At 35.3% G+C, this 125,356-nt stretch overlaps 6 protein-coding genes and 1 non-coding gene across 7 annotated transcripts in view; all 7 read left to right on the top strand.

Moving 5' to 3' along the window:
- The first annotated feature begins 15,226 nt into the window (after window positions 1-15,226).
- On the top strand, window positions 15,227-19,679 carry LOC134839614 (glutathione S-transferase C-terminal domain-containing protein homolog). Its single transcript, XM_063855224.1, has one exon. It carries the CDS (start codon window positions 16,382-16,384, stop codon window positions 18,059-18,061), a length of 1,680 nt encoding a protein of 559 aa, XP_063711294.1. The 5' UTR covers window positions 15,227-16,381; the 3' UTR covers window positions 18,062-19,679.
- A 98-nt stretch (window positions 19,680-19,777) lies between these two features.
- LOC134839580 (GPN-loop GTPase 3-like) lies at window positions 19,778-20,830 on the top strand. The gene has a single exon (XM_063855181.1). It carries the CDS (start codon window positions 19,930-19,932, stop codon window positions 20,767-20,769), a length of 840 nt encoding a protein of 279 aa, XP_063711251.1. The 5' UTR covers window positions 19,778-19,929; the 3' UTR covers window positions 20,770-20,830.
- An 11,581-nt stretch (window positions 20,831-32,411) lies between these two features.
- On the top strand, window positions 32,412-35,456 carry LOC134840322 (cysteine--tRNA ligase, cytoplasmic-like). Its single transcript, XM_063856083.1, has 2 exons — window positions 32,412-34,207; window positions 34,868-35,456. The coding sequence occupies exons 1-2, from the start codon at window positions 32,413-32,415 to the stop codon at window positions 35,206-35,208; spliced, it is 2,136 nt and encodes a 711-aa protein (XP_063712153.1). The 5' UTR covers window position 32,412; the 3' UTR covers window positions 35,209-35,456.
- Window positions 35,457-48,568: 13,112 nt separating this feature from the next.
- On the top strand, window positions 48,569-51,009 carry LOC134839736 (furin-like protease kpc-1). Its single transcript, XM_063855359.1, has 5 exons — window positions 48,569-48,589; window positions 48,740-48,894; window positions 49,422-49,580; window positions 50,224-50,463; window positions 50,676-51,009. Exons 1-5 carry the CDS (start codon window positions 48,569-48,571, stop codon window positions 51,007-51,009), a joined length of 909 nt encoding a protein of 302 aa, XP_063711429.1.
- Window positions 51,010-56,708: 5,699 nt separating this feature from the next.
- LOC134839240 (furin-like protease kpc-1) lies at window positions 56,709-65,123 on the top strand. The gene is made up of 8 exons (XM_063854727.1): window positions 56,709-56,850; window positions 56,986-57,062; window positions 57,234-57,495; window positions 58,133-58,287; window positions 58,864-59,022; window positions 59,689-59,928; window positions 60,152-60,453; window positions 64,405-65,123. Exons 1-8 carry the CDS (start codon window positions 56,743-56,745, stop codon window positions 64,644-64,646), a joined length of 1,545 nt encoding a protein of 514 aa, XP_063710797.1. The 5' UTR covers window positions 56,709-56,742; the 3' UTR covers window positions 64,647-65,123.
- A 29,194-nt stretch (window positions 65,124-94,317) lies between these two features.
- The window catches only part of LOC134839735 (patatin-like phospholipase domain-containing protein 7), a 53,486-nt gene continuing 22,447 nt past the window's right edge, over window positions 94,318-125,356 (top strand). The window contains 13 exon segments of the mRNA XM_063855357.1: window positions 94,318-94,479; window positions 97,882-97,963; window positions 98,060-98,160; window positions 98,230-98,279; window positions 98,523-98,799; window positions 100,503-100,562; window positions 101,380-101,761; window positions 101,845-101,891; window positions 102,105-102,390; window positions 107,930-108,539; window positions 110,435-110,617; window positions 114,049-114,124; window positions 115,771-115,951. Coding sequence (XP_063711427.1) covers window positions 94,369-94,479; window positions 97,882-97,963; window positions 98,060-98,160; window positions 98,230-98,279; window positions 98,523-98,799; window positions 100,503-100,562; window positions 101,380-101,761; window positions 101,845-101,891; window positions 102,105-102,390; window positions 107,930-108,539; window positions 110,435-110,617; window positions 114,049-114,124; window positions 115,771-115,951 — 2,446 coding nt within the window. The 5' untranslated portion in view covers window positions 94,318-94,368.
- Window positions 115,175-115,309, top strand: LOC134840779 (U4 spliceosomal RNA). The gene has a single exon (XR_010162446.1). It is a non-coding gene; the product is annotated as a U4 spliceosomal RNA (small nuclear RNA).

The raw sequence follows: 125,356 nt of genomic DNA, 5'->3' as shown, positions 1-125,356 counted from the left end.
TGTACATTATTACTCTTGATAGGACATGAAGATTAAGATGATTTATACAATACGAGTTGATCCGTGTATGTGCTTGTTTCTTAGAAAAATTAAAATCATTTTCCGTGAAACTAATATACGATCGAACATTTGTATCGCAGAAACTTTAACGTTGAATTTGTTTAGTTAGATAATATTATTTTGTGACAGAATATTCATAGCAATGGTCGTTTTTCATTTGGGGAGTGAATGTTATGACTGCCATCCTTTGCTACAAAATTTTCGATTTAATTTGACCCCTGATACTTCAGAGTAAAGTCCGAAAAGTACCGCGTGTTATAAATATCAATAAGTTTGGTTTGTGTAAGTGTTATGGTTATGACTGACACAGTTTTTTGCGTTTATAAAGATTTTATTTTTATTAATCGAGATTTATTGTCTAATTCATTGCACAAGTTTTTTTTGCTTTGATGGGCAGGTAATTCTACGTTGGACAAAATATAAAGTAGAATTGCTTTCCTAAAAGCTTTAGATTTTTTAATAAGTCTTAAAACATTGAATTTGTTATTAGCTATAATTTCAACATCGAATAATTGAAATGACAGCAGAAAAATCGGGTTCTAAACAAATACGCATAAGGGTCAAATTAAAACGCATAGAATTATATAGAAGATACCAGATGTGTATCGCCATGTTTGCATAGTCACGGATAAGAAATTTGTATGATTTTTGTAGTTAAATTAAATTGTTTCCTATATTGGTATTAATTGTTTCTAATTTAAGCTTTCTGATATTGTTCTTTGAATAAATGCCAAAATAAGCTGAGCAAAATTTTGTTCGAGTAGAGAAAGACAAAAAAAGACCGACTGCTGTTAACCAGAGTTTTGAAGAGCCCAAATCGGAAAGGAGAGATGGCCAGGGCTGGCTTGGGACTGGAATTTTCGGTCTCCTTACCAGCTTTCAACTAAAATTTTGTGCGTTCTTACGCATAAATTTGAAGAAACTTTTAGCCGGATCTAAGAGTTTTGTTGAAGAATTTACTGCATGAGCAGATTTCAAATTATTTTTTTAGCAATCATTTTTTTGGAAATTGAGTTCTTGTAATTGTCATAGGCTAAATGTCATTCCAATTTTAAAGAAACCCCTAAAAAAGTCGCCTGCCTTGCATTTTCAATTAAAGCCCTCAAAAAATTCAATTACTTGGGTGAGAAATGGAGCTGAAAGGAAGGTTTTGCTCTCGAATAAATACTAAATTCAAAAAAGCTTTAAATTGCTCGAAAGTGTTTTTTTTTCAGATTGTGCCTGTTTGAGTTCATTGACACTCACCCAATTGTCTGTTGGCTATGTTTGTTCTTTAAGAGTAATAAACGTAGTGAAGACCCTTATATAGGTCTTGGTGATTTTTTTTCAGGAAAAAATCTTAAAATGCTCTAATAACTACAGATGTGCATTCAAACTATTGTTGAACTTATGAATGCACTTAGGTATATATGCACTTTTTGAGTGCAATTGAAATTAATCTGCTGAAAGTGACGTAAAGAGCACTCTCCGAATACGAACGTGGAAATGGCTCAAAAATACGAACGATTTCTAGTTTCGAAAGTGGAATTTAGTTTTTAGATTTCCAGCAGAATAAAAACTTTACCTGTTGATCCAGTTTTCTCAAGTTGTTTTTATGTTATAAAAAAACGCCAATAATAACTTGTTGTAGAAATTCAAAGAACTTAAAGGGCATCTATTTTTTGATTTGAGTTTCGAAAGTTTGGCCAGAAAATCAGTGTTTTTTATGTTTACTTGCGTTCATTACTCTTCCGATCTTCGATTAGCTATGTTTTTCTTTAATCAATTTTGAGTATTTTTGTGCTCCATTTAACCACACACAATTTTAAAACGCTAAAACACAACCTCTAGCCAATTCAGGATGCCGAAAATGTGATCTGTTTTATTCTAAAAAAATCTCGTGAACTGCGAGATAACAAGGATAGTAAAACTCCAAATTCAAATGAGATAGTATTTGGCCGTTTCAATTTTGTTCAAGCAAAACATCTCAATTTGTACTTTGCACAGGAGGTGAGGACAAGTAAGGAAAAAACGTGTTAACAGAAATGCTCTGCAAATGATTGTTTAAAACAACTTCATTTTTACACTTGGGAGAACAAGTGTCTTGTAATCGGCGGCAGCTAGACTTTTTTTCCATTTAAACAACTTTTCCTAAAAATTTGAAAAAAATTCATGTTGCTGCATACACAAGCAAAGCTTGTGTAATAGTGTGAATTCTTTTTTTCCAATCTACGGCGCAAATTTTGTTGCGGCAAAATATGTTCATTTTGAAAGTTCATTTTGATCAATAACCAACTAATAAATACAGCCAATGCTAAGGATATGATAACAGACTTTTTTATTACAACTAGCACTTAAGCTTCAAAGTACCATGGATCTGTAGCGTAGAGGCAGGGATAGGGCCCGCAACAAAAAAAGAGGGTTCAAACGTGAGCAGGGTCGAATATTTTTAATGATTTCTTTCGGATATTAGCTAAAATTCATCCCCTTTATAAATTGAAGTACGTTAGATATCATTTTCATTTTTTCAAATTGACTAGTACTGCTAATGCGTCATAATTGGCATGAGTCACATTAAAAGTTTTGTGGACTCAAAGTTTTTTTCAGTCAGTTTTTTTCCAGTAGTGTTATCGGTCTAAATTTGCTTAGGTATGCGAAGTGCAATTTTGCCTCTGTTTAACGTTTGTTTTGAATCCTGACTGGTATAATCCGTTTTTTTTTCAATTTTTGTTACGCCTGGAATTGTTTCTCGGCCTACATGATTTCGGCTTGTGTTTTCTCAGTGCAGTGTTTTTTAAAAGTCGCAAATTCAAACTGTTAAATCCCTCAATTTTTTTATCATAACATTTTCCTTTGGCATTATTTGTTTTCGGATTAATGCGCGTCTAACCTTGTGTTGTCGACTTTGTAAACAATTGGGAAAAACTGAATGCTTCGTTAATGCAAACGGTTGTCTGTCTCGATTGTTTTTCTGAAGTAGAAACTTTCGTATTTCCAAAAAAAATTGTTTATTTTAAGTTTTTTTTCGAATTCGTTATTTTCATCTCTTTTTCTATTTGGTAAGCTTGCAACGCTAAGCTTTCCTTGTATTGCAAAATATCTGAAGCTCAGCTTTGTCTCAGTGTAATGTTTCAAGGTTGCTGTAGGAAGAAAAAATTGAAAAAGTTCAATTTGTTTAAATTTGTACTTAAACAAAATGTTGTACTTTTTGAAAAAAAAAACTGACGTTTTGAGTGAAATAAATTCTTCTTTTTCTTCTTCTTCTTGAAGGGTTCCTCTAGATAAAATGTGGAATTCTCTTAGGGTTCACAAGTCGAACTGATCGGACAGACATGATAAGTCGAGTGTTCTGTAAAATAGTGAATTCTTACCCGTCTTTGCAAACCAAAATCTGGCTAGACTAGTTCATAAGTGCTGATTTTCTAAAAAAAATAAAGCCAATCCAAAAAATGGGAAACCATTTTCTAAAAAATGGGAAACTAGCACACGCGTAATCTCCTGGAAATGATGCCGATAAAAATGCGATAAAAGTCATGATACAGCAAGACCCAAGACGAAAAAAAACGAAATTGCAAAAGAGCGTGATTGAGGATTGGCAATCAACATATCCACATGACCGTAGAAGTAGATACAGAAATTCCTTAAATTTTCCTGAACTGAGAAACAGCGAGACAAACCATAGATTCATCAAGGAGAACGAGGTTTTTCCAAGCACAGTTTGTGATCTCTAACAAACAACAAATTATATTGGGTTCGCTCTAGATGGGCCGGCTGTGAATTCAAAGATGTCTCACTGCTTATCGCAGGATAGAAAATAAGTGATTTAAATGTTTACCTAATCATGTGGGTTTTTTATTCAACTTGTCTGTCAATATTTTTGAAGACAGTCTTATACGAAAAATTGGGAGAAGGATACCCGAACACATACAAGATAAAGAAGAGCAAAAGATAAACAAACTATCAAACTAAGCGCACATCTAGAATGGAACAAGCTTACCTGGGTCCCAAACAATCAGATGCATTTATTGAAATTAAAAACGTTGTCTAGCAAAAGTTTCAACGACCAATTACTTCGCTCCAAATAAAGAAACAACAGCAAAATGCAACATGAACCACAGTGTGCTTGATTTGACCTTGATCCATACAGTAGCAAGATGGACTGTGTCCCAATATTGTGTCCCTTTTTGCATGATGATTATGTGAAGATAGCCAGTTCAAATGTTTGAATTTTCAAGAGAGTACCTTAGGACTGGCGTTTTCCCCTGCAGAAAATGTTTGGGATTAAATAAAAGATACTTTCTACGATGCAAAAAATTTATTCATTGGCTGGTTTTTAGACGTCTCTGGCTTTTTCTAGAACAACGTTAAAAATTGCAACCTGAAATACACGCGCCGAAAGCAAAGCTCTCGCAGAGCGAAAAACAGTTTTTTGGATATTTTCGGTGAGTTATTTTATTAAACCAGAAACCTAAAACTGCTGCACCCTCGTTTAGAAACCCGAATTGCTCAATTTGTTTTAGAAATTTGATTTTATTAATGCAATTAAATTGCCTCATAGAGAAACTATGTTGAATCACGTTTTTGTGGATCACCCGGAGATTTACAAAGTTATCCATTGCGCCTACAGTAAACCGAGTTACCTTTTTACGGATCATTCGTCATTAAGTCTGAAAACGGAATACAACAAGGTGACCCTAGGCTCCACTTCTGTTCGCTGAAAATAAATGCCACTAAAAAAACTTGAATGCTAAATAAACGTTTGGTGTTTTAATGATAGAAATGATAGATATTTAGGCGATTATAAGTTAGTGCTTTGAGATAATCAAATAAAGTTTCCAAGTAACAACGCGCTATTTCAATGTTGCTTAGTTTGCACCGAATTTCATTTTGTTGTACACAGTCGAAAGCTTCGGAACAATCTGGGTGAAAGGCAATGACTTCGTTGTTTGCACATTTTTTTTCGGAAAAAAGAGCTTGTTTGATGTCACTGTCTTCTTAACAACAAAATCGTATAAATTTTTGTACAACACGGTTGCAAAATGTCCATAAAAACTACCTGACAAACATTTCTTTAATACTTTGCTGATAAAGCTAAATAGTGAAATAGTTCTTTAATTTTCAACGATTGTTCCTTCTATTTTTATACAAAACTGTGATTTTGCTGCAATTAACAATTTTCATGGAATTCTCGGCCGCTTCTTATTTTCAAAAAAAATTGTACAATACTTCTCTTCAAAATGTTTTTGTCGGAAGGTTGGCGGTAGATTATCTGGTCCTCTCGATTTGCTTACATCCAAATCTTTTAAAACTTTCATTTGTTGCTCTTTTCGATAATTTGAAAAGGTTACAAGTTGCATTTGAAATTTTTATGTTTCTGACACTAAAATAGATTTTCGGCAAAAAGTTGAAGAAAATTGTTCTTGAATAATTTTAAGCTTTCAGTTGTTGAGTTCGAGCAATAAAATATGACAATTATTTTGTAAAGTACTGATCTGCTTGAGCTATTTAGATGCTTGAATAAATGGTTAGTTTTTCTTGCAGTTGTTGAAGTGTCCTGAATCCTAGCCAACTTTGGCAATCGCAGAATCCTGGTTCAACCAAGTTTAAAACAAAAAGATATATAAAAGGTAATTAATTGAACTTTTGCTAAACAATCAAACATTTTTTTTCGATTATTTTTGCTCTGTGTAAGTGATACTTTGCAAGTTTTCCTGTTCTGTTATTTGATGGAATTAGTTTTGAAAGTAGATCTATTTATGAGAATGCGTGACATTTTAAATTGTAAAACTTTTAAGAAATTGTAAACTTAACGAATAGATTGGTACATTTTCGATAATATTCTAAACTAATTTTTACAAATCTCACCTGTTAATAATTCAAAACTTAAAAAGTTAACCCAGCGAAACAATGCAATTATAACTAAAAATACGTAACAATCATCATGAAACCATTTTCTAAAGTCAACACATTTTTCTGACTTCTGAATTTTTTTGCTATCACATTTTCGATTTGTGGCTACTTTCATGCTGAAATCTGATTTATTTCAATAATTTTTGTTTTAGCGCAAATTTTTTGATTGTAAAATATAGCTTCAGTGTCAATTTACTATTATTAACCTCGTCGCGCTCGTTACTTGCCGGATTCCTTTTCCTGATGTGCTGAGCCTCCAATGTAAGTAATCTAATGTAACTGATGTAGTAACTGATGGCCTAGAAAAGGGTAACATATTACTTAGCCCTTAACAGACCAGAAAAACAACTGGCTAGGTCAAGACGGTTAAACGAGTAGCATCAAGGTAACTGACATCAACCAATTTTCAAGGGTTCTTTTTCTAAGCTCCGTCATTGTGTAAAACTGGGCCGAATGCGACAAAAACTAAATCCAAAAAAAACTTTTGGAGCCCATTTTTCATTAAATACAAAATTTCTCGAAAGATTTTGCAGCTACAACTTACTGGTGTGAAAAAAAAGTTTCAATGCTTACTAGGTTAAATTCCGATCGCATTGGTTGATTGTCATACCGTGTAATATTCTAGGATTGAATTTGTCAAATCAGCAGCTTAGAATTGCCATTGGTATCCACCTAGGTTCAAAAAATTGTGAAAAACATAGATGCATTTGCATTAAAGATGCAACCGAAAACGGATGGCATGGCAGAGAGCCTCAAAAGTGCAATGAGACTTTCAAGACGCACAAATTTTGATGCCATGATAAAGCAAAGCCTCGGCTCACTTTTCTTCTGTTTTAGAGCCACGACAGTTCCACAGGATAGATCAGAAGCGACCAGACGGTTTGACGCTCGTACCATGGGCTGCTGATAGGCACTGTGGTATGTAGTAAAAGTTGACTCCCTAGCTCCTAAGAGAATAAGCGCAGGCTCGGTTTGTAACCCGGGAACGGATGATTGAAGCAGAAGAGGCAGAGGACCAAAAATTTTACAAATTTAGAGGTTTAATTATGGATGGATATGTTTTTTAACCAATAGCTTTTGAAAATCAGAGTGATGCCGAGGAGCACTGATTTTTCTGAATACGATTTGTAAAAACTTGAGCAAGTGTAACGACGAACCCGGAGAAAGAAGTTTTCTTAAGCAGAGAATCTCCCTCGCAATACAAATTGCGAACACTGACTGTTTACTCGGTGAAATTTTAAAATTAATTTCGTAGAAAGTTGTTACTTATGGAGCTAAGGGAGCAAAAGCGCAGCTGAATATAAGTATTTGATAGAACCGTGGCCTCTTATCCGGTCAGTCTTTTTGAGTCATTTTCAACTCTGATTTATTTTTTGCAAGTGTTAGTTTTCTCAACCTGGTTGGCTTGATTCCCAACCATTTGAGTCTCTTTAGAAGAATATGAAAACGTGAATTCAAACGTTTTCGCACATTTTGTGCATCATCAGGATTAAAAGTTTGTACAAAATTTACAAAACTATCAAAGATCTGAACAAATTAGAAATATGTTCAATGTTGATCTAAAACTTTTTGACCAATCAAATTTAAACGTCTAAAATTACATGATAAATTACGTAATCATTTATTTAAAAAATCTGAGATTTTTCACTTTTTTGTTCTTTTATTAATGTGAAAGTTCGATTTGGAAATGTTTTCGATTGTGGCATAGCAGTCTCGGCCTCTCCCTCCAAACATTTAAAATCTCTAGTGTGAGTAGCTTCTGAGTGTTGGCTATTCGGTCTATAATCTTTCTGACTTCAGCTCAGCAGTACCACCTACCTCTTTATTACGTTCTAACAAATGTAGCCCTTCTGAGGAGTCCTCTCTGCGGTGTTCATCGACCTTAGTGGCCAAATGTTGGACTCTCTGGCCGACACATGTGGAGTTATATCCACTACATGTAAGCTTATACACCACTTTGGATCTCAGATCACCAGCAAAAAAAATTTTGAGGGATGGCAAGCATGGTTTTAATTTTCTTGTAAAAATTATTTGTTGCCCGGATATTTGCCGTACTTTTGCAGCTAACAGTTAAGATATCTTGCTTCGATATTGCAATTTAAAAAAGGGGGCGGGTGAGTCTTTCAACCATTTATCATTTCTCGGTTCTAATGCCGTCACCTCTAAATTTTTCTTTTCCTTGACGATCTTTTTATAAAAATTTCAAACACTACTCTGTCCGACAAAGTTTTCGGATATTGATTTTCAGTCCATTATTTCCGATTTTTTCCAAAGCCCGGTCGAAATTTTCCCAAGTTGAGGTACATCCTTCAATAACGCTTCTTTTGTACTGCATAGGTGCGCAGCCTCAAAAACGCAGAATGGTGCCGTTATCAGTGGGTTTTTGGTACCACCCACATGTGACCTTTGTTCCTGAGCCCACGTTGACATTTAAAACCGAAAAAATCAAATATCCTTTTCTATCCAGTTCTTCTATGGTGAACTGCAAGTTCGGATTCAAATTATTGGCAGTCTCGGGGACTACCCTAGGATCTCCTTTGACAATTCTACTTATGTCGTTCACATATCTTAGAAAAATTTTAACACCATTCTCAGTCAGATCTGCTTCTTGTTGTTTTTGCAAGTCATGCAAAACCATAACATTTCAGCGATGTTTGCGTATTCGGATTCCAAATTGTTACCACACCCTAAGTGTTACCAATTCAAACAAGCTTCGCATTTTACCCCTTTAGTTCGATATGTCACCTTTTTCTGACATCCAAGGCAGTCTTCCTTGTTATCGTCATATAGCACAGACAATTTTGGTACTTTTCGATTGATGCAGGTTCGTATTCTTTGAGCCACAAATTGGCCAGTACTACTGCGAGGGAGGCGCTCAAGGCTAGACGGTCTTTTTTACACACCACAAACCCTTGCATTTATAGTGTACCTTATTCACTGCCAAATTTAGTACTTCTTACATAGTTTTGCGAGATATTTCTGGAGGATTGTTTTGCACATATAATCTCCTCACATCTATTTCAGCAGCTTAATTGAGTAGGACTTTATTGTATAAGCTCTTTGCATCAAGGTAGATTATACTCTCATCAGAGTCCACTTCTGTTATCTCCAATATCTCCCTGGCCACTTGAGCGTTCGTTTCTATGTCTGTGCCCTCAATTTTATCACAATATTATGCCAATGTTTTACTTAGGTGGTCATTTGAGCTGCCAGGCACAGAAACGACCAGACGAAGTGATGTGCCTTGTTTTTGCACTCCTGTTAGTCTATACATTCTAGCCGTCTGCGCCCTCAAGGATCTTAACCTTGTATACAGTGCTTCGCTAATCTCGTCCTTCTTTTCCATGGCGAGTAATTCTTTGTTTTTGTCTTTTTAAATTTTTATGATCACGCTGTCTGTCAGATTCTACCTCTCTCTAAATTGTTCTGCCTATAACAAAACTTCCAGTTTTTCTTCATATGTCTCCTTTTTCATTTCAGAAAAACCCATCCCCTTATCAAACGGCACTGCCAGAAGACCGTTGTTCTTCAAATACTTTCTGTCTTTTTCAAAACGTTTGTCATAGGGGTCTGTTTCACTTTTTTAGCATATTTTTTTGCAGCTGCTTTAATCTCACATAATTTTTCTCTGGGTATAATTCTATTCTGATTATACTTTACTCTTCCATATCTAGAAAACTTCTAGGATTTTAACTTGATCATCTGATGAATGGACTACTGACTGTGATACTTCCGACATTCCGGATCATCTATGTTTGCTGGACTGATTCCATGCATAGGCATTTTTTATCAAGTGAGCATAATGTCAAGTTCCGAAGTTCATTGTTTTTCAAACCAAGGCGCAATTAATTTTTTTCTAACAGTTTATTTATGCTTTATTTCTTGTTTTTAATGTGTTCGTCTTCTTTTAATGTGATCAAATGATCTCACCTTGACATCCCGGTTAGGAGCTAATTCTACTTTCCTTAAAAGTTACAAATTCCTCTGTGATTGGCATACTTTTTTTGAAGTCCAATTTCCCAAATTATTAGCTGAACTTGCTATAAAAATAGTAGAGTTTCATCAAATTGAGTTTCATCAAAATGTACAAGGGCTGCTGATAGTAAGCTACAATGAAAGATTAAAAAAAACCTACCTTCACTTGAATACCGCAGAAGGCGAAGAACAATGATCGAAATGTTCAAAATAGGTTACAACCGTTAGATGAAAAAACTACAAAAGTCATGTTCGAATTGAATAAACGTGACACAAGGACAAATGACAAGAAAGTGATAACGAAGAAGACCAACTTCAAATTGCGGAAATTTTTTTTTACAATTAGATCAGCTACAACCTGGACAAACGTTCGAAGAAAAGTGGAATTAATAATAATTTTGAGTAATCATTATCGTTTAGATAGAGATTAGTCTGAACTAGAAAATTTATTCGAATTAAAACAAAACATCCGAACATTATATTATCAAACCCTAAATTTGGAAAGTTCCATACATGCTTTTTTCGAAAATCTGTATTAAAAACCGAACTTGGCAAAAAAAATGACAGTTACAGAAAAACAATTTAGAAGAAAAAGAAAATTATAGCTATTCAACAGAAAAAGAAACTGTTTTGCAGAAAAATTATTCAGCAGAAAAGAAAAATTTTTTGCAGGAGAAAATTTATTTTTAGCAGAACATATTTATCAGCAGAAAAACAGGTAGTCATTGCTTGATCGAACAAAATGATTTTGGGAAAGGAAAAAAGAAATTTATTTTTGCTGAAGAAAGTTATAAAGCAGAAAAAAGAAATTAATTTGCAGAAAAAGAAAGTAATCTCAGCACTAAAATTAAATTATTTAGCAGAAATACAGGATCTGAAGTCATTATCAAATACCGTTCTTCCAGTTACCAGTCATTTGCATCCATGTTAACCGTCACAAGCAAAAACTTAGCTAAGACAAATTTAATGGACTTAAAAAATCAGCATTATACAAGATTTACTCCGATTTCTACGACCAAAAACAAGAGTAACGTAAAATAGCGGAGTTTTTTGAGAAAACATCGGAAGCAAACAAGGATGGCAAAATACAGTCAACATCGACGAAACCAAAAGAAGTATCAAAAACTGTGATAAACTTTTCGCTTTTTCCTATACCAGAGGAGTGTGTAAACTTAATTTTGGATTCAAGTATAATTGCTAGGGTAAAAACTGAAACTTTCCCCAATGATACTGTTGTTCATGCATACAACGGTAGCTCCACTGAGGATAAAATAAAAGTCCTTGACCAAAATAAAGAAAAAAACTTAACTGTGTGATAATCCAAAATGGGACAAACTCCATCCTAAAAAAATTTACTCAACGGTTGATGAATTTAGCGCCAAATATGAAGAATTTATCGCTTTAATAACTGCAAAGTTTTCACCAGATTTGATTGTTTCTTTGCGAAATACCGCCACTACTTATCAATGATGATGCTAATGACAAAACTGATCATTATTTCTGAATGAAATGTATGGTTCGACGACAGGATTTGAGGTGCTAACTCTAAACTCAAACTTCAGAAGCTTGAAGAGCTATCAGAGTTTATATTTTGACACTACACACCTGAACGATGAATTAGGTATACCATTCTTGCGTAATTGCCTCGGCTGATACGTGTTCAAACACTCAACTAAACTCCCGAGGGTAAAACCAGCCCCTGGTTATACTGGAAAAGCAAATTCCAACCAAAAATTGCTTTCCAAATATCAACATAATAATGTTCATAGGTCTACCAATCTACCCTATAGTAACGATCGCATGCACCCATATGGCCGACAGACTGGTCATGGCCGACAAACTGGTCAAAATAATTTCAACAACAACTCATGGGGCTGTGATAGTAATTATAACCATAATCTGAATCGTAACAGCAGTCATATAACTACTCGCAAGGTTTTTATTATTAAGTAATGCTAGTTAAGACTATCTTTTTGATAAACGACTGTTATTTGTAATTTTAACTCAAATTGTTCTACAAAACGATATGCTGTTACTTTTTCTCTTAACTAGCATATCTGTCATCAGCTTCTGCGAAAGCGATGAATTTTTAGCTTATAAAGTACTGAATAATAAAAAAAAGTATCTTTTTCCATGGGTTGCCACAATATACTCGAACAAATTTTATTGCACTATACTTAACAATATCAGCTATTACTATTACAATTGTTAAATAAAAATTACAAGAAGCAAGACTTACAAAAAACAAGAAAAGTCTCTTCATAAAACTCTTCTAACAGCAGGGGATATCCACCCAAATCCAGGATCCTTCATGGAATTCAGAAAATAAAGAAAAACTGGAAAACCACAACAACAACTTAAAAGTACTACACCTTAATTAGAGAAGTTTAGCTGGAAAGCGTTCAGATCTCAAAGAACTTATTAAAACTTTTAATGATAATACAATTTTCGGTTTTTCCGAGACATGGTTCAATGACAATCATAAGTTGTTCCGATGTGATAGAACTTATGAATCAAGTAAAAAATTGAAGAGTGGAGGGGTCATGTTACTGGTTCCTAAAAAGTTAAACCCAAAGGTAAGACAGGATTTGAACAACATGCACAAAAAGTATGATAGCATCTGAATAGAGTTTAAAAGCGAACTCAACAAAAATGATAGAACCACTCAATTAAACCTACCCTACAATCCTAATAGAAACAACAAAACAGACTTCGTAGAAGATCTAGCCAAATCAATTGACGATGCACAGTCATTTAATTCAAATCTAATTTTACTAGGAGATTACAATCTTAACTATCTCAACGAAGACGACAAACAGTCTTTAGATAAAATCCTAATACCATATTATCTGGACGTCACGAACAAATTAATACCTACTCACTCAAAAGCACTAATTGACTATATTATCACCGACCTAAGCATAAAAGATCTAACAAATAACTCAATAGTATTCACATCACCAAGTAAGACCGACCACCAAGCAACAGCATTCATAACAGAACATAAGCTGAACAGCAACGTAAGACCAATCAAACGTAAAATGTATGACAAATCCAATTACTCCGATTACAAATTCAAACAAAACTATCCAATATAAATTGAAAATTTTCAATAGCAATAATAATCCCGAAGTAAGGTTCGATATCTTCACATCTAACATCGCTGACACCATTAAAGAATGTGTGCCCACCGGAGACTATTTTCATTCGCAACGACAAACCAAAGGTAAACTATGAAGATGATAAATTTATATCCCAACTGTTTAACTTCAAAAAAATAACTTCAAAAAAATCGAACGCGAAAAATGGAGTATAATAAACGATACAAGAAATTCAAAAAAATCTTCCAACTTCATTTCATTACTCAGAAACTCTTTCGGCGATTTCATAACCAATAATGTACAGATGGCGAACCTGCTAAATTACAAGTTCTCAACTCTTGGATGCTTTCATGAGAAAAAATCAAAAATCAGGCAAAGTCCACCGACTTCTACATGTAACATTCAAAATAATAATAAATTTTCATTCCGATCCATCACATCAGCTGAATGTTAAAAAAAAATACATAGTTTAAATTGTCGAAAGGCTCCAGGTCCATCCAAAATTCTAGCCTCGGCATTGAAAAATGGCTCCAATGAAAAATACACACATCTGACATTTCTATACAATGATTTTTTGAAAAACAAGACATATCCTTGCGAGCTCAAAAAAGCAATTGTCACACCAATATACAAAAAAGAGGATCCAGAATTACCAGAAAACTATAGGCCTATCTCTATAACTGTTGCTCTCTCTAAAGTTTTTGAAAAATTGTTATATAAACAAATCAACGAATATCTGATATCACAAAAATTACAAAGTAATACCCAATTTGGTTTCAGAACATCATATTCAACAATCGACGCTATTCTTTATTGCACTGAAGCATTCAGAAAAGCAAAAGACAACAACAAAACTGTAGCATAATCTTTACTGGATCTCTCTAAAGCAATTGATTCTATTGATCATTTTTATCTTAAACAGAAACTAAAAGGGTCAAACGTTTCCGAAGAAGCTATAGAAATGATCAATTCCTTTGTCACCAACGGAAGCCAGAAAACAATTGTTAACAACACCGATTCCGATTGGATTGATTTGAGCAGGGTGTACCACATGTTCTTGGCCCTCTAATATTCAATCTCTACATTAACAACCATCGATAATTGTAAGAAGGGACTTCTTACTTCAATATGCGGATGATACATTACTATTCTGTAAAAATTACGATCCACAAAAAGCTCTTGAAGCTTTCGAAGCCAATTGCAGTATTTTTTAGAACACTCACTTCAGTTGAAAGCAAAAAAACAGAACTCATCCTTTTCAGCAAAAAACATTCAGAAAAAAGGATGAAAAGTATACTATAACTCTAGATGATAAAATAATTGAGGAAAGAACCAATATTAAATACCTAGGAGTAGTTTTAGATCAGTTTCTCACATTCCAAGGTGAAATCAAAAATTTTCTCGGGAGAATGGCATGCGGAATAAAAACACTTCAATCAATCAAAAAGATATTGCCAGTAAAAACAAGACTCTTGATAATGAATGCACTGGGAATTAGTCATTTGCATTACTTAGCAATTCTTTTAAGTGAAATATCCGATAACCTTATGATATCTCTGGAAAATAGTTAAGCTGGGCAGTAAAAACGTGCTGCGATCGTGCAAAATACGACTCATCTTCAGACTTGAAGCTAAAACACAATATATTGCCAGTAACAATGTTTCTGGTCAATAAAATATTATGTCACTTTCGGAAAATACAACAGCAATTATTGCCAGCCTATAGTAACATTGAGTACAATATCCACCAAATTGATATTAATACAAGAAACAAAAAATTATATTTCGGCAATAGATACAATGGGCAATACATGGAAAATCCATTCTTTAAAAAGTCCGTCATAATCTCGAACAAACTAACAGATGAAAAAGTCAATTATAAAGACACACTAACATACGGAAAAGCAAAGATAAAATTCAAGAATTTTTATTAATTATTTAACGAAGACCCCTCTGTGGCAACTCATGGTAAAGTTTCGTGGAAAAGCTTCAAGTTTATATAATAACATTTTTATATAAACCACCTTGAAGCTCTCAGGTGAAAAATAAGCATCGATAATTGTAATAGATTTTGTTTTGTTAATTGTTATTTTAACTATGCGTATCTAATGATGTTATAATATTTTTATGAATTGATAGAAAAAAAATAGAAAACATTTGACATACTTTTGTGTATTGAAATTAATTTCGATGTGCAAATAAAGTGTTCATTTTTCTTTGTAAAGGAGTACATCATGAGCTGATCGATAGAGGCAATAAAACGCCTAAATGATCAGAAAAACAACTGAAACTGAACTGAAATTGTAATTTGCTTATCAGAATTGATCAAGATCTCAAAATTCCTGCTGCAGATTTTAACGGAGCCATTCTTGCTAAAAAAATTAGAAAAACAATGCAAGAATGTAAATGATAATATTTTTGATCCCAAATAATTTCCAATCGCAACATTTCCAAATGGTTTTTATGCTCCCGCAAATTTCAATCAAATTTTAACTGGATAATCTGATGAAGGGACTTCTGACTGTAACCTCGGTTACTATGATACTTCCGACGTTCTGGTTAATCTATAATTGCTGGACTGATTCAACGCGTAGGCTTTTTTAATCAAGTGAGCATAGTGTCAAGTTACCCAGTTCATTGTTTTTCGACCCAAATGGCAATTAATTCTGTTTTTAATGTTCACTTATCCTGTTGCGGTATTGCTTGTTTTCAATATTTTGCTGGACGCATATATTCGATATCTGCTTAGTAGCAAATGCTTGACTAAACGTTCAAGAGCCCAAGGAGCAGGTGGGTGGATGTGAGACGATTAATTTCAATTTCAGCTAACAGAAAAGTGATATTTTCCAAGACTCTTTAGCTTTATTTTTGTCTCTTTAATCGTCTGAAAGGGTCGAGTGATGCATGATTTTAACGCCCTTGCAGTCGTTCGAACCCCATAAAAATGTTCCAAAAAATTCTTCGCCGTAGAGAAAAACAGCTTTAAAGTTATCTAATCGCCAAGCGGTATTTCATACGGAAATAAAGCGCTAAAACTTAGTTTTACTCCGGTTTTATTTTAGTTTTTGAACATTTAGTTAGCACCTTCGTGACATGAAGAAAATACCTAAAATACAAATAAAAAACTTCATAAAATGTAAAAAAAAAATTGAATACTTTTTCGGTCAATTTTTGATAAAAACAACTATATATATATATATAGAAAGGCTCCTCTGTCATTTTCGTCTTGAATTCTACAGAAAGTACCTCTAGTTCGCCCATGTAGAGTTAGCGAAATGCTAGCTTACGTTTATTGCAGCCAATACACGGTTAATTTTAGTGTCTGATGTCTTAGAATTGGAATCATCTGGTTAGCCAATGGAAACTTACAGTTTATTAAAAACAGATTACATTCTTGCAGGAAGCGAAGAAGACGTCCGCTCGGAAATATGTTTCACTGTTGCTAATTTTTTCGGTTTTGAACTGGAACGAAGGAATCAATTGGGGAATGAAACTTATAGCGAATTAATTCCACCGATACTCGTTGAAGAAGGTGCACCCTTCTTGCATTCGGGTCTGTGTATTTGTGCTCGTCTTCTTTTGATGTCATCAAATGATCACACCTTAACATCCCTGCTGGGAGCCAAATCTAATCTGCTAAAAAGCTACGAATCCCTCTGTGACTGGCGTTTTGTTTTTGAAGTCCAATTTCCTAAATTAATAGGTGAACTTGCTGCAAATGGCGGAGTTTTATCAAATTGTAATTTGCTTATTAAAATTGATCAAGATCTCAAAATTCCCGCTGCAGTTTTTAACGGACCCGGTCTTGCAAAAAAATTAGAAAAACAATGCAAGAATATAAATGATAATATTTCTGATCCCAAAGTATTTTCCAATCACAACATTTCCAAATGGTTTTTATGTTCCCGCAAGTTTCATTCCATCGTGCAGTCTGGTTTTATTCCGAATATATATTGCACAGGGTTAACTCCAACGATTATTGATATTCTTCTTTTCACGTATATTGCTAAATTGACGCAAACATCAACGGACGTTTCTTTTGAAAATATACCAGAAATCAGACGATGGACCATTTTAATGCTTTTGGCTTTTGAAGATTTACTGGATCGAATAACTATAAATACTTCGCTTTTGAAAAAGAAATTGAGATATGACATCAATTTACTGTCATATGACTTCTTTATCCCTGATACTGATGTTGGTTATGTCAAAAATCCACCTCAAATAAACCAGGGGCGCTGGCTGCCACGTGGCCTCTCGAAGCAAGATCTGATTGGCATGGTTATGAAAGCAGTGGAAAATCCTTCTACCGATGTGCATCCCAATTCAGACTGGATGGCTCATTTTAATTGGAGCAGTTTGCCAGAATTTGCTGATGTGTCGCATTTTGTTCCAGAAAAACGCACTGATAGAAAACGAGAACAAATCTTGAGCATTGTTTCGGCTTGTTTGAAAATAAGTCGGCCCGGTTTTGTCATTGTAGATTTTTGTTCAGGTGGCGGACATGTTGGATTACTTTTAGCTCATCTGCTGCCAGATTGTCAAATAATTCTGCTAGATAACAAGCTGGAATCTCTGGAAGAAGCCAAGAAACGCATCCAAATGGGTGGCCTTGGAAACATCAAAATGTTGCATTGTAGTATTGAACAGTTTAAGGGAAGATTTGATGTCGGAGTTTCGCTTCACGCATGTGGTCCGTCAACTGACATTGTTTTGTCGATGTGTTACAAGCAAAAGGCGTCATTTGCTGTCTGTCCTTGCTGTTATGGAAACATCAGATTTGCCGAAAACTTCCAGTATCCACGTAGTGGTTTATTTAAACGAAAGGATATAAAAACGGAAGAGTTCTACTTGCTAACGAAAGGGGCCGATAACTCAACTGATGTCGATCAAAGGAACGATTGCATGAATCTAGTAGACTTCGACCGACTCCAAGAGGCAAAGGAGTTGGGATACAAGTATACTGTAATGACAAAGCTGCAACCAGAATCATGTTCACCAAAAAACAATTTGATAATGGCTTCTTATAGTGAATAGCTTTTCTAATAAAACATAATGAATCCAATAATGCCCAGTATTTAGGAACAATGCCCAGTATTTAGTGTTCGTTTAAATGGCGAAATAGAAATTAAATCTTATGCTTTCAGATTATTTTGATGGCGACCAAGGAAAATGAATTAAAGGCCTCTGATCCAAAAAGATTGAAAGTAGAAACCGAAGATATTTTAGTGTCCGAGGTACCGTATCTATCTCTAACGGAATTGACTGATAACGTTTTGAACTGATATTTGTGTACTTGTCTCAGTCTCTAAACGATTTGTTCTCTTTTTCGTGGTCTAGTAGAAAAAATCTCGCTGTTGTAGAAAAAGCAGATTTACAATTAAGTGTCATTTCGCATGACGGAAGGGCCCATTTTAATTGACTTTTTTTTATTAAGTGTCATTATTAAACCCGCTCCGAGAGATGGATTTAAAACGGGTGTAAAGTTGTTAACCTTCATAAGACTGAGAACCCCGTGGAAAGTTCGGCGTCTTATTATTGATTTCAAACGTACAAAATTTGATCCAGCATGTGATTTACGCGATTTTAAAAAAAGATATATTAGAAGATTCCGAATATTTATTAACATCTTGCGCACTGATTATTTATTCAGGAATTGGTTCCTTGTACGTTGGCGATGAATCTTTTGTAAGAATGAGTTACCTCAACGATATCAACAGCAATTTGCGGTCCATCGACAAGAATATCTTTTATCTTTTGAAAATTTGGACTTAAATGCTCTACCATTTGTATATTTCGAAAATCTAGCGCAAGTTAAGAGAGTGAACTGTATAAGACTTGTGTATCAACGTGACCATATAGCGTAAAAAATTTGTCCTAATTAGAAGGTTTGTCAATCAAGCTTTAGCATCTTAGAAAATCTCGTTATAGCTGCCGGGCTCCGAGGATAATCGAAATTACTAGGCAGAAGTTCCTAAGAGAGCTAAGTTTTCTAGACAGTTCGGAGCTAATTTGCCGATCGTTTCCTCAAACAAACGAAGTAAAAGACGAGATTTTGTTGCCAGAATTGAAGATATTCAGAATTGAAGGTCAAGGTTGAATGTTGGAAATTGTCCGGTTTTGCTAAAAAGCCACGCACCAAAACTTAAATTCATGGTAATAAACAGTATCTCAGAACCTTCAGATCAAAGATTGTATTTTGTTTTTCTCCCACACAGCCGCAGAACGTTTCAATTATGTTACAATGGACTTGTTGATTGTGGCTTGTCTCTTTTTTGTCTGAGCTGTTCATCATAAATATTCCCGCATTTTCGCGAGATCAGACTTCCATCGATTTTTTTTTATCAAACGTTTAAATGGTTTATCAAACTTCTGACGCTAGTGCTAGAAAGGCATGGGTTAGCGGAAGGACATGTTACGGCAGTACTGAAATTACTATCCAGCTTAGTTCATGTGGGGGTTTAATCTGAAGTCCACTGGTGTGTTTTTTTTTTTTGACAACTGAACTTTATTGTGGAATTTTCTGAGCGGTCAGTTGTATTTGTCCAAGTGTATGTTCGTTTTGTCAAAAGATTAAAGCTTTTTGCCCAAATATAGGCCGTCAAAATAGTTATATTAAGAATGTATCAAAATTTGTGCTACTTTTTTAATTAGTTGAAAGAAAATTATTTAAAATTATTTGTTTTAATTTATATACTGTAATTGTATATGTAGTTTGTTTTAAACTGTTTGAATTCATGATGAACTCGAAATGACTCTTTGCTCAGCTAGAAAGTTTGGTTTTCTCCTCATGCAGCGGTATATGTAGCTTATGATTTGGGAACCGTGGCTTCTTGCATATTTTTTTAAACATTACATTTTCTGGTCATTTTTGAGTTTTTCTAGAAATTACTAATGTGAGAATAATGTCGAGATTCTGTCAGATAGTGATTGGTCCTGCAGGCAGTGGAAAGTCTACATATTGCAGCAACCTCATGCGTCATTGCGAAGACGTAGGACGACGAATCAACATCGTAAATTTGGACCCGGCTGCCGAATTTTTTGATTACACTCCTGATGTGGATGTGAGAGAATTAATTAGCCTAGAAGACGTTTTAGACGACGAAGATGAATCTATTAAGTTTGGACCGAATGGAGGTTTAGTATTTTGCATGGAGTTTCTAATCGAAAATCTAGAATGGCTCGATTCACAATTAGGCGAAGGCGATGATGATTATTGGGTTTTTGACTGTCCAGGACAAATTGAACTGTACACTCATTTAGACGTGATGAAAACTTTGATCACACATTTGCAAAATCATCACAATTTCAGATGCTCAGCTGTTTGCATGTTTGATGTGCAATGTATTACAGACAGTGCTAAGTTCATAGGCGGTTCAATGGCCGCATTAAGTTCAATGACTAAACTTGAAGTACCCTTCGTGAATGTTTTGAGTAAAGTTGATTTACTAGACGTTGAGCAAAAGGAAAATTTAGATGGTTATCTGGATCTAATGGAATCGCATCATGAGTTGCTAAAACACCTGAATAATGAGAACAAAGGCGACCAATTCATGACGAAGTACAAAACATTAACTACCTCATTGGTTAATTTGCTGGATAGTTATGGTCTGGTTGGTTTCCATACATTGGACATGAGCGAGGAAAATTCAATGGCTGATCTTTTGATGTTGATCGACTCCCAAATCCAGTATGGCGAAGATCTGGACGTGAAAGACAACTACCCAGACGACGAAGGAGGATAAAGAAAGATTTATGTTTTTTTTTTACTGAAATTTAGCGTGTGAATTGAATTCTTACCTTAAATCTTGTAGTTTTTACCGCTGAGGCTGCAAACTACGTTGATCTAATAAAACTGCTGAAGCGTATTACTTCAATCGCCCTTTTTTTCGTGTAAATTGTTTTATAACCCCAGAAACCTCGAGTTTAACCAAGAGTAGCCGGTTAAAAAAAATTCGAGTTTGTTAAATTGCAGTGCTGATGCGATGAGCAAACGTTATTAAATCTGAACATGATTTTTTTCTGGTTCACAACTTGTCTAACAGAATTACTGAGTCATTCAGTCAACTCTGTGGTTTCGTCAGTAGTAGTAGTTGAAGTAGTAAAATTATGCAATTCATCCCGTGAGGAATTTATTTCAGTCAAATAATACGTAGACATTTTTGAGCATGTTTCTTGGGCAACTTTGTTTCTTAATATGTTTGTATAATTACCAGCTCCGATTTTGTATAATTTCAGTTTTTGCGCTTTTGTAGGGTTAATTTGATTCTGCTTATATTGTATAGGCACATTTGCCTCATGTATGAATATTTTGGTTGATGTAGTATTTTCGACACTAGAAAAGTTTTTGTTTCAAGTTAGCGGATGTTGTTCCAGTCTCTGTTGGTTTACAGTTTGACTTTTATCATAACGCTAGCGAACAGCCAGTGTTTTAGTACGAATCTTCTTTTTTTCTAAGCTAACTCGCAAATACGAAATTATAGTGTTCATTTGTGTGCCTTTTTGCTATAATCACGCTCTGTAGCATAGAAAATTCATAACATCTGTTCTCGACTTTATTTGTGGCTAGTGCTTGTGATGGAGTAAGCGTCCGAGGATGAGTGGTTAGTTAGGTTGGAGTCTGAGACGTCGATGAATTTTTTTACTGTGAGCTTTTTTTGACTTCTTCTTATAGCACTTTTTAGAACTTTTTTAGAGCTGCTTTTTGTAGTGTTCTCGCTAGTCTCTCTGCGAAGCACAGCTTCGCCTCTGTGTAAATGGTAGGAAATTATTGGGCCAGTTTTTTACGCGTGCGATTAGCAAGCGTTTTTTATCTATCTATACATTATTTAATCGGCGTATCACTTGAAACATGTTTAATAAGTGCCTATGTTGACATGTTTAAGCTTTTTCAACGTATTTTTTGCATGTTTAACGAAACGTTTTTTGCACGTTTAAGCTATATCGTATATTGTAATGCTTAAGAAATTTTTCCTTTGGCCTATGTTTGAGAATTAAAAAGGCCAAAACATTGCAAGGGTTGAAATGTTAACTCAAGTCGACGTTTTAAAAGATTTTGGAGCGCGACTGCAAAGCTATATTCGCAATGAAAACCATCAAAATTTTTGTATAACCTTAGATTTATTTAATTATTAAGTTCTCAGCCCTATTAAAAGGTGCTGTCAGTGTACACTCAAATCTATCGTCCAAATACAACCTTTTGGTTTTTGAGTTATGATTTTTAATTTTTTTTCACAAAACATTGATATGAAAAAAGTAGCCGAACTTGAAATTCTCAACCCTGTTGTGGGTTGCTGCCAGGGTACACTCAGCAGTTGCAAATCTGGCGTCCAAGTTTGACTGCTCAAATAATTTTGGTTTCCGAGATATGTTTTTTATGTTTTTTTTTTTTCGAAAAACTTTGTAAAAAATATTTCTAACTTGAGTTTCTCAGCCTTATACTGGGGTGCTGTTAGTTTACACTCATGCTTTAAAAACCTGGATTCTAAATATGACTCTTCATATATTTTTTTTGGTTTTCCAGATCTGGCATTTTCATGATTTTTTCATTTTTTTAAATTTAGATATAAAAAATTAAGCGAACTTGAAATTCTCAACTCTATAGTAAATTATTGTCGAGGTACATTCAGAGGTTGCAGAGCTGGTGTTCAGTTATGATGTCTCAGCTCTTTTTGATTATAGTGATTTTTTATGATTTGATTTTTTTTTCGAAAAACTAGATATATAAAAAATTAACAATCTTTGAAATTCTCAATCCCATAATGTTGTGCTGTCAGAATAAACTTAGGGGTTGCAGTTTTTCTCTCCAATTTTGAATGCTTGAATACTTTTGGCTTCCAAGATGCGGAGTTTTTAATGGTCGTTAAAAAAGTTAGAAAAATTCAGATTTGAAAAAACTAACAGAACTTCAAATTATCAACCATAAGGCGGGGTCCTTTCAGTTACACAATTGCGTTGCAAGCCTGCCATCTAAACATGACTGATCAAATCATTGTGTATTTCAACATTACGTGTTTTATGATTGTTTCAATTTTCTCACAAAATTTGAATTAAAAAAAATCTAACCAACGTATCTCGAATTTCTCAACCCTAATGGTGGGGATTTGTCAGGGTTCTTTCAGGGGGCACTGTCAGGTTAAAAATAATCTCGGATTTGACTTTAACTGCTCAATTTCTTTTGTTTGTCAGATATGGCGTTTCTTCAATACTTTTCAAAAAACAAGTAATAGAATGAAATACTTAACGTATGGTGGGGTTCTGCAAGGTCAAACTCTGTTGTTCAGTAAAAATACAGAGTAGCAAAACTGTTCTTTATTTATATCTGCTCAAATCATTTTCGTTTTCGAGATTTGGCGTTCTTTATGATTTTCTTTTTTTTCAAAATAAAATAAGATATAAAAACTAACCGAGCTGAAAATTCTCAACCCTATTTGAAATTCAGGTGTTTCAAAGCTGGCGTTCAAATATGGCTGCTCAAATGTTTTTGGTTTTCGTAATATGGCGTTCTTTTTTTGAAAAAATATGATATAAAAGCTAACCGAGCTTGAAATTTTCAACCCTATTGTGAGTTGCTGTGAGGTTGAAATTCAGGTTTTTCAAAGCTGGCGTTCAAATATGGCTGCTCAATTGTTTTTGGTTTTCGTATTTTCGTAATATGGCGTTTTTTTTAAATAAGATATAAAAACTAACCGAGCTTGAAATTCTCAACCCTATTGTGGGTTGCTGTGAGGTTGAAATTCAGTTGTTTCAAAGCTGGCGTTCAAATGTGGCTGCTCAAATGTTTTTGGTTTTCGTAATATGGCGGTTTTTTTTAAACTTTTTTCAAAAAAAAATCAGATTAGAAAAAACCAAGCGCACTTGGTATTCTCAACCCTTTTTTGGCATTCTCAGGGCAAACTTCTCCGGTTTGGGCTGCTCAAAGCTTAACGGTTTTCTTGACATGGCCTTTTATATGGTTTCATTTTTTTGTTCAAAAAATTTAGACATAAAAAAAAACTTTAACTTAACTTCAATTTCTCAACCCTAAGGCGGGGTCTTGTCAGTTACACATTTGCATATCGTGTAACATTTGTTACACTTGTGTAACATTTGTTTTACATAACGTTTTTTTTCTTTCTTTTTTCAAAAAAAATCAGATTAGTAAAAACCAAGCGCACTTGGTATTCTCAATCCTTTTTTGGTGTTCTCAGGGCAAACTTCTCCGGTTTGGGCTGCTCAAAGCTTTACGGTTTTCTTGACATAGCCTTTTATATGGTTTCATTTTTTTGTTCAAAAAATTTAGACATAAAAAAAAACTTTAACTTAACTTCAATTTCTCAACCCTAAGGCGGTGTCTTGTCAGTTACACATTTGCTTAGCAAATATGCCCTCTAATTATTTTTGATCAAATCTTTGTGGTTTCCTTTATGTGGCAATTTTTATGATTTTTTCAATGTTTTTCAAAAAACTTGAATTAAATAAATAACCAATCTTGAAATTCTCAACCCCAATGGCGCGGTTTTGTCAGGGTACATCCAGGGGTTACTGTCAGGATGCAAATATTTTCGGCTCTGACTTTTAGTACTCAATTCTTTCTTGCTTGCGAGATATGGCGTTTCTTCAATAATTTCAAAATTACAAAAAGAAATTAGAAATTGAATTTCTTATCCTTATGGTGGGATGCTGTCAGGAAACAATATAAGGTAGCAAATCTGAATCTAATTATATATGATCAAATCATTTCGGTTTTCGAGATATGCCGTTTTTATGAAAAATAAACCTCTGATGAGCCTAGTTTATTTTCACGGTTGCGTTAAAAATTGCTGGTTTGGTGCATATTTTTGTCATGCGCTAGTACTAAGTAAATGTTTTTTTTGGACTTTTCAATGATGATAAAGATGAGATGTAGATTCATCTGTTAAAATGAAAATAGATTTTCACGCCTGTGTGAAGTGATGAAATATGTTAATAGTTGCTAAGTTTTGTTTGGAAAAACCGTGCTAAAATATTCAATTTGTTCTCTTTCTGATCTTAGTAATTGAGAACTTATGCAAAAGATCAGCTCGGTTAGCCAGCAAAGCTGCTTCAAATTATAAATATATGATTTTGAGGTAAGTTCAATTAAATGATTGTTGTTCTAAAAAGCGAAATAACAGTGTAGACTATTTTAAAACTATGGATACTCCTCCCAAATCGCTTCAGGCAAAAAATATTTTGTTCTGGATTTTTTTTGGTAGAATACTTTCTAGAATTGTTCATTTTGACAGTTATGTTAGTTTGTGCGAGTAACCGCAAAAGTTAGGCTCGATAAGCCTGCAAATCTGCTTGAACATATTCTGAGTTTGATTTTGGATCAACTGTACAATACCTCCCTCCTCCCCCCCCCCCCCCCAAGTAACCTACGGTAGAATCTCCCGCTAGCCATGTATAAGTTTCGTATAAAATATTCATTTCAAACAAAAGCGCAGAATGGCTTGTTTATTTTCAACATGAATACCTATTCAAAAATTCAACATGAATACCTATTTATACTGTTAATTAACCAAAATGTTAATCATAGTTATTTTGAATTAATATTTTTGATTAATTGGATCAATTTATTTTTACTTTCTATTCAATTTTTTTGCCTTCTTTAATGCCCTCTATTTGCCTTCTTTAATGCAATCTATTTGTTTCTTCGAAATTCAAAAGTTTTTTTTTTAGTTTTACTTTTCTTGCGTTCATTGCTCTTCTCGCACAGTCAGTTGGTTATGTTTTAAGAGAAATTGTAATTTTTCAAGTTCAAAATGGTTTGTTATTTACAGAAGGAGCAGCTATTTATTTTTGTGAAGTTGCAACATGTGTAATATTGGAAAGTCTAGCTATTTGCATTTTTTATCCGGTTGTTGTTTTGTTTTGTTCCTCGAGGCATGGTTTTTTTTATTAGTTTTCATAATCTGTTTTTTGTTTTGTGCTGTGATAGATAACGCTAGCGAACAGCCAGTGTTTTAGTACGAATCTTCTTTTTTTCTAAGCTAACTCGCAAATACGAAATTATAGTGTTCATTTGTGTGCCTTTTTGCTATAATCACGCTCTGTAGCATAGAAAATTCATAACATCTGTTCTCGACTTTATTTGTGGCTAGTGCTTGTGATGGAGTAAGCGTCCGAGGATGAGTGGTTAGTTAGGTTGGAGTCTGAGACGTCGATGAATTTTTTTACTGTGAGCTTTTTTTGACTTCTTCTTATAGCACTTTTTAGAACTTTTTTAGAGCTGCTTTTTGTAGTGTTCTCGCTAGTCTCTCTGCGAAGCACAGCTTCGCCTCTGTGTAAATGGTAGGAAATTATTGGGCCAGTTTTTTACGCGTGCGATTAGCAAGCGTTTTTTATCTATCTATACATTATTTAATCGGCGTATCACTTGAAACATGTTTAATAAGTGCCTATGTTGACATGTTTAAGCTTTTTCAACGTATTTTTTGCATGTTTAACGAAACGTTTTTTGCACGTTTAAGCTATATCGTATATTGTAATGCTTAAGAAATTTTTCCTTTGGCCTATGTTTGAGAATTAAAAAGGCCAAAACATTGCAAGGGTTGAAATGTTAACTCAAGTCGACGTTTTAAAAGATTTTGGAGCGCGACTGCAAAGCTATATTCGCAATGAAAACCATCAAAATTTTTGTATAACCTTAGATTTATTTAATTATTAAGTTCTCAGCCCTATTAAAAGGTGCTGTCAGTGTACACTCAAATCTATCGTCCAAATACAACCTTTTGGTTTTTGAGTTATGATTTTTAATTTTTTTTCACAAAACATTGATATGAAAAAAGTAGCCGAACTTGAAATTCTCAACCCTGTTGTGGGTTGCTGCCAGGGTACACTCAGCAGTTGCAAATCTGGCGTCCAAGTTTGACTGCTCAAATAATTTTGGTTTCCGAGATATGTTTTTTATGTTTTTTTTTTTCGAAAAACTTTGTAAAAAATATTTCTAACTTGAGTTTCTCAGCCTTATACTGGGGTGCTGTTAGTTTACACTCATGCTTTAAAAACCTGGATTCTAAATATGACTCTTCATATATTTTTTTTGGTTTTCCAGATCTGGCATTTTCATGATTTTTTCATTTTTTTAAATTTAGATATAAAAAATTAAGCGAACTTGAAATTCTCAACTCTATAGTAAATTATTGTCGAGGTACATTCAGAGGTTGCAGAGCTGGTGTTCAGTTATGATGTCTCAGCTCTTTTTGATTATAGTGATTTTTTATGATTTGATTTTTTTTTCGAAAAACTAGATATATAAAAAATTAACAATCTTTGAAATTCTCAATCCCATAATGTTGTGCTGTCAGAATAAACTTAGGGGTTGCAGTTTTTCTCTCCAATTTTGAATGCTTGAATACTTTTGGCTTCCAAGATGCGGAGTTTTTAATGGTCGTTAAAAAAGTTAGAAAAATTCAGATTTGAAAAAACTAACAGAACTTCAAATTATCAACCATAAGGCGGGGTCCTTTCAGTTACACAATTGCGTTGCAAGCCTGCCATCTAAACATGACTGATCAAATCATTGTGTATTTCAACATTACGTGTTTTATGATTGTTTCAATTTTCTCACAAAATTTGAATTAAAAAAAATCTAACCAACGTATCTCGAATTTCTCAACCCTAATGGTGGGGATTTGTCAGGGTTCTTTCAGGGGGCACTGTCAGGTTAAAAATAATCTCGGATTTGACTTTAACTGCTCAATTTCTTTTGTTTGTCAGATATGGCGTTTCTTCAATACTTTTCAAAAAACAAGTAATAAAATGAAATACTTAACGTATGGTGGGGTTCTGCAAGGTCAAACTCTGTTGTTCAGTAAAAATACAGAGTAGCAAAACTGTTCTTTATTTATATCTGCTCAAATCATTTTCGTTTTCGAGATTTGGCGTTCTTTATGATTTTCTTTTTTTTCAAAATAAAATAAGATATAAAAACTAACCGAGCTGAAAATTCTCAACCCTATTTGAAATTCAGGTGTTTCAAAGCTGGCGTTCAAATATGGCTGCTCAAATGTTTTTGGTTTTCGTAATATGGCGTTCTTTTTTTGAAAAAATATGATATAAAAGCTAACCGAGCTTGAAATTTTCAACCCTATTGTGAGTTGCTGTGAGGTTGAAATTCAGGTTTTTCAAAGCTGGCGTTCAAATATGGCTGCTCAATTGTTTTTGGTTTTCGTATTTTCGTAATATGGCGTTTTTTTTTAAATAAGATATAAAAACTAACCGAGCTTGAAATTCTCAACCCTATTGTGGGTTGCTGTGAGGTTGAAATTCAGTTGTTTCAAAGCTGGCGTTCAAATGTGGCTGCTCAAATGTTTTTGGTTTTCGTAATATGGCGGTTTTTTTTAAACTTTTTTCAAAAAAAAATCAGATTAGAAAAAACCAAGCGCACTTGGTATTCTCAACCCTTTTTTGGCATTCTCAGGGCAAACTTCTCCGGTTTGGGCTGCTCAAAGCTTAACGGTTTTCTTGACATGGCCTTTTATATGGTTTCATTTTTTTGTTCAAAAAATTTAGACATAAAAAAAAACTTTAACTTAACTTCAATTTCTCAACCCTAAGGCGGGGTCTTGTCAGTTACACATTTGCATATCGTGTAACATTTGTTACACTTGTGTAACATTTGTTTTACATAACGTTTTTTTTCTTTCTTTTTTCAAAAAAAATCAGTTTAGTAAAAACCAAGCGCACTTGGTATTCTCAATCCTTTTTTGGTGTTCTCAGGGCAAACTTCTCCGGTTTGGGCTGCTCAAAGCTTTACGGTTTTCTTGACATGGCCTTTTATATGGTTTCATTTTTTTGTTCAAAAAATTTAGACATAAAAAAAAACTTTAACTTAACTTCAATTTCTCAACCCTAAGGCGGTGTCTTGTCAGTTACACATTTGCTTAGCAAATATGCCCTCTAATTATTTTTGATCAAATCTTTGTGGTTTCCTTTATGTGGCAATTTTTATGATTTTTTCAATGTTTTTCAAAAAACTTGAATTAAATAAATAACCAATCTTGAAATTCTCAACCCCAATGGCGCGGTTTTGTCAGGGTACATCCAGGGGTTACTGTCAGGATGCAAATATTTTCGGCTCTGACTTTTAGTACTCAATTCTTTCTTGCTTGCGAGATATGGCGTTTCTTCAATAATTTCAAAATTACAAAAAGAAATTAGAAATTGAATTTCTTATCCTTATGGTGGGATGCTGTCAGGAAACAATATAAGGTAGCAAATCTGAATCTAATTATATATGATCAAATCATTTCGGTTTTCGAGATATGCCGTTTTTATGAAAAATAAACCTCTGATGAGCCTAGTTTATTTTCACGGTTGCGTTAAAAATTGCTGGTTTGGTGCATATTTTTGTCATGCGCTAGTACTAAGTAAATGTTTTTTTTGGACTTTTCAATGATGATAAAGATGAGATGTAGATTCATCTGTTAAAATGAAAATAGATTTTCACGCCTGTGTGAAGTGATGAAATATGTTAATAGTTGCTAAGTTTTGTTTGGAAAAACCGTGCTAAAATATTCAATTTGTTCTCTTTCTGATCTTAGTAATTGAGAACTTATGCAAAAGATCAGCTCGGTTAGCCAGCAAAGCTGCTTCAAATTATAAATATATGATTTTGAGGTAAGTTCAATTAAATGATTGTTGTTCTAAAAAGCGAAATAACAGTGTAGACTATTTTAAAACTATGGATACTCCTCCCAAATCGCTTCAGGCAGAAAATATTTTGTTCTGGATTTTTTTTGGTAGAATACTTTCTAGAATTGTTCATTTTGACAGTTATGTTAGTTTGTGCGAGTAACCGCAAAAGTTAGGCTCGATAAGCCTGCAAATCTGCTTGAACATATTCTGAGTTTGATTTTGGATCAACTGTACAATACCTCCCTCCTCCTCCCCCCCCCCCCCAAGTAACCTACGGTAGAATCTCCCGCTAGCCATGTATAAGTTTCGTATAAAATATTCATTTCAAACAAAAGCGCAGAATGGCTTGTTTATTTTCAACATGAATACCTATTCAAAAATTCAACATGAATACCTATTTATACTGTTAATTAACCAAAATGTTAATCATAGTTATTTTGAATTAATATTTTTGATTAATTGGATCAATTTATTTTTACTTTCTATTCAATTTTTTTGCCTTCTTTAATGCCCTCTATTTGCCTTCTTTAATGCAATCTATTTGTTTCTTCGAAATTCAAAAGTTTTTTTTTTTAGTTTTACTTTTCTTGCGTTCATTGCTCTTCTCGCACAGTCAGTTGGTTATGTTTTAAGAGAAATTGTAATTTTTCAAGTTCAAAATGGTTTGTTATTTACAGAAGGAGCAGCTATTTATTTTTGTGAAGTTGCAACATGTGTAATATTGGAAAGTCTAGCTATTTGCATTTTTTATCCGGTTGTTGTTTTGTTTTGTTCCTCGAGGCATGGTTTTTTTTATTAGTTTTCATAATCTGTTTTTTGTTTTGTGCTGTGATAGATTTTTGATTGAGCATTAATTGGGGTTTTAGCTCCACTTGCAACTTCAATTTTGATAATTTTTTGCTCGGACCATTGAAAATGGGGAGGAACTTTAGTCAATTTATATTTGCATAAAATCTAGAATCTTCTTTGTCTTCATTTTCTAAATTGTAAGTTTTTTAAAAAATTTTCAAGGTTTTTCAAAATGACTCTTGCATTTTTCAGGAACCTTGAATTATTCTCTTTGCATTAACTTCGAACTTTTATGACTTATAAACCGCAGTTGTCATAAGTTATGGTATTCTTATCTAGATGTTGCGGTTCGTTTAATGATTTTTTGTCAGACTATTTTTAACTCTTGCAATTTTTCACTCTTTTTACCGATTTCGTTCTTGAAAATAGCGTAATAGCTTCTTAATCTATTCATGCGTGGTGCCCATTTACCATCACGCAAAATTTCAGCGACTAATAATAATAATATAACAACTAATAAACGATAATAATTGGTTCATTTTATCAACACTTACATCGACACAACTTATCATTTTTCAGCAGGTTTGTGTATTCGGATAGTACTGAGTAGGTTCGAAATAAAATTGCAGAGATTCTTAAGTTTGGATTCAATTAAAATTAAAATATTTTTTTTTCGGCTTCAGATTATTAGACACGTTTTGTATAGGTCCCAGGCCCTCCCGAAATACTAAACTGATCCCATATAGTTTTTAGAAGTTTTGGAATGTTTTGATGAAAAATTGCGTTTGTACGACATTCCTCTTAAAAATTTCTGTGGATTCCGCGTAAGCATAAAATAACGTGCAAATTTTTGATGCCCAAATATATTCTGAATTTACTCATAAAAAATTTGCACGAATTCCGACGTCCTAGCTGCATCGAAAAAGATGTTTCTCTAGAAATCGGGGCTGTCCTGGGATGTCACACTATCATCTACCCCTTACTTAGCTGAAAAAAGTCAAATTCTGGTGAATTCATAGATTCGATTTTGGATATACGAATATTTTTCAGTTAAAGAAAAAGAATATTTTTCTCCGGTCAATCACATGCAAATATATAATAATTATTGTTTAAAGTTTGAACAAGAATATTCCAAATTACTTTTGATGCATCTGCAATAGTTTGCAACAAAAATACGAGTAATTTCTCAAAAAAGAAATTGAAAGTTTTCTTGAAGAATGTTTTCTTGATTAACGTTTTACCCTTCAGGCAGGCAACGCTTTAATAGACATTTGTTTTCAACCCCACAGCTATTTGTGAAACGGTACCGTGTGAAATATCTTAATTTTAAGCCCAGTGCATCAATATTTCAAGGTATAATAAGTTCCATGAAAAATGATAAATTAAAAAGTCGAAATTGATGTGAATAAAAAACCAAAGCGCAAATATTCCATCACTGTTTTCGAAAGTAATAAATAATAATAATTGTAGTTCCTGCGAATCGCAGAGGAGCTATCAGTAGGCCTTAACAGTCCTGTCGAGGGTAGTCAGTCCATTTGTATTATCTCCCCACATTCCAGACAGTGTTATTTTTGCTGAGCGAAGCTGTTTTTTGCGACTCAAGGCCGTTTTTTTGCGTCTAGAACTTTTACGTGGTACCACTATTGCAGCCATATTTGGTCAGGTTGTGGCAGACCTGAAGCTGGAGGTCAAGTGAGAGCTTGTCCTCAAACACTATCATTGCCATGGCATGGGATCGAATACACGATCTGACGATTTCAAAGTGAACGCCTTACCACTGTGCTAAGTGCCTCAAAGTCAGAGCAATACAAGTATTCTAGGTGTAGCACATTTTCGTTTATCTTAAGCTTGAAAGTTTTTGTATTGATTTGGGAAATAGCTGTATGTTATGCTTTTTGTTCATAAAATATACATTGATAACTTCTTCAATTTGAAATATTTCCTGATCTTCAGATAAAATGGCGACTTTCGAGTGGAGCCCTGAGCCCTTTAAATCACCACCTGAACTTAAAGTATACAACAGCTTCACAAAGAAGAAGGACAAATTCGTGCCTCTGAATGGAAAAAGTGTCACGTGGTACTGCTGTGGACCCACAGTCTATGACTCATCGCATATGGGCCACGCGAGGGCGTACATAACATTTGATATTATCAAACGTATTCTCCGTGACTATTTCTCATATGATGTACTTGCTGTTATGAATATAACTGATATTGATGACAAAATAATACAGAGAGCTAGACAAAGGTACTTGCTGGATAAATACAAAAACTATTCACATTCGATAGACAAAGTGAGAACTGACATAGAAAAGTGTAAAGTAGAATTGACCTCAAAGTTGGCAGCAGAAAAAGATGCTGATAAACTTTTCACATTAAATAACGTCAAAACACAACTCGATTCTGTTAACTTTGAAAAAGATGAAATCGAAACTCTGATAGAAAAATCAAAAGATGCTTTGATGGAACTTTTGGACCATGAGTTTGGTCATGAAGTTAATGACAAAGCAGTTTTCGAGGAGCTTCCCAGATTTTACGAGCGAGATTATTTTGATGACATGAAAAACCTTGGAATCGAATCACCTGATATTTTGACCCGTGTGACCGAATACGTGCCTGAAATTGTAACATTTGTTGAAAAATTGATTGAAAAAGGAGTGGCATATGAGTCAAATAATAGTGTTTATTTCGACGTGGATAAATTTACATCAACATCTGGCCATTATTACGCCAAACTAGTTCCCGAGGCGCTTGGAGACGAGGCGAAGCTGCGCGAAGGGGAAGGTGGTTTGAGTGTTGCGGAAAACCAATCGCAAGAGAAACGGTCACCAAGGGATTTCGCTCTTTGGAAGAAATCTAAATCAGGGGAACCGTTTTGGGACTCACCTTGGGGCCAAGGAAGACCTGGTTGGCATATAGAATGTAGTGTAATGGCTAGTGATGTACTAGGGCAGAGTATAGATATACACGGCGGAGGTGTAGACTTGAAGTTCCCGCATCACGACAACGAAATCGCACAAGCCGAGGCGTATTTTGGAAACAACGATTGGATCCGATATTTCTTGCACTCTGGACATCTTAATATCGAGGGGCGCAAAATGTCGAAGTCTTTGAAGAATTTCACGTCAATTAAATCTGCTCTGGAAACTTACTCTTCTACTCAAATCAGAATTCTGTTTTTGTTACACGAATGGTCATCGACTTTGGATTACAGCTATGAGACTATGAAGGAGGCGCTTAGCTTTGAAAAGTATTTATCCGAGTTCTTCTTAGTGGTCAAAGACAAATTGCGGTCTGACCCCGAAGCCAATAAGCTTAGAAAAGTCACTGAAGATGAAAAGTCGCTTTTCAAAGAGCTCGTGCAAGCTAAAAGCGAGATTCATGCTCATTTGTGCGATTCGTTCAACACGCCGAGAGTAATGTTGACCATGAAGAATTTAGTCTCCTCTATCAATTCGTATATTCAGTCTATGGGAAATGCGGAACCAAATTTTGCCTTATTAAGAGCGGTCGCTACTTACATAACTCATCTGTTGACGGTGTTTGGCGTGATTGATAAGAAGTCGCCAATTGGGTTTTCGGGGGGCCCTGGTGAAGCGGGAGATGGGGAGAAGTTGTTGCTGCCATTTTTGGACATGTTCGCCGACTTCAGAGAAGAAGCAAGGCAGTGTGCGTTCACTCTGCTGAAGTCATGTGACTTGTTGCGAGATGAAGTTCTACCTGACCAGGGCGTGAGGCTGGAAGACAAGCAAGGTTGCTTTTTAAGTTTCGAATCATCGTGGAGGCATTGAAGCCTCTGAATTTAATATGTAGTTGGTTTATTATTTCGTTCCGATCACTGAAGGCGGCGAGGAACTTAGTTTCAGGCTTTTTTCCTCGCAAAGATCAACTACCATAAAAAAAACGTCGCGTTGGTTGGAATGAAGTTTCTTATCGAAGCCTTTTCATTTTAGTTCGAAGTGCAATTTCAGTCACTGTACTGTGACGCCATGATACTTCCGCGAATAAAAGTTAATTGTTGTTCAGTATTTTACATTCAAGTAATAACACCAAGAAGACATTTTAACACATTTTTGAAAAGAGGATAGCTGGCGAGTTTTTTTTAAATTAGATGTTTCAAAAAATGTTCTTGGTTGGATAAACGTGATTGTTTGATTGTTTCAAATTTTTAATATATTTTACGTGAATTAATTTGTGCTGGAAATATGGACACGAAGTAATGCCAATTTGATTTAACTTATTACTTTTGCGAGAGCAAGTGTCTTGCTATCGGGAACTAGACTTTTTCCGGTTAACAACTTTTAAATGTCATAGTTGCTTTTCTTACTTGCTTTGTTTTTACACTAGCTCCAGCATAGTGTATTATTAAGAACCTTCTGTGTTTCAAACCTCTGTGTAATATTTGTGTTAAAGGTCAAAAGTCTGTGATCAAATACGTTGGCAAGGAAGCAATCGAACGTGAAAGGAGGCAAATGGAAGAACTGAAGGAACGAAAGCTACAAGAAAAAGAGAATTTGAAGAAGCGTCAACAGGAACAGAATGCACAGTACAAAGTAGACCCGAAAGATATGTTCAAAGGCGACACCGACAAGTACTCGGCGTTTGACGACAAGGGAATTCCGACTCACTTGGGAGATGGGTCTGAGGTCAAGGAGAGCCAGAAGAAAAAGCTGATTAAACAGTACGAACAGCAGAAACAGAAGTACGATAAGTATATGAAAGATGAACGAGCCAAAGGGGCTTCCACCAGTTGACACAGAGTGAATTGATAAAAAATATAATTATGTAAATTATTGCTAGTACAATTTGTAAAATGCTTTGGCTATTATGGTAGCTAATGAAATTAAAAGTGGTGTTTGAATGCTATTGTTCAACAAAGAACTGTTATTGAGGCTGTGCTTACAAATTTGAAAGTTTGGAACCTTCATATTGTTACCCTAAAACAGTGTTTTGTCGCACTGAAGTTAAGATATATCCATTTGACAAAATATTTTGGACATCTGTTTTGAATATTTTTCTACAGGATTTTGTCTATACAATTTTTACTGTAAACAACTTTCCGTACAAATCTGAGAAAACTTCATTACTTTGTGATGGGACCGGAAGATCTTTCAAGCCCCTTATCTCTTGGTCTAGAGCTGAAGCACGCACCGTGGAAGATATAGTAGTTCGAGTCCCGGTTGGACTTTGGTTTTCTTCGGTGTCAGTCTATCGTTTCTCATTATTTCATTATCAGGCCAAACTGTTTTTTTTTTGGAATTATAAGCGGATTCCGTTACAAAAGACGCTCTTTTTGACCTTCCTTTGTTTTTTCGTTTTCTTTGATCGTTCCGACAAAATTTTAACATGCTTAAAGACTTGTCTCTGGGTTCCAGAGACATACACTGACTGAATTGCGCGCCAACCAGTGCACAATTTGACCTCGTAATGTTGTTGTCTGCTTACTTTCGGTTCTTCTTCCTTTTTCCTCCACCTCGCACGAGCATTATTTTTATGGTGTAATGACTGGTTTTACTATACTAAGTATGTAGACCAATTATGTTTGCCTTGGCCTAATTAGTTCGTATGTTAGTTCCTAATTAGACCAATTATGTTTGCCTTGGCCTAATTAGTTCGTATGTTAGTTCCTAATTAGACCAATTATGTTTACCTTGGCCTAATAAGTTCGCAATTAAATTGTTGGAAATAAAAGTTTTTTGAAATTGCGTGTTTCTAGTTTTATTTTTAGTTATTTTAGGTTTGAGCAATTTATTTATCAGTTCAAATCGATGGTTTAACGTATTATTTTAATATCTAAAAAATTCAAAAAAAACTTGATACCTTTCCAGAAATTTTTCTGCAATTTCGACTCCATTTTTGTCTTTGTAGGAATGTGGCGGCAAGTTTTTGGTTGAATTTTTGAAAAAAAAAAACTTTTTATTTCCTTTACTGGCGTTTTTTTAATTAATCTTTCTTTGATGCAATTCAGCTCTCTTACCGTTGCATAAAAATTTCATTTTTGAAGAGTTCTGACGTGAAATTTAACATGGAAACTTGTCAGACTTTGTATAAAAGATTCTTTTTCTCGTAAATTTTTATCAGCTTCTTTTTCGTTTAATTACTTTGGTCGAAACTTTTGTAATTTTTGGTTGTGCGACCAGCTGTATTTTTTACGCTTGCGATTTGGAAGAGTTAGCACATCGGAATAAAAGTTTTTGGGGGCTAACAATTTATTCGGTCTGTTTGGATGTAACGGGTCAAAGGTTAAGTGTTCGATATTGGCCAGAAGCTGATTGTTTTTTGTTTTGTTTTCATTGCTTTATAGCATAAAATGTTCATAACGGTAGCCGTTTTATTTGATGCTCTAAAAACCGAATTTTGTGCTTATTAAAGTAGATATTGTAAGCGAGTGCAATTAAGTCATGCTCAGAAAATAGGACGAAAAGTTTTAGCACATCACGAGCGAGTAACGAGTGTCCGCCGGTGACCGGCTGGTTAGGAATTGTCCACCCGACCGGCTTGCCGCCGGTTCTCCCAGCTGGTCAATCGTCGGTCGACCCGACCGGTTTCCATCCATGATGGAATGATGCAGTTTCAAAGATAATTTTTGCATATTTTGGCTAAAGCATTTGTAGACGTTATTGTATCTCAAATGATGCGAAACTTTTTCAAGATTGCCTGAATCTCTGCTAAGTTTTGATCAGAAAGATAATTGGCATCGAAGAAGTAGTTCAATTTATACTTGTCTGGGAACGATGCTTCGGAGGAGAGGTTAAATTAAGTTCAAGTTGAGTACCTCAGGGCTCTATATCGGATGTAAGGAAATTGTTTTATAGATAATGCTTACTGAGCAGTTATCACCAAATAAGATGAAAAAATGTTTCTACGGAAACTAAATTTCCTGAAAATATATTAATTCAACGAGGCTGACCGTGTGAGCATATTGTTGTTTGATTTAATTTCTTTTATTGATCACTTTGACTAGGCATCAATATAAAAATCGGTCTCAGAGTAGTTATTGATAATCTCTTTTTTTGTCTTATTCCAGACCAATAATGTAATATCAATGATTAAGTATTGCATCAAAACATGCCTGTCAATCGTGTTGATTGTCGGCGTGTTTCCTGGTATCACAAATTCTCGTCGCTCTTCTGGTCTGTCTGAAGCTGAAGACGATGAGTCATCTGTCCTGTATTCATCTGAAGAGAAACAGATTCAGTATACGGACGAAGTGGTGGTCCAGTGCAAGGGAGGGCTAAAAGAGGCCCACCAGATTGCTAGTGAACATGACCTAATTTATATTTCGAAGGTAATTTATTTCTTTCTTTCTTGATCTTTGAACTAAACAGCGTGCTTGAGAAGCATTTTCATTCAATGCTGTTTTTTGCTCATGAATTTCTTGTGATTTTTTCGAGAACTCGAAATGGGATTTAGTTTCTCAAACTCAGTTTGAAAGATAGCACATTCCTATGACTAATATATGGTGGACTACTAATGAAAGGATAGATTTTGAGAGCATAGAATTTTGAAACAATGAATTTCTTTTAACAGATTGAATGGCGGAAAAGGTATTTGAGAGAATACGTTGTGCTCGAGCAAATTTTGTAATTTCATATATTAGAATCAATTCATCTATAGGTTGCTTCCGAGAAATCTGTTTTCAAATCAGCTAGATCTTTATTCAGATACGGCTCTAGAAATTGAAATTAATTCAACTTTGTAAATTCGAATCTTAAGATTCATTCAAATTCAAAACTGTAATTGAACAGTGAAATTGGTGAAATTGGAAAGATAGTTTTATTGAAAAGTTTTTTTTTCGTTTTCGCACTTTTTTGTTTTGATTATAATCACTCTTGACATGAATATTTTGTGAGTGTTTGTTGTTTTTTGTATGTTAATCTGTTGCAGGTGCTGGATGATCACTACTTGTTGCAAGTGCCCCACAGACATCGAAGAGATCTGAGTGACTCTTCAGTCCCCGATCTGCACTCCGCTCTACACTCTAACTCGAAGGTATGAACGAAGTTCACTATTATTCCAGGAACCAGATACTGACAGTTTATTAACGTTTTTGCATGATCGCCACTCGATGTCAATAAGGAATTAATTTTGGTGTCCCATAGGGATCATTATGAGGCCCACGTCTATTCATCTTTTATATAAATGATATTGAAAAAAGCAACAGTTCTCAAAACATTAGTAACATGTTACTCTATGCGGATGATACAGTTGTATAAACAACCTCTTCATTGAATAGTCTAAGCAGATCACCAAGAAGTCTTAGACGAAACTAATTTTGGGTTAGCAAGCAATAAACTAACACTCAACACAGAAACAAAACTATGCTTTATGGTGAAAAATTCAGCTGTTAAACTCTCTACAGATACATTAAATGGCGTAAAAATGAAAAAACTCAAAAGCTTCAAATATCTTGGAATAGTTATTCATGAAAAATTAAAGTTCGAAAACTACATAACTTCTTCAGAAAAAGACAGTACTGTGGGCTTTTTATAGACTGAGAAAGATTTTGAACAAAAACAGCTTCTTTTGGCCTATAAATAAAACCTTTACAATATGGAGTCCTCGTAGAAAATGGAGTCCTCGTATGGAGTACGCATCAACTAATAAAACACAATTTGAACACCTAGAAAGGCTGTGAATTGTCCGATAAAATCAATTACATCTCATAATGCGTTTCATAATTTGAATCAAGCAAACACAAAACAACAATATAAATTTTTTTTCAATTAAAGAAATACATACTTATGAACTGCTAAAAGTTTTCTGCAAAAGAATACGGAGTGAATGCCAATCCAAATTTTTACAAAAAATGATTATTAAAGAAATGCAACAAAAAGTTTCAACTAAAAGAAATATAGCGAGAGTTGTCGCAATACACTCAAAGCTTGCATTAAAGCACTCGATTGCTGCTAGAACTCCTCGGCAGCTTGCTTCTTTTGTTCCCTAAGTTTACAGAAATTATAAAAACTTTCAATTACCAGGAACTAAACAACGTCAATCATTAGTTTTTAGATAACTATTTTCAAGCTAATAGTGACCTGATAAATAAGCTTTTTTTTAGTTTAACTATAATAAATCTGATTTTGCCGCCTCTATTGTTTTGCGACAACATCAGTTAAGAAGTTTTTTATTCTGGTGAACCCTCAACTTCCATTTCTACCAAACGGTAAGGTTTTCCCGCTGCCATCTTTTGTGGGCGAGTTGAGCTCTCATCCCAAGTTTTTTTCCCCCTAACTACAAGGTATCTAAAAAACCGTTTTTGGTTCTCGCTCTGAGACCCTGAAAACATGCTTAGTTTAGTTTTATGGCGCTCTCTCAAGAGACGTTTTTGTAAAAGAATTCTTCATTTGTAATTTGGAAACAATTTATTATAGCGCTTTTTAAGTTCCGTTATAGACTTTAGGGAATGAAATGCGTGCAAATAGAGTTTTCTACCTTTGGACGAGCATTTTTTGGTTTATTAACATCCGTCAGATTCGTCGAGCAAAAAGAATCTAAATTTAAATATAATGTTCGTAAGCGTTTAATTAAAATAATGTGCGTCAGTCGTCGTCTGCGTTTGACTCAACCAGCAGAATGAGTTGGGTATCTTTAGGTGCTAGGTCACTGATTCAGGCAGCAGAATGAGTTGGGTATCTTTAGGTGCTATGGTTTGAACAGCAGTATTCTCTGAGTCGGCAGAAACGAGACAACAACGACGAAGATCTCCACTTGACTTCCTCGGCCACAATAGTTGCCGATGCTAGACTTGCACATCAGCATGAGAGTGCATCGTTGCATATCAGCACAAACAAAACAGAGAGGCAAGAAAGCAATAATGCATTAGCTGTGAAGCGCAAGATGGAAACTTTCTCGGTTCCAAATGACCCTTTGTGGGGTTCTCAATGGTATCTGGTAAGCATCGCAATTACATGTCAATTGAGCTAATGCGTTGTTGTTGGGCCAACAGAAGTATGATATAAATATAATCACGATCTGGCATTCCTTTAACCTATTCAAGTATGTGCGCTGTAACTATGGTGGTTTCTAGCACAATTACGCTAAAATATCTGAATTAAAAATTTATAGCTTTGACCCGCGTCAGATGGGAAGAGTCAAAAGTACATAATCAATCGAAACATGAGATGTCAGTTTCTGTAAAAGCTTGTGGTTCGAAGCCGGCCGGGACCCGTTTCTTTTGCTTGTAACTGCAAAAGCGTGTGGATCGAAGCCGGCCGGGACCCGTTTCTTTTGCTTGTAACTGCAAAAGCGTGTGGATCGAAGCCGGCCGGGACCCGTTTCTTTTGCTAACTGGAGCTTTTGTGCTTTTCGGACTATTGCCCTGTGTTTAATTTTGTAGACTTAATTCACGTAGACTGTTTTTTTTATGGCTCGGCTTTATACCAAGTTGCTGTAACCCCGATGCTTGAGTCGACAAAGCGCGTAAGTTCGGTTCCTGTAGAGACCCTTTTTTTAACAATTGAAAAGTTGTTTGTCTGCTTATTTGTGTCGGCTGTTCCGCAGAAACGACTTTTTGATTAAAATTCAGCTTCTTTCTAGCATTCTGAAAGCTCCATGTGCTGGTGCTGGTAATTTTGATCCGGGTAATTTTACTGACAAACACAGTTTTTGTAGGATTTCTTTTTTTCATTTTTGATTGTAATCATAGTCATTCTGTTTTGTATCGCAGGTTTTTTACGATTCTCAGCTTAGCCTCCGTGTAAAATATTGACAATACTTTTCTTAGCTGAAAGTTTTTCGTCTCTATGGTTGTCCATTAAGCTCTTGGTTTTTTTCCGAATTCTATAAAGTACATTGCATTCAGTAAAATCATGGCACTTGTAGATAGTATTTGGGCAGTACATGTATTTTCCCATAAGATTTTGCCAAAAATTTTTGCGTTTTCAACTTATTTGATATTGGCTTTAATTCTGTCGGCTTGTTTACCTTATCTTTTGTTTCCTACTTATTTTTGAAATTATTTATGTGATCGATAAGAGTTTGACCCCTTATTTTGGAATGCTCAAAAGCAACCCCACTTGGAATTTTCTTAAAAAAACTCATATAAATTTCAACCGAATTTAAAAAAAAAAACTCCTCTTTGAATGTACTTGAGCTTCTTTTCGGCATGAAGGGATTCTGCTCGGGTTTTTTCGGCTTTGTCTCCGCTTGGTTATTATAAATTCAAATCACCATCAGGCATAGAGGTAACATAACTGCTTGAAACTGCAAAAGTTTGGTTATAACTTCAAATCATTATCAGCTATAGAGGTAACATAACTGCTTAAAACTGCAAAAGCTTGTGGTTCGAAGCCGGCCGGGACCCGTTTTTTTGCAAACTGGAGCTTCTGTGCTTTTTCGGACTATTGACCGTGTGTTTGATTTTGTTGACTTAATTCACGTAGACCGATTTTTTTGAAGGCTCGGCTTTATTCCAAGTTGCTGTAATCCTGATGCTCGAGACGACAAAGCGCGGCAGTTCTGTTCCTGTAGAGACCTGTTTTTTGTCAATTGAAAAGTTTAGATTGTTGTTTGTCTGCTTATTTGTGTCGGCTGTTCCGCAGAAACGACTTTTTGATGAAAATTCAGCTTCTTTCTAGCATTCTGAAAGCTCCATGTACAGTATTAAATGTTGCTGGTAATTTTGATCCGGGCTTTTGTTGCGATTGCTTGAAATTTTACTGACAAACACCGTTTTTGAAGGATTTTTTTTTCATTTTTGATTTTAATCATAATCATTCATTTTTGTATCGCAGGTTGTGCGAAGCGCAACTAAGCCTCCGTGTAAAATATCGATAATACTTTTATTAGCTGATAGTTTTTCGTCTCTATGGTTGTCCCTTAAGCTCTTGTTTTTTCTCCGAACTCTATATAGCACATTGCATTCAGTAAAATCATGGCACTTGTCGATACTATTTGGACAGTACATGAAATATTTCTAATATGATTTTGCCAAATTTTTTTGGTGCGTTGTCAATTTATTTGATATTGGCTTTAACTATGTCGGCTTGTTCAACTAATATTCTGTTTCCTACTAATTTTTGATATTTTTTATGTGATCGATAAGAGTTTGATCCCTAATTTTCGGATGCTCAAAAGCAACCACATTTGAAATTTTCTTTAAAAAACTTAAATAAATTTAAACAGTGTTTTAAGATAATCCTCTTTGAATGTACTTGAGCTTCTTTCCGTCATGAAGGGTTCCTGCTCGGGTTTTTTCGGCCTTGTCTCCGCTTGGTTATTATAAATTCAAATCACCATCACGCATAGAGGTAACATAACTGCTTGAAACGGCAAAAGCTTGCGGTTCGAAGCCGGCTGGGACCCGTCTCTTTTGCAAGCTGGAGCTTTGTGCTTTTTCGAACTATTGCCCGTTTATTTCATTTTGTTGACTAAATTCATGTAGATCGATTTTTTTGAAGGCTCGGCTTTGTTTTAAGTTGCTGTAACCCCGATGCTCGAGACGACAAAGCGCGGCAGTTCTGTTCCTGTAGAGACCTGTTTTTTGTCAATTGAAAAGTTTAGATTGTTGTTTGTCAGCTTATTTGTGTTGGCTGTTCCGCAGAAACGACTTTTTAATGAAAACTCAGCTTCTTTTTAGCATTCTGAAAGTAGGGAAAACTCTTTTGTAGGGAAAACTCATTCGGTAAATTCTTTCAGGCTCAATTTACATGAACCTATTAATCAATTTTTATGGACTATTAAAAAAAGCTATTATTAGGTCGGCTTGTTTACCTATTATTTTGGTTTCCTACTAATTTTCGATATTTTTATGTGATCGATAAGAGTTTGACCCCTAATTTTCGAATGCTCAAAAGCAACCCCACTTGGAATTTTCTTTGAAAAACTTATATAAATTTAAACAGAATTTTAAAAAATACTCCTCTTTGAATGTAATTGAGCTTCTCGCTAATCAAATCGTATACATGTTGTTTCGCAAGTGATGCGAAGCTGATTTTCGCCTCAGTGTCGAAATTTCTTTTCCGAAGATTTTTGTGTTTTGTCTTTCTGGATGAAGAAGTAAGTTCCAAACCAACAAAACTTTTTAAAATTGATTCCAGCACCGTTCCATCACTGACAAGGGACGAGATAAAGAGGACATGAATGTAATAGAGGCATGGCTGATGGGATACAGTGGAAAAGGCGTTATCGTCACCATCATTGATGACGGAGTAGAGGGAAAACACGTGGACTTGGCCAAGATTTTCGTTAGTTGCATCATTTTGAATTTGACACAGTTGTAGTGGAGTTGTCGGAAAATTTGGTGCATTCTCAATGAAATTTTGAAGTTTATTATGAACATATCTCTAAAATGGCAAAATGGATAACTTTTTTTTGTTTAGGACCCAGAAGCAAGTTATGACATCAACGATAACGACAAGGATGCCACGCCAAGATACGATCACTCGAATATCAACAAGTAAGCAGTTGATCTGGTGATATATAGAATTTTTAATTCCAAAAATTGTAAATTATAGAATTTTCAATTCCTAAAATTGTAAATTAAGTTGACATTTCGAATATTTCTAGTTTCCTTTATAGAATTCTTGCATAATTTTTTTTATTTTGCGAACATGGCCTTTGTGTTCAGACACGGTACAAGATGCGCAGGAGAAGTTGCTGCTGCAATTGGTAACAAAAAATGCGTTGTGGGTGTTGCATACAATTCGAAGGTTGGCGGAATCCGCATGTTAGACGGGACAATCACCGACTCAGTTGAAGCCAGATCACTCTCACACAAACCAGAGTACGCTCATATCTACAGTTCTTCCTGGGGTCCAGACGATGACGGAAAAACTGTGGATGGACCCAAGTCATTGGCACTGAAGGCCTTTTCAGACGGGGTACAAAAGGTGAGTTCCAACTTATCAAGAGTCAATGAACTTAGTGAATACTCTCTTATAGGTCTTGGTATTTTTTTTTCAGGAAAGTCTTAAAATTTGTTCACGCTCACTTTTGATTTTTAGCGGTTCAGCTTTCCGAGCGAAATAAAAAATTTACCTATTCATCCACTTTCTCAAATTGGGTTATTTTTTATCAAAAATAAATAAATTGTTCTTGAAATTGCCATAGCTTTAAGGTCACATTTTTTTTCTTTCTAATGGGAATTTCGAAATTGAAGATTCGGTCATTCGAAATTGGAAGTTTTTTCGACACAACTCAGTATCTTTTATCTACTTCTTAAGTTAACGTCTCTTAAGTGTATATTTTTCGGTAAAATATTGAAACCACCAGACCGAACTCATCAGAGCAAATAGTGCTGTTGTCAAACCTCTAACTTAATATTCCGGCTTACTATTTCATGAAACTAAAAAAATGCTGTTTGAAAAAGATAGTGTTCGACTTTTCGAGAATAATTAACAATAATTGACTACAGCTGCTTGTGTTCGGATGGGATACACTTTTCATTAGCGATTCATTAAGATACTTTTTTATAATGATTATGTCAAAATTTTAATGAAGTTTTAATTTTTGCATTGTGCTTAGGGTCGAGGAGGTAAGGGCTCTATCTTCGTGTGGGCAGCTGGAAACGGAGGCAGACATCAGGATGACTGCAACTGTGATGGCTACACTACTTCCATCTACACTCTCTCAATCGCCAGCACAACAGAGCATGAACTGTTTCCGTGGTACAGCGAAAGGTTAGAGAGAGAGAGAAAGCGAGAGAGAAAAAAACTGTTTATTAAAGCGAGTCGCAAATCTAGAATTGTCCAGCATTACAAAAATTTCAAACGAAGTCTTGAAAACTTTGCTGTCTGCTCAACTAATGAGTTTTTGATGGATTTTTTCGAATGCTTTTCTTGGATGCAAGTGCAAATGAATTGTCGGATTTAGAATTTTCTCGAAGGGTGGATATCAAAAAAATGTGACGGCCTTTCTAATCCCCTGAAAAATCAACCGTACCAACATCTTGCCTGCGTTTAAATCAACTGCGCCCCATGATTCCGCAGCTGGAAAATCATGACCTACTAAAACTTAATTGAACTGAAAAACGAAATCGTAAAAAAGCTGATTGGGTATGAAACTGGTGAAATTACAAGAAAAATTGATTTATCGTTTTTTGTTTTGCTGGAATATTCTCCTTATTACATCACGGGGTCAGTTTGGTGAAGCCCTAATTTTAGACCCAAATTTTAATTTATTGTTTTAATTTCTTGTTTGTCCTCATGCAGGTGTTCGTCGACATTAGCCAGCACGTACAGCAGTGGCAGTGTGGGAGATAGGAGCATAGTGACAACAGACTTAAAGAATAAGTGCACAGATAAACACACGGGAACATCGGCAAGCGCCCCCCTGGCGGCTGGGATTTGTGCTCTCGCTTTAGAAGCCAAGTACGTTCAAAATGACTTTTTCTGGATTGGGTTTCTATTATCTTTTTATGATGCAAAAATCTGCTCTTGGATTGGATAGAAGCAAGGCCAATCATTTGTATTTTTCATGTGCTAGTTTTCTCATATTCAGGTTCTGTGTTTTCTTTTTTGTAGGGAAAACTCATTCAGTTAATTCTTTCAGGCTCATTTTACCTGATCGTTTCAAGTTACTGTAACCCCGGTGCTCGAGACGACAAAGCGCGGCAGTTCTGTTCCTGTAGAGACCTGTTTTTTGTCAATTGAAAAGTTTAGATTGTTGTTTGTCAGCTTATTTGTGTTGGCTGTTCCGCAGAAACGACTTTTTAATGAAAATTCAGCTTCTTTCTAGCATTCTGAAAGTAGGGAAAACTCATTTTGTAGGAAAAACTCATTTGGTAAATTCTTTCAGGCTCAATTTACATGAACCTATTAATCAATTTTTATGGACTTTTAAAAAAATTGCCTGTAAAAATAGTTTCATGCAGTAGCGGATTTGCAATTTCAAACATAACTGCTTGAAACTGCAAAAGCTTGTGGTTCGAAGCCGGCTGGGACCCGTCTCTTCTGCAAACTGGAGCTTTTGTGCTTTTTCGGACTATTGACCGTGTATTTGATTTTATTGACTTAATTCTTCTTGACCGATTTTTTTGAAGGCTCGGCTTTATTCCAAGTTGCTGTAACCCCGATGCTTGAGACGCCAAAGCGCGGCAGTTCGGTTCCTGTAGAGTTGTGTTTTTTGTCAATTGAAAAGTTTAAATTGTTGTTTGTCTGCTTGTTTATGTCGGCTGTTCCGCAGAAACGACTTTTTGAATGAAAATTCAGCTTGTTTTTAGCATTCTGAAAGCTCCATGTACAGTATTTAATTTTGCTGGTAATTTTGATCCGGGCTTTTGTTGCGATTGCTTAAAATTTTACTGACAAACACCGTTTTTGAAGGATTTTTTTTTTCATTTTTGATTTTAATCATAGTCATTCATTTTTGTATCGCAGGTTCGAAGCTCAGCTTAGCCTCCGTGTAAAATATCGATAATACTTTTCTTAGCTGATGGTTTTTCGTCTTAATGGTTGTCCATTAAGCTCTTGGTTTTTTTCCGAATTCTATAAAGCACATTGCATTCAGTAAAATCATGGCACTTGTGGATACTATTTGGGCAGTACATGTTTTTTTTCTAATAATATTTTGCCAAAAATGTTTGGTGCGTTTTCAATTTATTGGATGTTGGCTTAAGTTCTGTCGGCTTGTTTACCTATTATTTTGGTTTCCTACTAATTTTCGATATTTTTATGTGATCGATAAGAGTTTGACCCCTAATTTTCGAATGCTCAAAAGCAACCCCACTTGGAATTTTCTTTGAAAAACTTATATAAATTTAAACAGAATTTTAAAAAATACTCCTCTTTGAATGTAATTGAGCTTCTTCTCGCTAATCAAATCGTATACATGTTGTTTCGCAAGTGATGCGAAGCTGATTTTCGCCTCAGTGTCGAAATTTCTTTTCCGAAGATTTTTGTGTTTTGTCTTTCTGGATGAAGAAGTAAGTTCCAAACCAACAAAACTTTTTCAAATTGATTCCAGCACCGTTCCATCACTGACAAGGGACGAGATAAAGAGGACATGAATGTAATAGAGGCATGGCTGATGGGATACAGTGGCAAAGGCGTTATCGTCACCATCATTGATGACGGAGTAGAGGGAAAACACGTGGACTTGGCCAAGAACTTCGTTAGTTGCATCATTTTGAATTTGACACAGTTGTAGTGGAGTTGTCGTAAAATTTGGTGCATTCTCAATGAAATTTTGAAGTTTATTATGAACATATCTCTAAAATGGCAAAATGGATAACTTTTTTTTTGTTTAGGACCCAGAAGCAAGTTATGACATTAACGATAACGACAAGGATGCCACGCCAAGATACGATCACTCGAATATCAACAAGTAAGCAGTAAAATTGTAAATTCCTAAAATTGTAAATTCAGTTGACATTTCGAATATTTCTAGTTTCCTTTATAGAATTCCTGCATAATTTTTTTAATTTTGCGAACATGGCCTTTGTGTTCAGACACGGTACAAGAAGCGCAGGAGAAGTTGCTGCTGCAATTGGTAACGAAAAATGCGTTGTGGGTGTTGCATACAATTCGAAGGTTGGCGGAATCCGCATGTTAGACGGGACAATCACCGACTCAGTTGAAGCCAGATCACTCTCACACAAACCAGAGTACGTTCATATCTACAGTTCTTCCTGGGTCCAGACGATGACGGAAAAACTGTAGATGGACCCAAGTCATTGGCACTGAAGGCCTTTTCAGACGGGGTGCAAAAGGTTAGTCCAACTTATCAAGAGTCAAGGAACTTAGTGAATACTCTCTTATAGGTCTTGGTATTTTTTTTTCAAGAAAGTCTTTTAAAATTTGTTCACGCTCACTTTTGATTTTTAGCGGTTCAGCTTTCCGAGCGAAATAAAAAATTTACCTATTCATCCACTTTCTCAAATTGGGTTATTTTTTATCAAAAATAAATAAATTGTTCTTGAAATTCCCATAGCTTTAAGGTCACATTTTTTTTCTTTCTAATGGGAATTTCGAAATTGAAGTTTCGGTCATTCGAAATTGGAAGTTTTTTCGAAACAACTCAGTATCTTTTATCTACTTCTTAAGTTAACGTCTCTTAAGTGTATATTTTTTGGTAAAATATTGAAACCACCAGACCGAATTCATCAGAGCAAATAGTGCTGTTGTCAAACCTCTAACTTAATATTCCGGCTTACTATTTCATGAAACTTAAAAAATGCTGTTTGAAAAAGATAGTGTTCGACTTTTCGAGAATAATTAACAATAATTGACTACACCTGCTTGTGTTCGGATGGGATACACTTTTCATTAGCGATTCATTAAGATACTTTTTTATAATGATTATGTCAAAATTTTAATGAAGTTTTAATTTTTGCATTGTGCTTAGGGTCGAGGAGGTAAGGGCTCTATCTTCGTGTGGGCAGCTGGAAACGGAGGCAGACATCAGGATGACTGCAACTGTGATGGCTACACTACTTCCATCTACACTCTCTCAATCGCCAGCACAACAGAGCATGAACTGTTTCCGTGGTACAGCGAAAGGTTAGAGAGAGAAAGCGAGAGAGAAAAAAACTGTTTATTAAAGCGAGTCGCAAATCTAGAATTGTCCAGCATTACAAAAATTTCAAACGAAGTCTTGAAAATTTTGCTGTCTGCTCAACTAATGAGTTTTTGATGGATTTTTTCGAATGCTTTTCTTGGATGCAAGTGCAAATGAATTGTCGGATTTAGAATTTTCTCGAAGGGTGGATATCAAAACAATGTGACGGCCTTTCTAATCCCCTGAAAAATCAACCGTACCAACATCTTGCCTGAGTTTAAATCAACCGCGCCCCATGATTCCGCAGCTGGAAAATCATGACCTACCAAAACTTAAATGAACTGAAAAACGAAATCGTAAAAAAAGCTGATTGGGTATGAAACTGGTGAAATTACAAGAAAAATTGATTTATCGTTTTTTGTTTTGCTGGAATATTCTCCTTATTACATCACGGGGTCAGTTTGGTGAAGCCCTAATTTTAGACCCAAATTTTAATTTATTGTTAAGTTTCTTGTTTGTCCTCATGCAGGTGTTCGTCGACATTAGCCAGCACGTACAGCAGTGGCAGTGTGGGAGATAGGAGCATAGTGACAACAGACTTAAAGAATAAGTGCACAGATAAACGCACGGGAACATCGGCAAGCGCCCCCCTGGCGGCTGGGATTTGTGCTCTCGCTTTAGAAGCCAAGTACGTTCAAAATGACTTTTTCTGGACTTGGGTTTCTATTGTCTTTTTATGATGCAAAAATCTGCTCTTGGATTGGATAGAAGCAAGGCCAATCATTTGTATTTTTCATGTGCTAGTTTTCTCATATTCAGGTTCTGTGTTTTCTTTTTTGTAGGGAAAACTCATTCAGTTAATTCTTTCAGGCTCATTTTACCTGATCGTTTTTAATCAATTTTTGTGGACTTTGTAGTTTCATGCAGTAGCGGATTTGGGGGGGGGGGGGGGGGCAAACGCCTCCTCACCCTAAGGACTTCGATCGCCTGCTGACCCTAAAGGTCCCCCTTTGTACGATTTTGAGATATCCTTTTTTGGCTGATTGACCTTAAAATTTGTCTAAAGGCGCCAGTATATACTAATTGTGAGGGGGAGCGCGCGCTGAAAAACGCGATTTTTTTGGTCAATTTTTCAAAAATATATATATCGAAATTTTTTTATAATCTTCTGCACCCTCGAAAAAATCCTAGATCCGCGCCTGGATGCATGAACATGATGGAGCCTTAAGAGCATTCATTTTTCGATGAAACCTTCAAGTTGTAAAAGCAATAGTCAGTCGGTTTTTTCTGCTCCAACTGTGTGGCCGATGTACAATTTGTTTCATTTTCAGTGCCAACCTGACTTGGCGGGACATGCAACATATCGTATTAAGAACTGCCAGACCCCTCGCCAAAATGCAACCCAAGGGATCAGGGGATGCCTGGACGAGGAACGGGGCCGGCAGACTGGGGAGTCACAGCTATGGGTATGGATTGATGGATGCTGGAGCCATGGTCAGACTAGCCAAACAATGGAGCACTGTTCCTCCTCAGAGGGAGTGCGTGAACAGCATGCCCGGTGCCAATCCAATGTTAGTATAGTAGGTTGTAAAAATAGATAGAAGTAAACGCCAGTTTTGAAATTCGTCGCAGCTCGAAGCCTAACTCGGCTTTTGTTGTCGTTCAAAATTTCATTTAGATTTGATTTTTCGGGCAAAATTGATGGCCGCAAATGTATTTGGAAATTTGTTATTTACTCTTTTAAAATTTCCTCTAAATTGTACATAAACAAGTTTATTTGCAGTAAAATCCAGCCTCATTCCAGTCAGTCAATTCGAATCCAAAGCACTGGCTGCAACGAACAGGTGCTCTACTTGGAGCACGTAGTCGTGATCATAACGCTCAAAATACCAACGATGAGAGGGAAGCTGTCCATCCAGCTGAAGTCTCCTGCAGGCACGGTGTCTCAGCTACTTTTCCCAAGGAACAAGGACACTGGCAAGACTGGCTTCGACAACTGGCAGTTCATGTCTGTCCATCACTGGGAGGAGACTGCGGTTGGCGAGTGGGAGTTCGTATTCAAAAATGACCACGCAATAGCCACTGGTGCGAGAACTAATTATTGGTGTTTTCGATAAAGATTTACGGTTATAAAGAGTCATGAACGTAGTGAATACTCTAACAGAGTAGGTCTTGGGGATTTTTGTTGTTTTTTCTAAGGAAAAAGTCTTAATACTTTTTCACACTAATTTTTGGTTTTTCGCGGTTCGACTTTCGGGGTTCTGAATTTTTTCGCGGTTCAACTTTCGCGGTTCTGATTTTTTTAAGTTCACTTCATTTCGCGGTTCGACTTTCGCGGTTTTCGCGGTTCTGATTTTTTTCCAGTTCATTTCATTTCATCGAACAGCAAAAATATAAAGTTCACGGAAAGCGTGATCGACTTCTAGTTTTGAAAATGTATCTTATGTGAGATTTCTCAGCTGAATAACAAAGTTTACCTATTGATCCAGTTTTTTCAAATCGGTGTTTTTTTATCAAAAAAGTGTCACTCATAACATGTTAAAATTGAACGAGCCTTCTTATTATGTAAATAAAATTTAGAAATATTAAAATTATTCTAGCCGAGATGGCCTCGAACCTGCGACGAAGGACATTTTCTGTAGTTAATTCGAACCGATGCGCAATTGCGTTAGCCGCTAGGTTCCCTGTGTTTGTGGAGTGCGGAGTGATTGCGTCTTTGTTAAGGCTAATGATATGTGCTTGGGGATAATATCCACGCGGGCTACTTTCCTCGACAATCCAAATACGATTTCCGGATGTGATTTCCTGATCAGCGAGTGTGCCATTTCTGACGCTTGTTCAGAGACGGCGCATATTCACGCTGTCTTTTGGTCGAATTTTTCAGACCGATTTTTTTGAAGGCTCGGCTTTATTCCAAGTTGCTGTAATCCTGATGCTCAAGACGACAAAGCGCGGCAGTTCTGTTCCTGTAGAGACCTGTTTTTTGTCAATTGAAAAGTTTAGATTGTTGTTTGTCTGCTTATTTGTGTCGGCTGTTCCGCAGAAACGACTTTTTGATGAAAATTCAGCTTCTTTCTAGCATTCTGAAAGCTCCATGTACAGCATTAAATGTTGCTGGTAATTTTGATCCGGGCTTTTGTTGCGATTGCTTGAAATTTTACTGACAAACACCGTTTTTGGAGGATTTTTTTTTTCATTTTTGATTTTAATCATAATCATTCATTTTTGTATCGCAGGTTGTGCGAAGCTCAACTAAGCCTCCGTTAAAAATATCGATAATACTTTTATTAGCTGATAGTTTTTCGTCTCTATGGTTGTCCCTTAAGCTCTTGTTTATTCTCCGAACTCTATATAGCACCTTGCCTTCAGTAAAATCATAGCATTTGTCGTTACTATTTGGACAGTACATGAAATATTTCTAATATGATTTTGCCAAAATTTTTTGGTGCGTTGTCAATTTATTTGATATTGGCTTTAATTATGTCGGCTTGTTCACCTAATATTCTGTTTCCTACTAATTTTTGATATTTTTTGTGTGATCGATAAGAGTTTGATCCCTAATTTTCGAATGCTCAAAAGCAACCACATTTGAAATTTTCTTTAAAAAACTTATATAAATTTAAACAGTGTTTCAAGATACTCCTCTTTGAATGTACTTGAGCTTCTTTCCGTCATGAAGGGTTCCTGCTCGGGTTTTTTTTCGGCCTTGTCTCCGCTTGGTGATTATAAATTCAAATCACCATCACGCATAGAGGTAACATAACTGCTTGAAACGGCAAAAGCTTGCGGTTCGAAGCCGGCTGGGACCCGTCTCTTTTGCAAACTGGAGCTTTGTGTTTTTTCGAACTATTGCCCGTGTATTTCATTTTGTTGACTTAATTCATGTAGACCGATCTTTTTGAAGGCTCGGCTTTGTTTTAAGTTGCTGTAACCCCGATGCTCGAGACGACAAAGCGCGGCAGTTCTGTTCCTGTAGAGACCTGTTTTTTGTCAATTGAAAAGTTAAGATTGTTGTTTGTCAGCTTATTTGAGTTGGCTGTTCCGCAGAAACGACTTTTTAATGAAAATTCAGCTTCTTTCTAGCATTCTGAAAGTAGGGAAAACTCATTTTGTAGGGAAAACTCATTCGGTAAATTCTTTCAGGCTCAATTTACATGAACCTATTAATCAATTTTTATGGACTATTAAAAAAATTGCCTGCAAAAATAGTTTCATGCAGTAGCGGATTTGCAATTTCAAACATAACTGCTTGAAACTGCAAAAGCTTGTGGTTCGAAGCCGGCTGGGACCCGTCTCTTCTGCAAACTGGAGCTTTTGTGCTTTTTCGGACTATTAACCGTGTATTTGGTTTTATTGACTTAATTCTTCTAGACCGATTTTTTTGAAGGCTCGGCTTTATTCCAAGTTGCTGTAACCCCGATGCTTGAGACGACAAAGCGCGTAAGTTCGGTTCCTGTAGAGACCCTTTTTTTAACAATTGAAAAGTTGTTTGTCTGCTTACTTGTGTCGGCTGTTCCGCAGAAACGACTTTTTGATTAAAATTCAGCTTCTTTCTAGCATTCTGAAAGCTCTATGTGCTGGTGCTGGTAATTTTGATCCGGGTAATTTTACTGACAAACACAGTTTTTGTAGGATTTCTTTTTTTTCATTTTTGATTGTAATCATAGTCATTCTGTTTTGTATCGCAGGTTTTTTACGATTCTCAGCTAAGCCTCCGTGTAAAATATTGACAATACTTTTCTTAGCTGATAGTTTTTCGTCTCTATGGTTGTCCATTGAGCTCTTGGTTTTTTTCCGAATTCTATAAAGTACATTGCATTCAGTAAAATCATGGCACTTGTAGATAATATTTGGGCAGTACATGTATTTTTCCCATAAGATTTTGCCAAAAATTTTTGCGTTTTCAACTTATTTGATATTGGCTTTAATTCTGTCGGCTTGTTTACCTTATCTTTTGTTTCCTACTTATTTTTGAAATTATTTATGTGATTGATAAGAGTTTGACCCCTTATTTTGGAATGCTCTAAAGCAACCCCACTTGGAATTTTCTTAAAAAAACTCATATAAATTTCAACCGAATTAAAAAAAAAAACTCCTCTTTGAATGTACTTGAGCTTCTTTTCGGCATGAAGGGATTCTGCTCGGGTTTTTTCGGCCTTGTCTCCGCTTGGTTATTATAAATTCAAATCACCATCAGGCATAGAGGTAACATAACTGCTTGAAACTGCAAAAGTTTGGTTATAACTTCAAATCATTATCAGCTATAGAGGTAACATAACTGCTTAAAACTGCAAAAGCTTGTGGTTCGAAGCCGGCCGGGACCCGTTTTTTTGCAAACTGGAGCTTCTGTGCTTTTTCGGACTATTGACCGTGTGTTTGATTTTGTTGACTTAATTCACGTAGACCGATTTTTTTGAAGGCTCGGCTTTATTCCAAGTTGCTGTAATCCTGATGCTCGAGACGACAAAGCGCGGCAGTTCTGTTCCTGTAGAGACCTGTTTTTTGTCAATTGAAAAGTTTAGATTGTTGTTTGTCTGCTTATTTGTGTCGGCTGTTCCGCAGAAACGACTTTTTGATGAAAATTCAGCTTCTTTCTAGCATTCTGAAAGCTCCATGTACAGTATTAAATGTTGCTGGTAATTTTGATCCGGGCTTTTGTTGCGATTGCTTGAAATTTTACTGACAAACACCGTTTTTGAAGGATTTTTTTTTCTTTTTTGATTTTAATCATAATCATTCATTTTTGTATCGCAGGTTGTGCGAAGCGCAACTAAGCCTCCGTGTAAAATATCGATAATACTTTTATTAGCTGATAGTTTTTCGTCTCTATGGTTGTCCCTTATGCTCTTGTTTTTTCTCCGAACTCTATATAGCACATTGCATTCAGTAAAATCATGGCACTTGTCGATACTATTTGGACAGTACATGAAATATTTCTAATATGATTTTGCCAAATTTTTTTTGGTGCGTTGTCAATTTATTTGTTATTGGCTTTAATTATGTCGGCTTGTTCACCTAATATTCTGTTTCCTACTAATTTTTGATATTTTTTATGTGAACGATAAGAGTTTGATCCCTAATTTTCGGATGCTCAAAAGCAACCACATTTGAAATTTTCTTTAAAAAATTTATATAAATTTAAACAGTGTTTTAAGATACTCCTCTTTGAATGTACTTGAGCTTCTTTCCGTCATGCTCGGGTTTTTTCGGCCTTGTCTCCGCTTGGTTATTATAAATTCAAATCACCATCACGCATAGAGGTAACATAACTGCTTGAAACGGCAAAAGCTTGCGGTTCGAAGCCGGCTGGGACCCGTCTCTTTTGCAAACTGGAGCTTTGTGTTTTTTCGAACTATTGCCCGTGTATTTCATTTTGTTGACTTAATTCATGTAGACCGATTTTTTTGAAGGCTCGGCTTTATTCCAAGTTGCTGTAACCCCGATGCTCGAGACGACAAAGCGCGGCAGTTCTGTTCCTGTAGAGACCTGTTTTTTGTCAATTGAAAAGTTTAGATTGTTGTTTGTCAGCTTATTTGTGTTGACTGTTCCGCAGAAACGACTTTTTAATGAAAATTCAGCTTCTTTCTAGCATTCTGAAAGTAGGGAAAACTCATTTTGTAGGGAAAACTCATTCGGTAAATCCTTTCAGGCTCAATTTACATGAACCTATTAATCAATTTTTATGGACTATTAAAAAAATTGCCTGCAAAAATAGTTTCATGCAGTAGCGGATTTGCAATTTCAAACATAACTGCTTGAAACTGCAAAAGCTTGTGGTTCGAAGCCGGCTGGGACCCGTCTCTTCTGCAAACTGGAGCTTTTGTGCTTTTTCGGACTATTGACCGTGTATTTGATTTTTTTGACTTAATTCTTCTAGACCGATTTTTTTAAAGGCTCGGCTTTATTCCAAGTTGCTGTAACCCCGATGCTTGAGACGACAAAGCGCGGCAGTTCGGTTCCTGTAGAGTTGTGTTTTTTGTCAATTGAAAAGTTTAGATTGTTGTTTGTCTGCTTGTTTATGTCGGTTGTTCCGCAGAATCGACTTTTTGATGAAAATTCAGCTTGTTTTTAGCATTCTGAAAGCTCCATGTACAGTATTAAATGTTGCTGGTAATTTTGATCCGGGCTTTTGTTGCGATTGCTTAAAATTTTACTGACAAACACCGTTTTTGAAGGATTTTTTTTTCATTTTTGATTTTAATCATAGTCATTCATTTTTGTACCGCAGGTTCGAAGCTCAGCTTAGCTTCCGTGTAAAATATTGATAATACTTTTCTTAGCTGATGGTTTTTCGTCTTAATGGTTGTCCATTAAGCTCTTGGTTTTTTTCCGAATTCTATAAAGCACATTGCATTCAGTAAAATCATGGCACTTGTGGATACTATTTGGGCAGTACATGTTTTTTTTCTAATAATATTTTGCCAAAAATGTTTGGTGCGTTTTCAATTTATTGGATGTTGGCTTAAGTTCTGTCGGCTTGTTTACCTATCATTTTGGTTTCCTACTAATTTTCGAAATTTTTATGTGATCGATAAGAGTTTGACCCCTAATTTTCGAATGCTCAAAAGCAACCCCACATGGAATTTTCTTTGAAAAACTTATATAAATTTAAACAGAATTTAAAAAAATACTCCTCTTTGAATGTAATTGAGCTTCTCGCTAATCTAATCGTATACATGTTGTTTCACAAGTGATGCGAAGCTCATTTTCGCCTCAGTGTCGAAATTTCTTTTCCGAAGATTTTTGTGTTTTGTCTTTCTGGATGAAGAAGTAAGTTCCAAACCAACAAAACTTTTTAAAATTGATTCCAGCACCGTTCCATCACTGACAAGGGACGAGATAAAGAGGACATGAATGTAATAGAGGCATGGCTGATGGGATACAGTGGAAAAGGCGTTATCGTCACCATCATTGATGACGGAGTAGAGGGAAAACACGTGGACTTGGCCAAGAACTTCGTTAGTTGCATCATTTTGAATTTGACACAGTTGTAGTGGAGTTGTCGGAAAATTTGGTGCATTCTCAATGAAATTTTGAAGTTTATTATGAACATATCTCTAAAATGGCAAAATGGATAACTTTTTTTTGTTTAGGACCCAGAAGCAAGTTATGACATCAACGATAACGACAAGGATGCCACGCCAAGATACGATCACTCGAATATCAACAAGTAAGCAGTTGATCTGGTGATATATAGAATTTTTAATTCCAAAAATTGTAAATTATAGAATTTTCAATTCCTAAAATTGTAAATTAAGTTGACATTTCGAATATTTCTAGTTTCCTTTATAGAATTCTTGCATAATTTTTTTTATTTTGCGAACATGGCCTTTGTGTTCAGACACGGTACAAGATGCGCAGGAGAAGTTGCTGCTGCAATTGGTAACGAAAAATGCGTTGTGGGTGTTGCATACAATTCGAAGGTTGGCGGAATCCGCATGTTAGACGGGACAATCACCGACTCAGTTGAAGCCAGATCACTCTCACACAAACCAGAGTACGTTCATATCTACAGTTCTTCCTGGGGTCCAGACGATGACGGAAAAACTGTGGATGGACCCAAGTCATTGGCACTGAAGGCCTTTTCAGACGGGGTACAAAAGGTGAGTTCCAACTTATCAAGAGTCAAGGAACTTAGTGAATACTCTCTTATAGGTCTTGGTATTTTTTTTCAGGAAAAAGTCTTAAAATTTGTTCACGCTCACTTTTGATTTTTAGCGGTTCAGCTTTCCGAGCGAAATAAAAAATTTACCTATTCATCCACTTTCTCAAATTGGGTTATTTTTTTATCAAAAATAAATAAATTGTTCTTGAAATTCCCATAGCTTTAAATTCACATTTTTTTTCTTTCAAATGGGAATTTCGAAATTGAAATTTCGGTCATTCGAAATTGGAAGTTTTTTCGAAACAACTCAGTATCTTTTATCTACTTCTTAAGTTAACGTCTCTTAAGTGTATATTTTTCGGTAAAATATTGAAACCACCAGACCGAACTCATCAGAGCAAATAGTGCTGTTGTCAAACCTCTAACTTAATATTCCGGCTTACTATTTCATGAAACTTAAAAAAATGCTGTTTGAAAAAGATAGTGTTCGACTTTTCGAGAATAATTAACCATAATTGACTACATCTGCTTGTGTTCGGATGGGATACACTTTTCATTAGCGATTCATTAAGATACTTTTTTGTAATGATTATGTCAAAATTTTAATGAAGTTTTAACTTTTGCATTGTGCTTAGGGTCGAGGAGGTAAGGGCTCTATCTTCGTGTGGGCAGCTGGAAACGGAGGCAGACATCAGGATGACTGCAACTGTGATGGCTACACTACTTCCATCTACACTCTCTCAATCGCCAGCACAACAGAGCATGAACTGTTTCCGTGGTACAGCGAAAGGTTAGAGAGAGAGAGAGAGAGAGAGAGAGAAAGCGAGAGAGAAAAAAAACTGTTTATTAAAGCGAGTCGCAAATCTAGAATTGTCCAGCATTACAAAAATTTCAAACGAAGTCTGGAAAACTCTGCTGTCTGCTCAACTAATGAGTTTTTGATGGATTTTTTGGAATGCTTTTCTTGGATGCAAGTGCAAAATGAATTGTGCAAGTGGATGCAAGTGCAAGTGAATTGTCGGATTTAGAATTTTCTCGAAAGGTGGATATCAAAACAATGTGACGGCCTTTCTAATCACCTGAAAAATCAACCGTACCAACATCTTGCCTGAGTTTAAATCAACCGCGCCCCATGATTCCGCAGCTGGAAAATCATGACCTACTAAAACTTAATTGAACTGAAAAACGAAATCGTAAAAAAGCTGATTGGGTATGAAACTGGTGAAATTACAAGAAAAATTGATTTATCGTTTTTTGTTTTGCTGGAATATTCTCCTTATTACATCACGGGGTCCGTTTGGTGAAGCCCTAATTTTAGACCCAAATTTTAATTTATTGTTTTAATTTCTTGTTTGTCCTCATGCAGGTGTTCGTCGACATTAGCCAGCACTTACAGCAGTGGCAGTGTGGGAGATAGGAGCATAGTGACAACAGACTTAAAGAATAAGTGCACAGATAAACACACGGGAACATCGGCAAGCGCCCCCCTGGCGGCTGGGATTTGTGCTCTCGCTTTAGAAGCCAAGTACGTTCAAAATGACTTTTTCTGGACTTAGGTTTCTATTGTCTTTTTATGATGCAAAAATCTACTCTTGGATCGGATAGAAGCAAGGCCAATCATTTGGATTTTTCAAGTGCTAGTTTTCTCATATTCAGGTTTTGTGTTTTCTTTTTTGTAGGGAAAACTCATTCAGTAAGTTCTTTCAGGCGCATTTTACCTGAGCCTTCTTAATCAATTTTATGGACTATTAAAGAAATTGCCTGCAAAAATAGTTTCATGCAGTAGCAGATTTAGAGGAAGAGGCAGACGCCCCCTTCCCCCCCCCCCCCTCTCAGGAATTCGACCGCCTGCTGACCCAAAAGGTCCCCCTTCGTGCTATTTTGAGATATCCTTTTTTGGCTGAGTGACCTTAAAATTTGTCTAAAGGCGCATTCGGCGCCAGTATATACTATTTGTCAGGGGGAGCGCGCGCTTGATTTTTTGGTCAATTTTTAAAAAAATATATCGAAATTTTTTTTGATAGTCCACTGCACCCTCTAGAAAATCCTAGATCTGCGCCTGGATGCGTGAACATGATGGAGCCTTAAGAGCATTCATTTTTCGATGAAACCTTCAAGTTGTAAAAGCAATAGTCAGTCGGTTTTTTCTGCTCCAACTGTGTGGCCGATGTACAATTTGTTTCATCTTCAGTGCCAACCTGACTTGGCGGGACATGCAACATATCGTATTAAGAACTGCCAGACCCCTCGCCAAAATGCAACCCAAGGGACCAGGGGATGCCTGGACGAGGAACGGGGCCGGCAGACTGGTGAGTCACAGCTATGGGTATGGATTGATGGATGCTGGAGCCATGGTCAGACTAGCCAAACAATGGAGCACTGTTCCTCCTCAGAGGGAGTGCGTGAACAGCATGCCCGGTGCCAATCCAATGTTAGTATAGTAGGTTGTAAAAATAGATAGAAGTAAACGCCAGTTTTGAAATTCGTCGCAGCTCGAAGCCTAACTCGGCTTTTGTTTTGTCCTTCAAAATTTCATTTAGATTTGATTTTTCGGGCAAAATTGATGGCCGCAAATGTATTTGGAAATTTGTTATTTACTCTTTTAAAATTTCCTCTAAATTGTACATAAACAAGTTTATTTGCTTTATTTGCAGTAAAATCCAGCCTCATTCCAGTCAGTCAATTCGAATCCAAAGCACTGGCTGCAACGAACAGGTGCTCTACTTGGAGCACGTAGTCGTGATCATAACACTCAAAATACCAACGATGAGAGGGAAGCTGTCCATCCAGCTGAAGTCTCCGGCAGGCACGGTGTCTCAGCTACTTTTCCCAAGGAACAAGGACACTGGCAAGACTGGCTTCGACAACTGGCAGTTCATGTCTGTCCATCACTGGGAGGAGACAGCGGTTGGCGAGTGGGAGTTCGTATTCAAAAATGACCACGCAATAGCCACTGGTGCGAGAACTAATTATTGGTGTTTTCGATCAAGATTTACGGTTATAAAGAGTCATGAACGTAGTGAATACTCTAACAGAGTAGGTCTTGGGGATTTTTGTTGTTTTTTTTCTCAGGAAAAAGTCTTAATATTTGTTCACTCTAATTTTTGGTTTTTCGTGGTTCGACTTTCGCGGTTTTCGGGGTTCTGATTTTTTTCGCGGTTCAACTTTCGCGGTTTTCATGGTTCTGATTTTTTAAGTTCACTTCATTTCGCGGTTCGACTTTCGCGGTTCTGATTTTTTTCAAGTTCATTTCATTTCATCGAACAGCAAAAATATAAAGTTCACGGAAAGCGTGACCGACTTCCAGTTTTGAAAATGTATCTTATGTGAGATTTCTCAGCTGAATAACAAAGCTTACCTATTGATCCAGTTTTTTCAAATCGGGTTGTTTTTTTTTAATCAAAAAAGTGTCACTCATAACATGTTAAAATTGAACGAGCATTCTTATTATGTAAATAATATTTAGAAATATTAAAATTATTCTGGCCGAGATGGCCTCGAATCTGCGACGAAGGACATTTTCTGTAGTTAATTCGAACCGATGCGCAATTGTGTAAGCCGCTTGGTTCCCTGTACTTGAGGAGTGCGGACTGATTGCGTCTTTGCCATAGTTAAGGCTTATGATGCGTGCATGGGGATAATATCCACGCGGGCTACTTTCCTCGACAATCCAAATACGATTTCCGGATGTGATTTCCTGATCAGCGAGTGTGCCATTTCTGACGCTTGTTCAGAGATGGCGCATATTCACGCAGTCTTTTGGTCGAATTGGCGTTAGCGTCTGCATGTGCGCGGAGATAGCGCTTGCGGTTGTTGAAGTGATTGTCTGTTGCAACTGATGGAAAGATCACGGAATGCTCTCCCAGTAAGAAATGATTGGTTGTAATTGTCTCTTTTGTTCATTTGAGTCACTTCTAACGTGTGTAAGAGGACACACATTTAAAGACTATTGCATTGGACAGAAAGTTGTCTGAAGAACTCTCAGTCAATTTAGGAGGCGTGAAGTTTTAGTAAAAAAAACTCTGTTGCAACTACGTCTTGCCACCATGGTGTCATGCGGGTAGAGGGTTGTGTTTCAGCTCTATCCTTTTATGTACAAGACGAGCGGCTGCGACAAGGATGAACGGCGAGCGGTTTACGACAAGGATTGGAACACACTAACTATACTTGATATCATGGATACAAAATTTATGATGCTATCGGAGTAATGCATCTTAACGCGCGATATTTTGTTCAGTTTATCTAGGTATGCACGGACAACTAGTTGTGGCCGACCAAGTTTTCGCTCAAGTTTCATGAGAGCATCCTTGTACATTGCGCCACTATAGGCAAAATGCGCTATAGTCTTTTTCCTTTACCGGTGACCAATGTCTTGCGGTATGTTAATTTAACATCATCGGTAAGTTTAGGGCCATTTCTAAATTGACCAATCCATTCTTACCACTGGAGCAGATCACCGTTGTATTGAGCAATTTTCCATTGCGGCATTGAATCCTTTCGACTAACGGTGTGAACGTGTCTTAAATCCTCTACGGCTATCGGATCAGATGTTGAATGATACGAGATAGGAGCAAAAAGATGCGGCAGCAGTATTACTGGTTGAAAAAAGCCGATGAGCAATAGGAATAAACGCTTAGGGCAAAGGCTGTGTTTGTTGGCCTTGCATTGGTGGATTGTAGTAATCAGTTCCACCTGTGTTGTGTGAACTATTTGAATCGGATGGTTGCATTATAGGTGTGAATGTGAATGAATCATAAGTTCCTAATTGCGGTGAACGAGTATTAGCAACAGTATCATTTGCAAATGATGAGAGAGAGCAAACCTCCATTGTTCATGTTAGGCGTGTAATACCCAAATGAGGATGAGTAAAGGTCGGTTGAACGGCTGAGATGACCTATGTACAGGTATGTTGACTGGAGCAGTCATGAGGAAAGCTTGCTTGATATTGCTGCTCTTGAAGAGTTAAGATGTCGGAGCGGGCGGTGGATGGGACGGCGGTGTCTGTAGTGGAAGCTGTATTCTAGAATAATGGGCGATCAGAGGTCACCTGATGCTGACCAGAGAGCAACTGTTGGGTTGGAACGAAAGAGTAAAAATTTATTGGATAATTTATTACTTGTACGGTAGAAGAGTTAACCAAAAAGACAAGTTTTTTTTGTAAATCATGCGGAGCAACATTGATAACAGTCGCCGCTTGAGATGACTGATTCTCAATTGCGACATCCACACAGTCTTTCATTCGAGCCTGAGAGGAAAACTGGGAACTCTTCTTGAGCATGCTGAGTTTCGACAATTTAAGTATCTAACTACTTCCTTTGATTTTCTTTGACAATTTTCTCAAGTTTTAACTAGTTTGCTTCTTGCTGAAAGCGAATGTCAGCTTTGTTCTGCCTTTAAATTTCATCGCGATACAGTTTTGTATTTTATAGTTCACATGTGCGTTGACTTGAGGTCATTGAGGCAGCCCCAGAGTGTGTGGAGTTGTAACGGCTGGATCTTTTTGCGGTAGAGGAAGTTTTCGATGTTTGAGATTTTTGATCTCCAGAATCCAACGGCGAAGGTTCAGCTACTTCTCAGCTACTTCCAGCACATTGTCGTGGGTGTTAGTTATATTCATCAACCTCGATTCAAGATCAGCGACAGCGTTTTTTGGCTCAAAGGTGTGATCTGAGGCTAAACATTTCATCGTTCTTCCTTAAAGCGTTTTCTAAGGCCGCTTTACACTGGTTGATCAACCTTTAAAATTTTAATGCCTGTACATTTGATTGGAAAGAGTCCTGAGGCTAGATTGACCTTGATGAAACTACTCTTCATACTTTTTTGTCTCTGAAAAATCTTACTGATTGTTCGAGTGTGCTTATCTGACTACAGCCTTAACTCAGCTCGAAAATTGTTAATGCGGACTTCCGAAAAACGGGTTGTTCAAGTCCTTGTCTTCTCTCCTTCTGCAACCACCAAGTCAATAGCTCAGAACTTGGCCACCAAGGTATAGCGTGTCTGCTGTCGGAATGTCGTTCTCGAAACCCTGGTGCAAGGCCTCCTTTTGCGATACCTGGACAGGTTGCTCGTTTTTTCTTGCGGTTGCTCTATTCTTCAAAATTGTTTGTTTGATCCGTTGTCACAGTTTGTTTGCCCATAATTAGCCATCGGGCTTTCGTTTTGGTAAGAGCTATTTGGGCTTAACTGTGGAAGCCTTGCTTTAAAAACATTCCGTTTTCTCACACACGTTGATTTCTGTCGTTCCTTCGGAGTAAAATTCGTTGAAATAGTCTCTTTCGTGCGAGTGATTTGTCGAGTGAGCTGTTTGTAGGTTCCGTTGACTGAGTCCGGCATGTGAGATCATTTTCGAAAGTAAGCCTTTTGGGGGACTAGGGTGACAGTGATCTGCTGAACCTTGAGCGTTAAGCTGCATCAATTTTTGTTGTCATCAAGCTGTGAAAAGCCATTTAGGCTCAGCTGGCTTTCGTATAATGTCTGTTTGTCGTCAAGTAGGGCTGGTTGTGTTTAGTGTCTAACTATTGGCGTATCATATTCTTTCCTGCCACGTTCGCGTCTAAGGTGTAGAGAGGGTACAATTTGACGAATAAAACTGCTAATGAATAATTGAATTTCGGTCCAATTTAACGTGAAAATCGTCAAATAACAACGTTAGCATCAGTAGTAAGGAGCATATTCGTATGTAAAATTAGCAGCAATAATTGACAGCAAATACGAATGTTCGCAGTCAAAAACCGAGGTCAGACAAGGTCGAAATCGATTGATTTGTTGTTTTATGAACTTATTATTTTCGTAGTTAATATAATAACTATCCGATTTCATTTTTCCGAATTCTTTTCAGTCGGATATGTATCAAATGTTTCATCGCGAAAAAGTTTGATTGAAAAACAGAGTTTAAATGTTGTTTTAGCAACCTTATCCAAAATTGAGCTGAAGCTCTACGGCACCTTAGAAGATCCTTCCAAATTCGCCAAGCTGTCTGGTAACAGCACCTACTCACATGCATATGCCCAATTCAGCCGAGGACTGCAGTTGTTCCGTGAAGACAGCATGGGTTCCGATTCCCGTTCTTCGTTTGTGAACAACACGAAGTCTTTTTTGTGTGTGTTAGTCGTTGCTGCAGTCTGGCTCAATCAAAGGATTCTTGTATGAAGATTTTACAGCCGGTGAACAGATTTTCAGATGACTTCGAAGACTGCAAGGAGCTTAAAGTAAAAAAAAAACACTTTTTGAGTAGTTGAACACGATGCGAGTCTCTTGAATTCGCTGTAGAACGATGAAATTTCGATGTTTTATTTTGGTTTTTGTATTGATCTTTGTGTATCTAGAGATCTGTTTGTTCATCGGAGATTTTTGACAAAAAAACTGAAAGCCAGTTTGTTTTTAAAAATGAAATTTTTGATGAAATGCAGTTAATATTCGGAACTTGGTCCAATTAGTGTACAGTGTCAGTTTGTAAATGTATTTTTCACTGTAAAATATTTTATATTGTTTTCAGAAAGTTTATTATTTGCAGTTCAGACTGAAGTTAGCAGTAGTCTACTAGTATGGCTTTTCTTTCTTTCAGTTCTGCTCAGCAGGGAACGTAAAAAAATTGTTAACCTTTTCAAAAAAAATGTTCGCTTATAATTTACTAAGAAAAAGTAATCTCAAATTATAATTTAGTCTTAATTTGCCCCAAAAAGAGCAAAAATGTTGCCTCACAAACAGTAGAATAACCCCAAACTATAGTTTGTTAGGAAAAACTCTGCCAATAGCCTTCATGTGCTGGTAACTTCACATGAAGCCGAAAGATTTTTCGGTTCTTTGAAGCAAAAATGGATGTCTGTCAGATTATTACGATCAAAACGTGTAGAAATTGTTTGTTCGTGCGTTTTTTAGATTGAAGCTGAAGCTTTCTATATGTCTTTTTTGTTTTGCCACCAGAAGAACAAATAAAAAACAAAAGTTGCGACCCAACTTACTTTTTTCCGCTCTCTGCTGCTCAGTGTTCAGAAATTGGAAAGTCGCTTCAAGATAATTTTAGTTTCTCTTGCTGGTTATTATTTTTGGCCTAGTTTAGCAATTATGTGCACTTTGCGCTGTATTTTAACCGCATATCGAGATCACTCAGTAAAATAAATTTTTATTGATTTGTTCTTTTATGATAATGGCGCGTTGAACAAAGTTAAAGAGTTGTGCAATTGACGTAGCTTATTTGACGCTTCCGAAATCAAGTTTCTTAAAATTGGATGCAAGAATGTCTCATCGTGGAATGTTTTCAAGATTAGATAATTGCAGTGAAGACTCTTACATAGGTCGTGATTTTTTTTTCAGGAAAAGTCGTTTATTCAAGCTCCAATTAATTTTTCTTGGCCTGGCTTTTGATTTCTTTTTATGTTCAATTCATTTCCGTTGTTGAAAGGAAGGCAAGCACCACTATCGAACAGCAAAAGTGTAAAAGAACACGAAGGATTCATTGTTCAGATTTCCAAGCCGAATAAAAAATTTACTCATTAATCCAGATCTTATATTTGCGAGAACCAATTTTTGGTTCTGTACTTTTAGAAAAAATTTAGAACAAACTAAAAAAAGCAAAAACAGAACCAAAAACTTGGTTTTTCAGTTGGTATCAATTTCAATAAAAGCAATATTGTGTGAATATTGAAAACCATTCCATGTGAAAAATTGGCCTTCAAAATTACCAGATGGATTCATTGCCCAATTATTACACCTGCGAGAGCGGAAGTGAGTATATTAATACACACAAAAAAATCAAAAAACTTTAGATGTTGAAAAAACCTAGTTAACTAAAATTTGAATTTTCACATGTCTCGATAGAATTTCATATTTGGTTAACATGCCAGATATTTGAAAAACAATTTCGTACAAAAATTTGCTTACGCGAAAAAATCGTGTTCCTAATTAGAAGACACTTGTAATTTGGAACACGACTTTTCTCGCGTAAGCAAATTTTTTGTACAAAATTTTACTTTTTTTTATTGAATCTTACCAAGCTCCAGGTTCCTTAGCATTTGGCCGACAGGTAATGCCGTTGCCTTTGCACCCTTAGGTCTAGGATTCGAGTCCCGGTCGATACTTTTTTTTTCATATGTTAGCAATAGAAAAAAAATCTCGGATAGTAATCGTATTGTCGGACTTTTGCTTGTCTACTCAAGTTTTAACGGCTTAGTTGCCTCATCACGGGTTTGTCTTGTGCTGTAAGCAACTTTTATTGTAGTTGGAGGTACAAGTGTTTGTCATTGTAGTTTCATGAGGGACTTATAAGTCTAAAGTTTTTTTGTAAAGATTTGGTTCGGCTCACCTTGTGTCTGGTCAAAGAACGTCGGCTTAAATCTTCTTCGCTAGTTTTGTTCCGTTGCTAGTTTGTTTTCGAAATGTCTGGCATGTTAGCCGAAAATGAAATTCTATCGAGACATGTGAAAGCTTAAATTTTAGTTATTTTAATTTTTTCAACATCTAAAGTTTTTTTGACTTCTGTTTTAATTTGTGTGTGTGTATTATTAATTGTGAAGAATTTTGTATTCGGGTGTGTTTTAGATTTTCATTTATTTTTGTTTTCCAAGCAAAATTAGTTAGCCCAAATAATCATCGAAAAAAATTGAGTGATCTATCATATTTTAAAAAAAATTGAGAAAAACTCGTTTGAAATTTTTGGTTTTTCGTCTTAGTTCGAGCGAGCGGGCAGGCTTACAATAGTTGTTTAATTGCTTAAAAGCTTACAATAGCTTAATTTAAACCGTATTAACTGAGTTTCAATTGTGTTAGTTTTGAGTATATTAAGGCCTCTTTGGTATCAATAACTGCAAAAATTCTAAAAACTGCAAAAAAAATTTGAACAAACTCTGTCTATGAATTTTTTGCTTTTTTAATCTTTCTACAAAATTTTTGGGACTACGGTCGCAACATTCTGTGCTACTTGCACAGTAACTGGCTTCCTTGTTTTGATATTTTTTTATGCAAGCAGTTGAGGTTGTGATAAAGACCTCTTTTAAGTGGCGGTTTCAACCTTGAGGCTGAGAAACAATTTTTGGTGGTGCCATAAGTTTTCATTTATTTTTCTAAATTTCTCCCTCTCATTTCACCCTCCCGTAGCTGGCATGCTCATGTTCACGGAAATTGAAATAAAACTACTATCGCTTAGAAAGTAATTAGGTGGAGTCCGTTTCAGGCAATAATTAATTTTTTAACTAATTTTTTTGAAACTGCTTTTGTCGGGTTCGTGGTTTCCCTTCTTATTTTCACTGTTTTGTTTTTTCGTTTTTTTAAATGCTATTTTTACTATCTGATACGGGGTATGGTTTATACCGTCGTACTTTCTGAAGTATGGGTTTGTTAAATGCTATTTTCCTTGTCTGTTTAGGTTTTGTATCGGCGTACTTTCTAAAGCATGGGTTTGTTTACAGCTGTTTAGCTTAAACCATTTTTAGTATAATTGAAATTGCTGTAATTTTTAAGTTCACGAAGTCTTGAATTTTAATAGTTTTTTTTTGTTTTTAAATGGTTTTGACTTATGATATCGTTTTATTCAACTTATGTGTAGTTTTGAAAGCAAAACATGTCTTTCAGTACGGGTGGGTCGAAAAATTCTTAAAACTTTTATAGCTCTACAATATTAGCCTTCTTTTGGTTTTTTCCCCTCTTTTTCTCTTTATTCTGTCTAAAACGTTTCGGTTTTTAATATATCTGTTAAAGGTCTCTTTTTGAGTCGTTTGAGGAGCAACAGAGTTTTATCTGAAATTTTTATCAGCTTTGTTACTGATTTGTAAACTTTGTTTTGATGCTAGTTTAAAACTCATTGTATTTGCTCTCGGCTAATTTTCTTGTTTTGGCATTGTTTTTAATTTTTGGATTTGTGGTTCATATGCAAGTAATTGTATTTTTTGTTTTCATATCGAAAAAGTGTCGAAGCGCTGCTTTGCTTCTGTGGTTAATTTCTGGAACGAATCAAGAAGAAGAGTTTGTTTATCATAAAGTGTCACGAACTTTTTTTTACAGTAAATATTAATTAGGCGCATTTCGAAAGGGTAAGCAAGGAGACCAGCTGAACTGCAGTTTGCTTGCCATATGAATTGAGGATTTATATCCGGCTACATTGTGTGAATACACAATCATCAAAATGACGTAACTTAGACGTTATACCACATTAAACTGATCTTTTAAATCATGCTGATTTTGATTTGAAAATTTCGTTGATTTTTATCTGAAGATACTTTTGTGCCGAAGCTAAAATTCGCGGCAATGTTTTCGGACCAAGTGTCAGCTCGTAGCAAGCGACAATTAGCAGCACGATTAATTGCTAATTGAGGGGATAAATAAATGATGCGAATTAAGCTAATGGTTTTGCTGTTGATTTCGGGGGATTAAAATCCAGAGAGCGATCAAAAGTTTCCCAGTTTTGCATTAAATACCAAATAGAAATCAATTAACAGTAAAGAGAAGAGTAATTGAACGTTAGTTGCATCGAAAAGACCTTTTTGTTGATTCTTTCGTTTCAATTTTATTATGCTAAACATTAAACTCACTGATATTAATATGCCATTACTTTCCATCATGAACGAGCGAGGGAAACAGAACTTTTCTTTGGTGGAGAAACTTTGAATCTAAACCGCCATAAGAATATAACTGTTAAATCCAGTTGGTGATGCTTGAAGATACCGTGTACAACTTCTGTTGCTACCATCGCAAATGAAAGCAACACAGTCTAGCATGCAGATGGAACTTTTAAAGCACGTCCCCCGATATTTTATTAATTTTTTTTATAGTTCAATTGCAAACGATCAAACTTATTCATTAGTCTTATTGTCACTTCAAACAAAGTTCTTCTCTTTAAAACAGTTCTTCCGGGACTTCAGAAATTTGAAAGGTTTCAATTCAGGACTTGAGCCCCCACAGATTTTTGTAGATTTTGAGAAGACTTCAGTTCACGCGTTTCAGAAGCTATTCAATTGAGATACTATAAAAAGATCCTTTTTCTTTTGCGCAAGTCCATTGGCGCAAAGCTTAGGATATCGGATTAGCACCAGTTAATCGAGAAGATGCATGTTTATAAAGTCATTCGTCGCTCTCGAAATAATACCTGAGCTCGACATTGAATTCGGCGTGGTTGCTGTATGCTGTAAAATTTCCGACAAAATTGACGAGTTACTTTTATTTGATTACGATTATGTCGATTATTTTGAATCAAATTAGGTTGGAACCATCCTCCGTGGTCGCAGGGGGTTTGGCAATTCCCTATTTTACTCGGAAACAGTTCGAAAGTGCTAAAAATGGAAGACAGAAAACCAACGATTTGGTCGAAGGACGGCACAATGTTTTTCAGATGAGGTTGGGATATGCCCACCCTACCATTGGTAAATTATCCAGCTCTTTTGAAAAGAACAAAGTTTGTCGTAGAACAAATTGGTTGGAAAAATGCGGAGAAAGTGGCCCCAAGGTGACAAAATACGAAAAAGTCATGCCAGCTTAGTTGAAAACCTAAAGCGTTTTAGCAATAATATTTTTCTCAAACAGCTTGAGGGCCTCGCGTGCAATTTTGATTTTTAGTTTTTTTGTTTAACTTAACCCCTTCATTTAGTATCTTTTGATCTGATCAAAGTTTTCACCTCTACTAAGTGTCGCTTTCTATAAATTGTCCCGTGTCTCAGTAGTCGCTTTTTAAAAATGCGACGAATAGTAGCTTGCGGTGAAGTGTCACCAAGCCGAAAGTTTAGAGTTTGCTCTGATACCTAAATTTTGAAGTGCAAACCAGTTCAGTTTTAAGCTAAACGTTGTTAATGGGAAAATGATATCATGATTGAAGTTTTTTAACTTACCTTAAGGATCCAATTATTTACCTCAACTGTCAGTTTATTGTTGTAGTAGCCTCGCTGACTCAAGATGACTCTGTGTTGGCTTTTTGTCGGTCTTTTTATGGTGATTTTTTCTCGGCTGTAGTCCAGTGCTGTTGGCCCCTGACGGGATAGTTGGGACATGCCACGTTTGTGGGTTACTTAAAAGTCATTTTAACGTCGTCCTCTACGGTCAGTTAATCAGAAAATGTCGATTTAGCTGTACTATGATACCTAAAAAGTCGTATTTAATGCAATTTTAACTGATTTTACGCTGATATACGACAGCGTATAAATCAAATATACAAGTTGCTTTCACGATTGCTCAAGAGCATAGGAAAAGTGATCGTAGTCAAAATCTCGTCTCAAATGAGCTCAGGTTATCAGTATCCTTCCGATGGTATTAAATATTGCGGCAAAAATGGCTGCTTCAAAGTCTAAATTGGTTTTAATAAAAAACCAGACGCTAGCATACTTTGTTTTTCGAAACTCGAAACAAAGAATAAATAAAAGCAGCAGGTACTGCGATTTTGTACTTGAATGTGTAGCACTCGAACCCGAAGTTCCAAGTTGAAGATATGTGAGCCTTAAAAGTCAGTAGTAGTTACACAATCGAGCATGCGAAGCATAGTGTATTAGTACGAACCGGCTTTTGCTTCTAATCTAATTCACAATTTAAAGTGTTCATTTATTTGGTAATACCTTTGCTATAATCACGATCTGTAGCATTGGAAATTTCATATCATCTGTTCTCAGCTTTATTTGTGTCCAGTGTTAGTGATCTATTAAGCGTCCGTGGCCGAGTGGTTAGTGCGTGACGGAATGTTAATGACAATAATCTGGAAACTTTCGAAAGCAACACAGTCTAGCATGCAGATGGAACTTCTAAAGCATGTCCCGCGATAGCTCATCAATTTTTATAAATTTCATTTCCAAACGATCAAACTGTTTCATTAGTTTTGTTGTCTCCTCAAAACGAAATTTGAAACAGTACATCCAAGACCTCAGAAATTTGAAAGAATTCAATCCAGGACTTGAGCCCTCACAGATTGTTGTAGATTTTGAAAAGGCTTCAGTTCACGCTTTTCAGAAAGTTTTCAATGGAGATACTATAAAAAGATTTTTTTTTGCGCATGTCCATTGGCGCAAAGCTTAGGATATCGGATTAGCACCAGTAAATCGAGATGCATGTTTGTAAAGTCGTTCGTTGCTCTGGAAATAATTCCTGAGCTCGACATTGATTTCGGCGTGGTTGCTGTATGCTGTGAAATTTCGGACAAAATTGACGAGTTAACTTTATTTGATTACGATTACGTCGATTATTTTGAATCAGGGGGTTTGGCATTTTCCTATTTTACTCGGAAACAGTTCGAAACTGGTAAAGATGGAAGACATAAAACCAACGATGGGGTATGCCCAGCCTACCATTGGTAAATTTATCCAACTCGTTTGAAAAGATAAAGTCTGTCGGAGAAGAAACTGGTTAGAATAACTGCGGAGAAAGTGGCCCCAAGGTTATAAAATACGAAAAAATTAGTTGAAAACCTAATACATTTTAGCAATAATATTTTTCTCTAGCAGCGTAATGGCCTCTCGTTCACTTTTGATTTTTTAATCTGAAAATGTCGAATTAGCTGTACTGTGATACCTCAAAAGTTGTCTTTAATGCAATTTTTACTGATTTTACGCTGATATATGGCAGCGTATAAATCAAACATACTAGTTGCATTCACGATTGCTCAAGAACATGACAAAAGTGATCGTAGTTGAAATATCGTCTCAGTTATGAGCTCAGGTTATCAGTATCCTTTAGATGGTATTAAATATTGCAACAAAAATGGCTCCTTGAAAGACGAAGTTGGTTTAAATAAAAAGCAGACATTAGCATAATCTTTTGTTTTTTGAAACTCGAAACAGAAAGAATAAATGAAAACCGGTGCTGCGATTTTGTTCTTGAATGTTTAGCACTCGCACCCGAAGTTCCAAGTTGAAGCTATTTCCGCCCTAAAAGTCAGTAGTAGTTACACGAGAGAGCCTGCGAAGCGTAGTGTATTAGTACGAACCTGCTTTTTTCTAATCTAATTCACAAATAAAATGTTCATTTATTTGGTGGTACCTTTCTATAATCACGATCTGTAGCATTGGAAATTTCATGGCACCTGTTCTCAGCTTTGTTTGTGTCAAGTGTTTGTGATCTTTTAAGCGTCCGTAGCTGAGTGGTTAGTGCGTGAGACTCATAATCTCTAGGTCGCAGATCGAATCCGTGGCTGATTTTTACTTGTTCTTATTTCACTTAGAGCTGCTCTATGTCGTGTTTTGGCCAGTGTTTGCGAAAGGATCGTTTCCCCAATTAGAGCCCGAACTCCCATCTCGCTCTGCGAAGTCTGAAAATAACAAAATCTGAGTGCGATAGTCTAATCATAAAATCACAACCTCGGCCTTGCTGCTGAGCAAGACTAGAGTGCTGCAGCCATTAACTGAATTCAGCATGCTGAGAAGGAATCAAGATAAAGGTTTTTAGCAAGCAACTTGTTCACGAGGCGACGAAAATTTTGCTTTCATTTGGCTACGTCATATCAACTAATCAAGAGCAAAATGGGTAATCAGCCATAGGCGTTCAATCAAACTACCGTAATATCAAAATTCCAGAGCAATTTTAATACTTTAATAAGGGCAAACAAGTTGCTGAAAAAGGCTTTTATTTAGTGAAAAAGAAAACATGCTGTGGAACGCCATTAAGCTGTACAACAAGACTGCTTGTATATCAGGGAAAAACCCTGACTGTTTCAACTGCCCCCTAAGACTGAAAAAAGAGTTTTTGCTTCAATAATGTCGAAACTATTGCGCGTTAATAATTTCAAATTGGTCAAGGTCTCAATTGGCCAAATTCCTAAAACACCATAAGTTAACAAAAAATAATGAGACTAAATTTCCAACATTCGGTCCCTCCATCATGAGGGGCGCCACTCACTCGTATTCAAATAAGAATCAACGTTCACTGCGCTTCCGCGTTTTTCTGTAACAGAAATTGTTTTAAATTTGAGAACGCGAGAGCGATATATTTCAGATGGTATAAATAAAATTTGTAGAAAATGCTTAGGTAAAGGGTCGAAATTTGACTGAATAAAGAAACTTAACCAAGTTTAAATAATTCGTCAACTTTTTCTGAACAATAAAACAAGATTAGTGTGCCCATACTATATTTGCAAAGTTTTGGCTTCTTAAGAACTCTGAACCATTCGTATGGGGGCTATTCTCATGATGGAGGAACCGAATGATGAACAAATTTCAACCAACCAGAATCAGTAGACGTTTCCATTTGATAAAAAAATTTTGCAGTGAACCGAGGCCAAAATTACCAGAAAATTAAATAAAAGTGCACGTACAATAAATTTGGTGTTTTATTTTTCAAAATTTCTAAAATTGATATCTGTGATAAATTATTTTTTTTTCTATTATGTCTTTGATCTGGCATTGTTAGAAAATTCGTTTATCGGCAATCTGCCTAATTTGTAATCTGTCGGTCTTAGTTTTTTTTGGCCAGAAGTTATTTGCTTACTTTAAGATTTTCGCGATTTTTTAAAGATTTTTGATTACTCAATTCTGATTGGCCGAAAATGGCTGAAAGTAAATTTCCAACATTCGGTCCCTCGATCTTGAGGGAAGCCACTCATTTGTGTTCCAATAAGAATCCGCCTTCACTGCGCTTATGCATTTTTCAGTAACAACAGAGAAACTGATCGAGATCGAAGACAGATACGTGATCTTCGCTGTAAGTTTTTATGGAGCGCTGAGTCCTATTCGCAAAAAATGCTCTTTTTTCACGAGGAATAAGATCATTCGTTTAGTTTCATGAGGCTGCTCGTTTTCTGCACATGAGTAAGCTCTTTCTCGATTTTGTTATATGTTTTGACCTTAAATATTTTGCCACTTGAATCAAATCCTTATAATATTCATTAATCAAATCACCTTCGCCTGTGTTGTAAAATACAAAATCCAAAACGCGTATTGTACAACGAGTCTCTAAAAGCAAAGTAAAACCCAGTTAGCTCTTAATTTTCTGTAACTTTTTGATGGTTTTGGGTTTCCTGGTCATGATAATTAATGTAACTTGTGTATTGAGTCACTACATTTTAACGTTGTTCTGTGTTTTACAGTTTCCTTCTCGCGGACCTTCTATAGATCTCATTAGATTAAAAAGCAATCATCTTAGGAACCTCAACATTTTTCGTTATGCTAAAGGAGCTTTTTCCTAATGCTAATGCCGAGTTGAAGTCAAATAGGATATTAATGAGCCTTTAGTCTATACTGAGTTAGGACCGAAGTGTAACTCATAGAGTAATTTCGGATAGGGTACACCGTCTGCTCGTCACGCTATCTTATTTTCGGCCGGATAGATTCGTGCAACTTCTTAGTCTAATACCGATCCTAATCTTACTCTTATACTATCTAGTCTCAGGTTGTTTAACTAGTCTCTGCTAGGCTCAATAGATCTAGGGTATACTGGTTTATTGCGGCTGCTGAAGTGCTCGGGAGAGTCCAACTAATTTCTAAGTTAAATTCAAATCTCTCTGGTGCTGAAATTACAAGTAACTTCAGCACTTACAAATAAGTGGGTTGTTAGTTAGATGGATCATGATTGGTTAATATTAAATACTTTACATTGGTAAAACATTTAATTTATCCAATCATAAAATGTAGTTTAGATCAGGTTCCACCCATCCGGGTTTTACAGAGTTTTTTAGAATAGTTCTTCTGCAATTCGAAGGATGGATGATGGACGTTTGTTTTTGGCGAACATCATAATTTTCTTCCGTTTCCTCTTTTGTTAGGGAAGTTCCAGGAAGCTGGAGTTAGAGACATAAGACGTTGTGTCTTCTAGTGACAACGACTACGTCTTTGCAACAAACTCAAATCTGATTTCAGAATGGTTTGCTATGTCAGGTTTTTCTGTTCTGCGTGGAGAACTTCTTTTGTGTATGATCTAGTTTGGGAATGGCGTGGAGATTGTGCGTGGAGGGGATGCCTGGTTACTCGGATCTGTACGTATACTTGAACATCGAGGTGGTCATTGGTCTAGTTCAATGAAGTCCTTTTCTGCGAGGTCAAGTCGTACTCTAAATCCTTTGAGTTGTGATTGTGAGCGGCATATCGATTGTAGTTGGTCATTCTCTCTCGAGTGTAGTGGGGTCGTCTTGTCTTTTGATGTTCGTCCTTGGTGTTGTATTCTGATCTATATATTGCATCATGTGATTTTACATTTTATAAAACTTTTATTAGTTTAATATTTTTTAATAATGATTTTAGTTAGTTGTTTTCACAAAAGCTTTTTGTTTTAGTTCGGTTATTTTGAAGAGTTACTCACACTTGAGTAGCTCTTATTAAAAATAGTGGTGTGGTCACAAAGCGTGGATGTAGCGCGGTGGGTTAGGCCGGCTATAGAGCATGTTCAGGACGTCCTTCCTGGTGGGTTAGGCCAGGAGTGGGAGTATGATTTCATGCGGTTTTTGTGAGGGGTCCTGTTATGTGACAACGTTTTATGTTGGGTTTGTTGTGGTCTTACTTATGTTTTGTTGGTTGTGTCCTTTTTTCAAAAATCAAATTGTTTGTGGTATGGGTTTGTCTTTCGACTTTTTTGTGTTTTATTATTTCTTTCTTAGACTTTATAATAGTCTTCAAAAGAATAAATTATCCAGTTTTAAACTGGGTTAATCCGGTTTGGGTACCGTTGGTTTCTTTTTCTAAGTCATGCTGTTATTCTATGATTTGTGGTATTTAGTAAGCTGCGTTGGTTAGTTTTGTTTAGTATATGATTCCTTTCCAACCGGGCTAAAGGAAAGTTTGAAACATGTTATTATATGTTAGAGTTGTTGAGTGTGAAAACTTGAAACTGAAATTCATTATTTTAAACAATTCTTCGTGGGCGAGCTGTGCGAGTGTGGATAGAATTTCTGTGCGAATGAATGAAAATATCAAAAGGTTAGTACTGCATTTGCATTTATTTAATTTACTACATAGAATTTAGAAATTTACTGCTAGTCATGGGGGAATATTAAGATACAAATTTTCATCATAATTAGATTTACTGCTTGTGGGGGAAAATTTTAGAAATGAATTTACTGCATTGGTATTAAATTTATAAATTTATAAGTGTAAGAGATTAATAGAATTTTTGAAATCTGTTTGATGAAATTTGCGATTTTTATTTGTCTTTTGTGGTTTTTGTAGGTGATCGTCGGATGAAGGCTAAAAATCTAAAGAAAACATGAATAAAGTATGGTGAGTTTTTTAATATTTTAATTAGTTAGTAATATTCATTTAATTCATACTTACCTGTTAGTCGTCGGGGAAAAAACCGTGGGGGAAGATGTCGTGAATTAGTTCTGAAGTTGTTAGTAGTTTAGCTAAGATGCGGATGATATTTTTAGTTTGAAGCAGTGGCCAAAGCAATTGAAGTGCCTTGATAGTGGTTAGTTCTTCAGTGCCAACTGCAAACTCATAAGGTGTGTTTTGGATTAAGTTATATAATTTGTGATTGAATTTAGTGTTGTGGATGAATTCTAAAATTGGGATTTCTATGGGTTGTACAAACTCGTGCGGGATAAGGAAGGGTCGGGATTCTTCGGCGTTGAAGGTCTTGGTAATGGGACAGAAGATGTACATTTGGGTTATGGGGTCATAATTACGAAGAATACCATGGAGGTTAGTGTCTTTAATACAATATGTGAAATTTAGGAAAAATGGTGAAGTGTATTTGGAATTAATGAATTGAAAACGATGGTGTGGTTGTCTAGAGGGTGTGTGTAGGTCAAAGTGATTTTGGATGAAACGATAATAACTATATGTGTGGGTTTGTTTAGTGCGCAACATAATATCGTGTGAGCAGTGTAAATCTCTTTCGTGTGGTGCAAGGAAATGAAAGGTTAGTGAAAATATTTGGAAGCGTTCTTTAAAACTTTCGTATGCTTGTGTGTCTGTTAGTGCTTCTGAAATAATGTGATCAAACTTTCGGTCGAAGATGTTTAGTGTGAATGTATATGGTGTCTTGATGAAAAATTTCTCGGTAATTTGTGGATTAGCGAAGCGATCGTCGTCTAAGAATTGATCTTGGTTAGCTCTGATGATGTTGTGATCATAGTATTCGAGTGTATATTCGTTAGCTCTAGGTGCAGTGTGTGTTTTTAGTGATTTTTTATATCCAACGTAAGTAAATTGTCTAGGTGTTAGTGGTGTAGTGAGTCGATATAGTATGTCCGTATTTCGCTCTATATCGATGTGAGTGTTAGATAAAGGTAAGCAAAGAGGGTTAGTGAAATGATAATATGAGGTCCAAGAGAGAGTAGGCATTAAAACGTATTCATCTACGAAGTTGCGTGTTTCGTTAGTGTCGTGGGGGGTGTTTAAGGTGTATTGTGGGAATGAGGGTAAGGTGATGGCTAAAAATTCTTTTGTGTTAGTATGCTTGGGGTGGTTGATGTATTCACGGGCTGTTCCTGGTTTTGCTGGGAAAGGATGGTTGGGGAACTTTCTTTTAAAAGTGCGGTAAGCTCTATTAGTGTTGAGTGAAGATTCAGTTGATGTGGATGATGGTGCTAGTGATTCAGTATAAGTTGAAGAGGGTGTAGGGGTAGGGGGGTTGGATGAATTTATTGTGGAGGAGATTTGGTTTATGGTTGGGGTATTAAGGTGGTAGGGTTGTTGTTGAAGGGTAATAAAATTATCTAGCTCTGGGGAGATTCGGGGGGTGTCTGGAGAATGAGATGATTGGTCAGAATGGTATGAGGAATAGGTTGGGGTAACTTGGGAAGCATAAGAGGGTGTGGGAGTAATTGGGTCAGGGTTATTGGATAATATGGGTTGAAAAGGGGGTTGAGAAAAATTAGAAGAGTTATGAAAATTATTGGATGGGGATGGTTCTGAGTCGGCGAATTCATCGGGGGTTTCAATATTCGGGTTATTTAGCTGTGAGATGGAGTATAAAACTGAGATGTGTGAATTAGTGTCGGAATTCATGCCTGATGTTACATTACTAGATGGAAAATCGGGTGGCGGAAAAGCAAAAAGTGGTATTATTGGGATTGGAGAGGTAAGATTGGTTGGGTGGGAATTTGATCGGTGTAGTGATCCAAGTTGGCGGCTCATCGTGGGCTAAAAAAATGATTATTTTGAGACTGAAAAGCGGTGGTATGGGGTTGTTCAATAATTTGTTCATAAGTATTATCATCTTGTGACTGGTGTGTCATTATATGTTGAATGGGACTTTGTGATGTGGTGAGTCGAACATTTGGATTATGTGTGATGGCTAAGTTTCGAAAATTTCGTGGGACTAGGGATAGTGGATGGTTATTTGGTAGGGCTGGTAATTGTGGTGCCGTTGGCGTTATGTCTACATTGTTATGTTCTTCGTCGTATGTATTTTGTCGTGTTGTTATTTTTGTGTTATATTCTTTTATTTGTGCGTCTAAAAGAATTTTGTTTATAGATGTAGAAAAGATTCCAAAAAATCCTGCAAATAGTATGCGTGCTACACTTGCTTGTCTGTTTACTTGTGTGTGTATAGCACATGTGTTGTAGATTCCTTTTAAAAGTGAGAAAAGAAATCCAATAAAGTTAAACATTGCGTATAAAATAGTCAATTTTTCTAAGATGTAGTAGGGCCATCCTAGAAAATCGAGGATCTCATTTTTGAGTGTAACAAAGCTAAAAATGTTAATTGGTGATATATCTTGGGGACGGTATTTTTCACCGTTTAGATATATGTAATCTTTAATGTCCTTAAAATATCCGCTATAGTCTTGCGTGTAGATATCGGCAAATCCTGCGGTTTCTGCAAGTTTGCGTAAATTTTGGTCTATTGATTGTCTTTGTATAGTGTCCATTTGTGTTAATAATTCTTGGAATTGTTGTGTTCTAATGTGATGTTGAATATCTGATTTTGAATAGATTCCTATTGATTGTAAGTCTATATTTGGGTTTCGAGCAATAGCGCGAATGCTTTCTGGTGAAAATTTTTTGAGTGATTGCATTAATGTGGGATATGGTGTGAGAAGATAATATTTATTTTCATCAGGGTTTAGTTGTACTACATTGTGGCTGTTTTCTGATCCACATGGGACTGCGGTATCCCAGAAATAGGTTCTTCGTGAAAGTGTATCCACGAAATGTACTTTATTCTTATAAAAGATAGGGATTCTTTTATAACATCGTTTATCTTCAAAAACGTATAGTGGTGATACTTTTTTAGTACAAGTATAAAACCATAAGATGTTTCCTTCATAGTCTAAAAAATTTGATCTATTTCCAGATAATAAGTATCCTGCATAGGGTATTTTTAATACTGCTAGTGCAAGTGATTGTAATATTTGTGTTCGTTCTAATTCGCATAATTGGTGTAGTGTTTCTAATTCGGAGAGTGACATTTCTTGAAAAATTCGGCTAATTGTATAATCTAGTTTCATATCTAAATGAATATCATAGTGGATATTACCGAAATATGTAGTGTTCATTAGTGATAATTCTTGTAAGCGTGTGCTTCTGGTGTCCTGAGGTTTTAGATGTCCACCAGGTTGTCCGTTGCTTTTTTGAAAATTAACTGGTATATAGGATGTTCCTTCGTTTAAAGGATGACCTGTGGCATATGGGTCGATTTTTATTTTTCCAGTGGTCATGTCGAATCCTTTTTCGTATTCAACTAATATTTCAGAGTATTGTGTTCTGTGAAGTGGATTCCTGTATTTACATGCAAGTTCTGTTTCTTGATATATTTGAAAACGTGTCAATTTGTTTTCTATATTGTCTATGTTTCTAAAATTAGAACTTAGTTTTCGTGATGGATGGACTTGTTCATATGGAATTGATTGTATAAAATATTTTTCGTGAAATTTTATCATACGAGCGTGTATTTTTGCTACTTGAAATGTTGTACATGTATCTTCGGGGAACCAAACAATTGTTGCTTGTGTTCTCGTTGTAGGGTCGCAATAACCTTGATCATTTTTACAAGGTAATCGGATTCCTTGATAGATCATTGTATTATCTGATAAATCTCGTGTTAGTTGTATTTTTTCGAGTTGTATTTTCCAATCGAAAAACATTATTTCTTGGTATCCTTTATTTTTTGTGTCTGCTTTGCAGTTTGATGGGTCATTTATACCAATGTGTGGTATCCAATGTTTATCGTGTAGGTCATAGGTTAATCGTCCGTGTGCGCCGTTATACGGGTATTTTTCGTCTAGTTTTATATGTCCTTGGTGTCTTTCAAGTTGTGATTGATGTACAGAGTCTGAAAAAACTTGAAAATTAACTAATTTTCTTTGGGAGTTTTTATTTTGTGTGATGTTTAGTCTTAGTAATTCATTTTTACAATCGTCGGGATTGAGATGTAAAAGACGTTCTATATTACTTTGATAGAATGATTCATGGTCAAGTCGGTTTTTGTTTCCATTCGAGACTTGTGAACAATGTACTTTCTTTTCGGAAAATGTTGCTGTGAATTTATAACCTGTAACTGTTGTTGCTCGGGCTTTTGAATAGAGTGTTGCTATTACATCTGTGGTTTCTATAGCTTGTGGTTCTGTTTCACATTGTGATACTTGATTTATTGCATATTTATGTAGTGTTTTTTGTTCATTTTCTTCACAATCGTAATGTGTTACTAGTAAATCTTGTGGTCCTGTACGAGGAGAAGGGTTTATGTTTTGATTTGAGATTACTAGAAAAGGGAGTTGGAGAAAAATTAATAATTTTAGAATATACATGTGTATGATAATCCTGAGTATGGATTATAAAATGTAATGTAGCCAATTGTGTTTTTGGTATATCTGTCGTATTTGTACATTACTTCAGTAGTTATAAACGGTGGTGGTAGTGATTGAGCTGTTATGTTAGGTGGATTTAATGGGTAGGGATGTTGGGTAATATTATTTAACTTAACTGTGATTTCAAACTTTAATTGTAAACTGTTTTGTTGGAGTATTTGAATATTGTGATCACGGATATCGTTGTGAATATCTTGGCGATATTGTAATCTATTAAGTGCCCAGTTATGAAGGCGGTTACTTTCTTGATGTTGTCCAAATAGTGGTGGAGGTGCTGTGAATGTATTCCAATCTAGTCTTAAAGGAATATTTATTGATGATTGTTCTCGATATCTGGCGTCGAGATTATTTGGAAAGTTTAAGTTAAAGGGTGGTGGTGAAAACTGGCTTATTGATGGTGTTGATGGTAGTGATAATGTTTCTGGTAGTGATGAGGATGTTGTTGTATCCGTAGAAATATCTATGGGGTCATTGACTAAATTTGGTTCACCTTGTGTAAATGAATGTGTAGTCCAATATGGTAGTCGCGATGCCTGGTTTGGGGGGTTAAAGGGATTTTCACGTATTTGCTCAGATGTTGGTGTTGAACCTAAGTAATCTGATGGTAGGCTTGAGGTGCTACGTTGTGAAAGAAGCGTAGGGGTTTCTGGTAATATACCAATGGGGTTTTCTGGAGTGTTTTGTGATGGGGATTGAGGTATATCAAAATGAACTCGGGGAGTTTGAAGATTTCTGTTTCGTCGAGGATGTATAATTTGTCTATTTATTTCGACTGTATTTTGGCTTTGACTAGAATTTCTTATTCTACTTAGTTCTTGTGGTAGTGTTGGGTATAGGTTATATGTTGGTTCGCTTAAAGGTGCTTGTCGTTGGACTGGTTCTAGTGGTTCTGATAAACGAGTATGTCGTTCTTCAAAAGTGTATGGATTGTCTTGAAAAGAAATTCGTGTAGACGTTTGAGGATTTTGAGTAGTTGAAGGTGGTGTTTGGTTATCTTGGGATGATGTCGGTGAAGACTGATGCTGTGACTGTTGGGTAGCAATTTTTGATGGTTTTTTGAATTATTACTTTAGTGAGAAATTTTGTGTTTATTATAATATTCTTCCAAAAAAAGAATTAGAAGGACTGTTGCTAGGGCAAATGTGAGGATTGCTTTCTTTATACATTTACAGATGGTCAAAATGAGGGATGATAAAAATGTTATGAAAATTACAAACAATAAAAAAATATCGGTTCTACTGAAAATTGTTCGTATCATTTAGACAAGTTGTTAAAATCGTACCTGTGGATATATTCAAGGGTTTTGGAAAGTTGGAGGAATAGTTCGAGAATAGTGTAGAAAATTAAAAAAATGTTACAAAAAATGATTAGGATTATTAGAAAAGATTCAAGTATATCAAAAAGAAATATTATAAAGGCTTCAAGTATTGAAAAAAAATGTTTAAAATTTATAAGTATTTGAGCAACTGTTTGAGAGAAGAGCATTTAAGAAATGATCTCTTGGTCGAATATTTTTTGCTGTTTGAGGCGATTTTCTAGTGTGGTCGAATTATTTATTAGTTTTTTGACAAGTGGGTTGAGTTTTGTAAAAAATTGTTGGGGGCAATTTTCATGGTGACTGGGAGGTCGTCTTTTTCTTTATTTTTGTTTGTCAAATGATCCGGGGTATGGTGAGATTTTTATACTTTAGGCTAATTAAAATCTTCGTTTTGTTACTTTAGGCTAAGTTATCAAATTTGTTTTGGGGGTATTCGTGGTCTGAGTTGGGGAAATATTGTTGATCTTTGGGTTATTAGATAAGGGAGGGGTACGGTATTATGGTGATATTTATTTTAGCTGTCAAGTTGGAGTGATTTGCTTATTTTTGACCTGGAGGTTGTAAAGTTATAGTTAGAGATGTGCCTGGAGTTCTAGATTATTCGTCTAATTGATCTTAGTTTGAGTTAGAGAAAGTGGCGGATTGGATGAATCCTATTGGTCTATTTTGAACTAGAATTATTGCGTACTTGTGAGCATGTTATTTTGAAAAATTGAAATGAAAAATGTTACGGAGGTTTCAAGATTGTGAAGTATGAAATCTTAAAATTACTTTTTAAATTCTACTTTCTTTAATATTTTAGATTGGGGGATGAACATTTTGTAGTTTTTACGTGGTTGATTTCGGAGTCTTGTTGTTTTTCTATGTTCAGATTTGTCTATTTCTTCTTGGGGTATTATTTGTTCTGTCATTTTTCTATTTTTTCTTTGTTTTGGAGATTCTTTATGGTTTTGTGTATTGTTTTTGGTGGCGGTTGGTTTTGTGTTTTGATTTTCGGTGGGGTTATCATTTTGTTCTGTGTTTTTCAGATGTGGTTCATTTTGAATGATTTTTAATCCTGTGAAAGAAGATAATTGAGTTAATTCGCGGAGTGCGTATTCTTTTGGGTAATAAGGTAATAGGTTGTTTCGATGTTGAACGATTTCTTTTGTGTTTGAGTCGGTAATTTTATATGTGACATCAGTGGGTTTTGCAATTATTTGGTATGGTCCTTTTCGAAGGGGTTGTAATTTTTTAGAAATTCCTTTTTGAGTATTAAAATTAGGTATTAAAACAAATGTTCCAATTTTTAAATCGGAGGCTGGTGTAAAACGTGAATTGATTTGTTCATTGATGTTTTGTCTTTGTAATAACTTTTTTGTTATTTTTTGATAAATTTCATTGTGTTTTTTATCTCTATTTAGAATCCATTCGGTGTGTGTACCGGAGGCTAGTTTAAGAATTTGTGGGTGATGAAAATGATCTTCATCGTGTGTATGTAAAGGTAGGTTATAACAAATTGAGTCTTTATTTGGTTGACAATAACCTTGTGCGTTTTTATGAGAATTTGCTGTAAACATTATTGGTTTGCGTGGCTTTTGGTTAAAAACCATTTCGTATGGTGACATTCCTAAAGTTGTCGTTATTTGTGAATTATATGCTAAGGGAAATAATTTTACATCTGCTGACCATTCGGTATATTTTGTATCATTTCCGTTGATGATACATCTAAGATATTCTTGTAATGAACGGTTCATACCTTCGACTAAGCCGTTTGTCCAAGGTGCATGAGATGTACGTGGTTTGTGTTTAATGTTATATAAATGACATAGTGTGATAATTTCATTATTTATGAATTCTGTACCGTTGTCTGTAACTAAAATTTCTGGTAGTCCGAATTTTGCTATCCAGTGTTCATAGAGTGTTGTGTAAGCGTAATAAGCGTTACAATGTGGTACTGGGTTAAGTGCTACATAATGTGTAAATGCGTCAACAATTACCATAATGTAGGAGTTTCCTTCGGATGAGGGTGAAATTGGTCCTTTGGTATCAAATGAGATACGATGATTAAAGTACAAACTTTGTCCTTTAAAATCTTGTTTTTGTGCTATTTGTTTTTGATTTGGGTAAGGTTTATTCAGTTGACATACTATACAATCATTGCATAGTACTTTTATCCAAATTGGTGCATTTGGGAAGTAAAAATTTTGTATAAAATTTGAATATGTTTTTTCTGATCCAGAGTGTCCTTTAATATTTTGTGTATGTGAAATATTAAAAGCTATAAGAATCATACTTAAAGGGAGACATGGAACTGTAGATTCATTCAGGTTATACTCTAAAAGGTCTGTATTTTCGTTAATTGTTGTGTTGTTAAATTTGCGAAAGTATCGGAGGAGTGTTTTGTTTCCTAGAATGGTTGAATCTGCTTTGATAGGTTTAGTTTTATATTTGTGCCATGATTTCAGTTGTCGAATTACTGGGTCAAGGTTTTGATATTGTTTCAGTGTTGAAATTGTAATTGTTTCTGTTGGGGGGAGAAAAATGTTTTCGATTTCTAATTTAGATAAGGGTATTGTGTCAAGTGGGTCGTGAAGGTCAAAAACTTGATTTATTGTGTATTTTGAATCATTTGTTTGTGGTCCTGATAAATTTATTTTATCAGTTAAATCTTCTTTTTCAATTAGTGGAAAATGGTCTTTTTTAGGCGGGTGTTGTTTTGTTCGTTTTTGTTGGGTGTTATTTTTGATCCATTGAGAATATGGGATTGGTTTGAAAGTTGATGTTCCAAGTAGATCAACTTCATAATGATTATTTTGACAATCTAAATAAAGTGGGAAATGTTGTAAATTATTTATTTGTGATTGTTCAATATCAGTTTTTACTGCATATTTGCATTCCAATCGGGGTGATGTTTCGTTTTCTGCAAGGTAGAATTTTATGTTTTTGGGTATTTCAACTGTTGTTTTTCGTGTAAGTAATTCAGGTGGTGTATTTCGACTTAAGGTGTCTGGTAATGCAAGATTTTTTCCTGCAGTCCAAACTATATGTAAGTTTGGAAATTTCATTAGAATTAGTTGAAATCTGTAAACTCGGTGGTTTGGATTAGACTTTTGTGTAAAAAGAAAAATGATTGGTTTATGGTCTGTGAATAGAACTGTTGGATGTTTTGATCCAAGTATCAGAAATTCATATTCTGTCAGTGTATATATTATGGCTGTGCATTCTCTCATTAGAGTTGAGAGTCGTAGCTCTGCTTGAGTGAATAGTCGAGAATTTGCTGATATGAGGTTCATTTTATTTGTACCATTATGTGATTGTAATAGTGCTGCACCGATGCCAAAGTTCGAAGCATCGCACATTGCATAAAATGGTTGATTTGAGTCTGGAATTGTGTTTGAAATTTGTTCAGTTAAAAGTTTCTTTATTTCTTCAAATCGTGTTTGATGTTCTGTGTTCCATTCAAAATTATTTTGTTGTCTAAGGATGTTATAAAATGGTCGTAGATATAATTGCATTTTATAAACATATTTACTTAAAAAGTTTAACATTCCAAGAAATTCTTGGATTTTCTTTTTATTTGTTGGTGGTTGAAGTTTTTGAATAGCGTCAATGCGTGATTTCAATGGAGTGATTGTTTTTCTTTCTATATTATGTCCTAAGAATTTAACTCTTGTCAAAAAGAAGTGTGATTTATCGGGGGCGGCCTTCAGATTTTCGTTCTGAAGTATTTGGTGATATTTTTCTAAAACATTGAACATCTCGTCTTTTGTTTGTGATTGCATGAAAACATCGTCTAAATAGGTGATTGCGTTTTTCTTGAGTATTAGTGGTCTAAAAATTTTGCTCATAAAAGCTGAAAATGCTGCTGGTCCTATGGATATTCCATAGAATAAGCGGTTGAATTCATATTGTTGGTTTCCTATAACAAATTGTGTTAAACGTCGTGATTGTTCATCTAGTGGCATTTGATTGTATGCACTATTCATATCGGCGGTTGTAAAGTATTTGCCGTTTATTTTTGTTAAAATAACTTGTATTGGTTCAATGGGCCAATTACATTTTGATTCATCTATGAGTGAATTGAGGTATCTAGCGTCGAGAACGATTTTTAATGATTCTCCTTTAGCTAGAATGATAACAGGGTTGATGAATGTGTTGCCTTTTGGTTGTTCTTCTTTGTTTACTGGTGATATAATGTTGTATTGTTCTAAAATATCGAGTAATCTGTTCACTTTATCATGTAAGTGAATTGGTACTTTACTTGCTCTCTGTTTTTTGAAAACTGCGTCTGGTTTTAACGGGAGATGTAGTGATGAACTGATTTTGCCAACATCGAATTTTGATGTTGCATAGACTGATGAATATTTAATGAGCTGTTTGGCTAATTTTTCGAATTCGTCTTGTGTTATTCGTGAATGTTGGAAATTAAACATTGTTAAAAATTTCTGTTGGTCCTCTGTGTAGTTACTTATGTTGAATGTAGGTTTGAAATATGGAGTTTTTGTGAAATAATCCGTATTTCTGTTTTCGTTACTTATTATATTATTTATAGATAATTCTTCATTAAGAATTGTAGATTGGCAAATATCTAGTAATTGGAGTATATTATTTACGCGATAGGCTTTTTCGTGTATTGGTGATATTGTAGCGTTGGTTTCGCAGTATCCTAAAAGTCCTAAAGGTAATGTTACTTGGTAAGGTGTGTTGTTATAGACATGTAAGGAAATGATATCGGAATTCGAATTTTTCAAATATTTTATGGATGAGATTGTGATTTTGAAAAATTTATGAATAGGTTTGAATTCAAATTCTGACATATAAAATTTTTGTTTGTTTTGTTCTTTATCATATTGGTGAACTTGTTTGATTGAAAAATTATAGATATTTCCTGATAGTGGTTTTAGGTGTTTTCTTTGTTTGTTAAATATCGGGTAGAATTTTGAAAAGAATGGTGGTTGTTTATTTAATCTTTGAAAAAATGTTAAGGATGTTTCTTTTGTTTTTGTATATTTATCTTTGATTAATATTTTACTATTTAGTATGTTAATTGTTGGTATATACTTCGAAATAAATGGTATTCCAATGATATTATATTTAATGTCAGTGATATGGAATATTTGTTTAAATGGCTTATTTAAAATTTTGCTTTGTTCCATTGTTCTGGTGGGGAGGAGAAATAATTGGATTTTTCCGTAGTTTATCAATGTTGATCCTTGTGCTGTTGCTAACTTACTGGAGGTTTCAAGAGGTATTAACTTTGGGTGTAAAGTTTTTATTTCATTCCATGTGGGGATGTTTATTATGTTTGATTCTGCTCCTGAATCAATTAAAAAATCTATTTCAAGGTCTGGTGGTTGAAATTCTTTATTTCTTGGGCTTTCTAAGAGAAATGGTATTGTCCAAATTTTTTCTTTGGGTTGTTCTTTTTGTATATTTTGATAAATGTGGTTTGTATTCAAGCATTTTGTTTTGGTATTTTTATTGGTTTGATCTGTAGTGTTAATCTCGTTTGTTTCTTGCGTCGTTGGTGTGGAATTTATGGGTGTAGTGTAATAATTTTGAAGAAATTCTGATTGATTTTCATATATGTGTGATGAAAAGGGTTGTTCATATATGACAGATTCATAGTCATTTTCGACTTTTATCATATTGATAGAAAGAGTGTTTTCAGTATCACTTTCTGAATCTGATGATGTACAGTTTATTTGATTGAGTTGTAACGTATCAGTTACTGTGTCATCAATACCTGGAGGGTCTGATGTTGTTTCTGGGTTAGATTGTACTTGATTGATTTGTCTTTGATGTTTAGGTGTACTACTTCTGTGGCGATTATTAGAATTATTATAGTTATTATTATTCCGGTGTGGTGATTGGGAATAATTTCTATAACGATTATTATAACTTGGGTGTCGATTTTGTGAATTATTTCGCGATCTGTTTTGGTAATTATTGTTTGGTCTGTTATAGTTCGATCTATTATATGAGTTATTCCTTGATCGATTGTTCGGGTAATTCTGGTTTCGGTTGTTTGAATAACTTCTATTTCGATTATAGGAGTAGTTTCTATTCCTATTGTATGATGAATTTCGTGATTGGTTGTTTGGATAGTAGTTATTTCTTGATTGGGAATTAGATCTAGAAACAAATCGTTGTGTGTTTGAATTTGATCTGGAGTAGTTATTTCGACTATTTGGTCTATTGTAGTGATTTTGTGATGAATTATACGTGTTTCTTCGTTCTGGTGATCTTCCTCTATAACTTGAGTTATATGGTGATTGATTTCTTGTATAATTTGTATTGTTCGGGAGTGGTTTTCCTGAACTGTTGTCGCTGTGGACTGTTTTGTTCGGTAGATTTTGATCTTTTTTCATGTATTGATAGAATGATTTATTTGGTTCTTTATATTTTTGAGGTTTATTTTGATTATCTTGCTGTTTTTGTCTACATTCGGAAATACTATGTCCGTATCGTCGGCAATAATTACACCATTTTTTGAAAGATGGTTTGCCTTTAAAGTTTGGGTTCTTTTCGTAGATATTGAGTATTTCAGTGATTTTTTCAACGAGGTCTGTCTCTGATTCCTGTATATTATTAATATTAGTGGGAGTCGTTTCAATTCTGTTAACGTATTGTAATTTCAGATTTTCCGTTTCTTCTAGTTTCATCGTGATTTCTGCTTGTTCTAATTTGTCTACTAGTTTTCGAAAATCTAAATCGGGTTCTCGAATTGAAGAAGGATGTGATGCTCTCTTTTTTATTGCTATTTTCCTTAATTGTGGTGTTAAGGTCATCATTAAGATTTCTGTCATCTTTGTGTTTTTATAGTCATGTGTATTTAATGAATATGCTTTTCGAACTAGTGTTTCGATTCGTACTGCTATTTGCTTGATGGTTTCGTTTGGTAATCTGCGAATTTCATTACATAAAACTCTTTGTTGTTGTTTGTTTCTTTCGGAGTCAAACATTTTTGAAAATTCTTGTGTAAACCTTTTCCAGTTTGATTTTATTTCTAGAGGTAGTACTGAAAACCATTTTTGGGCTGCGCCATCTAAGGTTGTTTGTATTAACGCTGTGCGTCGATGTATCCAATTTTGATGTAGTGGCGTATTAATTGGTTCAGGTCCAATATTTAAAATCAGGTTTGCTGTTACTGCATTTAAATAATCTTCTACAGAGTATTCAGGGTCTGTTCCTGTGAAAACCATTAAAGGTTTGTTTGATGTTATTGATGATCCACCCATAAGGTATGGATTCATTGTCATTTGTAATGATTCTGCTGCATTTGGCATTTGAGAAAAATTTGAAAGTTGGTTTCTTGTTATCTCATGTTGTTGGAGATAATATGGGAGTGGTATTTCATTTTGCATTTGTGATGGTTGATACGAGTGTGCAGTCATTGGATTTTGTTGTTGAATTGGTTGAAAAGATTGTGTATTAATTGGATTTTGTTGTTGAATTGGTTGTTGATTTTGTGCATCTTTTGGTTGTGGAGAAAAATTTCTATGATTTGTACGTGTTCTCTGTATTCCTTGTCTACGATATTCTTGAGTATTTTGTGCAAATATATCTGGTTGTAAGAAATCATCATCTGAGGATAAATAATCCATTTGATAAGATGTCTGTTTTTTATTTTTATTTTGTTGAAAAAATGGGTAATTTTCACTGTGATCCCGTGGAGGATTTGTTTGGAAATTTGTTGGATTAGGTTGGGCCATTGGGTTATCCCAATTTCGAGATCTTGTATATTGGTTAAAATTTCTTTGTGGTTGATTATATGTTTTTGATGGATGTGTATAATTATAATTATGGTCTGCAAAGTTGTTTCTAGTGAATGTTTTGCGTGTTTTTGGTGGTATTGTCATGGGTCTGTATGTTTGGTAATCCATATGTGAATATTTAGGGGCAACCGAAGGTTTAACGGTTGATTGTAAGGTTACCTGTGTTTGTGAAGGATTTGTATTTCTTGGTGTTGTTAAATTTGGGCGTATTGGTGAAATACTTTGTTGTGTAGTTGTTGTGTGTACAATTTCTTCATTTATGAAGTGTGATGGTGTCTGGATATCTTGTTGAGTAAGATTCCTAGTTCCATTGAGGTTTTCATTGTGTATAACTGTAGAGTTTAAACTATTATTTTGTGTATCGGGTAAAAATGTATTATAGTTTAATGGTGTTGCATCAATTGTTAATGGTATTACTCTTACATAATCTCTTATGTAAGATATTGTACCTATTGCTTGACTTGAGATTGATTGTGGAAAGCTTATAAATGCGGGATGAGACCATTCGGGGTCCCAAACATAATCTGATTGTTCTGTGATAGCGGTATCATCGTTCGAGTTTTGGGGTCTAAAATTTTTTCTTGCTTGTGCAATTAAATCAATATTGTGTGTAAAATAATCTATTATGAACCATGCCAAAATTTTTTGTAAATCGTGTTTGGTATGTTGTGAAACGTCGTCTTTCGTGAAATTTTCTTTAATGATGTTTAAATAACTAGAGAGTAGTGTGATCTCATGTCGTACTTTCAAATGTTTAGATGTTTCTGTCGGTGAGACATTTGTTATTGGGATTTCGTTTTCTAATATCGAAATATAACTATATATTATTGCGAAAACTTCATTGGTGAAAATGGAGTTTGCTCTTTGTGAGTTATGGTATTGGATGCTTTTTATATATTCTGAAAAAACTTTTGAAAATTCTAAATCAAGATCGTCTGTTTGAATTGTATATTTTCTATTATTATGGTTTGGTGAGGTGAATTCTATGGAGTAGATTCCATACTGTTGTGTTATGTTGCATATATCTTTTAAATAGTGGTCTATGATTTGTCTTTTGATTTTTACATCTGGGAACTCTGTTTTACATGGACTAATTCCGGGTTCAAATAAATTTACGAGTAAATTTTGACAAAATATGTGTTGTCCTCTATCAGTATCTGCGTCTACTATAAAAGGAAAGATTTCATCATCATCTGGAGTTTCTTCACCTGGGGTGTGCGTTGAACTCATTTTTTCGTTCGATTACTGTTAATATGTAATTATTAATGTGTCGAATTGGTTGATTCCAATTGTATAAATGTACTGGTTTGTGTTTGTACTGCTTTTTTATTCTTCTTTTTCCTCTTTGTGATGAATTTGAAGTTGTTTCTGAGTCAGAGAAATATAATTGATCGTGAATTGGGCAATTTTTATCTATTGATTCTTTTAGTTTGTAAAGTTCGTCTAAACTGTTGGTTTCTGATTCTGAAAATGCGTTTCGATTTTTTGAAAATCTTTTTCGTGTTATTTGTCTTTGTTTCGTTATTATTTTCTTTTTAGTGTTTGTCGTTTTGTTCGAATGTATCCAACTGTTTGTGTATGAGGTGTGATTACAAGGTCGTATTTTTTGTTATCTATTTCACAATTGTGTAAAACGATTGTTTGTTTATTTCCTAGGTTTTTAAATGACATAAGGTTTAGAATGACGGATGCAAAGGGTTGTTAAATGATTTCTATTTTCCTAAACTGTTAGTTCTTACGATTTTTTGGTTAGCTTAACCTGGGTCTGTTTGTTCAGGGTTGGAGAGAAAAGTATATCGATTCCGAAGAATGATTTTTTACTTTCTCGTGGCTAGTATAAGTTAAGGTGTTAACTTACTTAATCTTACTTAGGGGTAGTGATTGTGTTCAAGGGTTGGAGAATAGTAAATCGATCCACAAGGTTCAGGTATAATTAGAACGCGAGTAGTTCGTTAGATACTATTTTAAACTTACTAAGTCTAAGATTTATCCTGGGTCTGGTAAGAGGGGGGGGGGGGGTCAAGTGAAGGATGAATAACCGAAGTTCTTCACTGTTTATCTTAATTTGAATGATTAGTTTTGTTTAAAAATGTCTATTAGTCTTAGGTCTTTAGAAAGGGTTGGGTAGTGAATCGACGTTTGAGGTCGTTAGACACTAATTAAGTGGGTGGGGGAGAACAAAGTTGTTCTGTTTGATCCAAGGATAAGCCTTGATGATCAAATTTGAAATTTAATTAAGTAGAAAATGATTTAAGATCCAAGGATAAGCCTTGATGATCTGGTTTTAAAATTAAGTGAATTTAAGTTTTAATAAAATTTTAAATGTGTGTAAAGGAAAGATTTAGTGTTTTGATGATATTAGTGGGTTTATGATTGCTGTTATGTTTTAGATGATGAAGCTGGAACAACAGGATGATTTATGATTACTAACCATTTATTGTCATGCTACTAATTTTTATTTTTATTTTCCAATAAATATTTTTCAAACATGTTTTGTATAATACTGCAGAGTTTTAGGAAAACGATCTTAGATCTTTTTATCAATCGTTATTGTATATTAATAAATTTGTTTAGCGCCTGAAATGATTTTGAAGAGTAACTTCAAGGTTTTATGTTTGCAAATGGAAATCTAAATTCATTGCAAGTAGTATTCGAAATATAAAAGTTTGTTCTGGCTTTTGCCGAACTATCATATAACTATACGGCAAGTTTCTACTTTGTCGTATGTCGTCTTTGGTTCGAGGTCTTCTTCCAATTCCGGGTAGTTCTGTTATGGTTCGGAATATTGGCTCTGATCTATTGAGTCGTAGAGACATTTCGATTAAATTATTGTCGTATAACATTTTTGTAAATGTTTTTGTCTAATTTCTAATCTATTTTGGTTAATTCTAATCTATTAAGGTCTTGTTCGAGACTTATGGTCGCACCAGATGAGTTAGGACCGAAGTGTAACTCATAGAGTAATTTCGGATAGGGTACACCGTCTGCTCGTCACGCTATCTTATTTTCGGCCGGATAGATTCGTGCAACTTCTTAGTCTAATACCGATCCTAATCTTACTCTTATACTATCTAGTCTCAGGTTGTTTAACTAGTCTCTGCTAGGCTCAATAGATCTAGGGTATACTGGTTTATTGCGGCTGCTGAAGTGCTCGGGAGAGTCCAACTAATTTCTAAGTTAAATTCAAATCTCTCTGGTGCTGAAATTACAAGTAACTTCAGCACTTACAAATAAGTGGGTTGTTAGTTAGATGGATCATGATTGGTTAATATTAAATACTTTACATTGGTAAAACATTTAATTTATCCAATCATAAAATGTAGTTTAGATCAGGTTCCAATACCCTACTTCATGCACCATGCGGTGTTAGCTCTTTTTATTTGTTCACTAAATTGGAGCAAATTTGCGAACTTTCAGAGTCAAGACAAGATATCGAAGAATTATTACATTCTGTCAATCTTTACGTCATTGGATCCATAAATGGATTTGCTTTTTTGGCAAACTGCTGAATCATAGATATACTCCTTGCACCCGTCCGTACTGAGTGATGATCATCTAAAAACGACCATTTAAATCAATATAAATTGCCAATAGCTATTCGGACATCGCAGATATAATTAAATTATTTAAATTCGTTCCTATTATCCTTATCCTTTGAAGTCAAATATTAAATAGTAGATGCGAACTTCGGATTTTCTCGAGGTGGGTAAGGGATGGTAGTATTTTCAAAACATATTTTCAAAACATTTCGGTCGATCTTTTTGGGCCGGCTACGTTGATTGTTCGAGCTCTCCGAGAACGCTAAAATGGGCATTCTTTTGACAAAAATTGCGCTTTCTTTTGGTGGTCACTCATTCCAACAAATTTTTGTTAATGGGGGCAAAGGCGCCTTTAAAAAAATTTGGGGTTGATCGATGAAAAATTGACAGCTTGAAATAGTATCAGATAGCGTAAAATAAAGGCTCCTCCTAAATTCGCCTCAGCGTTGTATCAAACAAGCGGCCCTGCAGGAAGTAATCAAACATATTTTTATTTGACTATTGTTTGGACCCTGCTTGACTATTATTTGCAATTTTATCACGTAAGTATTCCAGATAGTGAGATGATGTGAATTGTCCGATGCTGTCTACGAGAGTTTATGAGCTCTGAATGATCTGGTTCCGATCATTTTTGGATTCCGAGTACAGACAAAAACTACTTCGCCAATATTATAACTACGCGACAGGTGACATCGAAAGGGACGAAACCAACATGAATATCGTCAGTATTTAGTTATCCGTTTTTTAAAACTTTTGAACTGAAAAATGATATATTAAGCTAGAAAAATGAAGCGTTTGTTTTCATGATTGAATTATTTCATTCCGTTCAGACTGAAGCAAAACGAGTTTTCATGTATCAAATAGCTGAATCAGTCATGAGATCAGGAGTTCTTTGCTCTGACGACAGCTTCACAAATCAGAAACTTAAACTTACATACACACCAGTTACAAGCAGTTCAAATTTTGATTACAAAAGAAGCGAATAACGAAAAATGACTGTGAGTGAATTCTCATTTGTTTATTGTAACTATTGTGTAAATGTAACTTATCAGGTAAATTTTTTTTTGCGAAAACAAAGGAAGCGTGGAGTAACTGCAATTTTTTGATGTAAAGTGTTTGCCTACGAAGCGGCTGGTGGTCAGATTGTTCCCTTTTTATTACGCTAGCGAGCAGCTAGTGTTTTAGTAAGAACCCTCTTTTTTTCTAACCTAACTCTCAAATAAAATTTTTCATTTGTGTGCCTTTTAGCTTGATCACGATCTCTAGCATTTGAAGTTTCATAGTATCTGTTCTCGGCTTTATTTGTGGCTAGTGTTTGAGATGAACTTTTCGTCCGTGGCTGAGTGGTTAGTGCGTGAGACTTAAAGTTTCTAGGTCGCAGCAGGTTGTAGGTTCGAGTCCGAGACGCCCAATGTTTACTAATTCGAGGCTTACTTTTTCTTATGGCACGTTTTAGAACTTAGAGCTTCTTTTTGTCGTGTTCTCGCTAGTGTTTGCGAAGCGCAGCTTCGCCTCTGTGTCAAGTTTATTACCCAATCGGTTTGTTGAAATTTCTTTTTTTTTGGTTTCGGAAAAGTTTTTCGCAAAAGTTGTAATTTTTCTCAGAAAATTCTGCTGATTTTCAAACAAGAGGTATCAATTGAAAGACCGCCTACTCCCTGCATATCTGCAAACGCGTGCCTGCATACTCCCCTAGAGTCTCTTTTTACTTGACACCTCTGTCTACAGCCTTCGAAAAAGCCTGTGGTGGAATTTTTGAACCATATTTTTTATCGAAAACTACCTCTATCAAATCTGAGTTTCCGGTTTTAATGAGAAATATGGTTTTATAAAAGCTTCCCTGCATAACCTGCTATTCCCCAATTTTTCACACACAAAGTTATGGCCCTCGGAATAGTCAAATTATCAATTTTTGACCGTTTTGTTTAATCTTTTCGATTTTTCTCAAAAAATAACCTCCCAAATCTGATGTTGTGAGTTCAGTGTAGATAAAGCTTAGTGGGAAGGTTCCCTGCATTAGCGGCAACTCACAAAAATTTTTACACAATAAGTTATGGCCCTCAGAAATTTTGATTTTTTGAACGTTTTTTAAAGTTCGTGATTTTTCTCAAGAACTAACCTCCCAAATCTGAAAGGTTGCTTAAGAAAGGTTGCTTGAATCTCCTCTTTTCAAACAAGCCTCGTTTTTCACACAAGCAGCGCTGATTCTCCGAAATGTCAAATTTTTGATTTGTTGGCCGTTTTTTTTGGACTTTTCTCGCTAACTATCCTGCCAAATCTGATGTCACGTTTTAATTAAAACAACAGTTTGTTGAAAGTTTTTTTTTATAATGAGCTATGCCAAGTTTGTATGAGAAAAAAAATATGGTCTTCAAACTAGTCAAAATTTTGTAACTTGACAGTTTTTTGAAAACTTATTGACATTTACGCGAAAATTACCGGGCCAGTTCTCATGTTGTGTTCAACCCAGATACTCGGTGTTGAGAATTTTCTCTGCTTAAGCGGCCACAACCTGCTTTTCTCCAGAAAAAGTTTACGGATTTTGAAAAGTCTTTTGACCGTTTTTTGGATTTTTTGACCGTTTTATAGAAACTTTTTGATTTTCTCAAATTTACATGATCGCATCTTAGATGAAAAATAAAATTGAATCAATTGATCGCTATAATTTTCCCCGTAGAAGCGGCAACTTTTTGATCTTTTCTTATCTTGTGTTATTTCCTTGGGAAAATGATTATCTCAAAATTTTTAACTCTTTCTACTTATTTTGGTTTATAAGATTTTGGGCAAAGTCCAATTTTTGAAATCACACATTTCGTACCGCATCAGTATAGCGAACTTATTTAATTTCAAATACGTACCTCCAGCTTTAGCTGGGTCTTTAGTTGTTTCTTTTATCGTGAGATACGAAAATTTTGGTTTCCCTAGTTTTTTCAACATTATTTTTTTTCGGCTTATGTTTTTTTATATTTGTGTTGTATCGCAAGTTTCGTACCACTTGCGATACAACACAAATATAAAAAAACATAAGCCGAAAAAAAATAATGTTGAAAAAACTAGGGAAACCAAAATTTGTTTTAAACTTTTTCCAAGGCTTGTTTCCTTGTTTTTTTGTTGCATTTTAAAGGCCCTTAAGTTTTCTGTTAAATTGTAGTTTAAGTTCGCATCTTCGAAAAATTTTGACACATTTTTCGAAACTTAACATACCAGCGCGTTTGAAACGAAACCAATTAGAATCAACCATGTTAATTAAGTTGGTCAGATTGTTTCATCAATTTTATTTTAAAATTTTTCAATGGCTTGTATTTGTGTTTTTTTGGTTCTTTTGAGTCCTTTTTTGTTCGGACAATTGAAAATGTCATTTTGTTCTTCTTGGCAAAATTTCTTTTTCTAGTGCAAAAAATTGAAAAGTTTTTTATTTTTCAATTTGTTTTTTTTGTGAAGACCATTGGATTCGTTTATGCCAAATACACCAAATTTCTACGCTTTCATATTGTTGTATTATCACACGACGTTCAAAAAAGACACTAACTCGAAGAAAAAAATGGAACATGTGAGTGGAACATTCTGTGCTACTTGCACAGCAACCGACTATCCTGGTTTTTTTTTGTTTTTGCACTCAAAACCAGCTACATAAATAACCATCGGAATGGGCTCAGTTATATATCACATTAAAGGCCTTTCAGTTTTGATTTGAACGACATTAAAAACATTGAACAATTTTTCTCGGTGTCGAGAAAAACCGGTTTGATTTTTTATTTGGTTTATTTTGGAGCTTGGTTTATTTTTTTTTAAATGAGATTTGTCAAATTAAGTTTTGCAGCCTTACAATAGTCTATTTAAGCATAATTGAAGCCGTGAAAACTTATTTTTACTCAAGTAAAGTTAGTTTTAAAAATTTTTTATTCCCATTCTGGGAGTGAAAAAATCAAAACGATTTTTTTCGTTTTTCTAGTAATTTTTCTACAGAAATTTTTGTTTTGTTTTTTTTTGTTTCGATCTATTTGTCTTACTGTGGCACCACAAAAAAACGACACTAATTTGAAATATATATATATTTTTTAAGACAATGGTCGGAACATTCTGTGCAATTTGCACAGTAACTGGCTTTCCTGTTTTTTTTTAGACGGTCGTCATCTTCGCCCTGTGTTCGGTATTGGCAGTTGTTCTTGGCGCTATGCTCTTTATTAGAAGATACAGAACCCAACGTTAGTTTCTCATTCTGTTTATAAAACACACTTTTAGTAGAAAATAAAAGACATTAGCGGGTTAATATTTCTGATGTTTATTTACTTCTCTTACAGTTGCTGAAAAAATGGAAAAATTGAAATTGAGCAAGGAGAAACGACCCAGGTTTCGAAAGCGGGACAAAGTCGCCTTCTACGGTCGGAAGTTGCTTCGAAAAGTAAATTATTTATTGGCTGCTCGATGTGAAGCTGGATTAGAAAGACTGCGAAACTGATGCTTGTTTTAGGTGGCAGAAAGTGTAGAGCAGAAGAAAAGGATGATTCCGAGGAAACGAACGTTCGTAGCATCTTAAATGCCAATTTGTTTAAAGGGAATGAACCTGATATTGAAAATTGTTTTTTTTCTTCAAATGTGCTCAGATAAAAAGAGCGCGCTGATGAAAAAAGATTTTCCCTCTAAAATGCCTGGCAAATTTTTTGTAATAGATGTGCGCTGTCCCTCTTTAAAGTCAACGTTGATTAAATGCATCTCATTCTAGGCTTTTTAGAAAACATTTTTAAAGAGTTATTGTTTGTCTAGCTTGATGCGATCCAACACTAGCGAGAGCTACATGCGAAGGGAGCCCTCGGACTACTTTCTCGACCCCGAGCTGGCCAAATTACGTCACAGAAGCAGTGTGCACTTCATGGTGGGAACAAGCAGTAGCATGAGTGACGAAATCCCCATGGAGATGTTCTATCTTCTGAAGTCTGTGAGGGTTTTTGGCTACCTAGAGAGACCTCTGTTCCTGGAACTGTTCAAGTTCATAGAGACTAAACACATTGCAGCTGGACTGTATTTGTTTAATATTGGGGATGTAAGTTTGCTACATTTTACTCAAAATCTTATATATTAAATGAAAGTCGGAATGCGCTATGGACGCAATGTTTAACTGAGCGCAATGTTTTAGCTTTGCCGAATGCAACGTTTAGAAAATTCCTTAGGCTTAACGTTCAATTGAAGACTAAGATTATTCTAAAACTTTCAAACATTTTTTAGTCTGGGATATTCTAGAATTATTTTAGACAAAAATTCAATTCTTTAGACAAAATGAACTCGATTCGTTTTCAAGGCTGGAGAGTACCTGTCCTTTTTTCCAATTTTTTTAATCCAGATTGATTTAATTCAGAAACGAACAAAAAAAACAGCAGCTTCTTTTCTTAGAAAAACTAGCTTTTTGCAAACCGATCTGTGTTATGCGATTTTTCAAAATTTCCTCGCGTGAATAGCTTGCTCTGAAAAATTTTGAAAAAAGTTTTCGCGAATCGTTTCGGTCAATGAAATAACTTGAACCATTTCAAAGTTTCAGAGCTGGAAAAGCGTGCTTAAAAAGCTAAATTTTTCGCAAAATGATTTGCTTTGTGAAACGATGTAAAATGTTTCAAAGTATAATGGCTCAAATAGCTTGCTTTGAGCAACTTTAATTTCTGCAAATCGATTTGGTCAATAAAGTAACTTGAAATCTTAAAATTTCAGAGCTTGAATGCTTGCTTACAAAAGCTTAAGTTTTTTGCAAAACGATTCGATCTATGAAATAACTTGGAATGCTTCAAAGTTTCATAGCTTGCTTGGAAACCTTTAGTTTTGTGTGAACCGATGCGGTTATTGAAGTAACTTGGAATAGTCCGTTTTTTAATTTTTTCTAACCGTTTTTTGATTTTCTCAAAAAATACTCTCACTTATCTGAGATTTTAGTTTCAATCGAAACAACGGGTTGTGGAAAGTGTCTCTGAAAAATCGACTATGGCCAATTTTCTTTACACCAAAGTTATGGCCCTCGGAAAAGACTATATTTGATTTTTAACTTTTTTAAAATCTATTTGACTTTTCTCGAAAACTACCCTTCTTAATGTAAGTTTTTGCGTTCAATCGAAACAACTGCTTGCATGATTATCTTCTGCATCAGCGGCTACTGCCTAATATTTTCACACAAAAAGCTATGCTTTTCGGAAAACTCAAGATTTTGATTTATTTGCCGTTTTTTGGAAACTTTGTTATTTTTTTCTCAAAAACTACCCTGTAAATTTTTAAGTTTTTAACGAAAAACCGATTTTGGAAATCTTATCCTTCAGAAGAGGCGACTCCTCATTTTTTGTAAGAAATTTTATGTCTTTGGGGAAAGTTTTCACTTTGCTCACTTATCTTAGTGAGAAACAACTAAGGTTTTTGGGCAAGTCCAACTTTTTTAATCATTCATTTCATCCCGCATCAATATAACGAATTCTAAAAATATCCAACAAATACCTCCATCTTTGGTTGGATTCCAAGTTATCTTTTATCGAGAAAATTTTGGTTAGCCTAGTTTTTTCAACATTTTTCTCTTTTTTTCGACTTATTTTTTGTATGTTTGAGTTGTATCGCAAATGTTGCGAAACTCCGCATCAATTTTGTGTCATGTTTGTCATAAAACCAGTAGTCTGAAAGCATCATTAATTTAAATATATATTTCAATACTTAATTACCTTGTTTAAAAATTAAGTTTTCACATATTGGTATTTGTTTTATTGCAAACTATTTTAGCCGGACGACACAATTTACGTGGTGCAGAGTGGAAAAATTGTCGTCAGTATTCGCCACCAGGTAATTCATATCAGTTTTTCCAATGGCGCTTTCGCTCATCTTTGACAAAATCTATTCGTTCTACTTTTTCAACTTTCAAAATTTTGCGAGGTTGGTTAATAAATCCTTCCATTTGACCCACTAGTGGTAAGTTTGTTGTTCCGACCAATGCAAATGGGGAGGAGCTTTATATTCTGTGTGTTTTAGTTTGTGTCTTTTTTTTGTTTTCCTCTCAAAATCAGGTACCCTAAATAATCATTGGATTGGGTTAAGTGATATGTCATTAAAACCCTTTAATTGGTGATTTAAAAAATGTACAAAAACTTTTCCCAGTGTCGAGTTAAACTGGTTTGAAGTTTTTGATTTTTCGTCTATTTTCGAGCGAGTACAACGATAGTTATATATGAAAATAAGTAATTTAGGCTAACAAACTTGATTTTACTAAAAGTAAAACTAGTTTTGGAAGCTTCATTTAGCGCTTCTCTGGCAAAAAAAACTTTTGAAATTAAAATTTTTAGTGCAAAAAATTGAATTTTTTTTTTGAAAAACAGTTCTTGATTATTTATATTTCGAAGAAAATTGTTGTCGTTTATGCCTATATCGCAAAATTTCTACGCGTTCGTTTAATTTTATCATCACACGACGTACAAGAAAAGACACTAACCTGAAATAGAAAAAAAATTCTAAGAAATTCTGTTTTTGTTCTGCAATAGATTGACGACGTAAAATGAAAACAGTATTCTGAAATAATTAACCGAAGAAAAAGTAAATGAATTGAAAATGCAGGCTACTAAGTTGCTAGAATGTATTTCTTTGGATGAGTTTTTTTTGTAATTAGGAAAAAGAGTGGCCGGTAAAAGAAGCCACGAATGGAGAGAGCATCTACAGTCTCCTGTCATTCATTGGCAACCTCACCGGTAGAGAGGAGAGGATGAAAACTGTCTCCGCTCGAGCAGTCTGTGACTCGACTGTTGTCAAAATGCCATTCAGTGCTTTCATCCCTGTATTTGAGAAGTACCCAGAGACCATGATTAGGGTCATACAAGTGATCATGGTCCGCATGCAGAGAGTGACCTTTGCGACATTGCATGACCAGTTGGGTCTCTGTGAGGAGCTAATGTATTCTGCGAAACCGAATATGGGTGCTAGTAATAGCTCTGGGACCACCAGTGGGACTGTCACAGCGAGTGGAGGTGACAAAAGTGGATCAAACAAGGAAAGTTTCGAAAAACTCAATTATAACCTTTGACCCGTTTGGGTTTTTCAGCGTTTAATTTGCTGAGGTAGAAATAGGTAATTTTAGACCATTTTTACTTGTTTGCTCTATGTGATTCTGTGATCTGTTGTAAGGCTAGCGTCACCTGTTGTAAGGTTGTAAGTGAGACCTGTTGTATGACTATGTAACTCCGTGACCGGGTCCTTTTGTTAGGCTAGCGTTTTATAGAAAACGTTAAGCATATGAGCTCATCAGAATGAAGCGTTTGAATCTAATTTCGAGAGGTGTAAAATTTGGGAAGTAGAACAAAAAAGTGCGAATCTGTCGTCCACCCTAGAAGTTTTTAGGATCCCAAAATTGGTAATCCGATTTTGAAGAAGTCGCCTACAGCCACGCACTTGACTACCAGCTACAAACCAGACGGGTCCGACCATGACTCATCCAACGCCTCCCTCAGTCCATACAATCTCACCCCCTCGGGTACACCTAAGAAGAAGGTTAAGGTCAAGAAGAGTCAGAAGGAGAGACTGAAGTCAGAGGAGAGTTTCAATTCGGGCGACAGTGAGGGTGGGTCGAGAAGCAGAGATGTGAGTCCGAAGATGAAGTGGAGTTCAGTGACCTTTGACCCCGCTGGTAAGTGAAATGATAGTTTTTAAACGATAGTTGAAGCTACCAGTTCAGTTTCACCCGTTTACAAGTAGAGTTTTACCCGTTTACAAGTTTCTTACAAATATATAGAAACGTGAAGTTGCTTTCACGTGCCGGCTGCTATCATGCTCAATTTGTTATCTTTGTGATCAGCAAGTGTATTGCAATCGGGTACTAGACTTTTTTGCCGTAAAAAACTTTCTCCTGGATATGGACTCATTCGCATTCCTCTACTGGGCCTTTCTGTTGCAACAGGCATATTTTGAGAATGTAAGCATTTAAAATATCCGGCCTATTTACACATGCAAATTGTGTTATAGTATAAACTTTCTTTTTTTCCAACCTAAGTCGCAAATATTGTTGCAATGCAAATATTATTGCGACAAATTATGTTCACTTTGAAAGTGTTCATTTTGATCAATAACCAGCTATTGCAGCCAATGCTAAGGATTTTAACACAGACTATTATATTATATCAAATAGCAGTTTAGCTTTAAGGTATCATGGATCTGTAGCGTAGAGGTAGGGAATGACCAGCAACAAAATAAGGGGGTTCCAAACTTCTTCGTATACTAGTTAACTTGCATCCGCTCTATAAATTGAGGCATGTTAGTTGGTAAATTGCGTTTTAAAAATTAACTCGTACTGCTAATGCGTCATAATTTGCTTGCGTGACTTAGTAATTATGTAGACTCATAATTGGCGGTGCGTCACTTAAGAAATTTTGTAGACTCAAAGTTTTACTCATTCAGTTTTTCCCAGTAGCGTTATCGGTCATTTTTTTTTGGTTTTGTATGTGAAGTGCAAATTCACCTCTATGTCGATGATTGCTTTATATCTTCATTAAAAAATTTACCAACTCGGTTTGTTAAGTTCAATTTTTTTTTTAATTTTTGTGGTTAAATAGGTTTTCAACTTTTTTTATATCGGCTTAGTAGCCTCTTATTGCGTCGCTTGATTTGTTTTCACACTAGCGAACTTTGATGAGCGTTAGTATTTTATTACGATGATTCTTTTTTTCTAGCTTAATTTACAAATTTTGGTGCCATTTTTAGTGGCACTCTTACTGTTTTTTGATAGCGTCTGCTGTGACATTCGAATCGTAATACGTTAACACATTTCATACATTTTAAATTAATCAAATGAACCGACAAAGAAGCTATTTGTTTCAAACAACATAAAAATAATAAAAACTCGATTTCAGAAATGTTTTTACTCAATTTATCTCGCAGTTTTGTGAAATGCATAATTTATACATAATTTGGCTTTATGCTTTAAAATTTTTATTTCATGCATCATTAGTGTGGATGCTTTCAGTTTGCTATATTCCAAACCATTACTTGCAAAATTGTGTCTCTTTATATTTGTTGCCAGTTTTGCTGCATTGCATTGGCAATTTGTTAGCATTTGTAGCTGCTTCTTTTGTGACTAGTGCGTGCCGGTTGTTTAGCGTTCGTGACCGGGAGAGCAGGGCGTGAGGATCTCATTCTCGAGGTCGGAAGTTTGAAGCCCATACGTAGCAAAGTTAACTAATACGTTGCTTTTTTCTATCTTTTCTTGCTTCATTTTGTAATGCTGCTTTTTTGTCGTGTTCTTGCTAGGTTTTGCGCCTCTGTTAGTAAAAAAAATTGTGTGCGCGCGTTCTGAGGGGAAGGCGGACTTGAATTTTTAAAATTAGTTTTGAATTTTTACGTTTTGTTTTGGAATTAAGAGTTTCTCCCCGTTTCATTTCTAATTTGTTACCTCTTGGTAAATTTTGTCCCGCGACTTAAATATTGCATTCTGTATTTTTCACAGCTATCTTCATTCATTTTGATAGATCTATTTGTATCGCAAGTAGTGCGAAGCTCAGCTTCGCCTCTGTTATTAAAATTCAACTAAAACTACTATCATTTAGGTAGTAAAACAGATGGAGTTCATTTTAGGCAGTAATTTTTTTTCAAATATGTTTTCATATAGGCGAAGCAGAGCTTCGCACCACTAGCGGGTAACCACAAACATCCAAAAACATAACTCGAAGAAATGGAAAACGTTGAAAAAAACTAGTTCTACCACAAATTAAATATTCGTATGTCTCTATAGAAGTTCATTCAAGGCTATCATGCCAGAAATTTGAACATTAAATTAGTAACGGGACAAAACTTACGAAGAGGAAATGAAGCCAGCAATCTTTGAGGAGACACAAAGTGAGCAAAAAAAACATGATTTCATAAAAAATCCTTTGTTTCAAGTCCCACCTGAAATTATAATGAACAACGCTTGAATTTTCAACTAAAAAGGATGTTGCTTACGGCACAAAAAAACAAAAAGCAGTGATTTGGCAACTAAGCCGACACTCTTTGAGTAGGCACCTGTTGAACCGAAAAACAAATTGATTTTTAAAAAATCACCTCCCTGAACCTACAAAGATTAACTGTTGCGCTTGCATTGAAAGTTGCTTACAAGACAAACAAGAGTTGTGGTGTGGCAACTAAGTCGAAAAAATTTTAACAGAATCATGGAAATCCAACTATTCAATTTTTGCTGATTTTTTACATATATATTGAAAAAAAAAACTCAAGGTCCGGCTGAAAGTCAAACCCCAGAGCTTAGGGTAGAAAGGCGACGGCGTTAAGTCTAGGCCAAGTGGAAGAAACCTGGAAGCTCTGAAGATTTGTTTAAAAAGCAAGTTGAAGAAATTTCAAAACGTGTAAGAAAAGTTGTTCACCGGAAAAAAAAGTCTTGCTCCCGATTTCAGACTTGTTTTCGCAAGTGTAATAATACCTGTTTTTGTCGAAGAGGAGTTTTTGACCTCGAAACAACGCAATATAAAATCTTTATGCCACATAAATATAAGCTGAAACCGTTAAATCAAAACACTATAAAGACTAACTTTATTAAAAATCAGACTTGACAAATTGACGTCACAAATTTTCAACCAGAAGTTAAAAATTTTCAACTACAGAAAAAACTCAAAATCAAAACAGAATTCATGCTTAACAAAAAGCCGAAAAAGCAGTTCCAATTAAAACAAATTTTATTTTAAAAAAAAACGGGAGTTGAACCGACGGAAACTAGTCCGAAAACCACGAATCCGAAAAAAAACCATTTTTTTCAAGAAAATTATTCGAAACAAAACTAGCAGCGGAAACGGACTGCATCTATTTACTACTTAAATGTAAGTAGTTTTTTTGAGCTTTCAAGAAATTGTCTACGGCTGAAATTGAGCATGTCTGAAATTTAACATTCCTACACTTTTGACGATTCTGTGCCTGAAGTTGTTTACTGGAAAAGAAGTTTTCTACCCAATTGCAATACTCTTGCTTGTCTCAAGAATGTTGATTTACTTTTGAATTCGGGTTTAAGTTCAGTCGGTTGATTTTCGGTTCTTGTAAAATGTCATTTTTATTATCTGGTAATATTTTTATTGGCTTCCTTGCCAGAGCATTGGTTTTTTTAGAGAGTTTTTACTATAATTAAAAGTTGTGTTATTTGTAAATTTACCCGGGCTGATTTTGAATATTTTTTTGGCTAAACGGATTCATTTTAGGTTATATTGGCTTATTCATGCGTAGTTTTGAGGCAAACTGTAATATTATGCTTTTGCGTGTTTCAGTAGGGACGGGTCATGATTTTTTTGAAACTTAGTAGCTCAAACTTTTTTTAAGTAACAGTAGTTTTGTTTTCGACTCAAATTTTGTTGCTTTAGTTGCCGAATGCTTCCCAAGTTTTTTCAAGACTGTTTATGAAAATCATCCTATACATTATGTGAACTATTTGTAGGGGTATTTTTTATAGTGTTGTGTGAAATTATTCGACTTCTGCTTTTTTTCTATTCACTATCTTGTAATGAATTGTTTTTAAGATTAATGAGCGTTTAGTTATATAGGTCTTGCATGTTTTTTTGTTTTTTTTTAATGCTCAAATAACTACAGATGTAGGATCAATTGAGCAATCTCCCCCCCATTCTCGCGTGGGGGGAGATAGCTCAATAGGTACTTGAGACATGTTTATAACCACTTGAAAATAGTTTGAATGACCTAAAATTATAAAACATATTTTCCAACGACTGTGGAAAGCCAAAATTTACGATAAAAAAAGCTCTAAAGTTTGAATAAAGAATCAATAAAACAGGCATAAAAAGCGACTTTTTTCTTTCTTAAAATGACAAAAAGTTTTTGCGTACAATATTAAGGTGCTGCGGAGAACCGTTTTTGCTATTCAGATACAAGGCTAGAGCAAAAACCCTGGTAAATCGCTTTCTTCGATGAGGCTATGGTCGCCTAAACAAAACTTTGCAAAAAAAAAAAATTTTTTTTCATAAATTTCGATTTTTTTTTCAAAATTTTTCTCGATACTCATTTAAGATAAACGGTCAATTGATTGCGTGCTTTAAACACACCATCCATCTTCTTGCGTTTGCTGACGTCTTTTTGTAGAGTTTTTTCATTTTTGCTGGGGGGAGATAGCTCAATTGGTCATTACGGGGGGGAGATTGCTCAATTGATCCCAGATGTATATTGATGCATTTATGAATGCACTTAGGTATATATGAAATTTTTGCTTTCAATTGAAATTCGTCTGCTGAAAGCTACGTCAATAGCACTCTCCAACTACGAACGTGGAAATTGCGCAAAAAACGTGAACAATTTCTAGTTTTCAATCATAAAATGTTTTCAAATTCAAAGAGCTTAAAGGGCATCTATTTGTTTCTTTGAAATTCGAAAGTTGAGATTTTTTCAACGAAGTCAGTGCTTCACCTCTGTGGCAAAATGGTGTGCCTTCTTCACTGCCTCAGCTTCTGTTTTTCTTGAGAAACTTTAAATTATTTTCTCAAGAACAGTGTATATTGAATAACATGGTGAATTTTATTGTAGCAATTTTCAAAGGTAATATTTAAAAACTAGATGCATGTTTGATTGAATTGCATCTTGAAACTCTTTTCACTTTCGATGTTTTCATTATGGGAACTTTATCGGTCATCAGGGGTCATGAAGATGAATGAATAGATGTTTTATTCACTTTAAAAAGCTTGAAATCATAAATGGCTGGGGTATGCTTTAATGTTCTGATTAGATTTTAATGCTGGCAACCAAATGTTTTCTAGGGCGCAAGATCTTTCGCAAAAATAAATGTACGTATTGAATTGCGCGAAATGTTAGTCATGACGACCGATTTGATTATAAAAGATCATTGGTTCTGATCACTTTTTGTTTGAACGACTGAAGTTATAAGAAATATCATCGTAAAATTTACAGTAAACAGTAGAATTAAAAAAAAATTATGCTTTTGAACTCGTGCTTGGTTCGTAATTCATGTGTTTGTGTTATCGGATTTAATCGCAGATATATCAGGCTAGTGGTACAGTATATTAAAATTGATTCGACATACTAAGTGCTAAGCTTTTATACGAATCAGACTTGAAATAGTTTTTTTTCAAGAAAATGATTGAGTTTGCGCCATTCATAGCAGCTGTTTAGTTTTTGACTGATATCATAAATCGTATTTTTTGTCCAGAAACAATGTCTCACGCTTCTTATTTTAGCTAACAACAGAGGAACTCTGTTGGATAACGACGAGTTCAAAAATGTGATGGACCGAGCACGACTTGAGCGCCTTGAAAGCGCTTCTAAGATGTCCAACAATACTCACACGCACCATGCATCGGGAAACGATGAACTGTTTGCGGATGAACTCAATTTTTACAAACCAGGGGTCTCGCCTCGACAAACTAGATCTCACTCTTTGACTTATAGTCACAACTCAACCACTCTTCTGCAATTAAACAAGAGTCTAAAGAAGAAAGATGTGACTGAAAATGTATATATAGAAGCAGCTCAATTATTCGCAAAAGCGTTGGGTCTTCCCACCAATAAAAGTTACCTTTTAAATGATAAATTGCAACTGCACAACTGTACACCAGGAGCCGTGCTCTTAGAAGCAGGAGCGGTTGATTCAAGTGTAGTTCTGGTTCTCACCGGGCAGATATTATTATCAATGAAAGACCATAAGAATATGGATGTTACAGTTTACACTTTGGAGAGGGGAGAGACTGCGGGATTGATCCCAGTTATCACAGGAGAGCCGAACATGTTCTCGTTGAAGGCGAAAACAATCAGTCGAGTGGTCGTTCTGAGTAAAGAGTATTTTTACGAGTAAGTATACATGAAGTAATCTTAAGTTCAGCTTGCCATTAGACCTGTCTTCTTTGTGAAAAGTGCTGTTTTGTTGAGTCTTAATGAACAATTCGTTGCACGACTAATTTTGGTTGTCCAGTTTTTCTGACCATAAATTTTAGAATTGCACGCCCTTTTATATTGTTGCCCAACACCCCATCTCTTGAGGTATGAGAAGGAACTATGGCATAGGTTTAATTTTTTTTCAGTGTTTCAAGAAAAACTTACGAATTATCTAGTCGTATCATATTGTGGGCCCATTGGCCGTGATTTGAGTTCCAGAATATCCAAAAATAGTCCCGAGAAAAATTTGTCACTTATTTTCTTCTTTTCAAACTAAATTATTCGGATTGAACTTCGAGCTAACCCTTATGGGCTTGATGGTCATCTTAGCTATAATTTTTTGATTTTTGCAAACTTATATAAAACAATTCTCTTGGCTTCCTAAGAGAATTTGGCTTTTTTCCGAATTTTTAAGAATTCGGTAGTTTTTGATTTTTTAGATTATTGTCGTAACATTTTTGTAAAATTTCTGAAAATTGATGTCTCAAGGTTGTCCGAAAACTGGAATTTGAATAGAGCATTTGTTTACACTAGCAAGCTGGCGAGCGTAGTTATTAATACGAACCTTTTTTTAAAGCTAACTGGTTAATAAAAGTGTTCTCTTATTTGGTGGCTTTTTTGCTTAATCACGATTTGTAGCATTTAAAATTTCATAGCCTCTGTTCTCTGCTTTATTTGTCTATTCTCTGCTTTATTTGTGGCTTGTGTTTTTGTTTTATTGAGAGTCCGTGGTGAGTGGTTAGTGCAGGAGACTCATAATCTCTAGGTGACAGATCGAATCCGAGAAGTAGCCGAGTTTTTACTAATTCGAAGTTTATTTCTACTTTTTCTTATTGCACTTTATAAAGCTGCTTTTTTGTCGTGTTCTCACTTGTGTTTGCGAAGCTGCCTCTGTGTCAAAAATGTTACCGACAAAATTAATTAAGAAGAGCAATCTGCCATTTTAAATTAAATTTATTTGCTTGTTCAAAGGAAAGAAAACTCCACTATCGAACAGCAAAAAAGTGTAAAGGTCAGTAAAAATGTGACTGACATCTAAATTCGAAAATGGATTGTAAAGTTCAGATTTCTCTCTGGAATAAAAATTTTACCTACGTTTCCAGCTTTCTTACTTTGGATGAAATTTTTTTGCTTTTGGCTATGCTCGTACCTTTTGAGTTGAACTTTTTCGTCTTTGGAAAAATATCAGATTTTCAAATTTTTTACGCAGTCAATTTCTAAAAAAATTTCGAGTCGATGAACATAGTGAAGACTTTGATATATGTCGAGACGATTTTTTTTTCGTTTGTTTTTCAGGGAGAGTCTTAAAACTTATTCAGGCTCAAATTTACTTTTTTTGCTGTTTGAATTCTGAATACATTTTAAATTCATTTCATTTCTTTTGTTAAAAGGAAGGCAAACTCCATTATCGGACAGCGGAAGTGAAAAGTCACGAAAAACCTGATCGACTTGATATCGAATGTGGAATTTAATCATCAAATTTCACAGCAAAATAAAACTGTTACCTATCCAGTTTTCTCAATTCGTGTTATTTTTATCAGAAAGAGCTTAAAAGCTATCTATTTTTTTTGAGATTCGAATGTTGACTTTTTTCAAAGTCAGTTTTTTTTTTCTGTTTATTTGCATTAATTGAGTCTTGTCCTTTTGTCTTTTGACTATGCTCGTGCATTTTAATTTGAATTTTTTCGTCTTAAGAAAAGTATTAGTTTTTTTTCTAATTTCGTGCACCATCAATTTCGAATATTTTTTTTTTTTCATATTTTTCAATCTGAGTGGTTGAAGAGCATTGCGAACTTGTTGTGCCTGCTTAGATTGGTGAGTGAAGTACCCACTATCCTTCCGAAGGTGTCGCGTGACATCCTGGAGACTATGTCGCCCTTCGTGAGACAAGCAGACTTCTCCCTCGACTGGATGCAGATGGAGGCTGGCAAGTCGGTGTACAGACAGGGAGACAGATCAGAGGCCACATACCTAGTCATCAATGGACGATTAAGGTAGTCTTATATTCTGACTTTTTAACAATTACTTCCGGGTGCCTCTTAAAAAAGGCGGTCTTCAATGGGTGGTGAAATAATGGAATCTCTCAAATATCCAGTTAAAAGCTTTAGCATATACAAATTTGTACTTTTAACGAACCCTTTTTGCAACAACGTTTAATTCTGTATCAGGGGGTGGATATTCGTTACAAGAGACCAAATGATGTTTGGTAATTGTTGAACATATCTCAAAGCTGTTTGTTTGCTTTAAGCATATTTAACAAATCATTCGGATCAAGTTTCCAAATTTTGTGTTCTCAATAGCCGATCGTTTATTTAACGACTTTGTGTCTTAAAAAGAAGCTTTATTCCGCGAAGTTTCGAGCGTATGAAACTTTTAGCCATTTTCACTTATTACTTTAGCAAGAGCGTGTGTCAAGTAATCGGCAACTGTACTTTTTTTTCCATTAATAAAAACGTTTTCGTAAAAAAAGTGTAAAAAAAATTGAGCTTGCTGTATAATACGTGAAAACTTGCGTGCATTTGCTCATTTACTTTAGTGGTAAAGCGCTTGCTGGAAATTGCAACGCTCAGGATCTTGTTTTTTCTAGGCATTTATTTAGGTCTTTTAATAAAGGTCGTAATGATTTTTTTTCAGGAACAGTCCTAAAATTAGTTCAACTTTTTCGCGGTTTGGCTGTTGATTTCTTTTTAATTTCAGTGTATTTCTTTTGTTAGCAAGAAGGCAAACTACTATCGAACAGCGAAAGTGTAAAGGTCACGAAAACATGATCGACTTCTAATTTAGTTTAAAAAAAATTAATTATCAGATTTTCCAGCGAAATCAAAAGCTTACCTATTGATCCAGTTTTTCTTGATTGGGTTATTTTCATCAATAAAGTCTCAGTCATAAACTGTTTTAGAAGTGCAACGAACTATAATGCCATCTATTTTTTTTCTTTGGATTTCGAAGGTGAGATTTAAAAAAAATAAGTAATCATTTTCTGTTTACTTTCGGTCATTGACTCTTTTGCAACCGTCTGTTGGCTGTGTTTTGGCTCATTGGTCTTCGTATTGTTTTGTGTCGGTTTAGTTTCCGCTATGAGCTGTTTTTCCTAACGATCAATTTATTCCTTCTCAAATTATGTATCTTGGCTCAAAACTTCTTTGCTGCAAATTTTTTCTGAGTTTTTTTTTTGTCGTCCTGCATTCAAATAGACGCACTGTCAATTTACTTTCCGAGTGGGCATTTTCATTTTTTCTGAAAGCTTTTGTGCTTAAGCAGTTACGTATATACGAGCATTGCAGTTCTTTTTCCTTAATACTTTTCCCTTAAGAAGTTTTGAGGGAAAATCTTATCAAAGTGGTTATATTTAAGATATTTTTAAAGTGCTATTTTTAAAGGAATTTTTTATTAAATTATTGTCCTTTTCATCGCTATATTGATACAATCATAATAAAGTCACTGCTACATGAAATTGTTAGTCTATCTGCGATCGAATGTCCGGTTCGCCATTTAATTTGAGTTGGAATACACTGCTGATGTAAATCATCCGGACGAAAAAAGCATAAATTTTGAAAAAATTTTTGATCTTTCAATTTTCACCTAATGTCAACCCAATTTGAGAAAAAAATCATTTTGAATTTCAAATTTCACGCTTTCGTCCGGATAACTTGAAAAAGAACTGTTGTTTGATACTGTTTATTTTTAATGAAGTTTTATTCTTTATGTTTGTGAAGATTATATCATTGCCCTTCAAATCTGGGAGTAGTTCAAAGGATCAAAATGACATCCTCTCCCCCACCCTCCAAGTCATTTGAGACGCAAAAAATACGTCGATAGTTTTCCAATTTGAACTTGCATTTGAATAGTTTTTGCTCTAATTAGACATTGTTCAATGCAATTGGGTACTAGACTTTTTTCCCCGTAAATAACTTTTGGCACAGAATGGTCAAAATTAGAACTGTTAAATTTAAGTTCATTTTTTAATTAATTCTAATTTATTTGTTTATCCGACACACATGGTCTGGAGGTAACAAATTCGCCTGGGACGGCAGAAGTCCCGGGTTCGAATTTGACAGGACGTGTTTTTTTTCAAACAGGAAATTTTCGGTTTAACAGAAAAACTGTCGGCGGGAAATTTTCCGTTTAACAGAAAAATTGTCGGCTCATTATTTGTTTGCTTGTTTTGTCGGCTCACTTGTCATATTGTAGAATTTTTTTTTTTAGTTTTTGTTTTCTTTTCTAGTTGCTTTTAGTGATCTGAAGTACCTCCTATGTTTGTAATTTTTCTTACCTTGACCTTTTATGTTTTTTTTTCCCTTTATTCTGCCCAAATGATTTCGGCCTACTTTTTATCGGCTTAGTGACCTAATTTCGAGTCGTTTGAAGGAATACAAAAATTTTCAACCCTGGATCGCACAAAATACTAAAAATCTTAATAGAAATTCTAGTTAAAGTTTTTCATGACAATAATATCTTTCGGCTTTTTTTCCTTTAATTTCGACTTGATAGGTTTTGGCCTATATTATATTATATTATATTATATTATATTATATTATATTATATTATATTATATTATATTATATTATATATTATTTTATATATTATATTATATTATATATTATATTATATTATGTCGGTTTAATGGCCATATTGCGGCTTTCGGTGATCGAGAAAAATATGTGTGTGCGTGTCTGTGTTTTGAGGTTGAAGGGGACTTAATAACTCGTCTTGTTGGTTTTTTTTTCGACTCAAGTGGTTTCTGCCAAGGTATTTTTCGGCTTTGTTATTTTGGGTAAATTTTCTTCCCATGTTTGTTTCACATTCAAATGTCTCGGCATGTTTTTTTTTATTTGAAGACTAGTCTTACTTTTAATAGACTTTTTTTTCAACATTTTCGATATTTTTTTTTCAATTTTTTTCTGACTTAGCGGCTTTGTTTTTGTATGGCAAGTGGTGCGAAGCTCAGCTTCGCCTCTGTGTATATTTGGGTCTTATGCGTTAAACGGCCCAAAATTAGGAAAATAGCCAGAAATTTTATTTCAAATTGAAAATACGTAATCAAAATACAATTACTTCAGTTATTACATATTATACAAGCCAATCAGGATTAATCTCAGTATCAATCGAATGGCTGACCTAGTTGCTCGAATTTGATTGGCTAATATTAGCCAATCAGGATCAATTTCAGTTTTAGTTTTCATTTTGTTTCAATTTTGATTTTTGGGCCGTTTAACGCATAAGACCCGTATATTTTTGAATCAAACTGGCTAAAGTAGGTTTCATGATAAAATTTCGGATTAATTTTTTTTGGATCTAAAAAGTCTGAGTTGATTTCATATTTTTTTCATTACTTTTAGTTTAATTGCTCACATGATCTGCTTTATGTGCTTCACTTTTGTTGCATCCTTTTTAGTTCATTGCATAAAAATAGATGTTTATTTAGATCAGTGTGGCAGAATGTGGGTGCTACTAGGAAGGAGTTAGAGGGAGAGTACGGCAGGGGAGATCTGGTTGGAATGGTGAGTCAGACAGAACACTAACTGAATTCTGTTCACTCTCCTGTCAATAAATTCAACGCAAAGACAACCTAACCTTACTCCGTAAACTAACCGCTACCCCCGATAGTGATACCTTGACCTCAAATAGACCACGCAAAATCATCCACCTCCTGTCTCGCTAGTCTTTGATTTTGGCACGTTCGCCCCTCATATATTTGGAATTTGGACCCTATCTTGAATTTTATGCAACATTTCACCCCATTCATTACGAGACTCCGTGAGTAGGATAGCGGCTAAAAGTGCAAGGGGTGAAAGCTATGCATAAAAAGTGTTATTTGCAAGAACATCTTTTTCGTTTCTCGTTGGCACTAAGTTCAGTTTTTTACACGTGTCATCTTTTTCGACTGTTGATTCTCGCTTTATAAAGTCATAAGCCCATTAATGTTGTATTGTTACATGAGTTTTAGGGTAGCGTAGTTATCCGGCCTTAGATAAGAAGTAACAACCCCAAATTTATCGGTAATTTTTGCTTTTCCATCTGTATGGAAGAGATGTGATAAAAAAAATGCGCCGCTACCGTGCGGAATTCAAAATACTATGCACATTTAGTATAAATTGTCCCATTTGCATTGACGTAAGTTCTATTTATAAATGCTCGTCTGAACAATCATTCTTGTTGTATCGTTGGCAGAGAGTCCCCATGTTACTAAAACAAACTCGACCAAATCACACACGTTGTTGCTTTTCTGTCGAGTACCACAGACGTTATTGGAGTCATTCAAAGTGCTCTAAAATAAACAAAGACCACAATGAGGCCATGTGTCTAAATTTACGTTGAATATTGTAGCAAAATAAGGCCTCAGTTGAATTAAGTCAGTCTTTTCAGCGGAAATTGCTGGTCTTGTATGTGAAGAGAAACTAATTTCATGTGAATTCAACCTGGTTGACAAATATACGTTAGAATGAGAAGAGCAGGATATTCCAGAAGCAAAGCAGGCGACTTCTAAGTGTGCTTGATTCAAAATGTCAGCAAAGAGACTTTGGAATCTGAATTTCTGGACGTGTAGTTTTATCTTTGCGCAGAGGCAGTACTGTAGACAATGAAGTTTTACTGAGTCGCAGTTATTGCTAATTGAAAACTACTCCCAATAACCCGCCTAGATGACCTCAGCGTCGTCTAAGGCAATTTATGGGGACCCTTCGGGTCTCATCACTAATCTGAACTATTAATTTTTTCCTGTACAACCAATGTACTGCGTTAATAAATAAATTTTTATAATGTACAACCAAGGTACTGTGTTAATACGCAAGGCTTTCCAGTGAAAAAATTATGTGGCAGGTACAGTTAAGGAACATGGTGAACGATCTCAGCCCTAAATTGATTTTGGGAGAGATTGTTTACTTAATCTCAACAGTCTTTCGGTTTAATTATATGGATCTACTCAGCACAATTATTATTACAATCAAAAATCTTGGGATCAAACTTTCACAATTTGGGAGACACTCACAGTAAAGAACCGGTTCTTGTAAAAAGCAAGTATGAATGATGGGTCTAGTTATTATTTCGGAAATATGCATTATGAAATGCATATCCCGTTGTTCACTTTTACTGGTGTTCCAAATGCGGTTTGTTCGGCTCTCTGTATTTTCAGTCGGTAATTTTGCAGGTGGAATTGCTGACGAAGAAGGAGCGCAAGACGACAGTACATGCCGTGCGAGACACGGAGCTGGCTGTGATCCCAGTGGGACTGCTGGACTTCATGAAGGCCAAGTATCCGGGCACAGTGGCCAGACTCATCCAGATCCTGTCCCAGAAGATGATGAACCAGCACGAGGACCTCAACTCCAGTGAGTAGTGTGATAAAGGTAAACTACGGGTATTTTCTGTTTTGGGACCCAAATAAGGCCCCCAAAGGATTCTGCTAGCAGCAGAATTGGCAGATTTCGTCTTATAGAGCAAATTTTTTGGAGCAGCAGATAGAGCATAATTTCTATCATACTGCTGAATTCATCGATTTATCCAACAATCTTTTCAAAATCATAAAATAAAAGCTGCAATTCTATTTCTCAGAAGAAGCAAACACGCTTCTATGTTCTAATTCACTCAACTTTCAACAAAAAAACTGCTCTATCTCTCAGAAATACTAAAAATGCATCTATCCGCAACTCTACAAATCTACTATTTTGATTCCTGAAATCAAGCGTAGTGTTTAATTACGAAGCTTTTTTTCTAACGTAATTCGCAAAGAAAAGTGCTCATTTGATGGCACTTTCACTTTTGGTATATTTCAATTTAATCATATTTAAGCATAACCAATATAATGGCATATGTTGCGGCTTTATTTTTGGCTAGTGTTAGGTCCGGTTTGAAAAATCATGTATTATGAAAATGTATGATACTTGTTGTTTTTTGTTTTTTTGCGACCCTTAGGCAGAATTTTCGATTTTCTCAAAAAAAAACTGTGCTGATTTTCAAAAAATGGAACCAATGGAAAAACCGTATAGTCTTTTATGTACCTTCATATCTGGCTAGTATCTTTTCATTTTACCTCACGTTCTTTGGCCTTCGGAAGTTCAGTATGGGGGGTTTTGGCCTATTTGTTTTGAGTTTTTTTCATTTTAAAGAGTAATGAACGTAGTGAAGACTCGTATATAGGTCTTGCTTATTTTTTTTTCAGTCAAAAGTCTTAAAATGTGCATAAAAGTCTCTAATAACTACAGATGTACATTCATAGATATTGATGCATTTATGAATGCAATTAGGTATATATGTGGTTTGTGAGTTCAATTGAAAATCATCTGCTGAAAGTGACGTAAATAGCACTCTCCAAATACGAACGTGGAGATTGCGCGAAAAAAAAGTGAACGATTTCTAGCTTCAAAAGTGGAATTTATTTCTTAGATTTCCTGCGGAATAAAAAGTTTACCTGTTAATCCAGTTTACTCAAGTTGGGTTAATGTTATCAAAAGCACGAATCATAAATCGTTCTAGAAATTCTCAGAGCATAAAGGGTATCTATTTTTTCTTTGAGATTCGAAAGTTCAATAAAGTCAGTGTTTTTTATATGTTCACTTGCGTTCATTACTCTTTTCGAATCTTCGATTGGCTATGTTCTCAAATCTTAAATGCACAAATGTGAGATGAAAATTTCAGTGAAAGAACAAATTGTGTGAATCTCCCTTTATAAAGCGGATATTCTGTAAATTCGGTAGAAAAAAAGGTATGGCCTCAAACAAGCCCGTTTTTGACTTTTGGCTAATTTTTTAAACTTTTTTTACTTTTCTCAACAATTACTCTGGCAAATCGGAATTATGGGTGTATCCGAAAGAAAAAAAACTGTTATACAAATCTTGATTGCGCAAACTTTTGCAATTTTTCCTGTTTTTTGGAAAGTTATACTGTTTTTTCAAAATCGAATCTACTGGTTTTGAAATTTATCGTTCATTAAAATAATATGGTGCTAAGATTTTCCCTGCGTAATCTGTTTTACCATGTTTGTAGAAAAGCTCATATGGACGTAGGAATTATATTCATTCTTAAGTTTTTACCGCTTTTGTCTTAGAAATTTTGTCATTCTTCTCGAAAATTACATTTCGTCACTTTTCTCGAAGTCAATGTTTTTCTTTTGTTTGCTTTCGGTCATTGACTCTTTTCCAACCGTCTGTTGGCTTTTTGGTCATCGTGTTGACTCTTGTTTACATTTCGTCACTATTCTCGAAGTCATTGTTTTTTTTGTTTACTTTCGGTCATTGACTGTTTTGCAACCGTCTGTTGGCTGTGTTTTGGCTTTTTGGTCATCGTGTTGACTCTTGTCGGTTTAGCTTGCGCAATGAATTTTCAAAAATATCAATTAATTTCCTTTCAAATTATCTATCTTGGATAAAAAGTTTTTTGCTGAGTGTTTTTGGCTTCCTTGATTCAACTAATGCTCTGTCCGTTTTGTTTCCGAGTGGTTATTTTAATTTTTCTGAAAGCTCGTGCTTAAGTAGTTACGTATATACGAGCATTGCAATTCCTTATCCTTAATACTTTTCCCTCAATTTTTTTCCAATTCTTTTCGATTGACGTACATATCGAATTTTTTTGTTTTTTTTTGCAGAGCAAAGTGTATTAGTACAAACTTTCTTTTTTTCCCAATCTAAGTCGCAAATAAAAGTGCTACTTTTGGTGGCACTTTTGAATCGGTAGGCTGCGGTAGCAGTATAAATTCATATGTGCTTTGACATTTGATTAATAAAAAGTGAACACAGCTGATGCATTTTTAATTCATCAAATGAACCGAAAAAAGTCATTTGTTTGAAACAGCAGTACAATGATAAAAAACTCAATTTCAGAAACTTTCTAACTAATTGTAGCTCGTTTTTGTAATGCATAATTTATACATAATTTGGCCTTATGCTTTCCAATTTATTACATGCAAAATTCCGTCTGTTGTATTTGGTGCTACTTTTGCTGCATCGAATTGGCAACTTATGAGCACGTGTAGCTGCATTATTGGTGGCTAGTTTTTAGGGATTTTAAGCTTTCGTGGCTAAGTGGTTAGTGCGTGAGACTCAAATTTGCTAAGGCGCAGATTCGAATCCGACACGTAGACGAGTTTTTGCTAATTCAAGGCTTGTTTCTTTTTTTTTCTTTTTTCACTTGATAGAGCTGCTTTTTGGTCATGTTCTCGTAAGTGTTTGCGAAGCGCAACTTAAGCCTTTGTGTCTATTTCACTAAACTTTCAACTAAAACTGCTCTATCACTCAGAATTCAAAAAATGCATCTATTCACAATTCTACTTGTCTACTCTTTTGCTTCCTGAAGGTACTGTTCCTTTTCCAATGGCTTTTTTCTTGAAAAGCTATAAAGGATCACGCGTGCAATCCCCCCCCCTAAGTGACCAACCGTAGATTTCCCCCTAGTTGCGTAGTAAATTTGAAATTGAATGCTGTTAATAACTAAAAATTAACGTGTTTTTCATCAATTTTCTCTGAAAAAAAAAACTTATTTTTCATAAACTCGGAAGTTCTACTCAAACTTATTTCCTGAAAAATCCCCCTAAATCAATTGGAGCGGGAGGGGGTATTTTACGGTTGATCCGCGATAAAATTTGTATTTTTTTTTGAAATAAACGCGTGATTAATGAAAATTTTGATAGAGCAGAAAAAAGCAAATTTTTTTTTATAAATTAGCAGAATTTGCTCTATACTGCAGCAGAATTCTTTGGGGCCTGAACCCCGATGCGATCTTTATGTGAAAAGAAAGTTAGCTCTCGATGCTTTTTTCAATACAATTAAGCTTAGTGCATACATGTCATACAAGTCACTGCTTTGACTTAAATTGAAATTAGATATGTATTCGAGTAAAGTCCGTGGATGTAAGAAGTGAAAGTTTGAAATCGTTTTTCTTCTACACGCCTGTTCTCTGGAAATTTCAAGATAAAAATCAATGGTTTCAGAGCATTTTGTGCTATGTTCATGAATTTAATTGTTTTATTTTATTCTAAGAGGAAACCAGTCGTTAAATTAGATTTTGCTGTTCCGAAATTTTTTTGTTTCCATGCGATTAGCAAGGATGTTGCAACCGGGTACTAGATTTTTTCCCGTAAATAGTTTTGTTCACAGGTATATTTAGAAGGAAGCTCAAAATGGTAATTTTACCAATATGCATCGTTCATGTTCTGTATATATGTGGCTTGTACTTGTATTGCAGTTGGTAGATGCAGGATCTTGTTATATGAATTTTTTCACTTGCTGATTTGGTGTGGGCTTTAATACTGTCTTTTTTTCTATCTTATATTGTTTTTTCAGGGCTATGAGTCGCGAACGTTCAGTCAAGGGAAGATGTAAGTTCTAAAGATTTTGAATCTTTAGTTATTACTTTAAGTTATGTTATTTCTGGTAATTTAGCTTCTCTGACTGCTTTTTTTTGCAATTTTGTGACTAAGTTTCAGGGCCTGAGCTTCAAAGTTGTCAGGGCAGTGGTCAGAACTGTCAGGGCGACAGTTAAGTTATACCGCGTGGCAACCCTGTAAATGCTTTGGATTGACAATCTTTTTAAGCTATACACTCCAGTTTGTTTAGTCTTCAGTGCTATGAAAGCAAAAATAATTTTTCTAGAACGTTTTAAAATTTATTTAGCTCATAGTTTTTTTGTTTTGTTATGTTTAATTGTCAAGTTTAGTTGCTTTTGCTAGTTTTTCACTCTACTAGTTATTTAGGTTTTTTATACCTTCCAAAAGTTTGTGCTGGGGCAGAAAAATTGAAATAGAAGTTGAAACTGTTGTTTCAGCTGCGTTTTTGTCCTGATAATTTTTTCGTTTTATTTTTTGTTGCATATTAAAAAATTAGCCATCGACATTATTTCTACTGTTATACCTTGGGCTTTTCTTCTGAGGAGAAAGAGATGTCATCTATTTTGCTGTAGTCGGTCCCACAAAAGGCAGAGTACACTGGGAACCCTTCAATCTTGAACGAAGCGTAACTCGAACCGACGTTTTTTTTATTGGAACCACATTCTTTGTGACTCAGCCGCGGCTGCTCCTTAGCAGCTTGTTTTCATGATCCGCATTATGTCTGAAAGTTTTTCTTGCAAAATTGATTCAAATTAACGGCAAATCGGTTTTTTAAACAAATTTCAAAACTCCGTTTTTCCTGGCTCATCGGGCGTCTATCCAAGTTTTGTCTGCCTTGTTACCACTGGAAAGTTTTTTGTCAATGCTAATTTAAAGCTGCCCATGCTCGCAACTGCATTTCACGACAGGGATTCATCTAGGGCTTTTGGGTCGGCAGGGAGTCTAATCCCTGAGGGGAAAACGTCCGCCTTCCCCCCCCCCCCCTAAATCCGCCCCTGGGCGAATGTATGATATTTTTGGATGTTTTTTTTTTTCATTTTTCCCCGACTCAAAAATACAATTTTCAAACATTTCATTTAATTTATTAAATTAGATTGATATATTCGAGGTTTTCTTTTTTTGAAGCTATGAAAGTGAAGCCATGAAAACTCAGTGAAGGAACACAAAAAAGTGAGTTTTCTTTGTCCTGTTTTTTGTGACAAATTATAGTGGAGCTTGTTAAAATTTGACCCGATTTTTTGGCGTCCTTAGGCACCCAGAATCGGGTATTTTATACAAAAATAAACTTTTGCGTGCAGCATTTTGTCCTGTTTAAAATGAAGTCTACATTTGGCTGGCATAATCCAAAGTTTTGAATAGGATTATTGAGTGTGAAGTTGATACAAGTGGATGTTTATCTATTAATTAATGCATATTTCTTGGGTAAATTATTTGGTCTGTAATTAATTTCAAAAGTTTCCATACGAATTATCACCCGCATTCGGAACCTTCATTGGGTAAATTGATCTATTATAATGCGGAATATCTTTAGCAAAAAAGAACGTGCATATGTTTCGACTGTGTTTCGATTTCGACTCTTGGCCTTGTTCGTCCGCAACTCCACTAGGGGGCATGTTCATAGCCAGAACCGGGTGGTAGTCTTGTTCCATCATTCCATGTATAACAGCACATAATACTGCGTGTCCTTTTTCAATAAGAGTCTCTTCCTCGTTCCACTCTGAAGAACTAGAAGGAACCCAAATTTCCTCTTCAAAATTCCAGTAGTACTCTTCGTTTTCCACAGACCAGCCTTGACTGTCAGGTAAAACGACGTCTAAAACGTTACTGTTGACGTTATCGATGCATTGCTGAGGCACTTTATAAGCTCGCATTCCTGCAGTATCTTCGACTGAAATAGAACAGAAATCGGTGTCACAGACATCGCCATAAGTGAACCAAATTGACCCTCGGTCAATCACATTTGTGATCATGTGAACGTTAACAGCGGCTGTCCAACCATCGAACCGAAGCCCTTTCAGAAGCGCAAACATAAGATCAAGAACATCTCTCACTTTCTGTATGGGCCCCTGAGTAAACGGGTTACCATCTAGGATAAATGTTTGCGCACCTGGACATTCGCTGAGTAATGGATCCTCGAAAGCGACTTTTTTCTTCCAAGAACTTTTAAGAGCCTTTTTGACCGTTTCCGTCGTTTTTTCATCCGCTTCGCTTAATACAATTCGGTTTTTGCGCATTAAACTGATGAAGAATCCAGGTTTCCTTGGCGCAGTGCTTTCTAAGTTTTTCCAGTACATCATTGCACTACGTTTTCGGTCTAACGGAATAGCCATGTAAATTTGATACTTTTCTTCCTCTAATTTTTGCATCATTTTAGCGAGCATTCCTTTACTTTTAAGCGTGTCTAATGACCTTTTGGTATCCCAAACGTTAGTCCCAACTCGTATTGACGTAAACAGGTTATACTTTGACTCAGTTTCGACTACTTTTTGCTCGTATTCTGTTAAGATATCTTCAAACTTGGCGTTATAATCTTGCACTGTGCCATATGTTCGAATTTTACATCTTCCTAGCAATTCCAATAGCCCAAATTTATGCTCAGTTTTCCTGGTATTGAAGTTTTCCTTGCGGAAAAACCACACAAACATGTCGCGTCCTTGGCCTATGTTTGCCACTGATACGACAGCGTATCCGGCTTTTAAAAGATCTTTCAACATGAGCATTATTGCATTGACAAATGTGAAATGATCCATGAAGTAAGGCTGAAAAGGCATACCATACAACTCAATCCGCCTGACGCCTTCTTGCGTCTGAAAAGCTCTTCGCCTTACCCCTTTGCAGTAATTATATTTCATGGCTGTAATCACACGATCAATTGTGTCTTCATCGGCGTTGGAAACGCTGATAAATTGCTTGTGATGGAATCCTATGCTCATAACAGGTGTTCGAGGACAGTAAGGAAACGAAATACTAGATAGCTGTGAAATATGGAAACTAGACGCGACTGTTAAAGAGGCAACGGTCAAGTTATCTTTGTTAGGGGTAAGAGCCCTGGATCCCGAAAGGTCATTGTCGATTAAAGGCATCGTTGCTTTTGTATCGACATAGTCATACAAAAAATCGCCGCTTTTTTTCTTGCTATCTTTGTTAGTATTTTCTTCTGTAGTTTTTATCTTCGGTTCGCTTTTGTTAGTTTTCTCAGTTTTGGAATCTTTTTTCTTCTCTTCTCCTTTTTCTTGTTTGTCGTCTGGTGGTGAATCCTCTTTTGGTTTTTCATTTAACGGTTCTTTGTTGTTTCCATTTCCGTCTCCAAGTTCTGCGCTTGTTTTAGGTTTTTCTTCACTTTGTCTTAATGTGTGAACTTCTTTGGCAGATTCTACGTCGTCCTTTTTGTCCTCGGCTTTGTCGGCTCGTTTTTTGTCATCTAAGGAACTTCTTGGCCTGTCATCTTCCTCGTCCTTTTTCTTTAGGCTCTTGGTTTGCTCTTTTGTTTCTCCCATCTCAAGCATTGAAGCAAGCTTTAAACTTAGTTACGATTACTTCGTCAACTTTGAAACCGGAGCCACCGTGACTTTTGCTAACCAGAAAAGTCGCATCTAGACGTTACATATTTGAAAGACAATGAAAATCATCGAAATATTTTCAAGTGATCTATGTTTATGTGCACTTCATCTGCAATCAGATTTGATGCACGGCAAATCCGATGCCTTTTCCATGCTATTATATGCCAGTTTTCGTTCGCTGACATTTGAGAATATTGTTTTATTAATGTTCAAGATTAACAATAATCTTCAGTTTGAGCGAATATGTAGAATTTTGGAATACAATGTTTTTCATGCAAATTTAGGTACCACAAAGAAATGTCAAACAGGGTCTAATGATTGTTTATTACATGGAAATTTTGAAGCTTTTTTGATTCGATCTGCTATAAAATGTTTTCTTTCAAGACTAGATTTTTTGATTTCCAGTCGTCCCCGTTTTCTCTTCACCGAGATATGGCGTTTTTGTGTTGAGAGATCAACGTTTATTTTTTGTTCAAATTTCGAGTTATACAGCCGTTTCATGAAACACTAAAGCGAACCGTTGCCTCCCTCGAGCAATTTTCTTCAGACAATTTTCTAGTTATTTAAACAAGTCATTACGCTCGCATCAGCTTAGTGTATTATTCAGAACCTTCTTTTTTGGGGCACCTTTACAGTTTTTTGGGGTACCTTTGCAGCTTTTTGATAGCATGTGCTTTGACATTCGAATCGTAATAAGTTTACACAGGTCGTAGATTCGAATCAGTTACGTAGCCGAGTTTTTGCTATTTCGAAGTCTATTTCTACTTTTCTCACTATTTAAGCTTTTTTCTTTCGAAGCTTATTTCACTTGATAGAGCTGCTTTTTGGTCGTGTTCTCGCAGGTGTTTGCGAAGCTCAGCCTCGCATCTGTGTGAATTAATCAATTGAACTGAAAAAAGCTATTTGTTTCAAACAACAAAACAATCATAAAAACTCGACTTCTGAAATTTTCCAACTCAATGTATCTCAAAATTTTTGAAATGCTTTTTTCATACATAATGTGGCTTTATGCTTTGCAAATTGTTACAAGCAAAGTTAGTGTGGATGATTTAGTTTGTTATATGCCAAATAATACTTGAAAAATTGTGTCTATTTGTATTTGGTGCCACTTTTGCTGAATCGCAATGGCAGTTTATTAGCATATGTAGCTGCTTTTTTCGTGACTAGTGTTTGTCGGTGGTTAAGCGGGCGTGGCTTAATAGTTAGTGCATGAGACTCAAAAAACTTGATTGCATTAGGTAGCAGATCGAATCCTAGACGCAGCCGAATATTTGCTAATTCGAGTCTTAATTCTATTTTTTCTTATTGCATTTTCTAGAGCTGCTTTTTGTCGCGTACTTGCTTGTGTTTTCGAGGCGAAGCTTTGACTCTGTGTTTTAATTTATTTTTGCTATTTGTTGATTGACCAAACCTGATTTTGTATTTTTTCCGTTTTATATTTGGTTAATTTTTTTTGTTCTTCCGCCCAAATAGTTTCGTTTTTTTTCCGTATCAGTTTATTCGCCTATTATTGCATTCGTTTCAATAGAGATTGATTTTCATCCTTTTGCGTTTCCCGAGGCATAAACACTTCTGGTGGTCATTTTTTTACAACAATTTTGTTTTTGGCCCAACTGGCGTCCACCCATGTTTTATTGGTTAAGTTGCTGTTCGATATTTTTCTGAAGGCTTACTTAACGCTGACGGATGTTTCTCGACTGTGCAGTTAGCACAGGATGAACCGGCCACAATATTAATGCAAAACTTAAGATGAAAGAAGAAAAAACTCTTTGTTGCAATAGATGTTTGTGTTTTTTTTTACAAACTGATCAAGCCTACTCTCAATAATCTCACTGATTGTTTTACCTTCATTAGTA

Source organism: Symsagittifera roscoffensis, chromosome 2, assembly GCF_963678635.1.
Source record: "Symsagittifera roscoffensis chromosome 2, txSymRosc1.1, whole genome shotgun sequence".
Classification (NCBI taxonomy): Eukaryota; Metazoa; Xenacoelomorpha; order Acoela; family Convolutidae; genus Symsagittifera; species Symsagittifera roscoffensis.
The sequence above is the reverse complement of the archived record's forward strand: the minus strand, read 5'-3'. Positions and strand labels throughout refer to the sequence as shown.

What these genes read in the sequence shown, in the direction of transcription:
- LOC134839614 (XM_063855224.1), top strand. Translation starts at nt 16,382, where the DNA reads ATGGAAACTTACAGTTTATTAAAAACAGATTACATTCTTGCAGGAAGC.
- LOC134839580 (XM_063855181.1), top strand. Translation starts at nt 19,930, where the DNA reads ATGTCGAGATTCTGTCAGATAGTGATTGGTCCTGCAGGCAGTGGAAAG.
- LOC134840322 (XM_063856083.1), top strand. Translation starts at nt 32,413, where the DNA reads ATGGCGACTTTCGAGTGGAGCCCTGAGCCCTTTAAATCACCACCTGAA. An exon ending in GAGGCTGGAAGACAAGCAAG is followed by an intron (nt 34,208 to 34,867) that starts GTTGCTTTTTAA and finishes TTTGTGTTAAAG; the next exon opens with GTCAAAAGTCTGTGATCAAA.
- LOC134839736 (XM_063855359.1), top strand. Translation starts at nt 48,569, where the DNA reads ATGCTGTTTGAAAAAGATAGT. An exon ending in TGCTGTTTGAAAAAGATAGT is followed by an intron (nt 48,590 to 48,739) that starts GTTCGACTTTTC and finishes CATTGTGCTTAG; the next exon opens with GGTCGAGGAGGTAAGGGCTC. An exon ending in TTTCCGTGGTACAGCGAAAG is followed by an intron (nt 48,895 to 49,421) that starts GTTAGAGAGAGA and finishes GTCCTCATGCAG; the next exon opens with GTGTTCGTCGACATTAGCCA.
- LOC134839240 (XM_063854727.1), top strand. Translation starts at nt 56,743, where the DNA reads ATGAATGTAATAGAGGCATGGCTGATGGGATACAGTGGAAAAGGCGTT. An exon ending in TTTCAGACGGGGTACAAAAG is followed by an intron (nt 57,496 to 58,132) that starts GTGAGTTCCAAC and finishes CATTGTGCTTAG; the next exon opens with GGTCGAGGAGGTAAGGGCTC. An exon ending in TGACCACGCAATAGCCACTG is followed by an intron (nt 60,454 to 64,404) that starts GTGCGAGAACTA and finishes ATGTTGTTTTAG; the next exon opens with CAACCTTATCCAAAATTGAG.